At 46.3% G+C, this 143,086-nt stretch overlaps 1 long non-coding RNA gene across 1 annotated transcript; it reads right to left on the reverse strand.

Annotated features, from left to right (window-relative positions):
- Positions 1-26,317: 26,317 nt before the first annotated feature.
- LOC146785347 (uncharacterized) lies at positions 26,318-109,119 on the reverse strand. The gene is made up of 3 exons (XR_014970951.1): positions 109,099-109,119; positions 91,739-91,806; positions 26,318-26,491 (listed from the first exon to the last, which is right to left on the reverse strand). It is a non-coding gene; the product is annotated as an uncharacterized LOC146785347 (long non-coding RNA).
- Between the last annotated feature and the right edge of the window lie 33,967 nt (positions 109,120-143,086).

Raw genomic sequence — 143,086 nt, forward strand, 5'->3', positions numbered from 1 at the left:
CATTGATGTACCGGAAATTTGCAGATAGAACCGATCTTCAAATTTAAAAAATTCTCGGTCATAGCCAACCTCGCACAGTTCATGATGAAGGGAACAGGTGAACTAGGTTCTGTCAACTGGTCATCCAGGTCTTGGTTCATTGTTGGAACCGCTTTCTATTTTTGTAGACGTCAGGAAGACCTCCTGGGGTAGCGACGGCCAGGTAGGCTCTCACTGAATTAGGCTGTTTGAGACGAGTGTGCGTACAGCGAGCCATTGTATAGTTATGGTTTTGCCTGGGTGTAGTTAAGATGTGGGTGCATTTGTACCAACTACACAGTAGATGCAACGCGTCTTTCTCGTGAGAATTTGCAATGCTCATTTTCCAGCTTGTACCTTGCCGGCGTTTGCACCGTTTGCGTTTGATTCGCCTTGAACATTGCATGTTGGCTGGCAAATTTGGAGCAGAGCTAATCATAAACTGTTGCGTGTTCCTGTTAAGCATAACATGCTCCAAGCTTAGCTCCCTCCCCTTTAGAGATTACTATGTCTAGTCTTTAGCAAGCCTTGTTACATTATTCTTGGTGCTTGATTCGCACTCTATATGCCTCGATGGGGAGAATCTCTGTTTACATATAGTCTCGAGTTCGCTTTAACACGATATGCTTAGCGCGCAGTTTACTCCCGATTTGAGACCACAATGCCCAGTTTCTAGCATGATCACGACGGGTGCTCTCCGTGCTTCATATGCATTGGGCATTCTTTGATGGTCTAGTGTGCACAGCCCATGCACAGGGATTTCCTTGCTTGGTTTTATTATCTCTCTAGAGCGAGTTACATTTGGAGTTGTTTGCGAGCTCCTTTGCAGGCCTTTTCACTCTAGGCGCATCACTATTGTTGAAGGTTGTTTGATGCACACGCGCAGTAGCTCTATTTTGAGTTACATTGGTCTACAGATCACTTTACCATCTATGATATCTGTTTCTATACTAGGTTGTTTTTTATTCTTGTTTTAACAGAGCGCTGCCTCACGCCCTGAGTTGTCACCAGGAGCGTAGACGTATATTCCCGATCCATGACGGGTAAGCTGATCAGTGGTAGACCTGTTGGCACCAACTGCTGAAAGTCACTAATTGTTCTACCCCCTACCCCCTTGCTATATTAATATGCTGTTCTTGTGTTTTTCCTTTGTGTTTTGCACAGGCACTTCATAAAGAACCCCTGCAGTTCCACTTACCATCAGTTGAGTGGTTATACCTGCCGGAGGTATCGTTTTGCTTCTATTCAGGTTTATTTTGTTTTTACCTGTTGTTAGTTAATGTTGCAGTAGTAACATTTGGTCCTGATGAAAGCCATGATCATAATTCTTGATCGCTAATGGCTGAAACATGTCGACCACCTTTTTTAGTCTTTGACATCTAATGATATTTAATAAACATATTTTTCGTTAGATAGCCAATTTTAACCGATCTTTCCCATACACTGCACTTTTCACGTTATTTCACCACACTTAGGGCAGCTTTAGTCTCTGTTTTACTAGGCCTCATCAGGTTGTTAAGACCCAGAAAACATCCGCAAGCTCCTCCTTCCTTATCCATCCAGGAGTTGTAGCTCCTTAACCACACCAGGTTGTGGTTAAGAGGAGGCCCCAGATGATGAAGCATGCCACTTCGGTGGGTGATGGGACTCCGTCCTCTTTATGAGGACTTTTGTGTCTTTTTATAGCATCTGGATTTGTGGCTCTGGACAATAAGTACGGCGTTCATAGACCCACGGATTTCTTGTTGTTTTCAGATATAGATACTAGGGGACTCTTTCCGTGCAGGTCTTTAAATTTTCCCTTTGACCTCCGTGCTTTACCGGTATTTTTGAGAGTACCCTCTCCCCCAAACTATATATCAGGCCCTGATACTGCAACATAGAACTATTTGCTGGAAAGAAATAACATTACAAACATATTACATTTTTGAAACTTTATGTGAATAGACAAAACAAATGGGTGCTATCTAGCCCCCAAGCCCAGCTGGAGGTACTATGCAGTCCAGATATTTGCAACCACACATGTGATTGGAGCTTTTACACTCCCCAATATTAGTAAAAGATGGTAGCAGAGGAATAGGTTCAAACTGTGAATACCTAAGTGCACACAATTTGGCAAAATGGGAGAGCAAGATTAAAAACACTTGTCTCCTCTTTCCAGGTCCTAAATAGCCCATTAGACTACTGCTGAGATGACAGTGATAGCAAAATCCAATACCCTTCCCAGGGAAATGTCACTGTGTTTTGCGGGTTATTTTCAGGTATTTAATTTCTTGACGTTTCCATCTGTATTCTTCCTTGTTTATTTTTTTGATAATTGTATATGTGTTTATCCATATTTGTTGTGGGGTTTCAAATAAAATTACTGCAAACTAGGATAGTTTCAAAGAAATGTTCAGTTATTCTTACATGTCTGAAAGGTTTCACTGATGTGAAAACCCATAGATAATAAATCCACACACATGCACATTTCAGTATCAACTTGTGTACATCTACAGCTGTCTAAAATTCACTACGAAACATTGTCTCATTTGTATCTCCCTTACCTGTCAAACCTGCACAGCTATTGGCCTAGCAAACATGACTTGTCACATTTAGAATCACAAAAAGCAACCTAATTTCTGTTTTATCCATATTAAAAAACAAACGCAGATGGTGATGTATGAATATGTAGAAAGCAGTGAAAAGAGAATACTGGAGCCATATTTGTAACACAATGCTTATTTCCAGCATATTTGGATATAGTGGTAAAGCTGGGATTAAATGTCAACTTCTTCAGTTCCATGACCAAAACTATCCCACTGGATGACCTGTAGTAATGGTGTCTGTCCCTTCCCGGTAAAAATCCCACATTGATTGTGGTCCCATCAGTTGTTATGTATAGCACTCCCTACCAAAATTGAATCTATTTCTAAGCTTGTCCAATATTTTCATATAATGAGAAATAGGCAGAAGTAGATTGTGAAACCTTTTTTTCGGTGTTGGGGCATTAGTCTGTTTCTGGGCAGTTTCTGTGGTAAACACTATTGCTTACCATTCGTGTTTTAGTGAAGACTATTTAATTCCGTTAGTATAACAGAGTTGTTCATTTTGGAAAATTGTCTCTTCAGTCATGGAAATAGTGAGCAGTGAAGGTTTACACCAGGAGGTGGCAAGGCAATCACAATTCAAATACAGTATGAAAGCATAATCACCCTTAAGAAAGTCAAGATGTGATGGCCCATAGTTATCATTATTTCACGCAATGCAACACAGCAAGACACTGGCTGTGTAAAGAAGAGAGGGTGAAGAACCAGAACCTTTTGGACCTGGCGGCGCAGGGTACGCCCTCTGTCTCCGGGGTTCACCTGCTTCGTTACACAGAGACACGGGACACTCTGTCGGCGTTAGAAGATTGGATTTATTTAGCTGCAGCTAGTACAGTTATCCTAGAAGTACACAAAGTAGGTTCTCAGGAGACGGCCACTTCACTCTGTGTCGCATCAGATTAAATAGCATACAATACATGATTATTAACAAGACATACGCCCCAAGCATGGAAGAAAAGAGCCAATAGGGTAAGTGGAAAACAAAGCGGAACCAGTAAGAAAGGTTCGAAAATAGAAAGATCAGATGACTCAAAGAGACCTCTCCTCCAACTGTGTTTGTCATCCCACCCCCGAACTAATTCATTAACAGATTACAACTAACTTGCAGGTGGCGAGATACGTTTGTGTGTATTGGAGGACAGGCATGACACAAGAGAATGCTAGCAGGAGACGGTGAAGGCCAGTCGATAAGGTATGATCGGGAAAGAATAGTGTGAGCCTACAGATAGTTGAAACAGGGATTAGGAAAGCCAGACAAGGATTAGTGTACTCGGCTAGTCCAAACACCAGCTTCACAAATAAAGGCCGAAGACGAATTTCGACACCAAGCTACGGGAAAAGCAGAATAGACTTCGTTCGCCGTGCTGCCTGAGTGGTGGCAACACAAAATGGCGGCGGGTCACAAAATGGCGGGTCGATTCGATCGTGATCGAAAATCGAAGTTCCTCAAGGGTAGGAAAGCACCATATCTATCAGAATATGGCACATTCCTGCTTTCCGCCTGCGCTGGCACACAAACTGCTGCCTAGAGCCAACATAGACACCCTTGCACCATTGTGCAAGCATGCCTGCATTAAAGGCAGGATTGTTTTGTGCAGGAAAGGATATTTTTCCTTGTTGCGCGTCCCCTGGGAAGGCATACATTTCTGACACATTCCAGGGTCTACCAGTGTTGGTCAATCTGGGAAGGCTTCAGAATCCAGGAGTGGATGAGTGGGAACACCGACGCGCCACCCATGAAATGCCTACCTGGGGCAGAGTAACTCAAGGCAGTGACTTGCGCTGCCCTACATTATTCCAGATTTACCCAGCCAAGCAGGGCCAAACAAGGTGACCTTCCATGGCTCAGTTAATCTAATTTTAGTTGTTGCATCACCCTGAGCCCCCTTGCATGGCACAAGGGCGATGCAAAACCCTTTTATAAGTATGCCAATATACCTTTTAAAGTGGTCTGGTTTAGAGGAAGTTGTTATAGAATAAAAAAAACTGAAATGTAACCTGACAATTGTTAATGGAAAGTTGGCCACCCTACTCAAGGCATCCTACCACTCAGGCGTCCCTAGCAGAGGGGAGACAGACAAGGTAATGTCCTGTTACTGCCAGTTGGGCCAGGAAGGAACCTGGAACAGAACCACTGCCCCGCTGCAAACTACAAGATAGGGGCTCATCATGTGCCTGACCCAGTCAAGACTACACAACCTCAAATTGTTTCCTTTCAACCCACATGCCCAAACTCATATACAAATTACACACCACCACACATCCTCAAACTACCAAATACACACTCCATCTTATGCTAATCAATGCATGCTCCAGACTTCGAAGAGAGCATGGCATATCACAATCCTGAAGAACTCTTCATCACAGAAATATGGCTCGGCCCAATGTTCTTCCCACAAGCTACAGCATCCAGCATGGGTACAATGCTCACAGGAAGGGAAGAGGTCCCACCCTCATCCTAAAAACCTATTGGTCCTGTACAAGAGACAAGTAGGGAACAGGGCCACAGTGGGAAACCAAAAGTAGCCCTGGCTAAAATGCTCAAACCAGCCCTATTCACTTTGTCTCCTTGTACTGTCTCTCTCTCTCTCTCTCTCTCTTTCCATCCATCCCTTCTTTTTCTCTCCTTCCTCCCGCCATGTCTTCTCCCTGTCATGTTCGCTTTCTCTATACCTTCAATCTCCCACCCTCTCTTTCTTTCTCTCTCTCTCAGCCTACCCATCAATGCTGCAATTAACTTTGGGGAGCACGCGAAAGTGATAGAGGCACCATTAGTGGCCCTCGGCTTTAAAAAACGGCCTCCAAGGGATTCCAGCTCACAGGGATCACCCAGTAGAAAATATAAGGCTTGTCAGGCTCTAGCAGGCAACACCCAATACTATTGAGCTCTTCAACTGCCACTTCCCAATCTCTGCTACTCAGCCCTTGCCAGAAAGTGGATAATTAATTTGGGGAAGAGGGCCCTTATCATCATCTTATTAAACATACCCTGGATAGGTCCCAATGAAACTCTGCTCAATTTATTTTGGCTATGGCATAAAGCAGGCAATTGCCAAGAGAATGTGTGATAAGTGCAATCAGTAACAACAATGTTAAAGTCAAGAAAACAGCACCATAAAAAATTCCAATGCCAATTTACAAAAATAAAGACAACAGGAAAAAGCAAAGAAATCAAAATCAGATATGAGGACACTGAGATATCCATTGTTAAACCTGCAAGGCATAAAGCGCCTAAAAAAGTAACACACATGCAATTTTAGGTTGACCACATTGGAACGGAGGTTGGATACACCAAACGGGACATTGAGGTCCACATTTTTATGTTCTGACTTAGGGCCTGATTTCCAAATTGATAGAGAGGGTACTCGATGGCAAGATTGACGGAGTTTCCTCACCGCCAATATAGCTGCCTGCCTGACAAATTGAACTGCGGGCGGACCTTAAGTTTAGCCACGGAGGAGACTTTTTTGTCTGCAATATGGCAAAACTTCTCTGATGGATCTGGGGACTGAGGGCCATCATAGAAATGGCTACCTGTCCAGTCACCCAATTTAGATGGGTGGACATGTAGTAATTCTTACTGTTCCTTAATGCCAGGTGAAACCTGGAAGTAAGAAATAGTAAAAACATTTTGATGCTCCCCTCATTAAGGCCAAGGGAGAATACTCTGTCTGGCAGTAATTAAATTGGGTCCTTAGTTTCTAGTATGGTAATCACCCAGCGGCTTAAGGTCAGGGCTGAAGTTTGCGGGCATCCCTTGAAGTTGGACATGTCATTGTAAAGATCCACACTGACTCCATTGTTTTTGGTGCCAACAATTCAGAGCAAGGCAAGATGTATTTCATAGCTTCTAGTTCACTTTGCAGCTGGGGAAGATTTGCTGTTCACCACAGTTCAAAGTTTATTCTTCAAACTAAGTACATTTTTGAATGTCAAAATCATGCAGCAGGATCATGGCTTCAAGCCAGAACAAGCCCTTCAAGGTCAGATAGCTTTACTGCAAGATCGTACTGGAGCCATTTTCAGCATGGCAAAATGCTCAAAGCAGGAAAAACCTGGATCTCTTGCCTGTCTACGATGCAACCTACCTGAGCAAGCCTTAGCACCTTGTCCAGGTCTACTAGATATGGAAAAATGACTAAGATCCAGTTTTCTCTAACAAAGCCAGGGTTCCTTCAGGGTCTAGCCCTTAGTGATCAGTTGTGCCATCTTGGAATCAGGAGTTCTTCCTTTTGTGTCACTGGAGCAGGTCTAGAAGAGGTCAGCAACTTGAGTCATAGAGAACAGTTGATGTTGTTGGATGCCAGCAGGAGTCATACATCCTTGGGTCTTCTTTCTTCCAGTAGGGCTTTCTTCTTAAGGTCTAGTAATCCCAAGTCCCAAAAAGCTCAGATGAGGTGGTGGCTGAGGTGTCATTCTCATCCTGTGCATCAACCATGATTGGAGGGGGTTCATACCCAATGTTGTCTGTTTCTCACACTATGAACACATTCCTTTACAACACTTCCTCTTCACATCACTGTACAAATACCCAGGAGCCCTAAGTCCAAAATGGTTGTATGACATAATTTCGACAGACAGAAAATCGACCTACAAATATATCACAACAAAAATATCGATGTCAAGAATATCGACATCCTATCTACAACATGGTAAGTACAAAAATATCGAAAATTAAATATCGATGTCAAAAATATCGTTATTAAAAATATCGTTTTTCTTTTACTTTAAAAATATATGTAAAATAAACCAAATTATACTTAGAAATTAAATAAACATAATTAAATATATTGTATAATATTTAAAATGTATAATTAATATATATAATTTAATAAAACTTTAATTAAACATATACATATAATATATAATATATATACTTACTTAATAATTAATTTTAATAATAATTTCTGTAACGTATAAATTAGTAAATGTTTTTAAAAATTACCAATACATCTATACACATAAAATAATAACATTAATAAATATTTAATAATTACATATAGCAAATAATAATCAATATTTTTAATGTGAATAATTTTTATTATTAATGATATATTACAATAGCAAAAATAATACAAAACATATGAAATATCAGACACAATAAAACTACTAGTCCAACTCCAACAAAAACAACAGTAAGGAAAATGTTGGATACCGTAGGGGTAAAAATTACTATTCCAACTCCAAAGAGTGCAACAGTAGGGAAAGCGTTGGATAGCGTAGGGTTAAAATTACTATTCCAACTCCAGAGAGTGCAATAGTAGGGAAAGCGTTGGATAGCGTAAAGGTAAAAATTACTATTCCCACTCCAGAGAGTGCAACAGTAGGGAAAACGTTGGATAGCGTAGGGGTAAAAATTACTATTCCAACTCCAAAGAGTGCAACAGTAGGGAAAGCGTTGGATAGCGTAGGGGTAAAAATTACTATTCCAACTCCAGAGGGTGCAATAGTAGGGAAAGCGTTGGATAGCGTAAGGGTAAAAATTACTATTCCCATTCCAGAGTGTGCAACAGTAGGGAAAGTGTTGGATAGCGTAGGGAAAAAACATTACTATTCCAACTACAGAGAATGCAACAGTAGGGAAACCACTGGATAGCATAGTGGTAAAAATTACTATTCCCACTCCAGTGAGTCCAACAGTAGGGAAAGCGTTGGATAGCGTAGGGGTAAAAATTACTATTCCCACTCCAGAGAGTGCAACAGTAGTGAAAACGCTGGATAGCTTAGAAGTAAAAATTACTATTCCCACTCCAATGAGTGCAACAGTAGGGAAAACATTGCATAGCATAGGGGTAAAAATTACTATTCCCACACCAGAGAGTGCAACAGCAGTGAAAACGCTGGATAGCGTAGGGGTACAAATTACTATTCCCACTCCAGTAAGTGCAACAGTAGGGAAAGCGCTGGATAGCGTAGGGGTAAAAATTACTATTCCAACTCCAGAGAGTGCAACAGTAGGAAAAGCGCTGGATAGCGTAGGGGTAAAATTACTATTCCAACTCCAGAGAGTGCAACAGTAGGGAAAGCGTTGGATAGCGTAGGGGTACAAATTACTATTCCCACTCCAGTAAGTGAAACAGTAGGGAAAGCGCTGGATAGCGTAGGGGTAAAAATTACTATTCCAACTCCAAAGAGTGCAACAGTAGGGAAAGCGTTGGATAGCGTAGGGGTAAAAATTACTATTCCAACTCCAGAGAGTGGAATAGTAGGGAAAGCGTTGGATAGCGTAAGGGTAAAAATTACTATTCCCACTCCAGAGAGTGCAACAGTAGGGAAAGTGTTGGATAGCGTAGGGAAAAGAATTACTATTCCAACTCCAGAGAGTGCAATAGTAGGGAAAACGTTGGGTAGCGTAGGAGTAAAAATTACTATTCCCACTCCAGTGAGTCCAACAGTAGGGAAAGCGTTGGATAGCGTAGGGGTAAAAATTACTATTCCCACTCCAGAGAGTGCAACAGTAGTGAAAACGCTGGATAGCATAGGGGTACAAATTACTATTCCCACTCCAGTAATTGAAACAGTAGGGAAAGCGCTGGATAGCGTAGGGGTAAAAATTACTATTCCCACTCCAGTAAGTGAAACAGTAGAGAAAGCGCTGGGTAGCGTAGGGGTAAAAATTACTATTCCAACTCCAGAGAGTGCAACAGTAGGAAAAGCGCTGGATAGCGTAGGGGTAAAAATTACTATTCCAACTCCAGAGAGTGCAACAGTAGGGAAAGCGTTGGATAGCGTAGGGGTACAAATTACTATTCCCACTCCAGTAAGTGAAACAGTAGGGAAAGCGCTGGATAGCGTAGGGGTAAAAATTAGTATTCCAACTCCAAAGAGTGCAACAGTAGGGAAAGCGTTGGATAGCGTAGGGGTAACATTTACTATTCCAACTCCAGAGAGTGCAATAGTAGGGAAAGCGTTGGATAGTGTAAGGGTAAAAATTACTATTCCCACTCCAGAGAGTGCAACAGTAGGGAAAGTGTTGGATAGCGTAGGGAAAAAAAATACTATTCCAACTCCAGAGAGTGCAATAGTAGGGAAAACATTGGATAGCGTAGGAGTAAAAATTACTATTCCCACTCCAGTGAGTCCAACAGAAGGGAAAGCGTTGGATAGCGTAGGGGTAAAAATTACTATTCCCACTCCAGAGAGTGCAACAGTAGTGAAACCGCTGGATAGCGTAGGGGTACAAATTACTATTCCCACTCCAGTAAGTGAAACAGTAGGGAAAGCGCTGGATAGCGTAGGGTTAAAAATTACTATTCCAACTCCAGATAGTAAAACAGTTGGGAAAGCACTGGATAGCATAGGTATTCTATAAACATAATAACCAATTAAATAATTAGTTATAAAAAAATAGCATATTAATAATTAATTTACAAAATATGTATTATTAAATACCAATTATTTAAATTAAATATTTATATAAATAACTTTAAATTACATCCCACACTATTCCCCCTTTAACACACAACACACTACACATACAAAATACATTTAAATATCAGTTTATCTATTATTTACAATTAATAATACATTCTTTATAATTAATATACTTATTATTTACAAATTTATACATATTAACTACCAAATTACAATTATTCACAAATTAATTATTAATTAACAATACATTAATTAGCAATAACAACAAATAACATGAAATAATAAATTATTTATATTTACTATATTTAACGTACTAATAACAATTAATTACCAATTAATAATTAATTAACAATTAATTATTAATTTACAAATAAATAACAATTATCAGTAATTATTTGAATTTAATTACATCCCACCCTATTCCCCTATAAACCCACAACCCACTACACATAAAAATTCACATAATTAATTTAATCATCAATTAAGCACTTAATAAAATTAAATCACCAATTAATTAGTAATTAACAATTAATTAATTAACAATACCAATAAATAAATATTAATATTAAACTAATTATAACTTATATAATTAACTAATTAATAAAATTAATTTACAATTAATAATTAATTAACAATTAATTAATCAATTAATATATTTAATTGACAATTAGTAATTAATTAACAATTAATTAATCATAAATACCAATTAAACAATACATATTAATTAATTAATTATAATTAAATTACTTCCCACCCTATTCCCCTATAAACCCACAACCCGCTCTGATACTAAAACGCTAAATTATATTTTAAATAATTATTAATCTCTAAATATTTATTTTTAAATGTATTAAAATACATTACAATAATCTTTAACATACAAATAAAATACATATTAAAATACATTACACTAATAAAATATCGATATTCTTGACATCGAAATTTTTGATTACGATATTACTTACATCTATATTAATGACTTCGATATTATTAACTTCGATAATACTTACCTTGGGGTCGATATTCTGTCCATCGATATTCTTGACTTCGATATTCTTTACCTACGATATTTACAACTCGATATACTTGTAGGTCGAAATTTAAAACTCGATATTTAGACTGCTCACCGTCTAAAATAAATAACCTCTTGTTCCATCAGACAGGTCTCAAGCTCTCCCTAGAGCACTTTCCTATTTTATTAAGTCTCTTACCTCTGTGAGGGTGGAGAACTAGTTTTACCATCTGCTGGGATTGAAGCTAGAAGGTCCTGGTAATGAATGGAAGTAGAACCACTCATTTCCTTAAGCATCTCCAAATAAAAAGAGGTATTATGAAGGCTGTATTTCTGCCAACTATTCCTGCACCATTCCAAGATAGTGAATCACTTTTAAGTGGGCAATTGTTAACAACATCCTGCCTTCTCAAACCATGCAATCCTCCAAATCATCGTCCAGTGTTCCTGCTGCCCTACCCAGGCCAAAGTACTCAAGAAAGCCATCACCCAGCATCTCCCAGAATTACTGGAACAAAACCACCTATTGGATGCCTTACAATCAGGATTCTGTGTCAACCAAAGCACTGAGACGGCGCTGATCACCGCTACAGGTGACATCAGAATAATCCGAGACCATGGAGAAACTGCAGGCCTGACCTCTCCACGGTGTTCAACACCACCTCCCATAGCATCTTCATCAACAGACTCCACAACATAGGAATACAGCAAGACGCCTCCACCTTTTTCCTTACAGGATGCGCACAGAGCTTCCGACTGCCTCCCTTCACCTCTACACCCAAGGACATCATATGTGGCATACCCCAAGGATTATCCCTCAGCCCCACCCTGTTCAACATCTACATGACCCCCCTTCGCAGATCCCACAGACTCAAAATTGTCGGGTTTAGGGTCTTTCTTACCAGTCTTGGGGCGTTGGGATGGTTCCTGGCTGCGGTTCTTGTAAGTCCTGGTTTGTAAGTCTCTGGTTTGTCCAAGATTGGGGTGACCCCTTCCGGTAGCCACGGTGCTGCCGACAATGAAATTCTAAGCAGCCAGTGCCCTCCAGAAGGAGTCCCAAGAGGAAAACCCCAGAGGGGAAAGACCTCAGATGATGATGAGTTCCAGGAATGTAGAAGACGACAAGGAGACAGAAAACACTGGAAGACCAGGAGCCCAAGAGGAACCAGGAGAAAACTGGAAGTCAAACTGGAGCAGAAGGCCCAAGGGAAAAAAAAGTGCCAACAGATGGAAGGGAACACCAAAATAGGAGCCAAGGAACCAACAGGAGCGAGGACACACCAGCAGGAACAAAGAGTGTTGCAACACAATTCCAGAGAGTGCAACAGTAGGGAAAGCGTTGGATAGCGTAGGGGTACAAATTACTATTCCCACTCCAGTAAGTGAAACAGTAGGGAAAGCGCTGGATAGCGTAGGGGTAAAAATTACTATTCCAACTCCAAAGAGTGCAACAGTAGGGAAAGCGTTGGATAGCGTAGGGGTAACATTTACTATTCCAACTCCAGAGAGTGCAATAGTAGGGAAAGCGTTGGATAGTGTAAGGGTAAAAATTACTATTCCCACTCCAGAGAGTGCAACAGTAGGGAAAGTGTTGGATAGCGTAGGGAAAAAAAATACTATTCCAACTCCAGAGAGTGCAATAGTAGGGAAAACATTGGATAGCGTAGGAGTAAAAATTACTATTCCCACTCCAGTGAGTCCAACAGAAGGGAAAGCGTTGGATAGCGTAGGGGTAAAAATTACTATTCCCACTCCAGAGAGTGCAACAGTAGTGAAACCGCTGGATAGCGTAGGGGTACAAATTACTATTCCCACTCCAGTAAGTGAAACAGTAGGGAAAGCGCTGGATAGCGTAGGGTTAAAAATTACTATTCCAACTCCAGATAGTAAAACAGTTGGGAAAGCACTGGATAGCATAGGGATTCTATAAACATAATAACCAATTAAATAATTAGTTATAAAAAAATAGCATATTAATAATTAATTTACAAAATATGTATTATTAAATACCAATTATTTAAATTAAATATTTATATAAATAACTTTAAATTACATCCCACACTATTCCCCCTTTAACACACAACACACTACACATACAAAATACATTTAAATATCAGTTTATCTATTATTTACAATTAATAATACATTCTTTATAATTAATATACTTATTATTTACAAATTTATACATATTAACTACCAAATTACAATTATTCACAAATTAATTATTAATTAACAATACATTAATTAGCAATAACAACAAATAACATGAAATAATAAATTATTTATATTTACTATATTTAACGTACTAATAACAATTAATTACCAATTAATAATTAATTAACAATTAATTATTAATTTACAAATAAATAAAAATTATCAGTAATTATTTGAATTTAATTACATCCCACCCTATTCCCCTATAAACCCACAACCCACTACACATAAAAATTCACATAATTAATTTAATCATCAATTAAGCACTTAATAAAATTAAATCACCAATTAATTAGTAATTAACAATTAATTAATTAACAATACCAATAAATAAATATTAATATTAAACTAATTATAACTTATATAATTAACTAATTAATAAAATTAATTTACAATTAATAATTAATTAACAATTAATTAATCAATTAATATATTTAATTGACAATTAGTAATTAATTAACAATTAATTAATCATAAATACCAATTAAACAATACATATTAATTAATTAATTATAATTAAATTACTTCCCACCCTATTCCCCTATAAACCCACAACCCGCTCTGATACTAAAACGCTAAATTATATTTTAAATAATTATTAATCTCTAAACATTTATTTTTAAATGTATTAAAATACATTACAATAATCTTTAACATACAAATAAAATACATATTAAAATACATTACACTAATAAAATATCGATATTCTTGACATCGAAATTTTTGATTACGATATTACTTACATCTATATTAATGACTTCGATATTATTAACTTCGATAATACTTACCTTGGGGTCGATATTCTGTCCATCGATATTCTTGACTTCGATATTCTTTACCTACGATATTTACAACTCGATATACTTGTAGGTCGAAATTTAAAACTCGATATTTAGACTGCTCACCGTCTAAAATAAATAACCTCTTGTTCCATCAGACAGGTCTCAAGCTCTCCCTAGAGCACTTTCCTATTTTATTAAGTCTCTTACCTCTGTGAGGGTGGAGAACTAGTTTTACCATCTGCTGGGATTGAAGCTAGAAGGTCCTGGTAATGAATGGAAGTAGAACCACTCATTTCCTTAAGCATCTCCAAATAAAAAGAGGTATTATGAAGGCTGTATTTCTGCCAACTATTCCTGCACCATTCCAAGATAGTGAATCACTTTTAAGTGGCCAATTGTTAACAACATCCTGCCTTCTCAAACCATGCAATCCTCCAAATCATCGTCCAGTGTTCCTGCTGCCCTACCCAGGCCAAAGTACTCAAGAAAGCCATCACCCAGCATCTCCCAGAATTACTGGAACAAAACCACCTATTGGATGCCTTACAATCAGGATTCTGTGTCAACCAAAGCACTGAGACGGCGCTGATCACCGCTACAGGTGACATCAGAATAATCCGAGACCATGGAGAAACTGCAGGCCTGACCTCTCCACGGTGTTCAACACCACCTCCCATAGCATCTTCATCAACAGACTCCACAACATAGGAATACAGCAAGACGCCCCCACCTTTTTCCTTACAGGATGCGCACAGAGCTTCCGACTGCCTCCCTTCACCTCTACACCCAAGGACATCATATGTGGCATACCCCAAGGATTATCCCTCAGCCCCACCCTGTTCAACATCTACATGACCCCCCTTCGCAGATCCCACAGACTCAAAATTGTCGGGTTTAGGGTCTTTCTTACCAGTCTTGGGGCGTTGGGATGGTTCCTGGCTGCGGTTCTTGTAAGTCCTGGTTTGTAAGTCTCTGGTTTGTCCAAGATTGGGGTGACCCCTTCCGGTAGCCACGGTGCTGCCGACAATGAAATTCTAAGCAGCCAGTGCCCTCCAGAAGGAGTCCCAAGAGGAAAACCCCAGAGGGGAAAGACCTCAGATGATGATGAGTTCCAGGAATGTAGAAGACGACAAGGAGACAGAAAACACTGGAAGACCAGGAGCCCAAGAGGAACCAGGAGAAAACTGGAAGTCAAACTGGAGCAGAAGGCCCAAGGGAAAAAAAAGTGCCAACAGATGGAAGGGAACACCAAAATAGGAGCCAAGGAACCAACAGGAGCGAGGACACACCAGCAGGAACAAAGAGTGTTGCAACACAATTCCAGAGAGTGCAACAGTAGGGAAAGCGTTGGATAGCGTAGGGGTACAAATTACTATTCCCACTCCAGTAAGTGAAACAGTAGGGAAAGCGCTGGATAGCGTAGGGGTAAAAATTACTATTCCAACTCCAAAGAGTGCAACAGTAGGGAAAGCGTTGGATAGCGTAGGGGTAACATTTACTATTCCAACTCCAGAGAGTGCAATAGTAGGGAAAGCGTTGGATAGTGTAAGGGTAAAAATTACTATTCCCACTCCAGAGAGTGCAACAGTAGGGAAAGTGTTGGATAGCGTAGGGAAAAAAAATACTATTCCAACTCCAGAGAGTGCAATAGTAGGGAAAACATTGGATAGCGTAGGAGTAAAAATTACTATTCCCACTCCAGTGAGTCCAACAGAAGGGAAAGCGTTGGATAGCGTAGGGGTAAAAATTACTATTCCCACTCCAGAGAGTGCAACAGTAGTGAAACCGCTGGATAGCGTAGGGGTACAAATTACTATTCCCACTCCAGTAAGTGAAACAGTACGGAAAGCGCTGGATAGCGTAGGGTTAAAAATTACTATTCCAACTCCAGATAGTAAAACAGTTGGGAAAGCACTGGATAGCATAGGGATTCTATAAACATAATAACCAATTAAATAATTAGTTATAAAAAAATAGCATATTAATAATTAATTTACAAAATATGTATTATTAAATACCAATTATTTAAATTAAATATTTATATAAATAACTTTAAATTACATCCCACACTATTCCCCCTTTAACACACAACACACTACACATACAAAATACATTTAAATATCAGTTTATCTATTATTTACAATTAATAATACATTCTTTATAATTAATATACTTATTATTTACAAATTTTCTACATATTAACTACCAAATTACAATTATTCACAAATTAATTATTAATTAACAATACATTAATTAGCAATAACAACAAATAACATGAAATAATAAATTATTTATATTTACTATATTTAACGTACTAATAACAATTAATTACCAATTAATAATTAATTAACAATTAATTATTAATTTACAAATAAATAAAAATTATCAGTAATTATTTGAATTTAATTACATCCCACCCTATTCCCCTATAAACCCACAACCCACTACACATAAAAATTCACATAATTAATTTAATCATCAATTAAGCACTTAATAAAATTAAATCACCAATTAATTAGTAATTAACAATTAATTAATTAACAATACCAATAAATAAATATTAATAATAAACTAATTATAACTTATATAATTAACTAATTAATAAAATTAATTTACAATTAATAATTAATTAACAATTAATTAATCAATTAATATATTTAATTGACAATTAGTAATTAATTAACAATTAATTAATCATAAATACCAATTAAACAATACATATTAATTAATTAATTATAATTAAATTACTTCCCACCCTATTCCCCTATAAACCCACAACCCGCTCTGATACTAAAACGCTAAATTATATTTTAAATAATTATTAATCTCTAAACATTTATTTTTAAATGTATTAAAATACATTACAATAATCTTTAACATACAAATAAAATACATATTAAAATACATTACACTAATAAAATATCGATATTCTTGACATCGAAATTTTTGATTACGATATTACTTACATCTATATTAATGACTTCGATATTATTAACTTCGATAATACTTACCTTGGGGTCGATATTCTGTCCATCGATATTCTTGACTTCGATATTCTTTACCTACGATATTTACAACTCGATATACTTGTAGGTCGAAATTTAAAACTCGATATTTAGACTGCTCACCGTCTAAAATAAATAACCTCTTGTTCCATCAGACAGGTCTCAAGCTCTCCCTAGAGCACTTTCCTATTTTATTAAGTCTCTTACCTCTGTGAGGGTGGAGAACTAGTTTTACCATCTGCTGGGATTGAAGCTAGAAGGTCCTGGTAATGAATGGAAGTAGAACCACTCATTTCCTTAAGCATCTCCAAATAAAAAGAGGTATTATGAAGGCTGTATTTCTGCCAACTATTCCTGCACCATTCCAAGATAGTGAATCACTTTTAAGTGGCCAATTGTTAACAACATCCTGCCTTCTCAAACCATGCAATCCTCCAAATCATCGCCCAGTGTTCCTGCTGCCCTACCCAGGCCAAAGTACTCAAGAAAGCCATCACCCAGCATCTCCCAGAATTACTGGAACAAAACCACCTATTGGATGCCTTACAATCAGGATTCTGTGTCAACCAAAGCACTGAGACGGCGCTGATCACCGCTACAGGTGACATCAGAATAATCCGAGACCATGGAGAAACTGCAGGCCTGACCTCTCCACGGTGTTCAACACCACCTCCCATAGCATCTTCATCAACAGACTCCACAACATAGGAATACAGCAAGACGCCCCCACCTTTTTCCTTACAGGATGCGCACAGAGCTTCCGACTGCCTCCCTTCACCTCTACACCCAAGGACATCATATGTGGCATACCCCAAGGATTATCCCTCAGCCCCACCCTGTTCAACATCTACATGACCCCCCTTCACAGATCCCACAGACTCAAAATTGTCGGGTTTAGGGTCTTTCTTACCAGTCTTGGGGCGTTGGGATGGTTCCTGGCTGCGGTTCTTGTAAGTCCTGGTTTGTAAGTCTCTGGTTTGTCCAAGATTGGGGTGACCCCTTCCGGTAGCCACGGTGCTGCCGACAATGAAATTCTAAGCAGCCAGTGCCCTCCAGAAGGAGTCCCAAGAGGAAAACCCCAGAGGGGAAAGACCTCAGATGATGATGAGTTCCAGGAATGTAGAAGACGACAAGGAGACAGAAAACACTGGAAGACCAGGAGCCCAAGAGGAACCAGGAGAAAACTGGAAGTCAAACTGGAGCAGAAGGCCCAAGGGAAAAAAAAGCGCCAACAGATGGAAGGGAACACCAAAATAGGAGCCAAGGAACCAACAGGAGCGAGGACACACCAGCAGGAACAAAGAGTGTTGCAACACAATTTTCAACATATTCCATCTTCTAAGCACAGATAACAACATCCAAGTACCGTTCTGTGTGGTCTAAAATTTAAGGTCTTCTCTGCTCCAGACATCCAACCCCTCAAACTCGATTTGAACCTCATTCACATCTGGATGTCCAGCACCTACCAGATGCTTAACACCACCAAAACAGAATTCCTATGGTTCACCGAGAACAACAAGCAACAACTGGTCCAACCTCAAAAACATGATTGAGGGCGGATTCAAACTCTCAGATTCACCATGCACGTGATCTCTCCTTCAAGAAGCACATCACCAAAAAAACTAAAATGGCCTGGTAACAACTCTCTCTGCTAATGAAAGTAAAACCCTTAAATCCAGAAAGTGAGATCAGAAATGCCATGAAACATTTTTTGAACACTGAGGTACAGATAATTGCAAAAGCCCTATCAGACTGACTTCTTAATTAAATTTTTTCTAGGTCCATCTGCATCAGCCAGGGTTTATACCCAAGCGAGCCACTTGACGCAACATAAGATGATTGTATAACACCTTGACCTTGGAGGACAGACAGGAGGGACCTTCAACAGTCCTTCTAGGCGATATCAAGAAAGCTTTTGATTCAGTGGGGTCGAAGTACCTATTTGGCCCCTCTCCCGAGGCTCAACTTTGGGCCTGACTTTATTAAATATGCACAACTCTTCTAAACAGATTCACTGGCACAATCCTAAGTAGGACCTGAGATATCAAACTCGTTGTTGATACAAGGGAGAACCAAATAAGATGCTGCAAGAGAGAACCAGATAAGGTTACCCACTGGTAGAGTGATGATAATGTGTGGGTTTTGGATGGGATGAGAGATTCTCTGCCACAGTGCCCCAGTTTACAGAAGATATCTTTCTTATGGATCCGGAATGGGTCCCTGGGTATTCAGACTCTGGTGCCGATCACGATCCGGTAAAAAATTCCCCCGTGCGACTCGTATCGGGTCTTTTTACCGTACGAATCGTACAAGTGCCGTACGAACTGGCAATCACGATTCGCATGGTAAAAAGTCCATACGAACCGCACCGGGAATCATTCCCCACACGTCCTCGGGTCGGAAAATGTGTCCGACACGTCCTCGGACGATTTACTTTACAAACGTAAAAATCCAAGTCCGACCGAGGAATCACGATCCATCCCGTGCGTCCGAGCCTACAACCGTATGGAAAAAACACCGTCCGCACCGAACACCAATAGCAACCATGGAGACATGTGCCCGCATACGCGCCCAACACTCCCCCCAGCCCCCGTACGTCCGGCACGTACCCCCATATATGTATACCCCCACCCGTCTATGTACACCCCAGTACGTTCCAGTCGCACCCCCACCCCAGTACGTGTCGTACCACCGTCAATGTACACCCCCCCACCCCTGTACGTGTCGTACCACCGTCTATGTACACCCCCACCTGTACGTGTCGTACCCCCGTGTACCCCCACCCCTGTACGTGTCGTACCACCGTCAATGTACACCCCCCCACCCCTGTACGTGTCGTACCACCGTCTATGTACACCCCAGTACGTTCCAGTCGCACCCCCACCCCAGTACGTGTCGTACCCCCCGTGTACCTACACCCCAGTACGTTCGAGCCACACCCCCACCCCAGTACGTGTCACAGCCCCGTCTACCTACACCCCAGTACGTTCCAGTCGTACCCCCACCCCAGTACGTGTCGTACCACCGTCAATGTACACCCCCCCACCCCTGTACGTGTCGTACCACCGTCAATGTACACCCCCCCTGTACGTGTCGTACCCCCGTGTACCCCCACCCCTGTACGTGTCGTACCAACGTCAATGTACACCCCCCCACCCCTGTACGTGTCGTACCACCGTCTATGTACACCCCAGTACGTTCCAGTCGTACCCCCACCCCAGTACGTGTCGTACCCCCCGTGTACCTACACCCCAGTACGTTCGAGCCACACCCCCACCCCAGTACGTGTCACAGCCCCGTCTACCTACACCCCAGTACGTTCCAGTCGTACCCCCACCCCAGTACGTGTCGTACCACCGTCAATGTACACCCCCCCACCCCTGTACGTGTCGTACCACCGTCAATGTACACCCCCCCCTGTACGTGTCGTACCCCCGTGTACCCCCACCCCTGTACGTGTCGTACCACCATCAATGTACACCCCCCCACCCCTGTACGTGTCGTACCACCGTCAATGTACACCCCCCCACCCCAGTACGTGTCGTACCACCGTCAATGTACACCCCCCCACCCCTGTACGTGTCGTACCACCGTCTATGTACACCCCAGTACGTTCCAGTCGTACCCCCACCCCAGTACGTTCCTGGCGCACCCCCAACACAACCTCCTAAGTACGGAGCGCACCCCATGCCCCAACATCACAACCGCATGTACGAGTCGTACAAAGCCACACACAAGGACCAAATCGTACAACCAAATGGCCCATGTACACACCGTACACACGCACAAAACGCACGTACACAACAAGGACAAAACAAAACAACTCAACAATACACCATTCGAAAGGCACACAGCCACTAAACATGGCCAACAACCACTAAAATAACACAATCACTGACCTGCAACTGTCAAAAACAAACAGAGGCCCAATACACCACCACTCCTTATAACACACCCACCCAAAATTCAAACACTGCCACACCCACCCATGGACCAATAAAAAGGGCCCACACACACAAACCATGAGCCTTTGCAACAGACCCACTGCTGCCAGACACCACAGAACCAGACTACAAGCGACACCACATCTTACACTTGCACACCTTCACACGACCACCCTCACAAACACCCTCTCATCACATTCACACACACACACAACCATCCACACCCCCCCCAACATCCACACACCCCCCACACCCACACCATCCCCACCCACACCCCTCACCATGCCCACTACCAAGAATCCAAAGTTCAGTCACCGAGAGTTGGAGGTCCTTGTTGATCAAATCCTCAGAGTCGAGCCACAGATCTTTGGAACATTGGTCAGAAGCACCAGCCAGGCAGCCAAAACAGCCATGTGGCAGACCATCGTCGATGCTGTGAATGCTGTTGCGGACACCAGGAGGACCCAGCAGGATTGCCAGAACAGGTGGTACGATCTGCGGAGGAGGGTCAGAGCCAAGAGACAGGAGGAGCACGACCAGGCCAACGCCACCGGAGGAGGGCCCTCCCGCAGACCCGTACAGTACCATCCCTGGGAGGAGAGGGTGATGGCCATACTGCCGGTGGAGGCAGTTGAAGGAGTAGAAGGACTCCGAGACCCGGGTGAGTACACAAACAACGCACCTCACATGGGGGGAACTGCAACCACAACCAAAATTAATAACAGGCACGCAACCACCACAAGCCATCGCATTACTCAACCACACTCCATGAGCAGGCACATGCCACTGCTGCCACCATGCCCCATGCACCCAGCTGGACAATGTCAAGTCACAGGCCACAGAAGACAACAACACATGACACGGTAACCCGGATGGCGGGAGGCTGGGCACCAAAAATCACATAGTGCGACTCCAAAGCAGACAACAATGCCCTCTGCCCATATGGCCTAGGTCACAGCCAGACAAACACTGTGTCCCAACACAGGAATGACTTGCCAGCAAATGGCGGATGCCTTGCATCAACACATGGGGGTGAAGGCACTGTTTTGCACATGCCAGCAGCTAATGAACAGCCAACAGTGTGAAAGAGTGGCAGCACACACCACCACAGCAGCAGCGCACAGACACACAGCAAACAAAATGGGTGCCTGGAGATCAGAAACAAACTCACATCAACAGGCCAAGGGCCACTCAAAGATCTGCTAACAGTGTGTGCCCAGGAAGCTGGGCCAAGGTGACAGAGGGTGACACACGGAGGGAGGGAGAGGGGGACACAGAGGGAGGGAGACACAGGAAGATGGACAGAGGGAGGAGGCTGACACACAGAGGGAGGGAGAGGGGGACACAGAGGGAGGGAGAGGGGGACACAGAGGGAGGGAGAGGGGGACACAGAGGGAGGGAGAGGGGGACACAGAGGGAGGGAGAGGGGGACAGAGAGGGAGGGAGAGGGGGACAGAGAAGGAGGGAGACACAGGGAGAGCAAATCAGTCCTGTGGTGTGTGGGAATGTCTGCTCGTCAGCAGGTGGACTGCGTGCATGTAGACAAGGGTGGCCAGTGCCAGAACCCCCCCTCTTCATCATGGCAAAACGCAGGGCCATGTCACAACCTGTACACGAGCACAAGGACAGCCACCTGCATCATATGAGTGTGTGGATCCACTCCATGTGCACATGTACAGTGCTACAAGGAAGGCGCAAATGCATAGCTCGGCACACATGCACACTCCACTGCTGACTGCAGTCACACTTGACGCAGCAAGTAAGACTGTGCCACACATAGTTAAAGGGGCCAAATTGGTGCCCAAGGGACACACACATGCACAAGTGCACTGTGAGTGGAATGCAAGACAGATCCTAATTCCAAGAGGAAATGTGCCAACTTTGTAACGGATGAAACATGGATGTTGCATGGATCCAAATTAACATTTTCCCTCTCACACACAGGTCAACGTCGTGCTGCACCCCCCAACACTGGGGGGGAACACTCACAGGACCCGGATCTGCAGGAGACCGATCCCACCGGCAGCGACCACTCTCACCACTCTGCGGACGACCCCGAGCGACCTGGCCCCTCTGGTGTCCAACCACCTGCAGCACCTGCGTCAGGTACAACCGTGCCAACCACCACCCCCACTCCTGCCACTTCCCAGGAGACACCCAGGATCCCTGCCCCAACACCACAATGCAGCCAGGCTCGCCAGGAGGGACACGGTGTCCCGGGCACCCAGGAGGAGGCAGGCGACAACGCCAATGCCACCCCTCAGGGGTCCCGGAGACCCGATGTGCCCACAAGTGCAGGCCAGACGCAAGTGGGCAGGGGTGGTGGGAGTGGAGGACGGCGGAGGCGCGAGCCTGACCAGTTGGCTGGGGATCCGGTATTTTCACATGTCCGTAACATCCTGGACTCATACCGGCAGGACACCACGGGCATGGCCCAGGTTGTGTCCGTCCTCGAGGGGATCAAGGTCCAGCAGGCCCAGCAACATGCGGAGCTAATAGCCTGTCTACAGCTACACCAACGGAGGATGGAGGACAGACAGGCTGAGCAAGTGACGGCGTCCCAGGGGATTCACGCTGAACTCCGTCGGATGGCCGACACCATGGCCGACCCTCCCTGTGCCAGAAGGCGGAGAACATCACCACCCACAGGGAGGGATCGTGAGGAGGAGGAGGAAACATCCGACGGAGCATCCCAGACGTCGTCACGGCCTGCTGCTGAGGTTCCCCGCAGGAAGCCGGGTCGTCCACGGAAAGGACCGTGAGGGTGGCTGCTACATCACCATCGCCCAGGACACCTGGCCTGGCACCTGGCCCACTGGAGCAACAGCATCACAGCATCAAGAGACATTCTCTGCCACATGGCCCTGCTGGTCACTGGCTGACCAATGTTGACAAAGACTGTGGCATGGACTCTGAGGATTTCCAATGGCAAGGACACCAACTCCCCTACTGAACTTTGGATTCCCTAATCCCGGAAAGCCCCCCACTTTGTCCCCCCCCCCCCCTAATAAATCACACTATTAAGAGTAGATGCCTGCTGGTAGCATTATTACCTAACATGTGTCTTGTACAGTCTAAACATGCCTGAGTCATCTGTTCACTTCAACCATCCACACCCTGGGGCCTGAGTCTGGCACAGGACACATGGGTCACAGTTTATTAGGCAAGACAGACATGGAGCACCATACACACCTGTGATGTGCAGAACCAGCTGAGGGGGTGGCCGAACAACCGTGCTGACAGACACATTGAGTACAGCAACAGTCATGCGCAGAGGTCAGGGAACCTGGCCCGTGTCCTGGGGGGCACCCAGGTACGTGTAGACAGGTGGCAGAACCATGTCCTGCAAGCTTGAGTCCGGTGGATGCAGAGAATGGGGGCCTGGACAACGTTGGATGCATGGGGATGGCACATGTCACACTACCCACACAGTCATGGACATCATGCCCAATACACAGTCTCAGCACACACACACAGCTTGCATCTTGCCACTCGACACATTGACACATAGCCACAATCTGGGAATACCATGCCAGACATGCAGGATGCACCGTGCCAACACACCAGCATTGACTGAGCAGAGGCACCTTGGAGGCATAGGGACACCTTTAATAGTCATGTTTTTGGGATTGCAGAGGCAACTTGAAGTACACATGAACACATCATGTGGAGTAACATGTGGCTCAAACACTGGCACCCCCCTTCTGCAGCACAAATGCGTGATAGCCATGGTACTGGCACACAAGCGTCGGCTAACAGCTAAATACCCACATCTGCACACGGAGAGCCTGCCATACACCATAGATCCGCTGATGTGGAAGTCCCACGCCATGTCAAGCCAATGTCAACCGTATGTGTCCGAGGGCAGTGTCACACACATTGATGCCATCATCACAATCCACCATCCCATCACTGATGACTGACAACCAGGCAGCCCATCTATTCTGGTGTACCCAGCTGCATGTCGTGTCCCATGGGGATGCCACATGACTGCAGAGGAACCAAACCCCGACCTGGGCAGTGTGCACACATCGTGAACAACTGCCACACCCAATACACCCCAGATGCATCCCTTACCCCATGGAGACTTCCAAACGTGTCCGTGCCTGTAACGCTGAGTCAGCCCACGATGCCATGTCCATGAGGAATAGCAGTGCCACAACAATGCAACCAGCAGATGGCATGCGCAGGTACCTGGGGAAGAGAGACACACAAGAAGTCAGCCACAAAAAGCACAGCCACTTGCATGTGCATTGACTCGACACATGTATGGATGACAACATGCTAGGTCACAATTATGACTGGGGAAATACTACCATCACTGCCACCATCACTCCAGTGACACACCCACACACACCTCTGACTCACGTGCCATACATGCAGGTGGACACACACATCAAAACACATGCCACACGGGGACCAAGGCGTGCACACTCAGACACTGGTACTCACCACTAAGCAAAGAAGTCGCGTATGAGCCGAGTCCGGATGTCCTCTTGCGGCTCCACATCCTCCACATCACTAGCCCCATTGCCAAGCCCTTCGTCCTCCACGGGTGGATGGTCCTCGTCATGTTGATTCAGGATGAGTGGCACAGCTCTTTCAACTGCCATGTTGTGCAGCATGCAGCAGACCATGAAGATCTTGCAAACCTTTGCCGGGGCATATGGGAGTGCGCCGCCGGTCTTGTGGAGGCACCGGAATCGGCTCTTCAGCATGCCAAACGTCCTCTCTATCACTCGCCTTGTCCGGCCATGGGCGGTGTTGTAGCGGAGCTGGGCCGGCGTGATGGGGTTGCGGAGAGGTGTCAGCAGCCAAGGCATGTTGGGATAGCCAGCGTCCCCTAAATGGAAAGCACATGGATATCGTTAGAACTGCCGAAGCGGTAGTGCTGCTCGGCCAAACAGAATACAGGACAGACAGACTGTACCCACCAACAACACATGCTCGTTCGTTGCGCAGCTGCATCATCATATCAGGCATCCCGCTACGCCTCATGATGTAGGCATCGTGTGCTGATCCTGGGAAACGAGCACAGACATGTGAAATCACCATGTTGGACAGACACACCACAAGGGCATTGATGGAGTGGTAGTGCTTCCGATTGCGGTACGCCACCTCCCGTGCGTGTGGTGGTACCAAACCTACATGTGTCCCATCTATGGACCCAATGACATGGGGCATCCCTCCCAGGGCATAGAAACCACGCTTGACCTCAGTCATCTGTTCAGGGGTTGGGAACTTGATGAAGTCATCCAGGTGAATCAACATGGCCTCTAAGAAATCATGCAGCACACCGCTGAACATGCTCTGGGACATGCCACCAACATGAGCTATGGTATATTGAAAGGTACCCGTGGCAAGGAAATGTAGGGCAGACATTACCTTCAGCTGGGGTGTCAGTGCCGTGGGATACCTGTGCAGCGGTTGCAGGTGTGGTGCCAGTCTCGCCGTCAGCTCCAGAATCAACGGTTGGGTGAAGCGGTAGAGCCGGATACTGTCATTCTCCTGCATGGTGGCCAAGTCTGGAATTCTTCGGGCAACAGGAGGCGCTCTGCAGTAATTTGGAAGTGACAAGGAAGAGTGAGTGCACTACGATAACAACTCATGTCTACTGAGCACATGTAAATCTGGCAATACACACATGCCACATAGGGAGTCAGGCATGTGCTACATGCCCAGGACACGTATGGATGCAAGGTGACACTCCTTCCAAGACCCAGCTACACACGGTGATTGAGAACCTCCCCATGCCACGCCATGGAAATAGCTGTGTCCCAGTGCAAGTGCACTGCCCGACGCAAGACAGGAGTGACATACACCCACACATCAGCAGAAGTGTGATGCCGATTGCAGAGACTGGCAGCGGAACACTTGAGCCACAGGTCACATGACATTACACTAGTCCAGCCCACACACCTTGCCATGAAGGTGCACATGTCATGACTCACCACACATTCCTTGTGAGTTTGCTGACATGGCCTTGTCACGCTACTCCGTGTCCCTTGCATACATGTGCACCTCACATCCGAGAACACATGTGGCATGGTGTTGGGAACAGTGTGCAATGACAATCTACACAAAGCCACATGTTGGTTGCTGCAACGGCTGCAGCTTTTGAGGGTGCTACAACATCAACCTGATGTAAATCCCGGACACATATATGGCATAGTCACATTGTGCACTGTGGGTAGTGATAAGTCATGTGTCATGACCCCTGTACCTGGCATCATGGGACACTTCCGTGTGTTGGTGTCGGTGCCATGCCAGTGACGCTCACCCCAAGTGCGCAGTCCCACATGCACACATGTCAAAGGAGTCAAGGGCATGCCTGGCACACATTGCACCCTCACACAGTACACATGTACACATCTCATCATACATCTGGTGCCTTCTCCACTCAGGAGGCATGTTCCACATCACAGCCTGTGACACCTGTGCCCCACACATGTGGTAATGCACAGACGATGCCTTGATGTCCATTCCTGGACAAGTATGTCCATCCATGGACAAGTATGTCCGCCCTATTCCTACATGTGTGTCGCCTATCACCACAGTGATGTGTAAAATCCGCCGTACTGCTGCTGAGAGGGCCTGTGCATGTTCCCAAATCACTGTGGGAGTGCTGCCGTATGTGTACCCATCGTGATGGCGAGCGTAGATGCGAGTGTACGGTCCGTGTCACTACGGGTACGCATACGTGTGCAGACCCATAGTGATGGAGAGCGTAAATGTGAGTGTACGGTCCGTACCACTACGGGTACGCATACGCGTGCAGACCCATAGTGATAGAGAGCGTAGATGCGAGTGTACGGCCCTATCACTATGGGTCTGCACGCGTATGCGTACCCGTAGTGGTACGGACCGTACACTCGCATCTACGCTCACTATCACTATGGGTGTGCAGGCGTATGCGTACCCGTAGTGGTACGGACCGTACACTCGCATCTACGTTCACTGTCACTACGAGTACGCATACGCGTGCAGACCCATATTGATGGAGAGCGTAGATGCGAGTGTACGGTCCGTACCACTACGGGTACGCATACGCGTGCAGACCCATAGTGATAGAGAGCGTAGATGCGAGTGTACGGTCCGTACCACTACGGGTACGCATACGCGTGCAGACCCATAGTGATAGAGAGCGTAGATGCGAGTGTACGGTCCGTACCACTACGGGTACGCATACGCGTGCAGACCCATAGTGATAGAGAGCGTAGATGCGAGTGTACGGTCCGTACCACTACGGGTACGCATACGCGTGCAGACCCATAGTGATAGAGAGCGTAGATGCGAGTGTACGGTCCGTACCACTACGGGTACGCATACGCGTGCAGACCCATAGTGATGGAGAGGGTAGGCATGCATGTACGGGCCGTTGCCATGCATTTGGGGTGCCCTAGGGCCCCCACACGCACCGTACCTGTGTGTGATGCTCCAAATTACATAGGGGACAAGTATTAAGGCCTACATGCATGCTGGTTGTCATGGAGACCAAGTTCAAAATTCGAAATTGTTCTGGAAGGTGCACAGCAGAAGTCAGTTGGAATTTGTCTACTTTGTTGCAATGTGTTTGTGGGGCTGACATCATGCAGGAGAATGAAACCGATAGAGAACACACAGACTGCTAGGTTTGTAGGGATTGGTGGAAACATAGGATGCAAATGTGAGTGACCAATCTCTCTGTACTCCTGTGCATGAGACTGGGCAGAAGGGCACATATAAGGCAGCCTGGTCCCATGAGGGAGCACTTGCCTGCACATCTTTGCATTCGTCGACCCAGCTGCTGCTACTGATTCCCTGGAACCATGTCAAGGGCTGTGGAGAGGACACAGCCATTCACCCTGGAGGAGAACATGGCTCTGCTGGATGTGATCCTCCCACAGTACCCCATGCTGTATGGGCGACCAGGGTATCAGGTGAGTGCATAGGCCACTGCCACAGACTGTCCCTATGTTGTGACTGTGACTTCGGCCATTGCGTCCAGGTGTAACACACATGCCATGTACTGTTGGGGGGGTCCCAGGGGGGGGGTGCCTGATGTCTCCCAGCAGTGCCCTGAGACAGGAGGGGTGGGGGCCTATCACTCACAGCAGTGCCCTGAGACAGGAGGGGTGGGTGTGGAGTCCTCCCAGCAGTGCCCTGAGACAGGAGGGGTGTGTGCCTATCACTCCCAGCAGTGCCCTGAGACAGGAGGGGTGGGTACAGTGTGCTCCCAGCAGTGCCCTGAGACAGGAGGGGTGTGTGCCTATCACTCCCAGCAGTTCCCTGAGACAGGAGGGGTGTGTGCCTATCACTCCCAGCAGTGCCCTGAGACAGGAGGGGTGGGTGTGGAGTCCTCCCAGCAGTGCCCTGAGACAGGAGGGGTGTGTGCCTATCACTCCCAGCAGTGCCCTGAGACAGGAGGGGTGGGTACAGTGTGCTCCCAGCAGTGCCCTGAGACAGGAGGGGTGTGTGCCTATCACTCCCAGCAGTTCCCTGAGACAGGAGGGGTGTGTGCCTATCACTCCCAGCAGTGCCCTGAGACAGGAGGGGTGGGTGTGGAGTCCTCCCAGCAGTGCCCTGAGACAGGAGGGGTGTGTGCCTATCACTCCCAGCAGTGCCCTGAGACAGGAGGGGTGGGTACAGTGTGCTCCCAGCAGTGCCCTGAGACAGGAGGGGTGTGTGCCTATCACTCCCAGCAGTTCCCTGAGACAGGAGGGGTGTGTGCCTATCACTCCCAGCAGTGCCCTGAGACAGGAGGGGTGGGTGTGGAGTCCTCCCAGCAGTGCCCTGAGACAGGAGGGGTGTGTGCCTATCACTCCCAGCAGTGCCCTGAGACAGGAGGGGTGGGTACAGTGTGCTCCCAGCAGTGCCCTGAGACAGGAGGGGTGTGTGCCTATCACTCCCAGCAGTTCCCTGAGACAGGAGGGGTGTGTGCCTATCACTCCCAGCAGTGCCCTGAGACAGGAGGGGTGGGTGCCTATCACTCCCAGCAGTGCCCTGAGACAGGAGGGGTGGGTGTGATGCACAGTGTGAGCCTTGATCACTGATTGTGACATTGCCATCATTCCACCTGTGTACCCACTATGGCACGTACAGCTTTTTCCCTCACCAGGGGATGATGTCCCAATGACAAAGGTGCAATGCGTTGGCTGCATGACATGCCTTGTTGTAACCAGCTAATTTGTACCCATGTGTCTCTCTGTGACATGTGGCTGGTGTATTGATGTGGTGTCACTTGTTCTACCTCACAGGTGGGCGCCACTGCCAAGGAGCAGATCTGGCTGACCGCCGTCAGTGCCGTGAGGCGTGTGGATGGTCGGAGGCGGAGCCTGCCCCAGGTGAGGAAACGCTGGCAGGATATCCGGTGCTGGACGCGGAGGATTGCACGGCTCCTGCTGGGGGACTCACCTGAGAGCCACAAGAACCGCAACCGCCGCCGTCTGAGCCACCTCCACAGGCGTGTGCTGCCGGTGGTCTTTCCAGACCTGGAGAGGCGCTTACAGGCGATGCAGCAGCCGGAAGGGGGTAGGTACATGTGTGTTTGTTGTGTGTCACCGGCATTTGTAAGGGCACAGTAGCATGAATTCACTGGCAGGGTTTGAAGGTGCTGTGCAGATCCTGTTTGCCCCAGTATAGCGCTGTGCCCCTGCCACCCTTCCCCTCCTTGCAATGTGTTCCCTGGTCTGTGTGTAGTCACTCCTCCACAGGGTAATGTAGGCTGGCGCTTTGTCCACGGGAACAATGTCTGTAGCATCATGTGTGGGGGTGGTGTGTAACAGGTTGTGGGACATTGCCTGTGCACTGTCAAGTTCACTGCATGTGGGTTCCATATCAGTTGGCACTGATGCTGACTCCAGACATGGGAGTTGGTCTCTCATGTGTCATGCCTTACAGCGCGCATGTCCCATGTAGTGGCCTGTGACATGATGTGCATGAGTGTGCGATACACATAGTGCAGGGATGGTGACGTGTGTTGCAGTCATTACCATTCAGTAGCATGTAGTTGCGTGCCCACTACTGTCCCCTGGGGCACCTTTTCCTGAGTGGTGTATGTGTCATCATACACGTGGCCACTGTCAGTGTCTACAGCGTAAGTTGTGCTCTCTGCCATTGTCCCCTGTCACCATGTATATAGACGTGCTATTTTGTACAGGTGTCCACTGTGCAGCCTGACCTGATTGTCCTTCTTCATACTCACAGTTGCCAGTGCCTGTGTGTCTTGCTATACTCATCTGAGGATGGGCACTGGTACCACATTATTTGTACAGGCGCACCTTGGCTGTTTGGCGTTCAATCTCGCTTTTTGCCTGCCCCTGTGTGTATCACCCAGACTATGAGATGTTGGTGCCACCTGTGTCTCAACAATTTGCCTCGTGTAGGGTCTTGTTGGGGCGGGCAATGCCTATGTGTAAAATCCTGATTACCACTTGCTGGGTCTGGGCAGTGTGTGATGTGTCTGGACACACACGCAATGTGCAGTGACAGAGTCATGTTGTGCATGTTTTCAGCATTACCTATGCAGCATGTGTCTCAAGTTCATGGATATGGTCCCTGGTCATCGGTATTTTCGCCAACGCTGTGTGGTGCAGATGCAGTGCTGGATTGTCCCCAGGGCCTGGGTGCTATGTCAGACTCCTTTTCCTGTGTTTAGCTATTGTCTCATGCTCTCCATGGTATTTCAGTGGCATGGTGGCTCAACCAACTGTGTGTTTCATGCCCTACATCGGTACCCTGTTCAGTAGATGTTAGGGATCTTCTTTTTCAGGCCATGCAATGTTACCTATGTGGATTGGACTCATGTGACAGATGTGTACAGATGTCTGATTATTTCTGTCTCTCCACCCTGCCCACAGCATCGTCGGGGGACACAGAGGGAGACATGGACACAGACCAGGCGGAGGGACCGAGCACCAGTGCCAGCCGTGACATCGGGTCTGGCACATCGAGTGGTACAGAGGCGGAGGAGAGTGTGGCCGAGGACCTGTCGACTGGCACATCAGACTACGAAGCTGACAGGTCCGGGGACGATGTCTCCGAGTGGGCGGAGGCTGCACCAGCAGCTGACAGCGGAACAACACCTCGCACCGCCCCCTCAGTTTCCACCAGCCGCCTCCCACTTGCTCGTGTCCCTTCCCAGCGTGCCCGGTCACAGCATGTCTCCTTCCTGCCAGGCACCGCACCCCCTGCCCCTGTCTCCACTGCTGCCGCCAATGCAGAGTCTGTGGACATCCAGCGGCAACTGCAGGTTGGTCAGGCTGCGATCCTTAATGTCCTCCATGCCCACGGCAAAACCCTCACCAACATCGAGGCTTTCTTGGAGGGCATTCATTCATCGCAGGCTGACCAACGCAACTTGCTGAGGTCCATCGACTCCACACTGACTGCAGCAGTGGGTCTCCTGCAGCGCGACCTCCCCCCACCTACCCCTGCCCCATCCACACTTCCCACTCCCATGCCTGTCACACGTACACCCAGACGTCGGCATGCACCCACATCAACAGACACGGGCACCACACCAGCAGGGAAGGTCCACCGCACTCCTCCTGACACGCACACACAGGGTGAGGTAGGCACACCCACTGGGTCGGGGGGCAAACGTGTGACACGCAGCCATAGTGGGAGTCCGCATTCCACCCAGTCCACTCCCTCCAAATCCACTCCCCTCAGCTCTCCTGGCCACATCTCCCCCAAGGACACCTTCATGGCCGCTCTGTCCCTGAGCCCCACAGTTACACCACCACGCAAGCGGTCAAGGAGGTCCCCGGTCAGGGTGGTTGAGTCTCCCCCCCTGTCTCCACCCTCCCCCGGTGGCGCTGCGACCCATCCCTCTGATCCCCCCCCCTCCTTGGGGCCTGAGGTCCCTTCGGGTGCAGGGGACTCCCTGGAGGACCTTGCAAAGGTGTGTAGTGCCATCCTGGCCTCCGCCTTTGGCACTGACCCACCTCCTGTGGTGGAGTCCTCCATCCCTGCACCCACAACGCCTCCCCTTTGCCCTGATGTCCCTGCGGTGCCTGTTGCTTCCCCCCCCCCTGATGCCCTCACCAGTGTGGAAGACGATGCCATTTGACTGTGCAGGCAATGTAGGGGACACGCATCCCACTGTGTCCCCCATCCAGCTGAGAATCATTGACTGCCCTATGGGCTTTGTGTAGATTGAACTGCCTGCGATCCACGGACATTGTGCTCATGCTGAATAAAGCTTAATTTTGTTTTCATTATCACACTACTGCTATGCTGGTATTGGTGTTGGTGGGGCTGCTACATGGTTTTTGGTGGTGTGTAAGGGTTTGGGTGTGTGGGATGTGTAGTAGTGTACTGCTCATTGGTGGGACCCTGTGATCTGTGTGCCATCACAAGGTGTTGGCTAACTTTCTTTGTTCATGTAAGCAGTTACTGCATGGTGCACTTGTCCCAGGGTGTATTCCTTCCTCTGTGTACCCAGCTTTCTTCCCTGCAGGGTGTTCCCAATGTTTAGCGCAGAGCTGTGTCTACATGAGCTGTGTGTGTGACGGAGCCCTTCTACTTTGGCCATGCATGCAGGGCCATGTCTCCACCTGCGACAATCGTGGCATCCTTGGTGATCACTGTACTTGTGTGTGGAGTCTGTTGACATGAGTTCATGGGGACATGTTCCCTTGTAGCCAGTATGCATGTGGATGATTCTGGCCTCACACACATGTGTTACACCCCTCCTGTCTCAGGGCACTGCTGGGAGGACTCCACACCCACCCCTCCTGTCTCAGGGCACTGCTGGGAGGACTCTGCACCCACCCCTCCTGTCTCAGGGCACTGCTGGGAGGACTCCACACCCACCCCTCCTGTCTCTGGGCACTGCTGGGAGGACTCTGCACACACCCCTCCTGGGTCTGGACACTGCTGGGGGGACTCTGCACACACCCCTCCTGGGTCTGGACACTGCTGGGAGGACTTTGCACCCACCCCTCCTGTGTCAGGGCACTGCTGGGAGGACTCTGCACACACCCTCCTGTCTCTGGGCACTGCTGGGAGGACTCTGCACACACCCTCCTGTCTCTGGGCACTGCTGGGAGGACTCTGCACACACACCTCCAATTTCTGGATATGTACGCTTGGGACATACACGGTGTGGGTGCGCTCCATGCATTCGAGGTGAGGGTATGGGTCGTACTTACACTGTTGGGGTGGGGGGTACGCTCCATGCATACGCGGGTGGGGGTACGGGTCGTACTTACACTGTTGGCATGGGGGGTACGCTCCATGCATACGCGGGTGAGGGTTCGTGTCGTACTTACACTGTTGGCATGGGGGTTACGCTCCATGCATACGCGGGTGGGGGTACGGGTCGTACTTACACTGGTGGGGGTGGGGGTACGGTCCATACGTCCGCGGGTGAGGGTTCGAGTCGTACTTACACTGTTGGGGTGGGGGGTACGCTCCATGCATACGCGGGTGGGGGTACGGGTCGTACTTACACTGGTGGGGGTGGGGGTACGGTCCGTACGTCCGCGGGTGAGGGTTCGAGTCGTACTTACACTGTTGGGGTGGGGGGTACGCTCCATGCATACGCGGGTGGGGGTACGGGTCGTACTTACACTGTTGGGGTGGGGGGTACGCTCCATGCATACGCGGGTGGGGGTACGGGTCGTACTTACACTGTTGGCATGGGGGGGACGCTCCATGCATACGCGGGTGGGGGTACGGGTCGTACTTACACTGTTGGCATGGGGGGTACGCTCCATGCATACGCGGGTGGGGGTAGGGTCCGTACATATCCGTCCCCACGCTATGTGATGCTTGTGCGGGCCGTACCCAGGCCTTTGCCACGTGGGTACGATCCGTCCCGCCATTGTTGGGGTGACGTGTGTGTGGGCGTGGTACGACTCGTACCCACGCTCTTGAGGCGTGGGTACGGGACGTACCTGTCTGGTTGTGTTGCCGGTTCGCGTGGTGACGGACTTCCGTTGTGGCGGTCGCTGGCTTATCAGGACACACCCCCACCCCCTCGTGGTGACCAGGGCATGGGAGTCAGGTATGTCCAGGCCATGTGTGACTTATGTGGTTGTTTTGTGGTCTGCCCTGGTCGTGCCACCCCCACCCCACCCCACTTTCCCCCCTCCCTTAGTTATTCTGACCTTCTGCGGCGTCTGCGTCGGTGCCTGTAGAGCAGGTGGACTGCTATGAGGGCAGGGATGACTCGTAGGTTCGGGTCCATGTCTGTCCGTCGCGTACTGGTACTCCAATCGCGTCGTCCTGTCGCGTACGGGTCCTCCTTGGTGGCGTCGTCCTGTGTGTCCGTCACGTACTGGTCCTCCTTGTTCGCGTCGTCGTCTGTCCGTCGCGTACTGGTGGTCCTTGTTCGCGTCGTCCTGATTTCCCGGCAGTTTTTGGCTGCCGCAAAATATTCACCGTGCGGGGTGACGTCGGTGCGAATCGTGATTCCTGGGTCGTGAATGGCTGGCTGCGAGCGTCCCGACGTCAGGTCGGCACTTTCCCGGATCGCATTGGTAGGTGTTTTTTTGTTCGGTCGGACTTTTTTACGAATCGTACGGTCATGGTGTACCCGTGCGAATCGTAATTCCTTGTTTGTAGAAATTGACGACCGGGTACGCGTCGGACGGAGAATATGCTCCGTCCGACGGTTCGTACCCGGTTTTTACCGGATCGTGATCGGCACCTCTGTGTTCATTTTACTACTGGACATTTCGCTAAATAAATAGCACTGCAGTTGAAGATTGCAAAATGCCAGTGGGCATGGTGGGGAGGACAGTAAGGACACCCCATAAAAAAAGTCAATCACCAATGGCATACCCTAGTGTCAAGAGTGTGTCGGTGTCTGCCTTGTGGTGAACTGTACGTTAATTGGGTCCCTGTACCTTCCATAGTTGCTGTATTTTTGGGGATGTTACTCGCCTAAACATTATTAGGTCTAAATTGTCTATTTATCTGGTTAATACACAGCCCCAGAATCTGGGATTAGATCTTGAACTACAAGTGGTCACATCGGGATTGAAATACTTAGGGGGTCTATGTAACACTCAACACTACCTTAGCATGGAAGAAAAATATTCAACCACTCTTTTCATTTTTATGTGCATTTTTTGTGGGACTTGGCTGAAGCTGAATCCCAAGATGGCTGCCAATACTTCCTAGGTAAAGGTTTGGCAGCCAATTAGAGCTCTACAGTTCTTTTTTTTTTTAATTGATTGTATAACTGACTGATTAAGTGTATCTTAGTGAATACATGGCTTAGTGAGTAATGTTTAAATATGTAAATATCTGTATCAGTCTCTCACTTTGTGTATTAGTGCTGCATGGGTTGGTGAGTAGCTACATGAGTGTCTATATAGGTTATTAGTTGGTTTTTTGAGTATCAGTATGAGTGTCTGAGTGTCTGTATGGTTCGGTCGGGGGTATTACGTAGTGCATAGGTGCATGAATGAGTGACTCACTGTTTGTATGTGTTGAAGACAGCATGTGTGCAGGACTGTATGGGTGGATGAGTGTGTGTATGGGTGTGTTAGTGAGTGAATGACTGTCTCAATAGTGTCCTTTTGAGTAACTACATATGTTTTAAACTAGTATATGTGACTATTGGTGTATATAAGTGAGTATATGTGAGAGTGAGAGATTGGAAGAGGGGACGCGCAGCGTTGTAGGAGCCAGAAGTGGGGGCAAAATAATCACCATGCTACCGGAGGACTTCACGTGCCAGGAGGTAGAGGGGCAGCGTCATCAACAGCGGCCCCTCCCTCCCGCACCGGAACTTCAAAGGAATCTCGCGCCTCCCGCTTCGCGGGACACGCAGCGTTGTAGGAGCCAGCAGTGGGGGCAAAATAATCACCGTGCTACCGGAGGACTTCACGTACCAGGAGGTAGAGGGGCAGCGTCATCAACAGCAGCCCCTCCCTCCCGCACCGGAACTTCAAAGGAATCTCGCGCCTCCTGCTCCGCGGGGCGCGCAGCGTTGTAGGAGCCAGCAGTGGGGGCAAAACAATCACCGTGCTACCGAAGGACTTCACGTACCAGGAGGTAGAGGGGCAGCATCATCAACAGCGGCCCCTCCCTCCCGCACCGGAACTTCAAAGGAATCTCGCGCCTCCCGCTTCGCGGGACGCGCAGCATTGTAGGAGCCAGCAGTGGGGGCAAAATAATCACCGTGCTACCGGAGGACTTCACGTACCAGGAGGTAGAGGGGCAGCGTCATCAACAGCAGCCCCTCCCTCCCGCACCGGAACTTTAAAGCGACAACGCCCCTACCGCCTCGCGGGACGCGCGCGGGCGGCGCCGGGCTAAGCCCGGGCCAAGGGCGGGCCCGTTTGTGCCCGTTGGAGACCGGTAGGAGGATGGGACGGGGCACCCCTCTGTGGAGTGCTGGATAAGGTTAGTACCTTTCTGCTGGGAACTGTTGGTGAATAAGGCCATAGTTGTGCACCGGGCTACTCCCCGTAACGTTATTTGTATATTACGTAATTTCCCATTTTGCTTGTAAGCACACTAGACCATGGCAAATCAGAAGAATCAGAAGAAGTCCATTGGAGGTTCTGTGTTGGGCACTTTAGATCAGTTCATCACACGTGCATCATCGGCACTGGAGAGAGAAATAATTATGACGGAAAAGAGACTCTCTATGGACCCCATATTCGATAGAAGGTCTTCTCTGGGTAATCTAGCGCAGGCAAAGTCCCCCTATGATATTTCTGCTGTTCCCTTGAATACTGTGGACGAAGTTACCCGAGGACACACTAGTGCAACACCTGTGCCTAGTCTATTCAATTTGGAGGGGAGCGCTAATAGGGTTTTAACAACTAATCCTGTGGACAGTAGCATTTTTTCTGAGCCCATGCGGAGATGTATACATACCCGTAGCTTTAATCCTGTCCCTATAAAAAATAGTTTAACAATGGACACAAAGAGGAAACGGACAGATGTACAACAAAAGGGAAGGAAGGCAAAGGCGAAGAAGCCCAACCCGGAAATGGACGATAAGGGTCCTCCAGCGAAAACAATCCCTGAAGTTGCCCCCCCCAGAGGCGAGATCGACCGCCCCAACATTAGGTTTCGGGGAGGAGACATCGCCTAGTCGGGGAGAGGACATGTGGGCCAAAATGGAAAATCTGCTTATTAAATCTTGTGCCCCCATATATGAAAGGTTGGATAAAATAGATATTAGGTTGAGCACCCTTGAGGCTGAAGTAGCGAGGGTCCAGGGAAGAGGGGCTGCTATTTTAGGAGCAACGGGGTTAGAGAAGGGGAAAGAAAAGCAGGGGAGGGGAATGACAGAACCTTTACCTGGGATGATCCCAGTTTCCCCTGGAGAAGAAGGAAAGTTTGGCAATGGCCACTCCCAGGCATCTCATTCAGATCATCAGTGACAGGATAGTGGCCCCGTGCCAACTAGGAGTGCCTTAGCATCCCAACAATGTTTAAGGGGGAAGGGACCTGGTATCACTACTACAATTACGAACCTTCCCGCGGCAAACACCACACCCCCCAGAGACCGACAGCGGAAAATTTTATCACATATCAACCTCCCCCTGGCCTGTGCACCATACGTGGTAATACTAGTGGGAGTACCAGTTTTACGACCGAGTCAATGGGAGGACTATCCTGCCCTGAAAAGAAAGTGCATTCAGTGGTTGAATGCAAATCGCCCACTCCCCCCTACGGCATTGGCTGAGATCTTATTTGCCCGAAGGGTCGAGTGGGTAGGGGGTAGGGAAAAATCAGTGAGGGGTGATTGCATAATAATCAACTTCAAGGATACCAGAGCTGTAGCACACATATGTGTGCAGGAAAGGCCCAGGCTCCAAATAAACGTTGTTCCCCTTGATTATTTTTATCCGGAGGGGAATATACCCTTAGCACATGATATGGGGCTTAGAAACTAGGAATATGTACGATGCACTTTCAGGGCTTGAGGAATGTGACTGACGCCACCTGCCCCAGGTGCAGGCTGGAAATACGGATGGTCGAAGTATATCTATAATGGAGGGCTTAGGGATAGATAGGGGTTCCCTAAAAGATCTTTCAATTGGTTCTCACGACCAAACCTTAGGGGGAACACTGGTATCATATGCCCTGTTAGATCTTGAACCTGGGAATGTTAACCCACCTCCTAACATCAAGGTGGTTGAGCCGGATTCCCGAATAGAATCAGGGAAAATTGAGAGTATAGCCCGGCCCCATACTATGGACCGTGAGGTTATTACAGAAATCCTTTCTTGTCCCACTTCGAGTAATCTGTCCTTGTTGTCCTGGAACATTGCTGGTTTAAGCTCCAAGACATCACAGGAAGAGTGGGCTGACTTTATCGAGGGTCATGATATTTGTTTGTTCCAGGAGACGTGGGCAGTGGATCATGTTTTCGCCAGGGCTACCTGAACTTCTATATCCCGCAGAGAAGAAAGATAGGGGGCGGCCGGCGGGTGGTTTGGTAATCTGGGTCAGGGAGGCGCTGGCCTGTACCGTATCTCAGCTACCTACAGCAAGTAGTGATATCTTAGCTGCAAGAATGAAGATGGGGTCAGGGATACGAGTAGATATATATAACATCTATGCACGTGGTCTTCCTGGAGGGTGTCGCTCTGAGGTGGTGACAGCACTGGAACTATTGTTAGAATCATTGCCTAGTGAAGTCTGGCCATTAATCGGGGGAGATTTCAATACTACGTTTGAGCCAATGGGACCCGATGATGGGAGCCTAACGGAGGAGGAGGATTATAAATGGGGAATACCTATCCTCGAAATCCCGCCGATAAAAAGATGGACAGAGGCGGCCATCCATTTAAAGGGTCTTTGTATGGGTCTACAGTTGAGGGCGGCAAATGGCCGTACCCCTTCTGATAGGTCCGGGGTTGTAACTTTTGATAACGTGTCCTCATCAAGCCGTATAGATTATTGTCTGGTTAGTCTATATTTTTGGCAGTATCTCATTGACATGGTTGTAGTTAAGCATTATATGCAGTATTCGTAGACCTGAAGGCTGCGTTTGATACTGTGCCACGCCGTAAGTTGTGGCAGGTACTAGGTGAATTGGGCATGCCTTTGGAGCTGTTGTCCTTAATCGTCCGCCTACATGAGGACAACCACGCTTGGGTGCGGTGGGGATCAAGGGGCGAGGTCACGGAGATCTTTCCCGTTGCCAGGGGAGTGAGGCAGGGTTGTGTGCTGGCACCCACCCTGTTCTCGCTCTTCGTCAACGGGGTGGCCGACTACCTGGCCCAGGTCCCCTCCGACGCCCCAGTACTATCAGGAGTTCACATTCCTGTCCTCATGTTTGCGGACGATACCCTATTAATTTCAAAGACACCCAGTGGTCTACAGAAAACTCTAGAGAGGTTTGAAGAGTTCTGTAGAATCCGTGGCCTAGAAATAAATACGGGGAAGACTAAATTCATGTCATTCAACGAACATAGATCATTCAGGGGCAAAATTAGCATGAACAACGTTATGCTTGAGCAAGTTAATGCCTTCACATATCTAGGCGTATCTTTACAGAAGGACATGGGCTGGCAATATCAACTCAATTTGACTACTCTTAAATTTAAACAACAGGTGGGGGTGCTTTTAGGGAAGTTTAAAACCTCCTGTACGAAGCCCGTTGCTCCGGTGTTAGAAATCTATGGGCTAAAGGGCTTGAGCTCTGTTCTTTATGGAGCAGAGCTATGGGGATTCGCAAATCTGAACCAACTGACTGTGGTAGAGAATTCATTCCTACGTAAAGTGGTTGGAGTCCCAGTGAGTACCCCAACGCACCCTCTTCAGTTGGATTTGGGTAGGAAGGCCGTAAATGATTTTGCAAAGCTACCACTATTATATTGGCGAAGACTTTGGTGCACAGAAGAACTAGAACATTACTCCAATGGTCTCAAGGATGTAATAGTGGCCGACACCTTCCACAAAATCCCTTGGCTAAAAGAGATTATATTGCTTCTTGAGAGGATGGGTCTGAGAGAACTGTGGAATGATCCCCAAAATGCAGTCTTCCCATCAAAAAAAACACTGAAGAATATGTATTGGGACTGGGTAATGGCAGAGGCTTGTATGAGCAGATCCACAAGGCACCTAACAGGCCAATTTTTAGAATTTAAGCAAAGACCGGCATTAGAAAAATACTGGGATGTGATTACGAAACCCCACTATAGGAAACTATATTTCCAGCTGAGGACTGGCACCCTCCCATTAAGGTCGTTTACAAGCAGATGGGCTGGATCTTCAAAAGAAGAATGCCCATGGTGCCCAGATAACAAGGAATCTCTAAGTCATCTCCTGTTTTTCTGCCCTATCTATACTGGACCTCGAAGGGCATGGGTTATCCCCATATGTAGATTACTGGGTTTCAGAAAGCACGAGGAAGCACTCAGAGTTCTTCGATCAGACGCGTCCCCTCATATTGCTATAGCTTTGGCCAAGTTCTTAGGTTGGGCATGGTCCATTCGAGCCAAGGCGTTAAAACAACATCCACCCATATCTTAAGAGATAGCTGTTTTCAGCTAGGAATATTGGGGATGCGGAGGCATTTTATAGCACGTATTTTATATCATAGTATTGGTCTGAAGGTTTGTATCCAGACCTTTTTAAGTATCATTCGACAAATGTCTCTCATTTAATATCTTTTATAAGTTTTATTATTATGTAAATATTTGTATTTATTGTCTCATTTTTTATCTTATTCAAACTGTAAAATTGGTATAAGGTGTTTTTTACAAGCTTTTATGACAGAATTGTCGAATAAAGTTGAATTTGAATTGATTGGAAGAGTTCCTGTATGAATAAATATGTGTTTCTATAAGTGATTGTTTAAAAGACTAAGTATCTGTAAGTTTCTGTGGAAGTAAGTGTGGGGGTGTGTGTATAACTGTATATGCAAGTAAATGGATGTTTGATTCTTTATTAGCATGAGTGACTATGTGTGTGAGTAACTCTTTGGATGAGTGATGTTGTGTAACAGGATGTATAGGTGTATGAGTACATATGATGAGTGAGTACATGTATGAGTGACTGTATAGGACTGTTGGTGAATGAGTGGATGTGTATGTGCATCTTAGAATTACTGAATAGGTTGTTGTACTGGTATTGGTATGTCCATTGTTTTGAAAATTTTAGTTTCTATTTTTGAATGTGTGTATCAAAGGTTATACTAGGGTGAGAGGAGGTCTGCCACTCTATCACAAGGATGATGTCATCAGTGATGTCATCAGTGATGTCATTTGAGATGTCATCAGTGATGTCATGAGTGATGTCACTGACCATGTCATGAGTGATGTAATATGTGATGTCATCAGCAGTGCATTGCAAGTTATAGTTAGCTGAACTAACTATAACAGGGGAATTTCAATGGTGTTAACACCCCTGAAACCTATGTTTTTTTCAGGGAATTTCTAAGGTTTTTTAAATGCTAATTCCTAACTATAACGTGCCTGAAACCTATGGTTTTTTCAGTGACTTACAAAGGTTTTTTAAATGCTAATTTCTAACTATGCCTACAGAGATAGGACATATGGAGAAAGAAGAAAAATCGTACAGAAAGAAAAAAAAGAAATGCAGAAAGAAACAACAGAAGCAACAGAAGTCCTCAAAGACGAAGAAAAGTGCAGGAAGAAGGATAACGTGCAGAAAGAACAAACAGAAGAGCAGAAAGAAGCCTTGTTGCAAAAGCATACTGTACCCTCAACTTTTTCAGACGGATACTGGCGGTAACTGAGTCTGACTAACCAGTCCTAGAGCTAGTGCTGTGTTAAAAGACACTTAGAATACAGTGAAAACACCTACATACACTAGGGAAGACTATGCGTTGGGGTCCCCCTGTGATCAGCATGACCTCCTCTGTAAGCCCCTAGTATATAATAGGGCAGGGGGATTAAAACAACCTCTTAAAACGCGCCACCGTGTGTGTTTGAACACGTCACCTCAGGCCCCATCCCCTCCCTTCTCCACTGTGTAAACACGCCCTGTGACCGTTTTAAGTTGGGAGATTCAGTTCATTTGAATCCTGAGGGTCCCTAGGGTCCAACTAGCCCAATAGGTACCTCCAGTAAGCACCACAGAGCTGCGTTGCAGAGAGGTGTAAAAAGTGGCACGGCCTAGACCACCTCTCTGCAAGCACCTGGTGGGCTAGCTAGTCCCCAGGGGCCCTCGGGATTGAAGGGGAATTATTTCCCCATCTTAAAATAAGCCATATGGCATGTTTGCACACGTCACCTCAGGCCCCGTCCCCTCCCTTCCCCACTGTGTAAACGCGCCCTGTGGCCGTTTTAAGTTGGGAGATTAAGTCCCCTTGAATCCTGAGGGTCCCTAGGGGCAAAACAGCCCACTAGGTACGTCCAGTAAGTGCCATTGCAGAAAGGTGTAAAAAGGGGCACGACCTGCACCACCTCTCGGCAATGCAGCGCAGTGGCGCTTACTGGAGATACCTGTTGGGCTAGTTGGCCCGCAGGGACCCTCAGGATTGAAGGGGAATTAATTGCCCAACTTAAAACTCACCAGGGGGCGCTTTTGCATAGTGCTGCAAGGAGGGGGCGTGGCCTCAGGCATGATGCCGGTCTTTTATTTATATATTTTTTTAAGAAGGGGGGCTGTGTGGCCTCCCTTCTTTTTCTAATTTATTGGCCCTAGGGACCCCATCCCCCAGGGCCTGCCCATTCATTTTTTTATTAGAAAAAAAATAATTTGGAAGTCGGTCGCGTGGTCACCCTCCCGAGGACTTAATCAGCCCCGGGGATCCCAACCCCCAGGGCATGGCCTTTTTTTTTTTTTTATTCTTCAGGAGGGGCGCTGCGTTGCCCCCCTACTCAGGCCACTTATGGACCCGGGACCCCATCCCCCAGGCCGGCCTTTGTTTTTTATGTTTTAAAAAATATATATTTATAGAAACACCTAGGACATGCTGGACAAACTGTACGTACCTATCACCATGAGGATTTGCGTGATATTCATTAAAAGGTAACTATGCATACAATTAATCCACGTGGAATGTATTTACACTGATAGTGAAGCTCTGACGTGTTTGATGCCCTACCATGGCTAATCCCGGCGCCCCCGCCGGTCGGTACTCTCCAAGTAGACACCCTTGTCATTTATTTATACAAACATGGGTAGCTATTGACGGGCACATTTAATACACATGCACACCAAGCCATTCAAAGGGGATTCTACAAAAATTCGACCAAAACTATGCAAGAAACCCCCCTCACGGTTAATAAAACACACATCCACCGCCGGATGTGTAATACTTTTTATTTTACTCTCTGGAAAGGAGACACACCTCACTTGAGAGTCACAGCGCGCTCCTGGCTGAGCCCAATGCTGTGATACACCCACCAGTGCCCGCTGAGTGCCACACACCACTGTGTTGTATTTAGGCCTGGGCGAAAATTTCGTTCGTTTTCGCGGAAATTGCGATAATTTGACATTTTCGCGTTCCGCGGAAAGCGCGAAAATGTCAAAATTTCGGCATTCCGCAGCTTGACGATAATTTGTTTCTTGCTCGCGCTGTAAAATAATACATTCTCGCACGCGCGCTATCGCCTTACCTGAATCCCTGTGTTCGTCGACAAGTTTTCTTGATCCGGTCGCGTTCTCCATGAGATGTTGTATTGTTTTTAGCCATTTGCGCTGTCTCGCGACAGTTCGCGCCCGCAGTGACGTCATGCGTCGCGCGATCACGTCTTTCTTCTCGCGATCATGCACCGCGAGACAACTGAAAACAAGATGGCCGCGCCCGCGAGCACCCACATGGGTAAGTTGGCGAGCCGCAACCATGCAGAATATCTCGCGAACATGCGGGAAAAAAACTTCCGCATCTTCGCGATATTTCCGCGTGTTTGCGATAATTTTTTACATTTTCACGATAGTTTGCGAAAGTGGATTTCGCAAATTCCGCCCACCCCTAGTTGTATTCCACCAGCTAGTGTGTATGCTATGACACTCCCTAGCCCATGTGCACTGTAACACCACCCTGTGAATATGTCATGCCACACTTGCCTTTGCATGGGTTATATTGCCCCATCTAACATGCCTTCTTCGATGTCTATGTTATAACGCACAGCGCTATGCCATACATATTACAATCTGGGATCCATATCTTTGTCACAGTGCATATGCAACCTTACACTCCCCAGCACATATTTTATATTACAACTTTAGAGACTAGTTAGGTTACACAACACTGCCCTGTGCATATTACACTCCAAGGTGCATATCGCAGAGCACGCACTAGTGCCTGTGCTATCTCGCACTCTCCAATGAATCTGTCATTGCGCACAATGTATTGCATATTATATTTCACGCCCCGGTTCATCTTACATCACACTTTTTGGTGCATAGTTTATACCATACACTATATCTAGTTTTCATTTTCAATCGTGCTCTAAGGACTTTATTCTTTATATCACTGCGTTCACCGACCCATTTCACGGGCATTACATTTTGCGATGGGGGGTGGAGGGTCAGGGGGTGTTTCTGTCAAGTGAGCCCGGAGTCACAGCCACAAACGTCCTCTTATTCCTGAATAAAAAGGAGATTATGCTGCATACTTGTTCATATTTTAAGTAGTTCGCACAGACACACATTTTAAAAACAATAAAGTTCCTAATACCTGCCTTCTCTGAACAGTTAGCTTGCTGCCCCATCTACCTCCTCCCTATCTTCTGTTGTCTGAATCCATGGACTAGCCTCCTCCCTCCTGCCGTGCATGGTCTGATGTGCTGCCACTGCCCTCCATTTAGCATGATGTACCAGTTCACTCCTCCTGCCCTCCATTGCCCAATTCTATGCCCCATCATTGACCTCCTGCTTAACCTCTGTGCTTAGCTTGCTGCCCCTATTCTCCTTCCCCCTGCCCTCCGATATCTTTGTGCATGCTCCTACTCCATCCTTGTTGCCCACCATGTTCCATGGACCTGCCAGTCCTATCTACTCTGAGTGTTCTGTTGAGCTGCCACTCCAGTCTCACCTGCCTAGCATTGTCAGATGCCACCTCCACCCTGCATGTCCACATTCCATGCCCCTATCCCCTTCCTCCTGTCCTCCATGGTCCATTTTACTGTCACACCCTTCTGCCCTCCCTGGTCTGTTGTGCTGCAACAGCTCCTACTGCCTGCCCGCGTGGTCTGTTGTGAGTCCCCTTCCCCTGAACTCTCTTGTCTGTGCCCAGGTCCTGACCCTCCCTTCTATCCTCCATGGTCCTTTGTGCGTGACTCTGCACCCTCCTTCTTGCCCATCATAGCCATTGTGCTGCCACTAACCCTCCTGCTTGCCATGCATGGTCTTCTGTGCTGCCACGGCCCCTATTCCCTCCCTCCTGGCTTGTCTGTTCCATTGTAATGCCCCTGATCCGTCCATCCTGCACTTTATGGTCTGTTATGCTGCAGCATTCTCTCCTGTCTGTCCATTATGGTCAGCTAGCTACTATTGCCTCTTTCCCCTCTGTTCTCTGTTGTCCATGTGTATGGTCCTGTCCCCTCCCTATTGCTTTCTATGGATTGTTGTGCTGCACTCCCGTCCCGCATGCCCTGTGTGGTGTATTGTGCTGCTGCAAACCCTGATGCCTGCCCTGAGGGTCAGTTTGGTGCACCTCTCCATGTCCCTCCTGTTCTCTGTTACCCGAGTCCATGTCCCTACCCCAATTCCTCCTGCCTTCCATGATCCAATGCACCCTACTTGCGAACATTTTGAACTTGGTAAGAGGGAGATTTTGAAAAAAAACTGGGGTATTGATTTTCCCCTTTGAGTTACATAGAAATAGAGGAGATTGTAGACAGAGACAGATCAAATTAAGTCCTTTTGAGCTTAAAAACATTGGACGTTTCCTGGCTGAATCGGGTCTGTTGGCATGTATGGTTGTACTACCACTGCCTCTTCCTTCTGCCCATAATGGTCTATTATATTGACACAGCCTCTCTTGCCAGTCCTGTATCATTGGTTTGTTGCCCGTGCCCCCCTTTCCACTGCCCTCCATAGTCTGTTGTGCTGCCACTGCCCTTTCTGCCTGCCCAGTGTGGTCAAATTGTTGCCTGTGCACCCTCCTACCTGCCTTCAATTTTCAGAGTCCATGCCCCAGGCCTCTGCCTCTCAACAGTATCCTAATGAACAACTAGATTGCCAAAATTCTATATTTATTACAAAAGTGTGGAACGCCTGACGTCATCTTGATGTAATCAAAACTGTAATACCTAGAGCATTTCCTTTAGAAATTACATATATGAGAGGGTCTTATATGCATCAAAATTATGGTTAGTGCTCTAAAAAACTGAAATGAGGACATATTTTCTGAGTTTTCAAATAGCGACAAAGCACTTTTAAATTATTTGTTATCTTTATGTTTCTTTATCCAGTTGACCACTTGATTAAATGTTGCACATAAGGGAGTGGATGTGGTGTTACTTCCAGAGCTGCAGACTTTGCAACTGGGGAACCAGGTTGGAGTTTCTGCTTCAGCTCAACATTCTGTGATTCTGGTCAAATCACTTAATCTCCCCATGTCTACAACTAAAATGAATTTGTTCAGTGTGATGTAACCTATGGTCATGTAAAGCACTCTAATACCTGACAAGTCTGCACTATATAAAACTGCAAAAACACAAAAAATAAAAAGTGTTTTGCACACTTATGTCATTGGGCTACATGTGGGCTACAACTGGGTGATATTTGTGCTGCATTTGAGCTCTTTTGTCTCTGGTGGCCATCTTGGGAGATTTATTTGTTATGAAGTTTCCTAATTTCCTCATTTACTGCAGTCTCCTCAGTATGAAATGCTTTCTTTTTTTACTTTGATTCCATCAAGAAGGTATTCAGATATGTCACACATTTGCTATAACTTCTGAATGTTATCATTCTAGTTGCTCATTATATCACTGTAGTAAAGTTACTACTCACCAGGGAAGTTTGCTGCTGGTATTCAAAGTGCATGTTTCAATCTGCATGTCAGAATTTTTTAATGAAATAGAAGAGGATTTGAGAAGTCAAAATGTGCCCTAATTTTTCTTTCTGCAGCACTAATCATAATTTCTATGGCAAAATGAACCCCCTCATTTTGTTCCCTTGCAAATTAATGTTTTAAGTGTTACCACTTTATTCCAATCAAGATGGCTTCAGGTGTGCCATACTTTTGTCATAAGTGGGACTGCTAGCGCTCTAGTTGTTCTTTAGAACACTCTGGGACATTCTGTCATTGGGCTATACTTGGGCTGCATCTGGGTGATATTTGTGCTACATTTGGCCTCTTTTGTCTCTGGTGGTCATCTTGGGAGACTTATTTGTTATGAAGTTTCCTAATTTCCTCATTTACTAGAGTCTCCTCAGTAGGAAATACTTTCAGTTTTTTACTTTGATTCCATCAAGAAGGCATTCAGATGTGTCACACATTTGCCATAAATTCAGAATGTTAGCACTCTAATTGTTCATCAGATCACTGTAGTAAAGCTATTGCTTACCAGGGAAGTCTGCTGCAGGTATTGAAAGTGCATGTTTCAGTCTGCATGTCAGAATGTTTTAATGAAATAGAAGAGGATTTGAGAAGTCACTCAAAATGTGCCCTAATGTTTCTTTCTGCAGCACCAATCATACTTTTTATTGCAACATGAACCCCCTCATTTTGTTCCTTTTTAAATTAAATGTTTTAAGAGTTACCACTTTATTCCAATCAAGATGGCTTCAGGTGTGCAATACGTTTGTCATAAGTAGGAATGTTTGCGCTCTAGTTGTTCTTTACAACACTCTGGGAAGCTGCAGTAGAACACAAAGGAATCAACTGACAGTCTCTGCCCTTGTTGGATGTACAAGTTTTACTGAGAATGTCAGACTTCATTCTCACATGACTGAGAAAGATAATGTGAACTTACAGAAAATATGCTCTCAGTTTAGCTTATAGATCACCTTCCAAACCTCTGTGGGAAAAGCATGAGAAAATCGTTTTCTCTCAAACATGATTCATGATATCCCAGCAGAAGGCTTTTTCACATGGTAAAATCACCTTAGAACACACCACAATTCCTAAAATGAGTATGGTACCATCAACAAATGATTTATAATGTAACTAAAGTCTTAAAACCTTCTATTAACTGCAATGCTTTTGAATGTGGTGCTATCATGTATATTGGTCCCAAGATGGCTGCCAACACTTCTTGGATGAAGTGCTGACAGCCAATCAGATCTCACGATGAGATGTGTGGTTATGCTCCGCCCAGATATATGTGATTTTACTTTTGATTTTCTCAGGAACTATTGAACGGATTTACACCATTTAACCAAAAGGCACAACTCTGAACCAAGGGCTACCTTTTTGCCAAATTTGGTGTTATTCCGTTCAACAGTTCGGGCTGTAGCTGCAATTAAAGGTTCCTATGGAAAATTGCATGGGGAAAACATGTTTTGGGACCCCCCTTTTTTCTCAGGCCCCCGCTTGACAAATCACCCCGAGACTTACAGGATAGGAGCGGACCGGAGCGCTCCGCCAGTTTTGAAAATTTCACAAAGATTCGTCAACCGGCGCCAAAGTTATTCTAAATAGAATGTTAGATCCTAACTATAACTACCTACTGGCGACCGTCTGTAGGTAATATATATATAGATATATATATATATTCACTGAAAAAACCATAGGTTTCACACACGTTATAGTTACGAATTAGCATTTTAAAAACCTTGCAAATTCACTTAAAAAACCATAGGTTTCACACATGTTATAGTTAGCTGGACATTTCACTCGTAAAAAAACAATGAAATTCCCCCGTTATAGTTAGTGCAGGCAACTATAACTCACGCGACCGTAATCCTCTGCTGATGACGTCAGATATTACATCACTGTATTTAGACACTTATTTACCCATGTCTTCTTCCATTAATCTTTAGCTATACATATATTACAAATATTTATTTTTCATAAAGACACATATGTCATCAGTGATGTAATATCTGACGTCATCAGCAGAGGATTGCGGTCGAGTGAGTTATAGTTGCCTGCACTAACTATAACGGGGGAATTTCATTGGTTTTTTACGAGTGAAATGTCCAGCTAACTATAACATGTGTGAAACCTATGGTTTTTTAAGTGAATTGGCAAGGTTTTTTAAATGCTAATTCGTAACTATAATGTGTGTGAAACCTATGGTTTTTTCAGTGAATTTGTATGGTTTTTTAAATGCTAAGTTATGTATTTATCAAATTTTTTTTTTCAGGTTTTTCCCCGTGCGCGCACCGTGCACGCACGGTGCTCTTCGCAAACCGTGCGCGTGCTGTGGGCGCTCGGTGCGCTTCGAGCACCGCGCACCCACGGTTCGCAGTGCGTGCCGTGCGCGCGCGGTGCGCACACCTCGCAATTTAAAAAAAAAAAAAGGGATTTTTTTCTCCATTGGGGGTCCTTCTGTGACCCCCTGACCAAGGCTAGGGGGTCAGGAACTGTCCACTCTGCCCCCTTTTCACGTTCTCCACCTTTTTTTTCACCCCCTCAGACTGCGAGAGACAAAATGGCGGCCAACACTTCCTGGTTTCGACCGATTCGAATGTTTACCGACATCTAACAACCAATCAGAATTGCGCTCGCGCACGGCAGGGTGCGCGCACAGTGCGCGCGTATAGATATTGATATGCTTTTAAATGCTATTTTCTCAGGAAATACTGAACAGATTTACACCAGACCTGCAAAAGGCACTTCCTTGACCTTATGGCTACCTCTCTGCCAAATTTCACGTAATTCTGTTCAGCCGTTCGGGCTGTAGCTGCGACTAAAGGTCCTATGGAAAAATGCATGGGGAAAACGCGTTTTGGGACCCCCCCTTTTTCTCGGCCCCCGCTTGACGAATCACCCCGAGACTTTCAGGGTAGGAGCTGAACAGAGCGCCCCATTTGTTTTGAAAATTTCACGAGGATTCGTCAACCGGCGCCAAAGTTATTCAAAATAGAATTTTGAGATTTCCTATGGAAACTAGGTTGTAACTATAACTATCTACGGCCGACCGCCAGTAGAAAATATATATATATATATATATATATATATATATATATATATATTCACTGAAAAAACCATAGGTTTCACACAAGTTATAGTTAGCTGTACATTTCACTCGTAAAAAACCAATGAAATTCCACGTTATAGTTAGTGCAGGCAACTATAACTCACGCGACCGCAATCCTCTGCTGATGCTAATACTGTATTTAGACACTTATTTGCCCATGTCTTCTTCCATTAAATTTACAATGAAATGTACAGCTAACTATAACTTGTGTGAAACCTATGGTTTTTTCAGTGAATTTGTATATATATATATATATATATATATATATATATATATATATATATATATATATATATATATATATGCACATATATATGTATATATATATTTATATATGTGTGTGTGTATATATATATTCACTGAAAAAACCATAGGTTTCACACATGTTATAGTTAGCGGAAATTTTACTGATAAAAAACCAGTGAAATTCCCCCATTATAGTTAGTGCAGGCAACTATAACTCACGCGACCGCAATCCTCTGCTGATGCTAATACTGTATTTAGACACTTATTTGCCCATGTCTTCTTCCATACATTTTTAGCTATGCATATATTACAAATATTTTTTTTTCATAAAGACACATATGTCATCAGCAGAAGATTGCGGTCGCGTGAGTTATAGTTGCCTGCACTAACTATAACGGGGGAATTTCACTGGTTTTTTATCAGTAAAATTTCCGCTAACTATAACATGTGTGAAACCTATGGTTTTTTCAGTGAATTTGCAAGGTTTTTTAAATGCTAATTCCTAACTATAACGTGTGTGAAACCTATGGTTTTTTCAGTGAATTTGTACGGTTTTTTAAATGCTAAGTTACTTTACGCCATTCGTGGCGTGCGCGCCCACTTAACGCCACCAAAAGCACAGGGGGTGGGGTCAATGTGGATAGTGATTTTTTTTTCGTTTTTATATTTTTATTTTTATTTAATGCAATTTTTTTTTTTTCATTTTTTGTAAGCCTTTTTTTAATAATTTATGTACTATATCCTGCATTATCGAAAGGTTTTTTTTTATGCATTTTTTTCCGTGCGCGTACGGTAAGCTGACGCTACGCGCTTATAAAATACGCGTACGGTAAGCTGACGCTACGCGCTCTGGACGTAATTAGTGCAGCGCGCCTACGTGATACGTGCGTGCCGTACGCGTATACCCGGAAGCAACGTCGCGGTTACGCAGGGGCGTGTAATGCGCATGCGCGATACGTGATACGTGCGTGCCGTACGCGTACACCCGGAAGCAACGTCGCGGTTACGCAGGGGCGTGTAATGCGCATGCGCGAAAGTGACGTAAGCGCTGCGTAAGCGCACCGTAAGCGTCACGTGCGCGCACGGTAGGTCATGTGACTTACAAAGAACACTTTTTATTGGTTGAAATTACTTTCACTTCCAGAAACTTCCCACACCACACCCATTCCCCTCTTTACTGCTTGAAAGAACACTTTTCATTGGTTGATACTACTTTCAGTTCCAGATTCTTCCCACACCACACCCATTCCCCTCATTTCTGCTTGTGATTCTCTAGGAGCAGGAGCTGGATTGACATTGGGATACAATGGCAGAACAGCAGAGCTCCTCTGAGAGTGAGGCCAGCAGCACCACCATGATCCAGAGAAGGAGGAAACAAAAGACTTCTTTTGTATGGGAGTATTTCACTTTTCCAGAGGGGGAGAAAAAGGTCAATGCTCCAAAGGTCACTTGCATACTTTGTGATCGTGTTTTATCAAGAGGAAATCCAAGTAGGAAATATTCCTTTGGAAATCACTCTATGACGAGACACCTTCAGGACAAACACCCAAGGACCTTTGCTCGACATACTGGAGAAAACTCTTCAGTAAGTCACCAGAGCCCAGCCTCAGATGCTCAGCCGAGTACATCATCGGCAGCTCAGCTGAGCCCTTCCTCTGTTGTTGGAGCATCACCTTCTTCTTTTCCTTTGGACATCAACCCTCGATTTGCGAGTGTTGAAATGAGGTGTACAAAATGTGGTGGTCTTATTGTTTTTGGGGAGGTCAGTCTTCCCCTTATTAACAATAAGATAGACCAGCATGTTTGTAGACGCTCATAATACTCCCATTCTTTCTTTCCTCCATCCCTGTATGAACCCAACGGCTCTTATAAGAGCCAACCTTACCTCACAATTTTTTTTTTTTTTTTTTAAGCTTCCCTTTTCGCAAAATTTTTTTTTCCGTGCGCGCACGGTACGCGTAATTTCGCAGGTCGCCGTGCGCGTACGCTACGCGCATACGGCGATTTTTCGAAAAATAATTTTTTTTAATTTTTGCCCTTGAGGGTCCTTCTGGGACCCCCTGACCAAGGCTAGGGGGTCAGGAACTGTCGAGCCTGCCCCCTTTTCACATTATCCACCTTTTTTATTCACCCCCCTGACAGTTCGAGAGAGAAAATGGCGGCCGCCGCTTCCTGGTTTCGACCGATTCGAATGTTTACTAAGATCTAACAGCCAATCAGAATCGCGCTCGCGCACGCCGGCGTGCGCGTACGGTAAGCTTACGGTAAGCGCACGGTAAGCGCACCGTAAGCTTCCACAGATATATATATTGATTTAAAGGCTATTTTCTCAGGATCTACTGAACAGATTTACACCAAACCTACAAAAGGCACTTCCTTGACCTGAGGACTACCTCTCTGCCAAATTTCTAGTAATTCTGTTCAGCCGTTCGGGCTGTAGCTCGTTCTAAAGGTCCTATGGAAAAATGCATGGGAAAAACGCGTTTTGGGACCCCCCTTTTATCTCAGCCCCCGCTTGACGAATCCCCCCGAGACTTTCAGGGTAGGAGCGGAGCGTAGCGCCCCACCTATTTTGAGAAATTCGCGAGGATTCGTCGACCGGCGCCAAAGTTATTCAAAATAGAATGTTGAGGTTTTCCTATGGAAAAGGGGTCCTAACTATAACTACCTACTGGCGACCGCCAGTAGGTAATATATATATATATATATATATATATATATATATATATATATACATATATATATTTATGCACATGTGATGCACATGGGAAGTCCAATTCGAGATGCACACGAACACAGATGCGCTTTCCCCACAGCTTTATTCGATAAAAACAGTTGCACTCGACAGTGAATGTAGCATCAGACTGTATTCCGGACATGTTTCGGGCAAATCCCTTCTTCAGCGGTTTGTCAGTCTAAAAGCGCATGTCAGGCCCCACCTTCCTATTTGGCTTTATCGTGTGTCAGTGATTGGCTGCTCTGATTGAGGCAAAACCTTGCCTTATGGGAGGTGAATGCTAATTCCTAACTATATCAGGCCTGAAACCTATGTTTTTTTCAGTGAATTTCAAAGGTTTTTTAAATGCTAATTCCTAACTATATGAGGCCTGAAACCTATGGTTTTTTCAGTGAATTTCAAAGGTTTTTTAAATGCTAATTCCTAACTATATCAGGCCTGAAACCTATGGTTTTTATCAGTGAATTTCAAAGGTTTTTTAAATGACAATTTTTAATGTATTAATTGTTATACTGATTTTTTTTATACTGATTTACTACATTTTTTTAACTATTTATTTTTAGATATATTTTTTTTAATTACATTATAATTACATTATACATTACAATACAAAATATACTTTCTTAGAATGAATTACTTTAGTTTAAATACTTGGCAAATAGGCAACAGACTTTTAAGTACAGTAGTTACAGTTGTTGCAATGGGTAATACAATTTGAAACACAAAGCAACATTGAGTTCAATGTGAATTTCTTGTTAAATGCAATTAGTTACTTTATGGATTACTTTTCTAACCACAGGACTGGATCCTAGATTCAGTCCTTGGACATTTCCTGTAAACAGTTGAGTAAAAGCGTTTTGGTTACAGTAGCAATTTTTAAGGAATATTATTGTATTTTAAAAGTTGATACTTGGAACATTTTTCACATAGAATCACCAATGTTATCCTAAGGCAGAAAATTAACTTAGCAGGTAAGTAGTGTTATCGTTACTTTTTCCTACTCAATGGTGGATCCTGGATCCAGCACTGGCCAACCCCCTGTAAACAGTTGAAAGAATGTGTTTAAGTCATACAGACGATTTTTTAGGAATATTTTTAGTTTGTGAAAATAGACACTTAGAAACTTTTCTGCTGAAAACCACACAATGAATTCCTATGGAAGGAAATACAAGTTACTGGTAAGTACGCTTAGAATTACTTTTCAGGGTCAGTGCTGGGCTAAAAGATGCAGCACTGGGTTCTCTCCTGATTACAGGTGAGTAAATCGGAATTCATAGTTCGTCTGATTTTAGAGGAATATTTGTACGTTTCAAAAATGGACACTGAAAATTTTCTGGTGAAAACCACACAATGGATTCCCATGGAAGGAAATACAAGTTACTGGTAAGTACGCTTAGAATTACTTTTCAGGGTCAGTGCAGGGCTACAAGATGCAGCACTGGGTTCTCTCCTGATAACTGGTGAGTAAATCAGAATTCGTAGTTCGGCTGATTTTAGAGGAATACTTTGTACAATGGTGAAGGAAGGGGGCGGGGCCTGAGGTGACGTGTGCAAAGACGCCCTGTGGCGTGATTTAAGTTGGGGAATTAATTCCTCTTCAATCCTGAGGTCCCCTGGGGGCCAACTAGCCCACCAGCTACCTCGAGTATGTGCCGGGGAGCTGCATTGCAGAGAGGTGTTCAGAGGCCACGCCCCTTTTTACAACTCTCTGCAACGCAGCCCTGTGGCGATTAATGGAGGTACCTGGTGGGCTAGTTGTCCCCTAGGGGACCTCAGGATTGAAGAGGAATTAATTTCCCAACTTAAAACGCACCACAGGGCGTGTTTGCACACATATCACCTCAGGCCCCGCCCCCTACCTTCACCACTGTGCAAATGCGCCCCGTGGGGTGTTTTAAGTTGGGGGATTAAGTCCCCTTGAATCCTGAGGTCCCCTGGCGGCCAACTAGCCCACCAGGTACCTCCAGTATGTGCCAGGGAGCTGCGTTGCAGAGAGGTGTTCAGAGGCCACACCCCTTTTTACAACACTCTGCAACGCAGCTCCGTGGCGCTTAGTGGAGGTACCTGGTGGGCTAGTTGTCCCCTAGGGGACCTCTGGAATGAAGAGAAATGAATTCCCCAACTTAAAACGCGCCACAGGGCGTGTTTGCACACATATCACCTCAGGCCCCACCCCTACCTTCACCACTGTGCAAACGCGCCCGTGGGGTGTTTTAAGTTGGGGGATTAAGTCCCCTTGAATCCAGAGGTTCCCTGGCGGCCAACTAGCCCACCAGGTACCTCCAGTATGTGCCAGGGAGCTGCGTTGCAGAGAGGTGTTCAGAGGCCAAACCCCTTTTTACAACACTCTGCAAGGCAGCTCCGTGGCGCTTAGTGGAGGTACCTGGTGGGCTAGTTGTCCCCTAGGGGACCTCTGGATTGAAGAGGAATGAATTCCCCAACTTAAAATGTGCCACAGGGCGTGTTTGCACAGTATCCCTTCAGGCCCCGCCCCTACCTTCACCACTGTGCAAACGCGCCCCCTGGCGCGTTTTAAGTTGGGAGATTAAGTCCCCTTGAATCCTGAGGTCCCCTGACAGCCAACTAGCCCACCAGGTACCTCGAGTAAGCGCCACAGAGCTGCGTTGCAGAGAGGTGTAAAAAGGGGCGTGGCCTCATTACACCTCTCTGCAACACAGCCCCCTGGTGCATACTGGAGGTTCCTGGTGGGCTAGTTGACCCCCAGGGACTCCCAGTATTCAAGGGGAATTAGGTCCCCCTCTGCAAACACGCCAGGGGGCGAGTTTGCAGAGTGGTGTAACGAGGGGGCGTGGACTTTGGCCCGATCCAGGTCTTTTTTTTTCTTTTTTTTTTTAGAAGGGGGGCTGTGTGTAGCCCCCCTTCTTTTTCTAATTTATTGGCCCTGGGGACCCCATCCCCCAAGGCCTGCCCCCAATTATTTTTTTAAATAAAAAAAACAAAAATCGGGAAGGGGGCCCCGTGGCCCCCCTCCCGAAACCATATTTTGCCCCGGGGACCCCATCCCCCGGGGGCATGGCCCTTTTTTAAAATGTGTTTTTATTTTGGAGGGGGGCTGCCTTGCCCCCCCTCCTGTGGCCCCTTTTGGCCCCGGGGACCCCATCCCCCAGGGCCGTTTAAAATAAATAAATATTTTTTACATTTTTAGGAGGGGGGCCGCGTGGCCCCCCACCCGGGCCACCACTGGCCCCAGGGACCCTATCCCCCAGGGCCTGGCCATCTCGTTGGGTACCGTAGGGGGGTCCCAATCCCCCCACGGTCCCGCCGGCTTCCCGATTTCTGCGGGAGCCGGCATTGCTTTTCCACATGGGGAGCAGCTAACATGCTGCTCCCCATGTGGAAAAGCAATCTGCTTTGCTTCATTGAAGCGAGAGCAGGTTTCCCTGCTCTCGCTTCAATGAAGTAAAGCAGTATGCAATGGCAGGGTGTGAGCCACGACGCTCCCGCCCTGCCATTGCAAACAGCAGTGTCCTGGGGGTGGGCTCCCCGGGACACTGCAGGAGCCAGCCCTGGCGTGTGGCAGTCCCCAGGGCCATCATTTGCTCCAGGGGGGGGCCGCGTGGCCCCCCTCCCACCTTTGTCAAACCCCCGGGGGGTGGTGGTCCCCAGGGCTTGGGGGTCCGAAACGGACCCCCTATTTTAAATAATTAGTGCCCCGGGGAGGTGGCGGTCCCCGGGATGTGTGAGGGGGGCTCGAGCCCCCCCACACAGGTTTAAAAAAAAAAACAAGGCCCAGGGGGAGGCGGTCCCCGGGGCTGTGGGGGGGCCATGAGCCCCCCGCAGACATTAACATAAAGCCCCGGGGGTGGCGGTCCCCGGGGCATGGGGTCCTTGGAGCCCCCCCTCATGTATATTAAAGCCCCGGGGGTGGCGGGCCCCGGGGCTGGGGGGGCTGAGAGCCCCCCCATAATTCAGATTAGCCCCGGGGGGGTGGCGGTCCCTGGGGCTGTGGGGCCCCTCTGGGCCCCCCATTATAATATAATTTTGCCTTCGGGACTTGGCCCTCCGGGGGCTAAATAAAAACGAAGCGTGGGAGTCCGCGCTTTGGTTTTTTTTCATCAGCGGGATGCGCGGACCCTAAGCGCATCCCGTGATTTAAAGAAAATAAAAATAAAAATTGGGGGCCTTGGGGGTCCTTGTGAGCAGGTCTAGGGGGTCAGGGTGTTTCTACCCTTGTCGCGTTTTGTGCCTTTTTTTTCGGTTTCCTTGTGCCTCGGTTCTACCGAGGCACAAGATGGCTGCCAACACTTCCTGATTCAGAGTGTTGGCAGCCAATTAGCATTCAGCTCGTGCACGGCAGGGTGCGCGCTGGGTGCGGGGAGGGTGCGCGGATCCTCCAAGGCCATAGATATATCTATCTTTTTAACTCTATTTTTCTCAGGAACTACTGAACGGATTTACACAATTTAAGCAAAAGGCACGAGTCTGAACTGAGGACTACCTCTTTGCCAAATTTGGTGTAATTCCGCTCAGCAGTTCGGGCTGTAGCTGCGTCAACAGGTCCTATGGGAAAATGCATGGGGAAAACGCGTTTTGGGTCCGCCCTTTTTTCTCAGCCCCCGCTTGACGAATCACCGTGAAATTTTCAGGATAGGAGCAGACCGGAGCTGGCCAAAAGTTTGGAAAATTTCGTGAAGATTCGTCAATCGGCGCCAACGTTATTCCAAATAGAATGTTGCGGATTTCCTATGGAAAAGAGGTCCTAGCTATATATACCTACTGGCGACCGCCAGTAGGTAGAGGCAGGCGTGCCCACATGCAAGGAGTGTGACAAAGGAGAAGAGGAGAAGGCATGCGTGGAGGGGAAAGTCCGATGCTGGGAGCAGTGACTCTCATGGCGGGGATATTTAATCCATTTCCTTTAATCTTGCACCTTGTTATTTGCACATTTAGATTGAAATACTATGCTGCACTGAGTTCTGCTTTTAAAATACCTGGTTTTTAAACTGAGTTCCACTTTTTAAAATTACCTGTTTTGATTTTAAATTTTAGTCTTTTACTCACATGCAATTGCTGCTCACAGGGGGAAGTTTGGACGGCTGAGTTGGCTCTGATTTACGGAGGGCCGCCATCTTGGGTTCGATCTGGGTCAGCAGACTAGCCTTTCCCTGACCTGCAGGTAAAAATGAGGCTGGCGCGCAGCGAGCACGCCGCCGGCACACCAAAGGCAAGCCCATCTGCACCCAACGTGCTTGGGCCACGCTTAGCGCCAAAACCCCTGGCAGTTTTGGGCCAGATAAGTCCCCTTCACGCTATTATGAAAGAACAAAGCTGTTGGAGCTAACTGGTGAGGGAAGCGGCTGGGACTGTATCTGTCTTTCTCTGAATGTGCTGCCCGCTCTCCTTCCAGAAGCATGCCTCAAATGTAGAATGTCCCTCCCAAAATTCTTAATGCGCTCTACCTCCCCAAGGGTCAATAAGATTGCAGGGCCAGTTGGAGGCACTAACCAAATACTTAAATGCATAATGCTTAATGCTAGATCATTGGACAAGCATAGTCTGGAGTGTGCAAGGCTAATAGAGGAAGAGGAGATACAAATTGCTTTCAATACAGAATCCTGGACAGATAATTCCTCTGGGCCAGATATAGTGAAAACTCCTCCTCCTGGGTTTTTATGCCATACGTTAGTCAGGCCTCATAAGAAAGGTGGAGGTATGGCTGTGATCTACCATGGTTTGAACAAGGCAGTCTTTCAGCCCATCATTATGGAGGCATGCGAAGCGCTATTTTTTAATTTTTATGTATCCCACCACCATACTTTTAAAGGAAGTTTACTGTACAGGCCACCAGGAAACAGAAACTCATTCATAGCCTCACTTGGCAATGTACTGGAAGAAGGTTTATGGACAGATGCCTACATGGTTATGGGAGATTTCAATTTTTATTTAGAAGCACTTACTGACCCGGACACTTTGGCTCTGAATGACATGATGAATGACGCTGACTTAAGACAGCTGGTTGCCGGGCCCACTCATGCGGCAGGACATACCTTAGATGGTATTTTTTCTTAGAGAAGTAACGCAAACAATTGTTGATTATAGTGTCTGCATATAGCCTTTTCTTACATATACATATATTCTTTCCCTAGTGCTTAATCTCTTGCAGATACTCTTTCGCCTTCAATTCAGAGGGAAAAAATCTTGTTTTATCTTTATAGATAATTTTTAGTTTGGCAGGGGCTAACAGAAATGCTTGTGCCTCCTTCTCTTGAAAAGGGGCAATTAGTTGTCTAAATTGCCATCGTTTTTCCACAGTAGTGGGGCAAAAATCAGGATGAACAACTCCTGCTGCTTTCTGCTGTCTGTCTGGCCTTGCTAGGTCAAACAGTGCCTATCTGGCCAAATAGTTAGAGAGGCATATCAATAGAGCTCTGGGTCTTGTATTGGCCTGATTATGTTTTACTTGAAACGGGAATCTATGGGCCCGCTGTATCTCAGTTTCCCAGGACCATTGGGTTAGATCAGGGAATGCCTCGGTGAAAAGTTTGACAACAAATTTGCGGGGGTCTACCCCCTCAATCCCTTGGTATACCCAAAATTCTTAAATTATTCCGCCTGAGGATTGATGTCCTCAATCTTCCAGACTAAGTCATCCCTGTGGATTGTTAATGCCTCAGTGGTCGTCCTCTGCGCCACCATTTCATACTCTAAAGTGGAAATACGGGTCTCTGCTTCCGTTATTCTTTTCCCGATTTCAGAACATGTTTTAGTCATGCGTCGGACAGAGTTCTGTAGCTTTCTGCAAGCACCTTGTGTTTTTAGACTTTCTGCCCGACTTTCTTCCCTATGGGCCATCATTGTCTCGTATATAAGAGTTAGGGAGATTCCTCCCGATTGCTCTACTGCCCCTCCCACAGAATGCTGGCTTGAGTCTACTTGACCGCTAGCTTGGGCTGATATCTGTGGAGTTGTTCTCTTGCGTATAGTCCTGGTGATGTATATTCTATCACTACCTCTCAAAGTTTCTTTTTCCAAGCATATACTGCTAGTATCACTCCAGAGCCTATTTGATAAGTTAAGGAGGTCCTTGGATACCTGTAGGGATTGATCCCCCGAAGAGCTCGTGTGGTCTGACAGTGAGAAATAAGGACCCTCTATATCTGGCTCTTGTATATTGGTTGCCTCAGTCTCTAAACCCCCATTAGAGCCTCCTCTCTGTTCCTGGGGTAATCTATGATCCCATGCTGTCACCACTCCAATTTCCGGGGCACCCAATTTATCCGGGTCTCTCAATATTGCCAAGCCCCCACTACTCTGTCTATTTATTAGACCATCAGAGAGACCCTCGGATCTTAACACTCTGGCCCCATTCAGCACTGTGCTCACCTCAACAGAGTTCAGCGTTGTTGATGCTCCGATTCTGCTTCCCTCTTCGCTTTGGTGCCAAAAATATTGCAGGAGTGAATTTTTTTTGGGCTTCAGAATTACCTGTTAGACCATCTTTTACAGTTGATCCACCTCGTTGTTTATTTGGATTGTTTTGGTCGGTTTGATCACTTCTCATGACTTTAGCGAGTAGCGGTGTATTGCCCCCAGCAGCTCGGGTCTTCCCCGCTCTCGTGCTCTTCGGCGGCATTCACTCTTGTATCGCTTCCAAGCCGAGGGTGTATACACGCAGTGCCAGGAACTGCCACAGAGCACTCCGAAGGTTGCAGGACCGAGACCGCAGCAATCGCGGAGAGCCAGCCAGCGAGGGACGCTGCGAGGTAAGGAGCGCCCACAGCATACCAAAATATAAATATTCGATCTCCTTGTGATTTTCTACCAAGTATCCGTATGTTCGTTAGCGCATCAAGGGGGAAGACATGGAGAGTAGGCAAGGAGCGTTTAATCAGCCGAGTGACCGGCCGCCATCTTGCCCATCGGCGCACCACTTCTCTAAGATAATTGACTGTGAATTAGTTTTTGTATGTCTATGTATTTTTTTACTACAATGTTTAAAGGGTGTTTTTCTAAGTGTGCTACTTATGGATGAGACAAAGGTAGAATGCATCGGGGGACATGGGGGATAGGAGTGGCAGCGAGGCTATACATCACAGTAGACCGTGGGGTCTATTAGCCTACATGTTGGGGAAGGGGTGATCGCCTTCCGCTGGCAGGGGAGGCAGGAAAGAGGAGGGGGGTGGCTCTCAAGTGTTGGGGAGGGGGGAGGCTGCCAGAGGGTGTGTGTGTGGGGGGGTAAAATTGGTAATAAAAGTCAGTAACCGTTTTAAGACTTATGAAGGAAAGATAGAAAGAGAAAGAGGCAACCAAGAAGGGCAGGAAAGGTTATATATTGATGTAAACCAGGTTGTTGGCAGGTTAAACAGTGTGCACATTTATTGTGCGGGGTCTTAACGATAGGGGGAAGCAGCAAAGAGTAGCCTATGAAATAAGGAACAGGTCACCCAATATAGTTTGTATCCAAGCGACACATGTTCCTTGGAACAAACACAATTTTTTGAGAGAGCTTGGTTTGGAGATGCAGGTGTGCACCACACAAGGGACCGCTACTCGTGGGGTTGCTATACTCTCTAAAAAGGGTCTTTTAAAAACAACAAAAACAGCTGCAGATAAATATGGGCGATGGGCCATGATGGAATGTATTGTGGCTAACAAAAATTACACAATATGTTCTGTCAATGGTTCCAATCATGATGAGGAGCAAGTAATTGAATATCTCAATATGGAATTAGCTAATTCGGTAACTCCAGTGATTCTGACTGGCGATTTTAGCATTCAATTTGAGGATATCATTAAAGGATCCGGAGGTGATAAATATATTGGTAAGAAACCCAAAGTTTATAAAGCTCTACAATAGCTTCTCCATGAACATGGTCTAGTTGATGTATGGCCTAGGCTAAAACACCCCGAACCAGGGTATACGCATTATTCATTCCCCCACCAAAAGCTTACTAGAATAGATTACTTTTTTATAGCTAAAACGCTCCTAAAAGACGCACAAATATCGATTTATCCTCGTATAACCTCGGATCATAATCCAATCATACTGAAACTTGCAATATCGGGTTTAATGCGACCTAGAAGTACATTTTCTTTTGATAAAAAATTATTGTTAAATGAGGAGTTTGTTGCTCATATCCATAAATGGGTGACAGGATTTTTGGCTATAAATCGTGGCTCTACTAAATTACGGATGGTCTGGGATGCGATGAAAGCAGGACTCAGGGGAGAGATAATAGGTTTTGGTCTACGCATACAGAAACAACTTAGACAACATCAGATGCAAGTATATGAGGAGTTACGTTGTTTAGAATGTAGACTAATTGAAGCAGTACGGGATAAGGTGGACATTGCACAGGCACAAACAGAGGTGGCTTGGAAAAAGTCTAAGATTAATGAGGAATGGGCTAACGATATTGCTAAAAATACCATCTTTTTAGGAAAGACTGCTATGAGTTTGGGGAAACAACAGCCAGATGCCTAACGAAAAAGATCAGATGCAAGGAGGCCAAGAACACTATAGAGACAATTGAGGACTCGTCAGGGAATACAATAGAAACACCAGAGGGCATCCTAGAGGTACTTATAACATTCTATGAGAAGTTGTATTCCGAGGAAGATCACAGTATAGATGATCAGGAGGAGCTATATAAGGACCCCTACAGGATAATCCTGGATGAAGAAGATAAGAGGGCATTAGAGGAGCCAATATCAATGCAGGAGTTGATAGATGCTGTGGGCTCATTGGCTATGGGAAAAGCTGTCGGGCCGGAGAGACTCCCATTAGAAATATACAAGTTATTACTATCATGCAGATATGCTTGAGGTGTGTCGGGCGGCACAAAAAGGCGCTGCTCCGTTATCTTGGGATGAGGCTAGCATTATTGTATTTATTGCATTTAAAAAAAAAGGAAAACCTCCTACACTCCCAGGGTCATTTATACCAATATCTCTAATAAACTGCGATTGTAAAATCTATGCAAAATTTTAGCGACACGTCTATCGCATTTTATCAAGGCCCTGGTTTCAGTTCACCAGCATGGGTTTGTACCAGGTATAGACACGGTCAATCATATAAGCAGAGTAACAACATTGCTAGATATTGCCAACACGCGTAAGATGCCATGTGGGGTGATATTATTAGACGCAGAAAAAGCGTTTGACCGTGTCCCTTGGGAATTTTTATGGGCCACACTTAGGTTGCATGGTGTTGGTGCAGGGTTTATTCAAGCCATAAGGACAATGTACAGATCCCCAAAGGCATGAATACGTACATTCGGGTTGAATCAAATCAGTTAATTATATCAAGAGGCACCCGTCAAGGATGCCCCTGCTCCCCCCTATTATTTGCGATATATATCAACCCGTTCTTAAACCTATTAGAGCATAGATTAAACGAACAACTGTCAGGCCCTAGGTTGGAGCGGGTTCATATATTTGCTTATGCAGATGATATTGCAATAGTCTCACCGGACCCTGCAATTACATTGGAGCAGACGGAACAATTGGCAGCAATATTTGGGAGGAGTACGGGTTATAAATTAAACCTAACTAAGAAACAGGTAATTTGTACTGACCAAACACAATTTAGGGATCAGAGAGTTCTAAAGGAGGCCGTATATCTGGGAATACGCCTGAATGCTTGTCTAGATACGATGGTTAAAATCAATTGGGAACCTCTTCTTAGTAAGATCAAAAGAGATTTGGATAGGATGGAAAATTTACACTTTTAAAGCTGGGAAGATGCAATGTCCTCAAAATGAATGTGCTCCCAAAGGTCTTATACTTTTTTAGGGCAGTACCACTTGAATTTACTAGAAAACAAATGCAGAGACTACAATCTATCTGCAATAGTTTTCTATGGGCACAGGGGAAGCCCCGGCGAACACTAAAATGTATGACCATACCACGGGATAGAGGGGAGTGGGCAGTACCAAACTTTCAATTTTATTACTGGGCTTGTTTATTACAGCACATTGGAATCCTATTGGTGGGAACTAATGGTGAAAGCCTAGGGGATGTGCCTCATTATATCAGCTACTATTAGGTGCAAGGACAGAAAAAACCTTTTTTTAAATTCTAGAGCCAAGTTACTATAAGAAGACTCATTTCAAGGTCTTCCAGGCAGCCTATAAGGCCTGGCGTCAAATAAAGAGGCAGCTAAATATGGGTAAAATAAATTATTATACCCCCACGGACGCAGCGGCACTACTTCCATCTTTTTTTTTAGATGGTATTATGAATAAATGGAGAAGCAAAGGTATTATAACCTTGGGCCAGCTGGTAGACAGTAGTGGTGTTAAAACATACGCTTCATTGATGACTAAATATGATCTTTCTAAGTCGGATTTTTTTAAATACCTGCAGATCCGGGACTTCCTGTGCAGAAGGAGGGATATCTCATGTTTAGCCGAGAAAAACAATCTTTTAGAAATTGTGACGGCTCGGGGTAAAATTGGGAATATATATCTGGCACTTATCGATTTACAAAAAGATGATGTTGAGGCACAGAATGATAAATGGAAATTGAGAGTGTTGGCAGAAGGGAAAATTTTGCAAGAATCTATTTATCTAGCTGGAAAACTTTGAATATCCTCAAATTTGAAAACGCAACAATACAAAACCATGTTTAATCTATATTATACACCGGCTAAAATCGCACATTGGGGTGGGGTAAATGAGGACAAATGCACTCAATGTGGGGGGGAACAGGCAGATATAGTTCACATGTTTTCTACATGTCCAGAGTTGAAATTATTGATAAATAGGATACAGATATTTTAACTGAAGTTACAGGGGCACATATTGAGATAACCCCATTAGTTATGATGTTGGGGGCTATAGAATATGAAACGTCTACACATGGAATGTATACATATAGATATTTTATATATATTGCAGTTGCAGTAGCAAGGCTGTGTATAGCCTCACTGTGGCGCCAGAAAGAACCCCCTACATTTGAGATGTGGAGAGGTAGATTATTTGCTATCTGCAAACTCGAGACTAGTTTATATGCCATTAAAAGCCTACGGAAACGTAAACTTGGTGAGGAGATTTGGGGGGCTCTAACGGAATATCTTTCATCGACAACATAAGATCTTAGTCGGGTTGGTAAAGATTCTATCCTCTCTTTCTAACTTATAAATGGCTGTTCTTTATAATTCTACAGGAGGTGTGTCAGATAATTCGTATGTGTAGATGGAATTTGGATGTAAATAATGTATAGGAGGTCGGGCCTCCCGGAGGGGATGTCAAACAGACAGATATATATTTGGGTTATAGCATTAGCATTGTATTCAGCAGTATTTTGTTTTATGATGTTATATATGTACATCTCTTTTGTACTGCCTCTTCTCTTCTCTTTTCTTTTCTTTTTTCTGTTGGTTTTATATGATTTTACACGTCTTATCATGCCGAACATACCGTGTGTTTCTTTTTGATTTGTCTTATTCCCTTGTATTGGTTTACTGGCTTAATAAAAAAAAATTCAAAAATAAAAATAGATGGTATTTTTTCCAACCACCCAGGTCTCAAGTTTACGGGACTACTGCCACTCGTTTGGTCGGATCATGCCACTGTCCAATTCGAGTTGACATTGATGGGGTTGAGTATAAGGGGGCAGTGCCATAAAGGCCCCATAACCACTAGAGCATGGAATAAAGTTGAAGGGACAGCTTTGCAGGAGCTTCTAATTGCCACGGCAGGGAAACTGCCAGTGAGAGTGGATGAAGCCTCTGTAGTGTATTCGAATTGGCTGGAACAAGCCTGCAAGATATTAGCTCCAGTTAAGACTCTGCGCCCCAAGAGATCGCTCCCTTCTGCGCCATGGTTCACAGAGGATTTGAGAAATCAGAAACTCATGTGTAAAAGGCTGGAATGGAACTGGAGGAAGGGCTATGGTGAAACTGAGAAAACACTGTATAAGCTCAGTCTGCTAAATTACAAACAACTTATTTTTGCCACAAAACAAAAGTATTTTGCAACTCGCATTGATTTGGCAAAGAACTCAGCGAAAGAGCGATTCAGAACTGTTTCGAATCTGGCTTCACCAAGTCCAGCAAGAGTTCAGCCTAGCCAGGAACTTTGCGAAGACATCGTCAAGTTTTTCTTGACTAAAGTAGAGTCCATCTTCTCTGCTTTTAGTGGGTCGAGTACTGGGGGAATATATGCAACTGCTGAGGAACCAAAGTTAACAACAGTTCCCACTGTCACATTTGAGAATTTCTCACCAGTGACCCTTGAAGACAATCAAGAGCTCCTTAGGGCAGCAAACTCAGGGTCACCTTACAACCCATGCCCAGTGGCAGTGGCCAAGCTGGCTCCGATCCCTATTGCGTTGTTGCTACTACCAATTTTTAAGGGCATGTATGTAATTGGGCAGTTTCCTACACATTGGAAATTAGCCTCTATCCTGCCCCTACTGAAAAAAACCATTTTGGATCCTAAGGATCCGAACAATTTCCGCCCCATTTCTAGACTTCCTCTCCCAGCAAAAATCATAGAAAAAAATATGAATACACAACTCAGTGCCTTTCTAGCAGAGACACAAGCTTTGTGTTCCTCCCAATACGTATTTAGGGAAGGCCATAGCACTGAGACTGCCCTCATCAAGGCCACAGATGAGATCAGGGGAGCTGTGGATCGGGGGGCAAGGCAGCTTTGGTGTTGCTGAATCTGTCCGCTGCCTTTGATACTGTCCAGCATAATATTTTGATGGACTGTCTAAAGGCATGCGGGGTCCTTGGGAAAGCTTGGGACCTTTTAAGATCCTTTTTATCAGGCAAAAGACAAATTGTGGCACTTGGAGACCATCATTCTAAATCTTCTGTACTGCCCTGTGGGGTTCCACAGGGCTCTTCCCTTAGCCCTACGCTTTTTAATGTTTATGTTTCCTCTTTGGCGCCAATTGTTATGGCGTTTGGATTTGGCCTGACATCATATGCGGATGACACCCAAGTTGTGGTGTCCCTGCTATCCAGAGACGAGGCAGGTTTAGACATTCGATTCCAGGAGTGTATGTTATCAGTGGGGAATTGGATGGCAGAGAACTGCCTAAAAATCAACACTGGTAAAACCGAGGTTATGTTGTTTGGTAACAACATTAACTTCTGGGCTCCAAATTGGTAGCCAGTTTCGATGGGTTCTCTCCCCTTGCTCACTAATAAAGTGAAAAACCTGGGTGTGATAATGGATGAGGGTCTTACCTTTAGTCAACAGGTCAATTCTGTGGCATCAAAAACCTTTTATGTGATAAAAACAATCAGGAAAATACTGCCGTTCCTGCCCCCAAGCAGCCGACAAACAGCGGTCACAAGTCCCGTAATGTCGAGATTGGACTACTGTAATAGTTTGTACCTTAATGCTCAAGAAAGGCTCTTGAATAAACTCCAAACACTACAAAATGCAGCAGCCAGACGGATCTCGGGCACATCTCAGTTTACACCCATTACCAAGTAAATAAACAAACCTCACTGGCTACCGGTAAGGAACCAAGTTCGCTTCAAAGCCCTTTGTCTAGTTTTTAAGGCACTGCATGGCTCAGGACCTGACTATTTAAAACAGTATTTCCGTTGGTACACACCGAAAGACCACTTTGTTCATTAGGGGCTATGCTGGTCTCAGTACCACGCATAAGAAAAGTGCGATGGGGAGGCAGAAGCTTTACCTACATTGCGGCCTGGAACAACCTGCCGTTGCAATTAGGATGCATTACGAACATTTTAGCTTTCAGGAAAAGCCTTAAGACTTGGCTTTTTGCCCAATAAACATCTTCCATTCTTTTACCACAGGAGATGTAACTAGCGCTAGGACACCTTCGGGTAAGAGCTGCGCTGTATAAATATCATTAACATAACATAACTTTTCGACAAGCCAAGGCCTCACCCTAGGAAGGCCACTCTTGTTTGGAGCTGGGCACTGTGGAAGGCACTGGCCAAGCAGTGGGAACATGAGACCTTGAATTTGGATATGGGGTTGAGCCATACTGGACACTGGAACCGAAGTTTAGTTTAAGGAGTGCTGTTTCTGAGCTCACTCTGGCATGATACTTAATCATGGAACTCTGAGAACGGAGCCTGATTATAACAGGAAAAAGGAGGGCAGAGTGTCCCCCGAGAATCGAGATACAACTGTTGCAACAGGAGCACCGAGATGAGTATGATAAACGGCACCATCATGTTTAAATATTTTTAAGTCATTCTGAGTGTTTGATAGATAATGGTTTAAGTATTTGCAACTTTGGCTCACATTTTTTAAGATCCTTATATTTTTAAGCAGCAGTACAGGACATAATGCATATTACAAACCAGCATTTGATGCGTGCCAGCAAGATGCAATATGGAACTTGTGGTTGGAAGACGGACTATTCCTATTACATGTACTCATTTTGAGTGTAATTGTGTGAATATTTACACTGAGTAGCCACATGTTTTAAAGTTTTAATAAATATGAACCTAGGACCTTGTTTCTATTCAAAAAGCATCTTTTCTTTTGCCAATATCTTTGGCTCAGTTTGACGAATCTTGGCAAAGCTTTCAAAACTAATGGATCACTCCGGTCAGCTCCTGTCTTGAAAGTTTCGGGGTGATTCGTCAAGCAGGGGCAGAGAAAAAAGGGGAGTCGCAAAACACGTTTTCTCCATGTTAATCTCTATAGAAATTTTGGAACTGGCTACAGCCCGAACTGCTGAATGGAATTACACCACATTTGGCATAAAGGTAGTTCTTGGTTCAGAAAGCGACCTTTTTTTCAATCGGTGTAAATCCATTCAGTAGTTGCTGAGAAGTTAAAAAAATAAACATTTATATATCTGAGCACCGAGGAGGATTCGCGAACCCTGAAGAGCAAAAGCTTCATTCTGATTGGCTGTCAACACTCCAAACCAGGAAGTGTTGGCAGCCATATTGTGACTCTGTAAAACTGAGTCACAAGAAAACAGTAAAACAAAGATAAAAAACAGGAAAAGGGGGCAGGGTAGAAACACAATAACCCCCTAGGCCTGCTCAGGGGGTCCCACAAGGACTCCCAGGCCCAGAAAAAGCATTTCTTTTTTAAAAATCGGCCGAATTTGTGCTGGGTGCACTAATCTGGCTGAAAACATATTTTAAAAATGAAGCACGGGCTCCCGCGCTTTGTTTTGTATAAGCCCCTGGGTGTGCCAGGTCCCGGGGGCAATGCGTAATTAATTAGCGGGGGCCTGCAGGGGCCCCCACAGCCCCAGGGACCACCACCTCCCCAGGACTTAAAAATAATAAAAGAAGTGTGGGGGGCTCCTGCCCCTTCCCTCACTGCCCCGGGGACCGCCACCTTCTTGGGGCATCCTTAATTATGTGCAGGGGTGCCTCGCAGGTCCTCCCAAGCCCCGGGGACCCCTACCTCCCCGGGGCTTTTTAAAAAGAAATGCATGGGGGGCTACTGCCCCTCCACGCTGCCCCAGGGACCACCACCACTCTGGGGCATCGTTAAATATGTGCGAGTGGCCTTGTGGCCCCCCCAAGCCCCGGGGACCTCCACTTCCCCGGGGCTTAAAAATATTTAAAGAAATGTGGGGGGGCTCCTGACCCTTCCCACACTGCCCCAGGGACCACCACCTTCCTGGGCAAGCTTTAATTACAGGTGGGGGTCCGTTGCAAACCCCCGGGGACCGCCACCTCCCCGGGGCTATGTTGACAATGGAAGGGGAAGCGTGCGGCCCCCCTCCTGGAGCCTTCGATGGCCCCGGCTCCTGCTATGTCCCGGGGTGCCCACCCCAGGGACATTGCCATTCCCTATGGCAGGGCGGGGCCGTTTGCTATGGCAGGGCAGGTACACGGCTCCCACCCTGCCATAGCAAACACAGCTTTGCTTCTTGGAAACCTGCTCTCACTTCCAAGACGCAAAGCAGAATTGCTTTTGGGCAAAGCAATGCTGGCTTCTGCAAGAGCCCCAATGCCCCCGCGGTCCGCAACGTGAGGGCTGGCACCGGCGAATGAGGTCTCCAGGCCAGAAGTAGCCTGGGAGGGGGGCCACTCAGCCCCCTCCCCTTTTTAATTAAAAATAATAATAAAATAAGGCCAGCCCCAAATGGAAGGGGCCCTCAGACCCAGAAGTGGCCCAGGGAAGGGGGGCCATGTGACCCCCCCTCCCGTAATTAAATAAAAAAGGAGGCCAGGCCTTAGGGGATGGGATCCCTGGGGCCAATAGTGTCCCAGGGAAGGGGGGCCCCCCTTCTCTATTAATAACTTTTAAAAAACATAATAAATGAGGCCATGCCCCATGGGATGGGGCCGAAATCGGCCTCGGGAGGGGGGCCACGTGGCCCCCTTCCCATTTTTTTCATTAAAAAAAATGTGTCAGGCCCTGGGGGATGGGGTCCCCAGGTCACACAAAATATTAAGAGAAGGGGGGCCATGCAGCCCCCTTCTATAAAAAAAAAAGAAAAGTCAGCATCTCCGTGGAGGCCCCGCCCCCTCCCTGTACCATCTGCAAACATGCCTCCTGGTGCATTCTGAGTTGGGGGATTAAATAACCTTGAATCCTTAGGGTCCCTGGGGGCCAACTAGCCCACCAGGTACCTCCAGTAAGCCCCACACAGTGGGATTGCTGAGAGGTGGTCCGAGACCACGCCCCTTTTTACACCACTCTGCAAACGCACCTCTTGGTGCATTGCTGGTGGGGCGAAGTGGTCCTCTTATGTCCTGAGGACCTCAGGACTAAAGTGGACTTCATACCCCAGGCAGAGTGGTGTAAAAAGGGTGTGTGGCCTTGGACCACTCTCAGCAATCCAGCTGTGTGGGGCTTACTGGAGGTACCTGGTGGGCCAGTTGGTCCACAGGGACCCTCAGGAGGCAGGGGGACTTAATCCCCCAACCCAGAACGCACCAGGAGGCATGTTTGCAGAGTGGTGGAGAAAGTGGGCATGGGCGTGGCCTGTGTCCACCTGTCAGGTATCCCACTATCTGGGGCATACTGGAGGTATCAGGTAGGCTAGTTGGCCCCTAAGGACACCAAGCAGTGAAGTGGACTTTAATCCTCATCCAAGAGCGCACCAGGGAGCGTGGCCTGCAATGAGAACTTAGCAATGCTGTTGAGTGGGATTTACTGGAGGTAATAGGAGGGGTTGTTGGCCCCCAAATTTGTCCTTGGGGGCCAACTACCCCTCCTGTTACCTCCAGTAAGCCTCACACAGTGGAATTGGTAAGACGTCTTCGGAGGCCATGCCCCCCCTTTCTCCAACTGCTCTGCAAATGCACCTCCTGGCACACTACGGGTTGGGGGATGAAGTCCACTTAGTTCCTGAGGGCATTTGGGGGCCAAGAAGCCCTCCTGGTACCTCCTGTAAGTCCTACACAGCAGAATTCCTGAGTGCTGGTCCGAGGCCCAGCCCCTTCTCTCCACCTCTCTGCAAACGTGACTGCTAGTTAAAGAAGCATTTGCAATGTAATAGGTTTCACATTTGCGAGAGTTAGAGCTATAGGCATTGTAAATGTAAAAGTGTTTTACTAATGTATCTTGGAGTGGAGTGGATGTAGGTTGTGTGTAGTGGAATTATGTGGTATGATGTGCAGTGAAATTATGTGGATAGACTTTGACTTTGATGTGGATAGAAAGTATGTGGTATTTAGTGTATAGGGATTATGTAGAGTGAGATTATGTGTTATGGAGAGTAATTACATGGTATGGTAGTCTGTGTTGTGGAGTAGTAACCTCAGGTTTAGTCTTCCTCATTTCCATAGAAGCTAAACTATAAACTCAATGAGACAAAAAAGAAGGAACCACTGAGGAGCACTTCTGGACCTAGTCAGAGGTATGAGCAGAGCCACTGGAACTGTGCGACTGTTTGGTTGCACTGACTTTTGCACAGTTATACATTTTCCGCATTTGACACATAATTCATCATCATCACTGTTTCTAGCTCAACCTGCACAAATGTTACCAAATGCAGCGACAAGTGGTAAAGCATGGTGGAAGGCCATTTCCAAACCTAGAATGGTCACCTGTTACTGATTGCTAAATGTGGGTATTAAATTGGTACTAATGGTGTGCAAACCCCTCCTGCTTCTTTCTGTGCCTCTTTTGCCTCTTTCTGCATTTCTGTTGCTTCTTTCTTCTTGCACCTTTCTTTCTTTTTATGCACTTCATTTGCCTCGTTCTGCTCATCTCTTCCACTTTCTGCACCTCTGTTGCCTCTTTCTGCACCTCACTTGCTTCTTTATGCACCCCTCTTGCCTCTTTCTGCACCCCTCTTTCTTCATCTGTCTTGCCTCTTTCTGCACCCTTGTTCCCTCTTTCTGCACCTTTCCTGCCTGTTTCTGCACCTCCCTTGCCTCTGTTTGCAATTCTCTTCCTTCATTCTGCACCCTCCTGCCTCTTTCTGTACCCCTTGTGCCTCTTTGTACACCTATCCAACCTCTGTCTGTATCCCTCTTGCCTCTTTTTGAACCTCTGTTGGTTATTTCTGTACTGCTCTTGCTTCTTTCTGCACCTCTTTGCACATTTCTGCATCCCTCTTGCCTCTTTCTGCACCCCTCCTCCCTATTTCTCAACCTCCCCTGCTTCTTTCTGCATTTCTCTTGCTTCTTTCTGCACTGCTCTTGCTTCATTCTGCACCTCTCTTGCAAATTTCTGTATCCCTCTAACCTCTTTCTGCACCCCTGTTCCCTTTCTGCACCTTTCCTGCCTGTTTCTGCACCTCTCTTGCCTCTTTCTGCACCTCTGTTGCTTCTTTCTTAACTTCTCTTGCCTCTTTCTGCACCTCTTTTGCCTCTTTCTGCACCTCTCCACCCTCTTTCTGGACCTCTCTTGCCTCTGTCTGCAGTTCTCTTGCCTCTTTCTGCACCTCTTATGCTTCTTTCTGCAGTTTTCTTGCCTCTTTCTGTACCCCTCTTGCCTCTTTCTTCACCTCTGTTGGTTCTTTCTGCACTGCTCTTGCTTCTTTCTGCACCTCTCTTGCTTTTTTCTGCACTTCTCTTGCTTCTTTCTATACCTCTCTTGCTTATTTCTGCACCTCTACACAGGGCTTCATTTTAACTGACCTCAGGCCCAGCAGTGTACACATGAAAGTGCGGAAAAGGGCTGCTGGCCTCTAAACTGCCATACCCTATTATATGCTAGGGACTTAAAGGTAGTTTTAACCCCCCTGCCCTATGATGTACTAGGGCCTTACAGGGGAGGTCATGCCAATCACAGGGGTACCCCAACCCATAGTGTACCCTAGTATATGTAGGTGTTTTCACTGTGTTCTAAGTGTCTTTCAGTATAGCACTGGCTACGGGCCTGGTTAGGCAGAGCCCAGGGTAGGTCTGAGTCAGTTACAACCAGTCAGCAAAAAGTTGGGGGGTGCCCAGGGCACAGGATGACTTTGCAACAAGGTCTCTTTCTGCACCTCTGTTGGTTCATTCTGCATTTCTCTTGCTTCTTTCTGTGCCTTTCTTCCTCTTCCTGCACATATCTTACCTCTGTAGGCATAGTTAGAAATTACCATTTAAAAAACCTTAGAAATTCACTGAAAAAAAACATAGGTTTCTGGGACGTTATAGTTAGAAATTAGCATTCAAAAAACCTTTGAAATTCCCTGACAAAACCACAGGTTTCAGGGACGTTATAGTTAGTTGGACATTTCACTTGTATAAAACCAGAGAAATGTGGCCGTTATAGTTATTTGAGCTAACTATAACTCGTGCCCCCACAATGCACTGCTGATAACGTCACATATTACATGGTCAGTGACATCACTGATGACATCACTGATGACATCTCAAATGACATTACTGATGACATCAATAATTTCGGCCCCAGCGTCCCCATACCCTGGGGCCCGACTATTTTTAAAATTTTGTTTAATAGAGGATGGGGCAGCACAGCCCTCTCCCCGAGCCAATTTCAACCCCAGGGACCCCATCCCCTGGTGCCCGGCCTATTTATAGTAGGGGCTGCGCACTCCCCTTTCACAGGTCAATTTCAGTGCAGGAACCTCATACCCTGGGGCCTGCCCACACTGGGACTGGGGGGGAGCCTGAATTCCCCCACGGTCCCTGCCTGCTCCCTGCCATCTGTGGGAGCCGGCGTTACTTTCAGATATAGGAAGCTGCTAAACATGCAGCTCCCTGTGTCTGAAAGCAATTCTGCTCTACTTCCAGCAAGCGAGAGCATTTTGTCATCTCTCACCTGCTGGAAGTGGAGCGTATGCTGTGACCTGGTGGGAGAGATAAAGTTCCCGCCAAGCCACAGGAAACAGCTATTTCCCAGGGTGGGCACCATGGGACATAGCAGGAGCTGGCACTAGGTTGGGTGGTGGTCCCCAGGGACATCTATGGCTTCAGGAGGGGGGCTACGCACCCCCCCTCCTATCTTGTTTGTAGGGTCTGCTCTGGGGAGTGGGCCACCTCCCATTCTTACAAAAATAAGTTTGCCCCGTGGGAGTGGTGGTCCCCGGGGCCCAGGGGGGTCCCTAAGTCTCCCCACTAAAAATGTAATGTGGCTCCAGGGAGATTGTAGTCCCCAGAGTAAAGGAGGTTTTAAAGGCCCCCTGATTTCTTTTTTTTAAAATTTGTTTATTAGTTTCAACCAAGGTAATGTTAACAAGATCCACATTTCATTACCATAGATCAATACCAAACCAACCCCTCCAGCCCACCCCACCCCCCCCTTTAGACAGAAGAAGCCAAGATCTAGTACATTGACAGAGTAGAAACAATCCACTATTATATAGAGGCAGAGTTGTCTAATGAGGTCACAATTGGAAACAGCTGATGAAGATCCCTCGAGCGGGCACAGTAAAAACCATTCACCGTGGATGACGAGGGAATCAAAGTTATAGCAAGTCAGCAAGTACATGAGGGCATGCAATGCATATATACAGAGTCACTGCAAGTCCGGCCTTGTCAACAAGTACACGGTGAGCGGAGCCCAAAAGTCTCTGGGACGAGAGGTTTCAGGTAACTCTTCTTCATAGGTCAATAATTGAGTTTTACAATACAACAGCTCATGCAGCCATTTTTTGATTGTCGGAGTATGTTTTGCACCCCAACATTGCGCCACAGCCCTCTTGGCAAATAAGGGCCCCAGGGTGGTGGTCTCCAGGGCTCTGTGGGTCTGAGAGGCCCCCCTTTAGATGCGGCATAAGCCTCAGGGAGGTGGTGGTGCTCAGGCATTTATAAGCCCTAGGAGGGGGGGCCATGCACTCCCCCTCACCTTTACTTTCTGCATGCCCATGGGACCTGGCCCACCTGTGGGCATATTGTTAAAGAAGCATGGGAGCCCACGCTTTTTTTGTAAACATTTTTGGCTGGAGCCGCGGATCCAATGTAGCTCCTGCTGAAAATTAAACAAAATAATATGTTTTTTTGGCCCTGAGGGATCGCGGTGTGACCCCCTAGAGGCCTATAGGGTCAGGGCATTCCTACCCTGCCCCCTTCTCATTTTATTTGTGTAGCCTTTTTGTGGGACTTGGCTCAAGCTGAGTCCCAAAATGGCTGCAAGCACTTCCTGGCCTGAAGTGTTGACAGCCAAGCAGATCTTAGCACGAGATCGGGTGGGGTCACAGATCCTCCGCGTCCCAATACATACAATAAAAAAATCTTTGAATAATTTCACAACTACTGAACGGATTTACACCAAATCACAAAAAGGCTACCGGGAACCAACATTTACCTTTCTACCAAATTGGGTGTAAGTCCTTTTAGCACTTCGGGCTGTAGCCGTGTCTAAAGTTCCTATGGAAATTAACATGGGAAAAAGGCATTTTGGGGCCCTCCTTTTTCTCGCCCCCCCGCTTGACGGATCACCCTGAAACATTCAAGACAGCAGCGGAAGTGAGTGGCAAACTAGTTTTGCAAAATCCTTGAGGATTTGTCAAAATACACCAAAGTTATTGGCAAAACACTAGATCCTAACTATAACTACCTTCTGGTGACCGCCAGTAGGTAATTAACAAGTAAGGTAGCTACAGTTAAGATCGTGTTTCCATAGGAAATGCATTTTTTGTGTTGCTAATAACTTTGGCGCCATTTGACATATCTCTATGAAACCTTCCAAAACAGTACTGTTTTATGGCTTGTTAGTGTATAGAAAGTTTTGGTGTGATCTGTCAAGCGGGGGCCGAGAAAAAAGGGATGGTCCCAAAATGCATTTTTCCCATAGGAAATTTAGACACAGTTATAGCCTAAATCGCTGTACAGATTTATACCAAATTTAGCAGAAAGGTAGATCTAGGTCCAGAAAGAGTGCTTTTTGTGTTTGATGTAAAACCGTTCAGTAGTTTTGGAATAATTTATGGAAAAATAACTTTGTATATCAAGGGATGCAGATGCTCCACAGATTTCAGTGAGTTCTGATTGGCTGCCAAAACCTCAACCAGAAAGTAGTGGCAGCCGTCTTTGGACGCGGGAGTCGGGACTCAGTCCGAGTCCAAAAAAATTCCACAAAAAAAGGCAGTAGGTCTGGTGGTGGGGTCCCATAGGGACCTCACATGAGATCAAATTTTTTTTTATTAATTTGGTACTAGTTAGTAGAGGATCAGCTAATGTGTTGCAAAATTAAAAAAGAAAAACAAGCGCAGTCTCCGAGCCTTGTTTTTTTAAGCCCCCTGCGTGCACCAGGTACCAGGGGGTATAAATATTTAAAATTTGGGGTAGGGGGGTTCATGTGGCCCCCCTCTCCAATCTGATGACAGCCCGGGGTCCCCATCCACAGGGGCCTGGCTGCAAAGTAAAGGGGGAGGTTTGCATGCAGCCCACCTCCCTGGGTCCCTTTCAACCACAGTGCCTGGCCGCAGCCACAGTGCCTGGCCTCAATTCTAAAGTGGGAGGGGGTCACACGACCCCTTCTCCCCAGGCCATTTATGGCCCCGGGACCTCATCCCCCGGAGACCAGCTATGCAGTGAAAGGGGTAGGGGGCACATGGCCCCCTCCGCAGAATGAATTTGGCCCCTGGGTCTCATCCGCTGGCCATGTAGTATAGGGGAGGGACATTCTGCAGATGTATATAAAATTGTGAGGGGGCCACGCAACCACACTCCCCAGGTAGATTTTGGCCCCTGGAGCCCCTTCCTTCAGGGCCTAGCCACAAGGTAAAGGGGGAGGGGCACCCAGCACTGCTCCCTGGCCCACTTTAGGCCCCGAGGACGCGATTTCCCAATCCTGACCAAAATTCCAAAGGGGGAGGGGAGCAGGCAGCCCCCATCCCTGGAATGTTTTTGGAGCTAGGTACCCCACTCCCTGGGGACCGGCTGTGCATTTAAAAGGGGAGGGAGGCACATGGTCTCTCTCCCCAGTCTGATTTTGACCCTGGGGACCCCATCCCCCAGGACCCGGTCATGTAAGCAAAGGGGGAGGTGGCCCGCATTGCCCCCTCCACGGACTGCAAACGGCCCCTGGAACCCCATTCCCTGGAAGCCAGCTGTTTATGACATGGGGAGGGGGGACATGTGGCCCCCCATCCCTGAGTGATTAAGGTCTCTGGGGACCCCATCCCCCAGGACTGGCTGGTGCTATATCCCGGTGTGCCCACCCCAGGGACATAGTGACTTTCCTACCTGCACAGGCAGGGAACCCTGTTTTCTCTAGCTTGGTGAGAGCAATTTGAAAACATTTGTATGACGGAACAGCACATGCCTTTGTCATGCATGCCTTTACAATGTAGATTTTTACAAAACATCAACCACTACCATTCACTTCTTCACCACACATGTCACTACCAAGAACATACACAAAGGTACATTATAAGTTAGTGTTTACCACGCATTTTTATGCTATATAGGTAAATGTTGTAAGATGCATTAACCCCTTCTGTGCCCATGACATGCTGAACTCGTCATGGAGCACAGTCGCGCAGTGCCCATGACGAGTCCAGCACGTCATGAGGCATTCCCTGGGGAATCCCTCTGCTGCTGGCACCAGAGGGATTCCCTTTAATTAAAAATAGCCTCAGGAGCTGGGGAAGAGCTTCCCCAGCTCCCGAGGCCGCCCCCCCCCCTTTCAGTGTAATGACGATCGGAACGCACGTCGCGCCGACGTCATTACACTGAAAGTGAAACTGAAATGAGCCAAGAGGCTCATTTCAGTTTCACTTTCTACGTGCTCGGGGGGCTATCTCAGCCCCCTGAGCACGTAGAAAGACGGGAGAGGAATCGTTGGAAAGGGGAGAATCTCCCCTTTCCAATGGTACCCCTCCCCAGTGGATCCCTGCTTGGGGATCGCCACAGGAGGGTGATCCCCAAGCAGGGATCCACCCACTAGACACCAGGGAGGGGGGAGCGGCCCCTTGGGCAAGGGCCTTTGCTCCCCCCAAATAATTGTGGCCAAATTTAGTCTTTTTGCCCCCCTTGGGGGGCAGATGGGGGCAGGAGCCCCCAATCTGCCCCCCGGGGGGGCAAAAAGCCCACTAGACACCAGGGAATTTAAAAAAAAAGAAAAATAGGGGTGGGGGCTGCCCAAAACGGGCAGGCCCATGCCCCCACCCCACCCCCCAATTATCACAGTCTTTCTGCCCCCCCCGGGGGGCAGATGGGGCATTGGCCCCTAATCTGCCCCTTCAGGGGTGCAGAAAGCCCACTATACACCAGGGATTTTTTTTCATTTTTGTTTTCAGGGTGGGGGCTGCCCAGAACGGGCACGACAATGCCCCCACCCACCCACCCACCACCATTACAGCCTTTCTGCCCCCCCTGGGGGGCAGATGGGGCATTAGCCCCCAATCTGCCCCCCCCCGGGGGGCAAAAAGCCCACTGGACACCAGGGAATAAAAAAAAAAATAGAGGTGGGGGCTGCCCAAAACGAGCAGGCCCATGCCCCCCCCACCCCCAATTACTACAGTCTTTCTGCCCCCCTGTGGGGCAGATGGGGCATTGGCCCCTAATCTGCCCCTTCAGTGGGGCAGAAAGCCCACTAAACACCAGGGATTTATTTTTAGATTTTTTTTAGGGTGGGGGCTGCCCGAAATGGGCACGCCAATACCCCCACCCACCCGCCATAATTACAGCCTTTCTACCCCCCCTGGGGGGGCAGATGGGGCATTGGCACCTAATCTGCTCCTTCGGGGGGGCGGAAAGCCCACTTGACGCCAGGGATTTTTTTTGCGCAATTTTCTTTAGGGTGATGGATTTTATTTAGGGTGGAGGCTGCCCGAAACGGGCACACCAATGCCCCCACCCCCCGCCACCATTACAGCTTTCTGCCCCCCCTGGGGGGCAGATGGGGCAGTAGCCCCCAATCTGCCCCCCCAGAGGGGCAGAAAGCCCACTATCCACCAGGGATTTTTTTGCGCAATTGTTTTTAGGGTGTGGGCTGCCCGAAACGGGCATGCCAATGCCCCCACCCTCCCCCCCACAAAAATGACAGTCTTTCTGCCCCCCAGGAGGCAGATGAGAGTGAGGCACCATTTTTATCGGGAGACCCGGGGGAACGCTGATTGGTAGGAAATTTGTGTCAGCCCTGTGATGCCACAACTTTTCCACACAAAAATGTGTCAAAAAGGTGATTTTTTTCAGCTAAATTCGAGGTTTGCAGTGCATTCTGGGTAAGGAAACTTTGGGGGATCCACGCAAGCCATACCTCCCTGGAATCCCCAGGATGTCTAGTTTTCAGAAATGTGTGGGTTTGGTAGGTTTCCCTAGGTGGCCGCCGAGCACCGGGCCAAAAACCCAAGTGACCCCCTTGCAAAACCGGGTTGTTTTGAGATAGACAATTTTCATGTCGCCTCACTACGTTGTGGGCCCTTGCCTGTCGTGGGTACTTGGGCCTCCCACACGAGTGAGGCACCGTTTTTATCGGGAGACCCGGGGGAACGCTGGGTGGTAGGAAATTTGTGTCAGCCCAGTGATGCCACAACTTTCCCACACAAAAATGTGTGAAAAAGGTGATTTTTTCAGCTAAATTTGAGGTTTGCAGGGCATTCTGGGTAAGGAAACGTTGGGGGATCCACGCAAGCCATACCTCCCTGGAATCCCCAGGGTGTCTAGATTTCAGAAATATGTGGGTTTAGTAGGTTTCTCTAGGTGCCGGCAGAGCTAGGGTTCAAAAACTGCAGCTAGGCACTTTGCCAAATAAAGTTCATTTTTCACTGCAAAATTGAGGTGTGTCCACGATGCGTTTTGCGCCGTTACCTGTCGCGGGCACTAGGCCGACCCACACAAGTGAGGTACCATTTTTCTCTGAAGACTTTGGGGAACACTGGGTGGGTGGAAATTTGGGGATCCAAGTGGATTCCAGAACTTTCCATCACATAAATATGGGGAAAATGTGTTTTTTTTGGCAATTTTTGAGGTTTGCAAGGGATTCTGGGTAACAGAACCTGGTGGGACGCAGTCAAGTCACCCCATCCTGGATTCCCCTGGGTGTCTAGTTTTCAAAAATGTATAGGATTGCTAGGTTTCCTGTTGGACAGGCCACACAGAGGGCTTGCTCCCCCCCCGCACGACAGGGCCCGAGCTCCGGCCCACCAGGCATACCCCCGTGACAAGCCCCTGTACTCCGTCTCCCGACGGACCCTCTGCCCTCGGACCCCTACTCATCACGGGGTCCAGCCCCACCGGCTTCCCCGGCCGGGTCAAGCCGCCATCTTGGGCCCTGCACCACGCGGCCGCGTGGCCTCACCTCGACCCTAACCCCGGGCCTGGCCGGCCCCGACATCCCGGCACCACCATCCACCCAGGAGGTGAGCGGACCACTTGGCAGGTCAATGGGAGAACGAAGCATCAAGAGCTCTTCCCCCGCCAGGTGCCGATCGCCTCCAGCAGCCCCCAGGCGCTGGCTCCACCCCCTGCTGGGTGTCTGGACACCTTCATCCCGGACCCTCCGACCTCCAAGTGCGAGGGTCCGGACATCAAAGGGCACCAGCCCTATAACTAAGACAGCTCCGGGGCAGGAAGGCAGTTGTATCCTGGAGTCGAGAGACACCGAGTGAACTCAACCCTGACGGTCTACTGGCGCTGCCGTAGCCCGCTCTTGTGAACCATCGTCCTGCCTGCTGGCGCTGCCGCGGCCTTCTGCACCCTTCATCTTCCTGGGACCCGCTGGCGCTGCCGCGGCCCGTTGTAACGACCATCCTCACCGGGACCTGCTGGCGCTGCCGCGGACCGTCATCTTCCTGGGACCTGCTGGCGCTGCCGCGGCCCGTTGTAACGACCATCTTCCTGGGACCTGCTGGCGCTGCCGCGGCCCGTTGTAACGACCATCCTCACCGGGACCTGCTGGCGCTGCCGCGGACCGTACATCTTCCGGGGACCTGCTGGCGCTGCCGCGGCCCGTTGTATCAACCATCCTTACCGGGACCTGCTGGCGCTGCCGCGGACCGTACCACCTAAACACCAAGCTCGAGGATTGTGAGCTCATCATCATCTCATCCGAACTACCTGATTGGTAAATAGACTGACCCGCTACCCCCTTCCCTACCTTACGAGACTCTAATCGAGGGGACCATTGCGTCCAGACCTCCTTGTACCCTTCTACCGTATCCTAACTAAGTACCTATAAAGAACACTGAACCTTATCCGTGTGTGATTTCTGTCTGTGGGGGGGGGAAGTTACTGGTCTGTACGATCGCTGGAGACGGCTCTCCCCGGAGACCTCTCCCCCTGACCCCGGCCGGCCCTCCCGGCCCGTCTACCTTTTCTAACATTGGTGGCCAGCGGCGCGATCCGAATCAACGCGTAATCGTACAGAGAGTAGCTCACCCCACGACAAAAACACGATGTCAACCAAAGATAGCAGCCCCACCGAGAAATTCCAAATGGAGAAATTAGAAGAATACAACCACCGCGAACTGAGACAATTTTGCATAGAACTTGGCATTGCTACCACCGGCCTGAGTACCAAGGATGATCTAAAGCGCGCTCTGGAGTCATGGACAGAAACGGGGGTCACAGGACCCTCCGACCAAAGCAGCGTCACACCAGACCAAACCAGCATCACACCAGAGGGGAACGCCACGGCTCCCGAGGAGCGGGGAACGGGCCTTCCACAAGAGGAGATCCGAGAAAGAGACAGAGTCAGATTACACGAGTTGGAGATGGCACGACTCAAGATGGATGGGGAACTCAAGTTAGCTGAACAGAAACTTAACCTCGAGCATATGCGGCTTCGAGAGGAACGAGAAGAAAAGCAGAGACAGAGAGAGCTGGAAGAGAAAAAAATAACGCTCGAGCACGAGCGCCGACTAGCGGAAATAGAACTGCGCAAACAGAATAAGGAACTGGGGGTGCCTGAGCGACCACACACCCCGGGGCCAAGTGAGAAAAAAGTTCACATCCCCAAGGATGTTGTCCGCGAATATGTCCGAGAAGACGACATACAACAGTGGTTTAAAGCCTATGAGATCGCAATGACCTCCCACCGAATCGACCGGAGTGATTGGGGAGCCGGACTTTGGGGGAGATTTATCAACGAGGGTCGCGATGCCCTGCTGCAGCTCCCCGATCACCAAATGTCGTCCTACGACCACATGAAGGCTGCCCTCCTCACCCGCTACGGCCTCACGCCCGAGATGTACCGCCAGAGGTTCAGAGATTGCACCAGGATCCCAGGTACAACTTGGGTAGAATACGTGAACTATTTCAGCCGGGCATTCGAAGGGTGGATCAAGGGAAGTCAGGTCACCACTTACGAACAACTCTTCAACCTTATGGTATGGGAGCACCTGTCAAACAACTGTTTCGTCGAGCTCCGACAGCACCTACTCGACAGTAAGCTGACCGACCCCCGGCAGCTCGCCGCCGAAGCTGACCGGTGGGAAAGCACCCGAGTGGGCCGGAGAGGGCCCCACGACCAGAACAGAGGCAACCAAGGCCAGCACCGCCCTCGGGGAGGAGGAGGGGGCCAGGGGCGAGGGAGAGACGCCTTACCAACAACACCCGTGGCCAGCACCCCGCCTCCGGCCGGCCGGGGCAACCCCCCGTTGCGGCCTGGGTACCGAGCCAACGTCACGTGCCACCGGTGCCAGCGACTAGGCCACTACGCCAATGACCCGAACTGCCCGCTAAATCAAACACCCAAGCCCCGCCAGGTAGCGGCCGCTGCCCTAGGGGAAGAGCCATCATCGGAGGGACCCGAAGAGTACGAGCCGGCCCAGCAAGGGTGGGAACCGGCCGCCATGGTCCTGGCATGCCTAGGGGGAAGAGACATGGTTCCGCGGGCTCCCCTACCCGCCAACACCAGAAAATACGGTCAGTGGGTGACCATTAATGGACAGAGAGCCGAGGCCTTGCGTGACACCGGCGCCAGCGTGACGGCCGTCCGCTGTCATCTGGTGAAGCCCGAGCAGATCCTGCCGAACATTCTCTGCCCCGTCCGCTCGGCAGATAACTCTGAGAGTATGTGTAAGATGGCCTGCGTCCCGTTTGAATGGGGAGGGGTCTCCGGCCTACTGAAGGTGACGGTCCGGGACGATGCCCCCGTGGACTGCCTCCTGGGGAATGACCTCGAGAGTTCCCCGTGGGCCACCGTCGAGAGAAGAGAGCACCTGGGGATGCTGGGCCTCCCGGACTGGGCCTGCATAACCACCCGATCCATGGCCGCCCGGGCCACCCCCCGATCAGAAGAAACCGAATGGCCAGCACCTCCGCCCCCGGTTGCCCCCGTCGAGGACAACGGCGAGTCCGACCTCCCGGACCCGACTATCGAAGCAGACGCACAACACCAGGACCTTCCGGATCTGGCTCAGTGGCGTCAAGAGGGGGGGCCCACCCAAGAACAGTTCCGCCAGGAACAAAAGACCTGTCCCTCCCTCGAGGGACTCCGCCAACAAGCCGATACCCAAAACGCAGGGGACACCACCGGAACCCACTGGGTCTACTGGGACAACGACCTGCTCTACAGCGAGCAAAGAATCGCCGAGCTGGGGGCCGGTCGAGTTCTGGTGGTACCGCTCCGCTTCCGAGACTTTCTGCTCAACCTGGCCCACGATGTCCCCCTGGCTGGACACCTGGGCCAGGACAAAACATACAGTCGCCTGGTGACCCACTTTTTCTGGCCAAAAATGAGGAATGACGTCCTGAACCACTGCCGATCTTGCCCCACGTGCCAAGCCAGCGGGAAGAGTGGTCGGAAGCTGAAGGCCCCTCTGCAACCCTTCCCTGTGGTCACCACCCCGTTCGAGAGGGTGGGGATAGACATTGTGGGGCCTCTGGACCCCCGCACGGCACAAGGACACAGGTTCATCTTGGTACTAGTGGACCATGCCACCCGCTACCCCGAGGCGGTGCCCCTACGGACAGTGACAGCTCCGGTGGTTGGCCGGGCCCTGATGGGGATCTTCTCCAGGGTAGGCTTCCCCCGAGAAGTCGTCAGCGACCGAGGTACGAATTTCATATCTAAATACATGAAGTCCCTCTGGCAACAATGCGGGGTCACCTACAGATTCACGACCCCCTATCACCCCCAAGGGAACGGACTAGTGGAGCGTTTTAACCGCACTCTCAAGGGGATGATTGGGGGATTGGAAGAGCCTCTCCGTCGCCAGTGGGATGTGCTGCTCCCGTGCCGCCTCTTCGCCTACCGAGAAGTCCCCCAGAAGTCCCTCGGCTTTAGCCCTTTCGAACTCTTGTACGGGCACCCTGTGCGAGGGCCCCTCAGCCTAGTCAAGGAAGGTTGGGAGATGGCCCCCTTAACGACCCCTCCCGACGTCTTCAAATACATCCTGGCCCTACGAAACCAGACCCGGCGCTTCAGGGAGATGGCCAAGGCGAACCTCGAGGCCAGTCAGGAGGACATGAAGAGGTGGTATGATCACAATGCCTCCTCCGTTGAATTCGAGCCTGGGCAGCAAGTATGGGTGATGTCCCCCACCGAACCATGTGCCCTGCAAGACAAGTGGGCGGGGCCCTTCAAAGTGGTCGAGCGTAAAAGCCCCGTCACTTACCTCATCGACATGGGGTCCACCCGGAACCCCCTGCGGGTCCTCCACACCAACCGGCTCAAACCACACTTTGTGCGCTCCGAACTAAGCCTCCTGATGGCGACCGACAGTGGTACAGAAGAAGACTCCGAGCCCCTCCCGGATCTCTTAAAGACTCAGGAGAAGGACGGCTCCGTGGATGGGGTCCGGCTCTCCGACGCCCTCACTTCGGAGCAACGCCAGGACTGCCGGGACCTCCTGCTGCAGTTCGCTGCCCTGTTCTCCCTCACCCCCGGGGTCACCCCTTGGTGTTTGCACGACGTAGACACCGGGGACAGTCCCCCTGTCCGGCACCGGGCCTACCGCGTACCAGATCGGGTACGGGCCTGCATACAGGAGGAAGTGGCCAAGATGCTCACGATCGGGGTCATCGAGCCCTCGGACAGTCCCTGGGCCAGTCCGGTTGTATTAGTTCCCAAGGCCGCTGCCCCCGGCACCGCCCCTGAACTGAGATTCTGCGTCGACTACCGGGGCTTGAACGCTGTCACCCGGACCGACGCTCATCCCATCCCCCGAGCAGACGAGCTGATCGACCGGCTGGGGGCCGCCCGCTACCTTAGTATCTTCGACCTAACGGCGGGCTACTGGCAGATCGGCCTCACACCCAGGGCTCAGGAACGGTCAGCCTTCTCCACCCCCGATGGCCACTATCAATTTAAGGTCATGCCCTTTGGCATGAAGAATGCCCCCGCCACATTCCAACGTCTTGTGAACCAGGTCTTGGCAGGGCTCGAAGAATTCAGCGCTGCCTACCTGGACGATATCGCTGTATACAGCCGCCACTGGTCCGACCACCTCCGTCACCTCCAAGAGGTCCTCCAAGCCCTCCAGCGGGCCGGCCTCACCATTAAAGCCGGCAAGTGCCAAATTGGCCAAGGGTCTGTGACCTACCTTGGGCACCAAGTGGGAAGCGGGCTGGTGGCCCCACTACAACTTAAGATTGCTGCCATCCAGTCCTGGCAGCCCCCCGTCACCCAGACCGAGGTCCGAGCCTTCTTGGGGCTCACCGGCTACTACCGGCGGTTCGTGAAGGACTACGGCAGCATCGTGGGGCCCCTCACGGGACTCACATCCAAGAATCAACCGAAGCGGGTCCACTGGACTCCTGATTGTCAAGCGGCCTTCGAGGAGCTGAAGGCCGCCCTGTGCACCGCCCCGGTGCTCCAGGCCACCGATTACAGTCGGGAATTTGTAGTGCAGACCGACGCCTCCGACCACGGCATCGGGGCCGTCCTCTCTCAGCTGAACTCCGAAGGTCATGACCAGCCGGTGGCCTTCATCAGTCGACGTCTCCTGGCCCGAGAACAGCGTTGGAGCACAATCGAGAGGGAGGCATTTGCAGTAGTGTGGGCCCTCAAAAAGCTCCGACCCTATCTCTTCGGTACCCACTTCCGGGTACAAACCGACCATCGACCCCTGCAATGGCTGATGCAGATGCGGGGGGAGAACCCAAAACTCTTGCGCTGGTCCATTTCCCTGCAGGGAATGGACTTCACTGTGGAGCACCGGCCAGGCCAAGACCACGCCAACGCGGATGGCCTGTCCCGCTTTTTCCGCCTCGACGAAGAGAGTCCCCAAGGAGATGGGTGACTCTCCCCGCCTTCAGCTGGGGGGGACGCATGTTGGACAGGCCACACAGAGGGCTTGCTCCCCCCCCGCACGACAGGGCCCGAGCTCCGGCCCACCAGGCATACCCCCGTGACAAGCCCCTGTACTCCGTCTCCCGACGGACCCTCTGCCCTCGGACCCCTACTCATCACGGGGTCCAGCCCCACCGGCTTCCCCGGCCGGGTCAAGCCGCCATCTTGGGCCCTGCACCACGCGGCCGCGTGGCCTCACCTCGACCCTAACCCCGGGCCTGGCCGGCCCCGACATCCCGGCACCACCATCCACCCAGGAGGTGAGCGGACCACTTGGCAGGTCAATGGGAGAACGAAGCGTCAAGAGCTCTTCCCCCGCCAGGTGCCGATCGCCTCCAGCAGCCCCCAGGCGCTGGCTCCACCCCCTGCTGGGTGTCTGGACACCTTCATCCCGGACCCTCCGACCTCCAAGTGCGAGGGTCCGGACATCAAAGGGCACCAGCCCTATAACTAAGACAGCTCCGGGGCAGGAAGGCAGTTGTATCCTGGAGTCGAGAGACACCGAGTGAACTCAACCCTGACGGTCTACTGGCGCTGCCGTAGCCCGCTCTTGTGAACCATCGTCCTGCCTGCTGGCGCTGCCGCGGCCTTCTGCACCCTTCATCTTCCTGGGACCCGCTGGCGCTGCCGCGGCCCGTTGTAACGACCATCCTCACCGGGACCTGCTGGCGCTGCCGCGGACCGTCATCTTCCTGGGACCTGCTGGCGCTGCCGCGGCCCGTTGTAACGACCATCTTCCTGGGACCTGCTGGCGCTGCCGCGGCCCGTTGTAACGACCATCCTCACCGGGACCTGCTGGCGCTGCCGCGGACCGTACATCTTCCGGGGACCTGCTGGCGCTGCCGCGGCCCGTTGTATCAACCATCCTTACCGGGACCTGCTGGCGCTGCCGCGGACCGTACCACCTAAACACCAAGCTCGAGGATTGTGAGCTCATCATCATCTCATCCGAACTACCTGATTGGTAAATAGACTGACCCGCTACCCCCTTCCCTACCTTACGAGACTCTAATCGAGGGGACCCTTGCGTCCAGACCTCCTTGTACCCTTCTACCGTATCCTAACTAAGTACCTATAAAGAACACTGAACCTTATCCGTGTGTGATTTCTGTCTGTGGGGGGGGGGGAAGTTACTGGTCTGTACGATCGCTGGAGACGGCTCTCCCCGGAGACCTCTCCCCCTGACCCCGGCCGGCCCTCCCGGCCCGTCTACCTTTTCTAACATTTCCCTAGGTGCCGGCAGAGCTATGGTTCAAAAGCTACAGCTAGGAACTTTGCCAAAAATGGGTCATTTTTCACAGCGAAATTAAGGTGTGTCCATGTTGCGTTTTGCGCCGTTTCCTGTCGCGGGCACTAGGCCGACCCACACAAGTGAGGTACCATTTTCCTCGAAAGACTTTGGGGAACGCGGGTGGGTGGAAATTTGTGGATTCATGCAGATTCAAGAACTTTCCACCAGAAAAATGTGGGGAAAATGTGTTTTTTTTGGCAATTTTTTAGGTTTGCAAGGGATTCTGGGTAACAGAACCTGGTGGGAGGCAGTCAAGTCACCCCATCCTGGTTTCCCCTGGGTGTCTAGTTTTCAAAAATGTATAGATTTACTAGGTTTCCCTAGGTGCCGGCAGAGCTATGGTTCAAAAACTACAGCTAGGCACTTTGCCAAAAAAGGGTCATTTTTCGCTACGAAATTGAGGTGTGTCCATGTTACGTTTTGATCCGTTTCCTGTCGCGGGCACTAGGCTGACCCACACAAGTGAGGCACCATTTTTCTCGGAAGACTTTGGGGAACGCGGGGTGGGTGGAAATTTGTGGATCCACGCAGATTCCAGAACTTTCCACCAGATAAATGTGGGGGAAAAGTGTTTTTGGGCAATTTTTTAGGTTTGCAAGGGATTCTGGGTAACAGAACCTGATGGGAGGCAGTCAAGTCACCCCATGATGGATTCCCCTTGGTGTCTATTTTTCGAAAATGTATAGGATTGCTAGGTTTCCCTAGGTGCCGGCTGAGTTAGGGTTAAAAAACTACAGCTAGGCACTTTGCTAAAAAAGGGTAATTTTGCATTGTGAAAATGTGGTGTGTTCACGTTGGGTTTTGAGCCATTTCCTGTCGTGGGCACTATGCCTACCCCTACAAGTGAGGTACCATTTTTATCGGGAGACTTAGGGTAATTCAGATTTGTAAAGGAACTGTTATTACCTATTGACTTTCGATGCATTTCTGCCTTCCAAATGAAAGACATTGTGTAAAAAAGAAGTCATTCTAAAAAATGCTAGTATGAGTATTCCCAAATTCGGAAATGTGCAAATATCTACTGTTTCTAAACTCTATATTTTGTTCCCATTTCAGAAATACATAGGTGTCTTTCATACCGATTTTTCCATGTACACATTTTTACAGAATAATTACTAAATACCCGGTACATAATAAAAAACCATTCAAAGTTGCTGCTCAGTTTTTGGCTCTGAGTTCATCGGGTTCTTGGTGAACCTACAAGGCCTATATATCTCCACAACCAGTAATGTCCAGCGGATGTAACAGTATATTGCTTTCAAAGAGCTGTCATAATTAGAAGAAGTTACAGGTGAAAACGTTGACACAAAAGGCGTTTTTGTTCAACAAATTTTCAATTTATCCTATATTTAACTGTTAGTTTCTATAAAGAAACCTTGATGGATCTACACAAATGACCCCTTGCTGAATTCAGAATTTTATCTACTTCCCTAAAATGTATAGTTTCCAGGATCCATTATTGCTTATGTACCCATTTCTACCATTAACTGGAAGGAGGTCGAAAGCACAAAAAATAGCAAAAATAGGCTATGTCCCAGAAAAATGCCAAAACTGTGTAAAAAAAATGTTGGGTTTCTGACAAAAGTCTGGTATCATCTAAAAGCTGGGAAAATGGTGATTTCAGCCCCACAAACCCTTTTTTGATAACACTTGCAGGGAAAAACCCAGATGCTTTCATTAGCAGCCCGTTTTTCCCAAACAAACCCTAAATTTTGCTGTATTTTGGCTCATTTCTGTGACCCCTCCAGGGGAATCCACAAACCCTGAGTTCCTTCAGAATCCCCATGATGTTGGAAGAAAAGGACGCAAATTTGGCGTGGATACCTTATGTGGTCAAAAAGTTACAGGGGCCTCAGCGTGCACTACCCCAAATAGCCAAAAAAGGGCGTGGCACAGGAGGGGGAAAAGGCCTGGCAGCGAAGGGGTTAAAAATACATAGTATTGAAAAAAAATTAAAATGAATAGTAAAATGCGGGTTGCAAATGCATTAACCAAAACTGATTATCATGCAATATACTTAAAAACCACGCAATACATTGCAGAGCCACACAAGAATATTTCTGACATTTTTGTGCCACATAAGTGATCCAGAGGGGGAACAACCTTTACAACGCAACTTTTACAACGCACTACACTTACAACGCATTTTTTACAACGCAAAATCCATTACAACGCATTCCATTACATAGCATGACACTACAACGCATTTTTAAAAACTACCTTTACAATGCATTCCATTACAACGCATACTACCTTTACAACGCATACCATTACAACGCATAATATTACACTACACTATCCAACACTTACCCTACTGTTGCACCCCCTGGAGTTAGAATAGTAATTTTTACCCCTATACTATCCAACACTTACCCTACTGTTGCACCCCCTGGAGTTAGAATAGTAATTTTTACCCCTATACTATCCAACACTTACCCTACTGTTGCACCCCCTGGAGTTAGAATAGTAATTTTCACCCCAATACTATCCAACACTTACCCTACTGTTGCACCCCCTGGAGTTAGAATAGTAATTTTTACCCCTATACTATCCAACACTTACCCTACTGTTGCACCCCCTGGAGTTAGAATAGTAATTTTTACCCCTATACTATCCAACACTTTCCCTACTGTTGCACCCCCTGGAGTTAGAATAGTAATTTTTACCCCTATACTATCTAATACTTACCTTAAATGCAATTTAATATTATGCGTTGTAATGGTATGCGTTGTAAAGGTAGTATGTGTTGTAATGGAATGCGTTGTAAAGGTAGTTTTTAAAAATGCGTTGTAGTGTCATGCTATGAAATGGAATGCGTTGTAATGGATTTTGCGTTGTAAAAAATGCGTTGTAAGTGCATGCGTTGTAAAAGTGTGCGTTGTAACGACATACATCCGATCCAGAGCAATGCAACACTGCACAAATAATAAAAACATAATTAAATAGCGATGCAACATAACGCAAACCAAGACAAAAATATTAAATGGCTTTTCACATTTTCTACATTACAAAAGAAAACATTAAAAACGCATCTTAACATAATACAAACAGCATATATAATGGATTATAATGTTCAACATATACCCATTTGTCTTTCTTTCATTTCAACAAACGCAATCTCCCTTGTCTCCAACCAAGATGTCTGTTGCGTACTGTGAAGAAGGACAAAAACACATTTGTTCAACAACCACAATAATGATACATATAGTCACAGTTTAATTCAACAAAAAAATACACTTTTTAACACATTTTTTATTGTAAATTATTGTTTACTCCCTAAAAACATATGAAAGCAGCCATCCACCATTGTGTTGCCAGTGGTACACTGCCTACTGATGTGACCACATTCACCACTAAGATCAGGAGAGAGAGATCCACAGCCAATTGCATACATTGCCATCTAGACAAGTAAGTATGATGTTAATCATTAATGTTCTCTACCGATACTAACAATATCCCAGAAACAACTATTTATTCAGAAAGTTGTATTGCTTTACAAACATTGTGAAACTTATCTACAGTCACCATTTGTAGATGATTTTCTAATTTTACACCAATGGGGCTTACGTTGCCCATCACTTATGCCACCCCCAGCCATAGGGACTATGTTGCCCATCACTACTGCCACCCCCAGCCATAGGGCTTATGTTGCCCATCACCCCTGCCACCCCCAGCCACAGGGTTTATGTTGCCCATCACTACTGCCACCCCCAGCCATAGGGCTTATGTTGGCCATCACCCCCTCCACCCCCAGCCATAGGGCTTATGTTGCCCATCACTACTGCCATCCCCAGCCATAGGGCTTATGTTGCCCATCACTACTGCTATCCCCAGCCATAGGGCTTATGCTGCCCATCACTACTGCCACCCCCAGCCATAGGGCTTATGTTGCCCATCACTACTGCCACCCACACCCAGAGGGCTGATGTTGCCCATCACTCCTGCCACCCCCACCCATAGGGACTATGTTGCTCATCACTACAGCCACCCCTACCCATAGGGGACCTGTTGCCCATCACCCCTGCCACCCCCAGCCATAGGATGGGTGATGCGCAACACATCCAGCATACCCCAACATCCGGTATGTCCGCAAAATACATCCCCCCTAACATCATGTCAACAGTGTGTAGTCTGTGACAAATGCCCACAACAGTGATTATGGCTACGAACATACAATGTAAGTAACAGCACATGTGTGACCAACACATAAGTGTGACATACACAAGGCAAGCATCACCATAGCACTGTGGCAATGTAAAAAGAACACCCCCTCACTGTGTAGAACAGAAGTTAAGTGTGGGCTTCCAAAATGCAGCAGATGTTGAGCATTGTGCTGATGAGGACTAAACCCCCCTCATCACAGTGACCACAAGGTAAGTGTCATCATGGTCAAAGCTGCAAATAACAAACAGCATGTATGATCCCTGCTCCCAACACATCAAACACTTCTGGGGAAAACTAGTGGTTGTGTCCCATACACACAGAGATTTGGTGAGGCTAACAGTGCTGTGAAAACATAACACACTCTCGGCCATGTGCAGACAAGCACCACACATGGGGGCTGACAATGCATACAGTGTACAATGACAAAACAGCAGAAGTGACCATCACCAAGCATGCACACATCTTGAAAATAGACACACCAATCAAAACAACATGTGTAGACTGTAGGTGTCAGCTCCCAAACTCACATTCCATGCCAGCAATGGCACCTAACAACCAGGATGAATGTGCACAATGATGTGATATGACTCACAGGGACAGCATGCAAAATCACAGAAACAGCATCCAGACAAAGGCCCACAACAGCAATACCAATGCACTGGTGCAGATGCACAAACACAAACAGGCAAACTCACACTGCACATCTGACACAGCATGTTTGTGTGTGTGGCACAATATTCCCAGGCAACTACACAACACATGAGGGGGGCTGAACCACAGTGACACAGATGTGGACACAGTGCCATACAAAAGTAAACCATCATTGGTACACCCTCAGTGGGCAATCAGGCATTGGGAGATGAGAGGGAGCACAACAGACACATGTGACACAAGCTGGAATGAACACAAACTAACACAGCAAGAGACTGACACACAACACCACTACCCCCAGGGAACAGACATTGGGGTGACACAAGCATGCATGACACCTCCACTCTGATGCTAAAGGCAGATGTCGGAGAAACTGGGAAACCCAGACATGTGTCCTGTGCCACAAACGTACATCACACATAGACGAACACAAATCACCCAGCATGGCCCCTCATCCATGGACAAACGGGAGCTGGTGGACCATCCATGCAAACATTCACATCAGTCCACCCTCAACACCACACACCCAGAACTGCAACAATGTGCTTTTGTGAAGCCCACATGGACAGGTGACATTGCACATGCACCCATGACAAACACAGGAATGTTGGGAGAAACTAAGGTGCACAGACACATCACACAAGGACAGTTTACAACCCTGGGGAATGACAGACATACTGCACAGTATGCGGTACATGGCCATGACCTCAAAGCTCACGTAACTTTCAGAATCCCTGCCACAGTCCCAGGACAATACAGATGCCAAGGAGAACCACAAGGCACACATGCTGACACCTGTCATCATCGCAGCCATGAACTCGACAAGTGGGAGCAGTCACACATACATACAAATGTCTCAATCACTGAAAACTACCACCTAGGGACAACTACATGATTTAGCAAATAAACAGGTGCCTTGAGGAACCCTGACTGTGTCCCATCTGTGTCTGACAACATCATCACCACTTAGAACTGACAAATTCCAATGATGAAACACCAATTAACAGTAGTGTGTCATGCACCCACACATCTGGTAGCCCATTGGAAAAGTAGTGGGATGAACCCAGTACAACTCAGCAAGCATCAACAACAGGAACATATCAAGGGAACACTGTCTGTGTATGAACAGGGATGTGGACACACACACATGCCCATACAACACACACCATGGGCCCAGGCCATGTCACTGGACAACACACTTACTTGAGGGGACCCAACTCCTGTGGGAGCTCAGCTGTGCCCAACATATTCACTGCAAGTCCCACTCATGTTTGCAGAACACTTGGTCAGTCAGCCATCAGTTACCACACAATGAAGGCTCTGGTCGCAACAGCCTGGGTACGTGAGTCTCCCCTAAGTCATCTGCACATACCCAAAACACATGTCTAGCAAGTTGCACAGAGGACCCAGTTGCTCCTATTACAATGATGCCCACACCTGTAGGTCCAGTGTTGATGAGCACAAAGTATGTGGAAGTGACAAATTGGACAATGGGAAGCACATCATATGTGCAGGGGTGCAAGCCAGAGATGTGACCATGCAAATGAAATGCTCACAGAGAGATGTTCACAAAAAGTTGATCCTGACACACCCAGGTAACTGCAAAGGATGACATGGATACCCACCAGAATAGGATACATATCTCATGGACCACATGGAGTACCTCACAGCAACACATCAGAATTCAACATTGTAAACAAAGCTTCACAGGTGCATGGGCATGTTAAACATCATCAACATAATGTACAGCTAAATCTAGTTCACAGGGAGAAAGAAAAAAGCTTTATTAAGCATTTTAAAAGTTAAACGTCTGTGCAAACAAAAGGCCAATGGCCAGTCCATATCCAAATGCCAAGGAGTGAATTAGAGTGACAACTGTCACACCTTGCTTGCCTGCACTGCTAAGGACCGGGGTCATCCCCTCGGAGGGGCATACATGGGGGCAGGCCAGGCACCGCAGGGACAGGATCAGGGCGCAGCAGAAGGAGGCAGTGAAGAGGTGGGGGATGCAGGCAAGACACTTGCAACTGCAGTGGAGCTGACTGAAGTGGTGGATGCTCTCACAACTGTGGGGCACAAGTCAGATGGTGGGGGTGCCGGCACAACTCCAGTGGGCAGGTCAGATGGAGTGGATTGGCTCACCACTGCAGTGCCCAAGTCAGACGGGGTAGTCGTGGACTCCAAAGCAGTGCCTACATCCATGGGTGCGGAATGGGGGACAGGTGAGGTCGGCAGGGCGGGGGAGACACGGTCCCCACATCAGTGGCACTAACTGTCTGATTAGGTGTGGAGGAGCAAGTGCTAGGGGGGATGGCCTTAGCATTTTGGAGATGGTGTATCTGTGGGTGGGGGAACCCGGGGCAGGGAGTGGCGGGGAACCTCTGGAGTGGTGGCCTGGGGGATGGAGGACAGAGACTTTGCCTTGGAGCTGCGTGGTGGCGGGGGGTCTTGCTCTTCTTGTGCCGGGGGGACTTGCGGGTGGGGGTCTCTGTCTGACTGCGCCTGGGGGAGGGTGTCCGGGTGTGAGGGGCACTCCCCCCTGTGTGTGGGGACTTCCTCTTCTCCTTGTAATCAGGATCTGCAGGGTCGGTGGGGTTTAGGCCAAGGTCACAGAGGAAGAGCTTCTGGGGGGATGGGGTTGCAGGTGAGGCAAGGGAAGGGGGCTGGGAGGGAGAGGTCTCGGAGGACTGCAGAGTGGTTGTGGATGACTGTGTGTGTGTCTGCAAACCAGCCCCTGTGAGTGTGGAATCAGTCCCCTGCACTTGCTTGTGTGCACGTCTAGACCTTGGTTTGGGGGTTTCTGTGCTTGGGAGAGGTAGGGTGCTAGGAATCGTGGGTGGTTCAGGGGTAGGAGGGGTGCGGGACTGTTGGAGGAGGGACACTGCTGCCATCAGGAAGGAGGCCATGGACTGATTGGTCCTCTGTAGGGCAGACATGCCGAGGAAATGCCCTCCATGAATGACACCAGTTGTGTCAACAGACCTGTGTGTGCATGGAGGACCTTCAGCATCGACGTCTGCCCTGCATGGATCTGTCGAAGTAAGTCCACAGACTCCTCACTCAGGGCAGTAGGGGACACAGGGGCAGGGAGTGCGGTGCCTGGCACAAAGGAGACATACTCACGAACACGGGAGCACACAGGGACCTCTGGGATGGGAGCCGATGGGAGGGGGGTGGTGGCGGTGGTGGGGACAGCCTCACTAGCTGGGGTTTTGTGGCTGCTGACACCCGCCTCCACAAGGGAGTCATCCTCAGAGTTGCTGTGGCCTTCAGCTGGGGGGATGGTGCTGGCGACTCCTCTGTGTGGCTCCACCCGACTCCTCTCCTTCTGTCCCTGTAAGGCTCTGTGGCTCCTCCTGGTCCGTGGAGCTGTCCCCTTCTGTGGCCGTGGATGTATCTGGATAGGAATAGGAAGTAAGAGAACAACATCAGTCACCTGCACCGACTGCACACACCACAGTGAGTACATCACATCACAGGGCAAGCCCTGGCATCATCAGCTGAACACAGCTCAAAGTGCCAACACTGTTTAGGATAAGACAATTGTCATTCTCAACATCAACCATGGCACACATATCCCTCCTTGACTTTCACACATATGTCTGTTGCATGTTGGATGCTAACACCCCAATGTGCCAACATGCACCACCCACACATTAGTTGTACATGCAAGTGAACATGTAGGAGTATGTCACGATACACACAGCACATCTCTTGCTACTGACTCAGTACAGGTGTCCGGATGAAGGGATGGGCAGAGACTCATTTCACATGCTTGGGATGCATGCCAGCAACACACACTATGATGTACTAATGTCCTGATGGGCAATGCCACAATGGGGTGCAAGGTGCACACTTGAACACAATGCAGGCTCACTCATAGCAAGTTAAATGCCATGGCACTGGGATGCCCTGAAAGTCAGTCAACACTGTCTCCTGTCACAGGGGCAGGGCATCTAGACAACAACAATTTGCACTGACTCACAATCCTAGCTCAGGGGTAAAGCTAACTCTGCAGATGACTTGCGCACTTGCCCATCCCATGCAAACAACATTTCCAGGACCCAGAATACCCCACATCATGCAAATCAAACATATGAGTCTCTGCAAATACAAATCCCTGTACATTAACACATCACAATCTGCCATGCATGTAACCCAACTGCATGAAGGACACAGTTGCATACACCATTGTGCGCTGTCAGATGATCACTCACCTATATGTCACACAGGTCTTGTCTCTCACAGTCACATCGCAGATGTCATGCTGACCCTCTGAATCATGGACACCCCAGTTGTACGTAACAACAAGCCACGCCCTAATGACACAGAGGCAGAGACCTGAGGGCACATGTCACTGAGCACAACCTGCAATTTCATACACAGGAGTGGGATTACAGAGTGTTTCTAAATGCCCTTGAGGAGGCATGACTGGCCAGGTTTACGTGAAACAATGTTTGGCCCTGGACAGTAGTCAGGTGGCTAAGCAAGTGTGACATACTTGATATACATACTCCTGAGGCCCAAAAATTGGAGTCCCCTGCTGCATGGGTTTGTTTGGAATACCCCAGACACATGTTGCGAGTCAGACCAGCAATTGGTACACATCTCATGGGCACACACAGATCACATGTCAGATCTCAAGCATTGTGTAAACAATTGACCCACCCATGAAACACACAACAGAGTCACGGGAACTGATGCTGACTGGTAGCTGAAGCATAGCTGACTGCAGGGACACAGTGCCCTAGTGACACAAGCAACAGACTGGAGGGGCAACACCTGTGGAACATATGAGGAGGGTGCATCACACAATTGAGGGACCTGAGTTTTGGAGTACAAGACCTACGTAATGTGGAAGTGGGACCAGGACAAAAGACTGCTATTAGCATGTCAGACATAGTACACATATGAGACATGGACTTCACCCCCTTCCTGCTGCTGTCTGGCTTCCAGATGCCTGTCCAGGTTTGGGAAGACCCCCGCCAGGATACAGAGCATGTGGGGAGTCATGGTCTCGTGTCTGCCCCTCCTGCATGGAGGTGACAGCTTCAGCTGGACTCTAGCTATCCTCCGGGTCCAGCCCCGAAGGTCCTGCCACCTCTTCTGGCAGTTGTGGATCCAGCGCTTGTAGACCCCCACAGAACGAACTGCCCGGGCGATGGTCAGTCGGATCTCCTGCTTCTGGTGAGCATCAACCTGTGAGGAGGACAAAGTGAAAAGTACATTTACTCACATGCCCCAGATTTGTGCAGCACACATTTGGATATACATGTCATCATCACAAAGGGAAATGAATTACACAGGTAGTGCAACCATGGGGAAGGAAAAATCACCTGCATGTCTGATATGTTAACAATGCCTGGATAGTTTAAGCTTGAAATAATGCACTTTAGCAGCAGGAAAACTATTCATTACATGTACCTACACACTTTGGGGGATGAAAGTAGTCAGTGAGAATGCTTGCCACTGGTGTACACACTGCTAGTACTGCTAGTCAGACAACATGCATAATAAGGAAGGCAGTGGACTGCACACTCACCTGCTCCCCTGGTCTCCCATAGAGCTTGCTATACTCTGGAAGGAGCCCGTCCAGCAGGGCCTGGTTCTCCTCCTCAGTGAAGGCTGGGGCCCTCTCCAGAGTACGTGCCATAGCAGTAGCCAGAGGATGCAGAGACAGCAGCAGTGGTAGTAGGGATGTGGTCCAGTAGCATGTAGTGCAGGCAAGTGAGCACCCTGGGGGCCAGCCAGCCTTATATCTGTGCTGCAGAGGCAGACTCTGTGCCATGTGTCCCAAGTGAAAGGTCCAACACGGTTGCATTCTATGAATCTGGCCAATCCATTTAAAAGTACGACTCGTACATGCCTTCCGCATCGTTCAAATCTTCACCTTCATGGAACACTTGAAATTGCAACATTGTTGTAGGCATCCAACTGAATTTCCAGTGCACGACTCGTACAAGTTTTGAATCCGCATCCGTCTCCATGACAGTCCGGAGCCAATGGGTGCGCCCGGCTCGTTCAACTGACTGTACAACGCGTATTTTGAATACACACATGCACCCGTCTCCATACGATTCAATGGCCAAGGCGTACGCCAGTCTCGGACCATGCCTGTCCGATGCGTATGCATGATAGTCACCTGCGTCGGACCTCATTGCATTCAATGACAAAGCGTACACACGGCTCGGACATGACCTGTGCAAAGCGTACGCATTGTTACCCGCGTCGGACCTCATTGCATTCAATGATAAAGCGTACGCACGGCTCGGACATGACCCATGCAATGCGTATGCATTGTCACCCGCGTCGGACCTCATTGCATTCAATGACAAAGCGTACGCACGGTTTGGACATGACCCGTGCAATGCATACGCATTGTCACCCGTGTCGGACCTCATTGCATTCAATGACAAAGCATACGCACGGCTCGGACATGACCAGTTCAATGCGTACGCATTGTCACCCACGTCAGACCTCATTAGTGTGACTATTATACGGATGCAACACACATATACTGGCCAGGGACACCTGTGCACACCTACCACACTAAAGCATTGGCCACACAGTGTCCCATGGCATGTAAGGCTGCATTCCCTGGGTGTTTGGGGGGGCCACATCTGTTGTTTTGGCTGGCACTTTGTGCAGCCACTCCCAGGCTGTGCACGTGTACATGGGGCAGAATCCTTTGTGTGTTGTGCACATTACCACTGTGACGTGCGGTTGGACAGTAATGGGCATCAGTCACGGCCACAGTGTCAGGTTGGATATGTTTAGGACAGGTCACATACACCCTGAGTCCTGGGGTGATGGCATGTATGTCACAGTGAGACCTGTAGCCCCAATACTGATGTGCACACACAGCCTGTGTGCATGTTGTGTCTCAGATGTGTCGGATCAAATGTTCCCAATGGGTGACAGTCTCCACATCCATGTTGCATATGCATCAACCTTGATGGGGTGTGTGTCTAAGAGACGTACATGTAGGGCCGGCAGGAACAACAGTGGCCACTACCTGTGGGACTTACGCTTGCCTTGTGGTGTGTACGTGCTACGCCATGTCCATTGCTGTGTTGATGTGGCAATACAGGGAGCCTGAGGTTCTGCATGGCAAAGATCTGTGATGCCTGGGAGACCTGAGGCCCCAATTGTCACTGTGGTGTGTGTTTGGAACGTTGCAGCAGCACATGGGTTGAGTGACACAGCCAGATGATTGGCCATTGCACTACATGGGACTCATCTGGACATGTGGAATTGAGATGTGAGGTGGTGGTCTTGTAGGTGACATATGTGTCCATGACCAACAGCACACACCTCAGTACATTTTGTAATGTCATGAACTAGCATTTGATATTGATCATGGTCATGGCCACATGGGTGGATGTACTGACAATCTTCCTTTGTGCATCTCTGTACTGCAGGGCATCAGCTGTCCATCGGCCCAGACCTTGCAACCATGCAGGGACGCGACTGCATCAGACGGTACCGCTTCACCAGGCCACTGATTGTGGAGTTGGTGGAGCAGTTGGTGCCACATCTGCTACCTGGCCGGACATACCCTACAGCACTGACCCTAGAGGTGAAGGTGATGGCAGCCCTGCACTTCTTTGCTACTGGTACCTTCCAGTACACTGTGGCTACTGCTGGTGGGATGTCGCAAACAATGTTTAGTCGTGTGCTACGCTATGTCTTGGAGGGGATGTTGCAATTCCTTGACCTGTATATCAAGTTCCCGAGCCCAGCTGAACTCCCTGAAAAAAAGGATGCCTTTTATACACTGGGGAGGATGCCGAACCTCATCGGATCTATTTATGGGACACATGTTGCCCTGATACCACCACAGGCACATGAGCAGGCATACCGGAACAGGAAGCACTACCATTCGATCAATGCTCTGGTGGTCTGTTTTGCTGACATGTCAATCACACATGTGTGTGCACTGTTCCCTGGGTCTGCGCACGATGCCTACATTATGAGGAGTAGTCGCATTGCAACGCTGATGTTACAGATGTCAGCTCAGCATGCCTGGCTTGTCAGTGTGTACTGACTGTTTCTCATTGTGTGTGTTTGTCAATGTTGTATTCCGCACTCCTACAAAACTCAGCTACTTGTTAATTTTTGTGTGTGTAGGTGACTCCGGATACCCCAACATGCCGTGGTTGCTGACACCCCTCCAGAACCCTGTGACACCAGCTGAGATGCGCTACAATGAGGCACATGGTCAGAGCAGGAGGGTGATTGAGCGGACATTCGGCCTCCTGAAAAGCCGCTTTCGCTGCCTGGACAAGACCGGAGGGGCCCTCCCATATGAGCCTGCAAAGGTGTGCAAAATAATCCTTGTCTGCTGCATGCTACACAACATGGCGGTGCGGAAGGAGGTTCCTCTCATCCAGGATGACGATGACCAACGTCCAGCACCTGTGGAGGATCCCGGCCTGGCCCAAGATGCCAGTGATGATGAAGATGATGGTGACGTCCCCTCACAGCTCATCAACAACTTCTTCACCTGAATGTGAGTTTCCAGGGTTGTTATGTGAATGTATGTAGGTAGCCTGGAATGTGTTGTGCCAGCTCTGTTGCTGTCTGAGTGTGTCTGTGTGCCACTTGACTGGATGCGTGCTGTGATGTGTCCATTCAGCTGGTGTGTACTCCACAATAGGGTAGTACTGCTAACTGGTGTTTGTGTAGGTGTCTTGCAACATGTTGTGTTCATCTGTATTACATTTCTCTCCTGTTCTTCTGTGCTTTTGACTGTACCTTGTCTGTCCTTCCCAGGGTACTTTGCCTGTTGTGTGGTCAACACTGACCCCAACACCCAGAAGCCAACACCAGTGTGGAACTTGACAATTCCCATCAACTGATGTACCACACATCCCTGGACTTCCATTCTCCAACACATTGAGAGTGTGTGTCCACTGTTACGTAGAATTACCGTGCAACTATTGTGGAATAAACGTGTTGCTGATGTGTAATGAACCTGTGCTACGCTTTGTTATGTGCGTTGTCTGTCTTCCCACATCTGAGTGACATCTGCTTACCTCACCTGTGGACTTGTTACCACTGACTGGGGTTGGTGTTCTGTCTGTGCATGCCAATGCGTTTCAGCTCCACATCATTGTGTGTGATGAGTAACATGGCCATGGTGAGTATGTTTTGTGTTGCCATAGTGGTGTGTCTCCCTCACATGTGTCACATCCCCATGACTCACCTTACTTTGGTCACATTGTTGCAGTATTTGGCATGCACTGTGTTGTGTAGCAGATCAACATCTTCCTGAACAGGACAAGTTGGAATCACAACAGAGGCAAGTATGGTGTACTGGTGAGTTTATTTACAAACATGTGTGAGGGAAGTGCACAGGATGGTGGGTGCTATACATTGGTTTGGGAATCCAAAGTTCACATTGGAGTTGGAAGTGCTGGTAGATGAAATGCCCAGAGTAAAGTCCACAGTCATCTGATACATTGGCCCAACATGAACCCTCCATATCATGTGGGTGAGTTGTGTGCAATTGGACAAGGTGAACGGGTTGAGCACAAAGGACATTGTCCAGAACAGGTTAAGAGGCCCTGGGGGATGTGCTGGGACATCTGCCTCTCACATTTCCTTCTTCGGACGACCTCTCTTCTTCCGGGGGGAAGATCCTCATGTGCAGGCCTCTGCGGTGCAGGGGACTCTCCGCCAGAGTCCTCCTCCCTCCCTGTGGCGCTGGCAGATGGTGTTGCGACAGATGTTGTGGGCACACAGGGGGGTGTGGACAGGTTGGTGTTGATCTGGCGGAGGCATTGTAGTATGTCCCGATGCACCGCAGTGATGTCATCCCACTTGGCCTCCATGCGGGCATGGTGGGCGACCTGCTCATGTTGCATGTCCTTGAGGATCCCCACTACCTGGCCAAATCCTCCAGGGCTATCCTGGTACACATCTAAGATACGTGCTAGGTGGGGGTCATCATGCAGTCCAGACCCCTCTGCAAGGCACGCCCTGTGCCTCCCACCCCTCCCAGCACCCCTCTCCACATGGGCAGGACCAGCGGCGGGACGCACAGGTGACACTGTGACCCCTTGGGTGGTGTTTCTGGTGGTGTTTGCTGTAGCTTCCGGGGGGGTCCTGTGTCCCTGTGCTGTGGGTGTTGATTGGCCTTGGTCTGTCCGCATTGGTGGGGGTGCCCTGTCAGTGTCCAGATGCTGGAGGTGTGGGTACAGGGGGGGCAGATGTTGATGCTGCTGGTGCTGCATGATGGCTCACACACCGGAGGGGCCAGGTTGGTCGTCATCATCCAAAGAGGACAGTGAGAGAGTCAGACCAGAGAGCTCAGTGACCACCAGAGTCTCTGACTGGGTATCCTCATCATTTGGTGCTGGGTGCCCAGCACCACCTGTGTTTGGAAGAGACACACAATGTGATTTATGTTTCTACATGCATCGTTGGTTCACAAACATGACATTTTCTACTTTTCGAACAGATGCCTGCCTGTACACTGCCTTTTCCCAGCTTGTCACGGACAGAGTTTGATATTGTTGTTGTCCATTTCCCAGCATGGCCTTGTGCTCCCCACAACAGAGCCCAGTGTCAGACATCTTGTCAGTCCCTATCCACTCCCTGTGAGGCAAGTACGGTTCAGTTTGATCTTGCTGGGCCATGTGGGTGGGTGTAGGTTGTCTGTGACTGTGAGTCCCATCATACTCTTGGCTATACCCCCCTTACCAGCATGCCCATACTTCCTCCCTCTTGACTCTGCTTCCCTGTGAGGGGGTGTGACAGCAATGGCAAGATAGCTGACTGTGACATCCTGGTGTTTGCTTTACACAGCAGCACCCAGTACGGGGTATCTTTTGCTGATATTTCAATGAGGTGTGTGCCAATGCATTGTACCCGGTGAGTTGTGTGGAGTTTGTGTTGAGGGGGGTCTCTCCATGCTGATTAGTATGGTCAAGGCTGTCAGTCCTCCTTCCCATCATGAAACGTGCTTCCATTGTGGGGCGTGCAAGTTGTCTTTCAGGATGTCAGTCAGTGGTGTCCTGCTTCTGATTTGCACACAAGCCCTAGCAGGGCCTTGTGCTCCCCACAGCAGGAGCCAGTGTCAACCATCTTGTCAGTCATTTTCCACTCCCTGTGGTGTGGGCATGTTTCAGAGAGGTCTTGATGGGCCAATCAGGAGGGGGAGCATTATCTGTGACTACAGGCCCATCATGCTTTTGGCTACACTCACTTCACCTGCATCCCCACTATTCCTTCCTGACAGTCAGCTGCACTGTGAGGTGGTGTGTTTGTGGTGTCAAACTGTCTGGCAGGGTCTGGTGGTAGGATGCCCCGCACCTTCTCCTCCCAGGTCTTTGGATTCTTCTTTGGGGGACGGTGATGGGTGGTGGTGGTGAGGGATGTGTGTGTGAGGGTGCAAGTGATGGTGGGTTGGTGTTGGTTTTGCTGGGTGTATGTGTGTGTGCTTTTGTATGAGGTGCTGGTGGTGTGTGAGTTGTGTGATGTGTGAGTTATGAGTGTCTGTGGTTGCTGTGTACTGGTGTTTGCTGCTGGCTGTGTCTCCTGTTTGCAAGGGATGATGATAGTGATTGTAGTCCTTTATATAGTTGGAGTGGTGGGTGTGTCTTTGTCCCATGTTTTTTTCTATGGTATTTATTGGCTCTGTCATTGCTTGTTTAGTCCTTTTTTTGTTTTTTTTCCTTTGTGTTTTGTAGCCATGAAGGAGACGTTCATGTGACGGAAACGGAGGCTGCTGTTGTCTCGTGCGGGCTTCTCCGCCTCGTTCACGCTGCCTATCTTCTGTGTTTGGTACGCGTCGTTCGCGGCGGTCTCTATTGCTTGTTTGCTGGGTTGTCTGTGCGTGTCGGTTGTGCGGCTTGTTCTCCGTGCGAGTCGGTCTGGTTTTACATGCATTGCACCGTACTGCGCATATCGTACATCGCGGTTACGGGTCGGTCGGCTTTATTCCGGGTTCGTGTCGGTCGGTGGTATTTTCCCTACGGCTCGGTCGTACGGCTTGTATTCCGTACGTGTCGGTTGTAATTCACACGCGTTGCATCGTACTGCACAGGTCGTACGGCGCTGGTCCCTGTCGGTCGGTGTTCGGTCCGGGTCCGTGTCGGTCGGTTCGTTTTGCGGCCGAAATCGGAATCGGCCCCTCTGAGTACTTTTATGGCTGTTTTTAACTTGCTGAATAAAGTTTTCTTTGTTTTTTTTAAATTGAATTGAATTGACTAGGGGGCAAAATTGCTATTCTAACTCAGTCGGGTACTTACCTCATAAAATGTGCTAGGCCAGAGTTCTCCAATCTTTTGTGTAATAAGAGCTATTTATGTTCAGTGAAATTCATCCCAAGCTACTAATATTATAAGTGTTGCAATAGAGACCCCATTAGACAAGAGTACATGGCCAATATATGCAAAATTACTAGAACTGATCACCTAGGTGCAACTGGCATGGTTGCCAGCAGTAACGTAAATAAAAGCTAATGATATTAGTAATAAGTCTCCCCAACACTGTATGATTTTTCAAGAAAATATCAGCTTTAAATATTTTTGGAAAATTCAGCCATTGTTCTCCAAAAATCAGCTTATGATTTCTGAAACTATACACAGTTTTATCTCAAATACACACTTTTCAATGTTGGTTTACATATATTAACTCAACCAAACAAAAGCAGTGACTGGGGAGCAACATTACTATTCTAACTCTGCCAAGTACTTACCTCTGGGATGATGCTGGACAGTGACTATAGGGCAAAATTACTATTCTTACTCTGCCAAGTGATTAACTCAGTGAAGGTCCTGGACAGTGACTGTGGGGAAAAATTGCTATTCTTACTCCCCCAAGTACTTACCTCTGGGAAAGTGCTGGACAGTGAATGAGGTGACAACAATACTATTCTAACTTTGCGGGGTACTTACCTCAGGGAAGGTGCTGTACAATGATTTGTGGCAAAGTTACTATTCTAACTCTGCTAAGTACTAACCGCAGAGAAGGTGCTGGACAGTGACTGGGCCAAAATTACTATTCTAACTCCGCCATGTACTTACTTCAGGGAAGATGCTGGACAGTGACTGGGGTACAAAATTATTATACTATCTCCACAGAATACTTAATTATTTTTCTTTCCAACAGGCCTTTAAAGCAAAGAAAGACATTAATGAAAAGAAGAAAGCAGAAACAGTGCAAAATCAAAGTCCATCTATGGAAAAAATCAGTACAATACAGGTTAGTCATCCTTTTTAGAACACAAAATGCAAAGGAAGCAGTAACAAAACAAAACAGAAATTATTTCACCAGTTTTTTCTTCTAAATTAAAATAGAAAACTAAGCAAGAACCAGTGCAACATACCAGAAAACGTTCTCTTTTTTCTACTAGAAATCCAACTTTGTCATTCATTCCTTTAACAGACTGTCTAAAATACCCATGCTAATCTTTTTTCCATCGCAGGCAGATTGTTTACAATTAAAATAAATCATAGATTTTGACTACTGCATTCACACACAACAAAAATCATTTTTTTCTACAATCACTGAAACATGGAAAACCCAAAGCAGGCTAACTATGTACAATCAGATTGCTGACATACTGTGGCTATATTTATTGAAAGGAGAGATTAATTCAGCCCAGGAGTCATTGGAGGTGTGTGCAGTATTTTTCATCCCATTGTACAGACTGAGTGGTTACTCTGGGTAACACTGTTGAAAGGACCACATAACATAACCACTTAGCCTCTGCAATAGAGACAGAAGTGAGGGAGAACATCCAGCAATTAAAAATGCTAGCATCCAATTCCAATGAACCCAGCGGCTCCGTTTTGAGGAAGGTAGTCCAAAACATCCCCATGCACATTGCTAGTAGAATGCCCACAATACCAAATTTAAGGAGAATGGTTCAGATGCAAAAACAGGTGGGTAATCCCCAAAGATTAGCATCACAATCGTACTTCAATATTACCATCCCCCCTGAACTAACAGTTTATTTTACTAATGAACTTTTCCTTCTGTATGACAAACGAATAATAATCTTTAGCACAACCAATAACTTAATATCCCTTGAGAATTCTGAAATTTGGATGATGGATGGGACTTTTAAATCAACACTCCATCCATTGACCCAAATTCACACTATTCATGCTAACATAAGCAACATAACTGTAACATTAGAGTACTGCTTGCTCCCTGATCCTGAGCAATCCTCAACGTACACTGATTTTTTTTATCCGTAATAAAAAAAAACTTTGAATAAAAGTCCTAGGAAAATCATAATTAATTTTGAATTACAATTGATTAATACAATTTGTAAAATGTACCGTGACTGTAAATTCAAGGTTGTTTTTGTTACATTTCCAGGCAAAGTAGCGATAAATTAAAATAACGTCCTTAGTTTAGGATTACATGCCAAGCAGTAAACTACAGTATGAACCCCTCCAAAGTGCGTGGATGAGTTCTACACATCAATTACAGAATCTGAATATTTTACACAAAACTAGGAAAATTTGGCTTCACTCCTAAATTACTTCTAGGACTCTTGGATTGGTAATCTAAGCAGGTTCGGTCAGAGTATGAAGTCAAGGTTTCCCGTTCGCTGGTGGACATGTTAATCAACCTATTGGAGGGAGGTGTAAAACAAACAATGCCACAGAGGGATGGCACAATTATTTTATCAAATTAATTGGAACATCTCAACCTAACCTTTATCATTTCCTGGAAATTTTAAAGAAAGAACAAAGTTTCCAGGAAATGAAAATGTCACAGTCATTGTTAGGTAGTCTGAACCCTCGTGTATCCAAAAAAGAAAAGAAATGCCTGAGAGACTATGGGCAAAAATCCATCCATTTCAATTGATGGGAGCCTCAGACTACCTACACAATATTGTGTACATCCTATACATCTCACATATAGTAAAAACTTGTAGAATTACTTGCCTGTTTTATCAACTTTTGCAAACTCAATTCGGGTATTTAAATGTATTTTAACAAATTAAGTTTGTGTTCCTACCTGAAGTTGTCTTCTTTCTTTGACTCTTGGTGATATTTTATACCGACTGTCACCAAGAGTCTTGAGTAACCCAATAATGCAAAAAGTGAAACCAAAATCCATGGAAAAGTCCAACAGCTGATATATGTATATATATATATTTTATTTTTAAACATTTTCATTAATTGGAAATCCACAAAAATGTTTTAAAAAAAGCAATTCCAAAAAGAAAAATCTGATTAAAGGCTATTTATTAAAATAAATCACAAAATAACATCAAATGTCCAAAACGGAATTCCCAAAACACATCCAGCAGTAATTCAGCAACGAATCCTGATTTTTTTCCATCAATTATGTGGTCCTTCTCTTCAAAGTCACCAAATAGTAACACAACATGACTCCAAAAAAATTACATTTTGCTTTTATTTTAAATAGGTTTAAAAAAGTTATAACCATTTTTTCCCAACATTTTTTAAACCTATTTTGAATAAAAAACAATCATCCCTATGCACGCATACAAACACAACCTGCATGAGTATTAAAAAGGGGTTAAAACAACAATAAAAAACTATTCTTTACAGTACAGCATCTATCTACCTCCCCATCTCTCCTTACAATAAACTTAGCTATTGATCTGTTTAAAAAGTAAAGTAATTTTTTCTTACCCTACTGCAGCTGTTCGTTGCATCTGATCTCCACCGACTGTAAAAACAGATGCAAAACCACGAGCATCAAGCCTGAAAGTAAAAAAAAAGGACAATTTTCCCCATTAAATTGATGGCTAACTGTGGGGAAATTTTTAAAAAATTATTTTAAAATATGTTATGCTCCATTTACATTTCTTTGTATATGTTAATACAAATATTATGTCTTTTACTGTTCATTAAAAAAATTAAGATTCTTTAAAATTACTTTAATAAATATTTAAAATTATTAAACATGATTTGGTTAATTATATTTGACTGTAAAATTACTTAAAATGTTTTAATATTTGCAAAATTAATTTTTAATGTTGGTTTATTTTTATAAAACATTTTACATATTTTATGTCACTTCTACCCAAACTATAATTAACTATGATAATACGTGTAGTATATTAATGTTTAAACATGAATACTCAGCTTTTTAAATTAATACCTGAGTATTAATACACTTTCCAATCAAATACCCCTTAATTCCTTTCATCTTGTCCCTAAAGGTTTGTGTGGCAGGCTTGCAAATATTTAAATAAATAATTCTATTACCAAATATCCTATATTTTAATGTCTAAACATTAATACTCAGGTATTACATTTAAAACCTGAGTATTAATGCACTTCCCCAGGCCATAACCCTATAATCCTTTCATCCCACCCCTAAAACTTTAAAAAATATATATATATATATTTTACAAAATATTTATTCTATAAATAAATATATTATATATACACACAGCTTGCATATACTTACTTATGTACTTACCTATATACTTTCCAAATATTACATAAATCAAAAAATGCATGGTAAATTAATATACCAATAATGCGAGGTAAAGAAATTCATAATAAATGTATTTGAGGGGTAATGACATGCGTGGTGATGGCACTTGTGTTGTAGTGACTCCGTTGCAAAGAAGGCATGGTAATGGATGTTTCCTTTCAAATCTCCCACCAAGTGGGATTAATGCCAAGTCCACTCCCAGTGGGCAGGAGCATGAGAAATGCTCCCACCCGCTGGGAATGGACTTTTTATGTTTCTGTGCCCGCAATGAAGCGGGCACAGAAACAAATGAAAAGATTGCTCCTGCCCGCAGGAATCAGCATTTTTAGCTGCTCCCTGTGGGCGGTAGCAATACCAGTTCCTGCTAGAGGCTGGGAACTAGGTCATGCTGCGGGGGCCTTAGGGTCCCCCACACTACCAACCATAGTGTGGTGGGTGCCCTGGGTGGACTCAAGGGCACCCACCTTTTATTGCCCAGGACCCGTGGGATGGGGTCCTTGGTGCTAAAATTGGCCGGGGGAGGAAGGCTATGCTCCCCTTCTACTAAAGAAATGAACTGGGCCCGTGTGATGGGAATCCCGGAGCCCAAATCAGCCTGTGTAGGAGGGACACATGCCCCCTTCCCCCAAACCATACACCAGGCCAGGGAGATGGGGCCCCTGGGGATAAAGGTGGCTTGGGGAGGAAACGTGCCCCTCTCCCCCAAGCAAATGCACCGGTCCCTGGGGCCAAAATCAGCCCGTGGAGGAGGCAACTTAGTTCTAATTGCCGTCCCTGGAGTATGGGTTTCCCAGGACTTATCCAAGCTTGAGGAGGGGCTGCCAGGTGGCCCCCTCCCCTTTAATTTTGAAAATGGCCCTGGGTTCCTCCGGGTCTTAAACGGGCATAGCATTAGAACTCTTAATGTAAGTACAAAATAGCTCAGAAGAATATGCCACATGATTACTCAGAAGCATATGTCACATCATTATTTCACCACAGACACAACTCCCATAGGTGGCACCCTCCCCTTTATTTTTAAGAATGGCACTGGGTTCCCCAGGGTCTTAAACGGGTTTAGCATTAGAGCTCTGAACATAAGTGCAAAACAGCTCAGAAGAATATGATGCATGATTACTTCTTAGGCGTAGAAAGCATGGGCTATTTGCCACATAGTCCGTACACCATGTGCTTCAAGGGTAGCATATTTCATTTTAGCAATCAACCACAGACATATGAGAAACCCTCATTGCATACTGAGTTAAATCTGTATCCAAAAGAACAAATGATGGACGGAATGCTGAACAAATCAATCATTCACCCCCAGTCACATACCTGGGTTTAATCCATCATTTTTTTGCACAGCATGCCACCCCAGTTTGGACCCAGGCATATGTAAATCAGTGTTGACCTTGCACCTCATGGGAACAGTCTGGTTGGAACTTTGGAACTGCCAGGCTAGGTCATCCCTAGACTAGAAACAAGCATCCTGGGGCCGGTTTCAGGGTGTCACCCCTAATCAGCAAGCCTAGCTTGAATACTTTGGCCTAGTGAGTACAGGACCCACGTGTGGGCATACCCTTCCCACTTAGGGCGACAAAAGCAAAAAGAACACATTTGTTTACAATTGTTCAAAGAAAGCCAAGTTCCTAAAAATACTGAACATCTGCTCCCGAAGGAATGCTTTACTACAGACAGCTTTTATCCGTATCAAAGCCCTGACAGTCTACAAACCTACATTGAGAAATGAAGTCAATATAAGTAGAGGAGTGGGTACTGCAAAAAGTATTCACTCTATGGAGGGAGCTTACCCTGTACCACACTGTTTTCAGACAGTGAAACTCTTGTGAGAAATACACTACGGAGTATTAAAAAGTATGTACTAATAACAGTATACACTCTATGCAGCACTTGGCAAAAAAGACACTATTCACTTAAAATAAGCAATGCCTGAAGTTGCTAAAGATTACACCACCGGCAGCCTTTATACTGTGGTGAAACCTTTACAGAGGGCCCATCTTCTGAAGCAAAATAAGCACATGTATCTAGCGTAATGCCTGGTGGACACAGTCTTCTATGTTAAGTAGAAATTATCATGCTGAGACAATTCTGTCTGATAACTCAAGGCTGCTTACAATATTTAATATAAAGTACATAGAATCTTTGCCCTGCCGGAAACATTTTCTGCAGTACCATAAAGATTTGTGTGGAACATATTGAACACAAATCGTCAACTGTCACCTACACACAGAGTTACTCTTTAATACAAAGATTTATAACGTGTTTGATACCTCTACACACCTATGATGCATTAGAAGTACATGCATTTCGTAAACAGTTACATTCCTTAGCTGGACACAGGCTGTACAAAATTAGGTACAAAAGTAATATGGTACTTACCTGCCACTACGTGAACAATAAAACAACTCCCACACTCATTGGATGATGTCATAAATGATGCCATCAAACACTTCATGAGTGATGTAATATGTGAGGTCATAAGCAGTGCAACGTGGGGGAGCAAGCTATAGTTAGCTCTGCTCACCATATCTGGTGAATTTCAGTTTTTTTTAGTTCAAAACATTAATGGTGTCACTGACATATTCACCTAACTATAACATTGCCTAAACCTTTGTTTTTTACAGTTCATTTCTAAGGGTTGTTAAACAAAAAGGGATCTTTTTACTACACATACCATAATGTTAATTTAACCTTTGTTTTTTGTGAATTTCTAGTTTTTTTTTTAAAGAAATGTAATATTTTATTACCATACATAAGGTCAACTTCCCGCTGGACACAGTCTGGCAAGGCACTGATGGAAAACCCCCCACAGACAGCCAACCACTCACCGAGCACGGTCTTTTGTCGCACGCAGTGTGGAGTTGGTTGCAGGCAGCCACCCGAAGACAGGCAACCCCACACCCCGCATGGCCTTTGCTCATATGTGGCGAAGGGTTAGCAGTAGGGCATGTGTTGCAACTGCATGGCACCCCCTCACCAACCCTTCAAAGGAGCTGAGGACCCCAGGGCCCTATTTTGTTAATGGGGGAGAAGGGCCATGTGGACTCCCTCCCCCAGCCTCATTAGGCCCTGGGGACCCCATCCCCGAGGGTCATATTTATTTAAAAGAGAAGGGGACCATGTGACCCTCCTTCCCAAGCCTCATTAGGCCCTGAGGACCCCATCCCCAGAGCCTTGTGTGTTTAAAAGGTGAGGTGGGCCACGTGGGCCAGGTGGCCCTTCTCTCCGAGCCTCATTAGGCTCTGGGGACCTCATCCTCAGGGCATTGTGAGTTTTAAAGAGAAAGGGACCACATGGTCCCCTCCCTGAGACTTATTAGGTCCTGCGGACCAATCAGCGGCACACCCCCTCCCCATATTTATCAAATTGGTCCCTAAAGGATAAGTCCCTGGGGCCAAATCTGGCTCAAGGGAGAGGGGCCATGCATCCCTTCCCCATATTCATTAAATCGGTCCCTGGGGGATGGGGTCCACGGGGCTAAATCGACTCAGGGAAGGGGCCGCACGCCCCTTACCTGAATTATACAATGCGGGCCAAGCCTCAATTATTTTTTTTGCCGTTTTCTTCTTTATTTTGCCCCCTTATATAATTGATTTTAAAAGTTCAGGGCATGGAACAAGTCCACAGGTCTTGTAATGGCTGCCAGCAACATTCATCTCATGTTGCTGGCAGCCAATTGGAGCGCTTGCTCCCGTGGGAGTCAGAGTTCCACAGGAGCGAGATGACCCAAAGGAAAAAAATGCTCCCTGGGTCAATCAGAAAACTTTATTTTATAAACCAAGGTCTAGCTTCCTGCAACATTTGGTGAAATTCTGATCAGTAGTTTTTTGGGCAGTGCTTCTTAAAGAAGTGTACAGAAAATGAATGGGAATTTTGCGTTTTTGGACCCCTTTTTTGTCTTGGCCCCCACTTGATGGATCACCGTGAAACTTTCCATGCACAAACTAGGCAACAAAGAGTGCTTTCCTGGAAAGTTTCATTGAGATTCATCAAACTGTGCCAAAGGTATTAGCAACACAAAACACACATTTCTTATGGGAACAAACTAGCGTACAGTGGATTTGCGTACCGTAGGCAAAAAAAGAGCACTTTTTTGGAAAATTTGGTTGAGATTCATTAAAAGGTGCCAAAGGTATTAGCAACACAAAACACACATTTCTTATGGGAACAAACTAGCGTACAGTGGATTTGCGTACCGTAGGCAAAAAAAGAGCACTTTTTTGGAAAATTTGGTTGAGATTCATTAAAAGGTGCCAAAGGTATTAGCAGCACAAAACACACATTTCTAATGGGAACGTATCATCGAACAGTGGAAGAGCATACAGTAGAGTTTCGTAGAGTGGAGTTGCATAGAGTGGAGGGGTTTCGAATAGAATAATGTAGAGTAGAGTGATATAGAGTAGACTAACGTATAGTGGAGTGGCGTAGAGTGGAGTTGCATACAGTTGAATAGCATAGAGTGTAGTGGTATAGAGTGTAGAGGCATACAGAGGATTTGAGCAGAATGGAGTGGCGTACAGTGGAGTGGATTAAAGTGGAATAGCATACAGTAGAGTGGCTTAGATTGGAGTGGTGTAGAATGGAGTAGAGTGACAAAGTGGGGTGAGGTACAGTGTAGTGGTGTACAGTAGAGAGTCATAGACTGAAGTGACTTATAGCGGAGTGGCATACAGTGGAGTGGCCTGAGGTGGAATAACTTAGTGTTTAGTGGCATTGAGTGGAGTTGCGTACAGTGTACTAGCGTCAATTAAAGGGGCGCTCAGTGGTCAGGTGTACAGTGGAGTGGTGTAGACTGGGGTGGCATAGACTGGCGTGTCATAGAATGGAGTGGAGTAGAGTGTAATATTGTACAGTGTAGTGGTGTAGAGTGGAGTGGCGTACAGTGGTTTAGCGTATACTGGAGTGGCATATACTTAGGTGACATACAGTAGAGGGGCAAAGAGTTGAACAGCATACAGTGGAATGATGTAGAGTGGAGTGGCATAGAGTGGAGCTGTTGAAGTATGGTACTTTAAACAGATGGAGCGTGAAAGTGGGTGCACAGATGTAGATGTCATGTGGCAGCAATATGGTTTATGCAGTGTAAATAGTCATCTTTGGCAGTGCGTGTAAATAGTTTAAATACATCTAAAGTTATAAGTCTGAAAATACTTGCTCATAATGTGCGACAGTATACCATAGTAATTTCCTGGTATACAGCGGTGCATGCAGATGACAAGGCAGGCTAATGGCTGTCTTTTCAAAACCTAAAAGGCAGCCATGTAGTTTTTTGCCCACTTTTGCTGTGTTCTGGGTTAGGGACTTAGATATAGGAAAGTAGCAAGTTTTATTTTTGTTCCCTACCTATTACCTCTTCAATAAAGTGGTAATAGGTAGTGAAATGTATGTGTATTTTCTATACATTTTAGAACAGTTTACAGACAATTGCACTAGTACCTACAAACTACTGTGGTACCTACAGGAACAAAATATATTGGAAAAATGTAAAATACACTGTCACACACTATATTAGTGAAACACAGTGTAGTAGAGTGCATTTAAAATTTTTAACAAATGTATTTCCGTTTTTTAAGTAGCTCTCTAAATTGTAGGTATTACTGCAGTCCACCATAGACTTTTTTGTAGGGAATTTAATGTGATACAAATCAAAAATACAGTGTAGTATACTATATTTGTGAAATATAGTGTACTAAAGTGTATTTTTTTTTGTACACATTTGTTTTTTAAGTACTGCAGTATTTTGTAGGTAGCACCATGATAATCATTGAACAGGGAAACATAGTAAGACTAATATTAACCTATATTTAAGGCCCTAACTAAGTACACAGCTAAAGTGTACCTAAAACTACATGGCTGCCTTTAACTTTTGTAAAGGCAGTCATTAGCCAATCACAGAATGCCTTGTCATTGCTACGTACTGAGGTCCTTTCATGAAATACCACAAACGTTCACAACAAAACTACCGCAGTTACAGATATTATTAAGTTAAAATGTCTTATATCTTTAAAAATGCTTACCCTACTTACCAGTACTATCAAAAAGGAGCATCTACATACCATAATGTAGCAAACAGGACTGGATAGAGTGAGCATTGGCCCTGCACACTCACCCACAGAGTCAGCTTATCCAGCTGATACAAGTTAATTAGATACAGTGAGGATAGTGGGAAGTCCAAATAGGCATATGTAAACAAATATATAAGCAACAAAAATACGTTTTTGGTCTGAAATTTCTATATTTAGTTTCTCACACAAACAATCGAGATACAATTCATCCAACATTAAATTAAATTGCACAAACAGACAGACAGAGGTATTAAATTAACCTAGAAGTTATCACAATTAGAGGTTCAAAGATAGCCAGGATGCCCTAGAAATTCTATGAAAAAACTAAAGGTTAAAGTGACATTATAGTTAGGTACGGGAGTAAGGGCCATATGTTCGAAATTTCCATTTTGCATTTCCTAAATAGATTTTCCCTAGAAATTTCTATTTAGGAAATGCAAAATTGAATGTACAAAAATAGAGTTTTCCTAATAGCGATTCCTACAGAATAGGAATCACTCTTAGGAAATCGCTATTTAGGAAATACTAAACCATTCGTTCTTTTGGGCTAGGTACGAATGGTTTTGAATTTCGAAATTTGCAATTTCTAATAGGAAATCGCAAATTAGGAAATGCAAAACCAAGGGGGCCTATGTGAATAAGCCCCCCCCCCAACTTGATGCACCCACAAAAAAAAGTGATGCACATGTAACATGCACAAATACCCTAGGGGCAAGGGTGCGCTTTATGGCACTTAAAAAAAAAATGTATTTTGGGGTGCTGTTTTAAAATTGCACGTAGTTACCATTGACTTGGTAATAGCAGTTCCCTAAATGCCCATTTCGCATTTAGGAAATGCTATGTAGATGTGCTTAGAAAATGGCAAATAGAAAATCCCGATTTGCAATTTCCTATTTAGGTACTTGACTGACTACTTGCAACATGCAATTTCTACTGGGTAGAAATCGCACTTTGCGATTCCCTATCTCCCTTTGTACATTGGGAAAGGCTGTTTTGCATTTCTTAATGGGCTGAATTTGCAATTCAGCCCATTAAGAAATGCAAAAAGCTTTTGCACATATGGCTTTAAGATCTTCCTTTCCATTTAAAAAAAGAAAGCCTCTAAATTTCTCCAACAAAAATAACTTCTCCATATAGAGAAGAAAATAGTAGCTAGCCAAAATACTGCCAAATATACTTGTCAATATCATCACAACCCTGATTCATCTGGATCAGCCAAGGATAATACCTCAAAATCTACCATGTTAAATCTTTGCTGAATCTATAAATGGTTAGCTGGAGCGAGTAGCATGAACGACCCTTTAGCCCCCTTTCCCTGACACTGAAAAGGCATTTGGCCAAAGGAAATTGTCTCTGCTCCTAGAACTCTTTGGTTTTGACCCAGTCTTTAGGGCGAGGTGAGGCCTCCTTTATTCACCTCCTATGACAGTGTAAAAGGTAATTAGGATGAGTTCCTCTCATTTTACTGAGGAGAGTCATGAGTCAAGAGTCATGAGATAGGGATGCCCACTCTTTCTACTTTTCTTTGTATTGTCAATTGAATTCTCAGTGTAGCAGGCTAGATCAGCAAACCAGGTTCACAGACTCAGGCCACAAGTTTGCATATAGGATACAATTTCACTTTATGTCAATTATATCTTTCGATGTGTATCAAGCCCTTCAGCAGATAGCTGAACTGCTTTCCATTGTTAATTTCTTTAAAGAATACTCTGATTGCCAGATTAACTGCACTAAATCTATTTTTCTGAAAACAAATGACTACATCGTATAAGATCCCAGTTTTACAAGTGACCAGAGATAAGTTTAAATATTTTGAAAGGGTGATACATAAACTTTTCTGGACCATGATCTGGAAGTAGTTCCATGTTCAACTAGATGCCAAGTGGTGTATTAAATTACTAATTGTGTTAATAGAGAAAGCTTCCTGCTTTAATAGGATAACAGTTGGAATTGTACTCTTACTGGAGTGGCACTCCATATGTTTGCCTTCTTTTACTGAACCAGTTTTTGTTAGCCATGGGACTCTGTGCACTTTATTCCTACTCACCAGTGGCAAAGTGCTTGTGCTCTCCTTTTAAATATGGTAAAATGAAAATACACCTAATTGGCACATTTAATTTACTTATAAGTCCCTGGTATTTGGTATTAAATTTACATAGGGCCGGTAAATGCTACAGGTGGGCTGTTGCACTCATTGTGCCAACCACTAAAGTAGTACAATAAAACATATCACAGCTCAGCTCTTGCAACCTGTGTGTGCAGTTCTAATCAGCAGCTTCCACCTGGCAAACTAAACCTTTTGCCAGGCCTTAACCTTTTTTTAATGATCACAAATCACCCCTAAGGTAGGCCCGAAATGTCTTTAGGTCATGGTTCGTAAGTAGTAGGACATGCATATTTAAAGTTTTACATGTCCTGGCAGTGAAAGCTTCCAAAAAAAAAATTTCTCTGTGGAAAGGCTGGCTCTCCAATAGAAAATCACTGGGTTACATCATAATATCTTATAAAGCTTAACTTTAGTTTGGGAATAGCTGGAAACAGGATTCAAGAACTCATTTGAATAATAATTTAAAATTCAACGTAATGGTAAAGTGGATATGGTATTACTATTTTGGAAATTATACTTTTAGAAAGTTGTCATTTTCCTGCCTAAGCCAAATGTGCCTTTCCGTTAGTGTCCAATGTCTTCTGACCCTTGATGACTCCCCTCGAGTGTTATGCATATTGTTCAAACAACAAGGTAACAGTTCCTATAGCGGGCAGTCCCAGTGAAGTATACTGCCTAAAGGGTGGAGAAAGAGTGGTCGAGGAGGTTCGTGGTGATGTCTGTGATGTAGGCCAGATACTCCTGGGTGGTGTTCCAAGTGCCCTCCCACACCCTTGCGGGAGCAAAGCATCATCATAGGGCGTTGCTCCTCGTGGGGGTGGCGCTGCAGTCCCTCACGGGCCCTTCAAGAGGGCTCTCTGTCGGAGATCTTTTTGTTGGAGTAGCTGTAGTTGTGCGTGCGGGTGTGTGGGGATGGTGGGTGACGTGGTGAGACTAAAAAGACCCTCAGGTACCCCAAACGGTTTATTAGTGAGTCCGTAGGGTCTGGTTAAAATCTAACGGGGAGTGGTGCCTATATAGCACTCTAAAGAGTAGGGGAAGGGTAGGTTGTTCTGCTACTCTCAACCCGTGTGTGAGAAAATTAGAGTGAGAGTGAGAACGTGGGGTGGGTGGTCAACATGTTTCGCGCTGCCCGTGGTCCCTAATGGATCCGTAGCGCTTCGTCAGGACCAAAAGTGAGAAATTATAAAAAATTACAAAAACTGAGATATAGGAGCAAGTGTATCCTATAGTCCCATCTTAGAGGGAACACGTATTGTTCGTGTCCCAAGGAGCGAACCCAATATTAAGTGGGTCCAGGCTGTACCGGATAGAGATCAGCTGGGGCGGGGGCACCAGTTAAGCCCCGGGTAAACTATTCCGAAAACCTACGTGCCTCCAGGATCGCCGGTGATATGCATATTGTTCCCAGACAGTGGACAAAGAGCCTTGGGAGTCTGGAGGGGTGTTCCACTCCGGAGCAGGGATGCATGGGAGGATGTTCTCTGCCCCTGCATACATTTCAAAGGGTAGCCTGGGACTGCATCCAGCCCTTACGGACTGCAGAGTTCCTACCTTGTCACTGGCAGATGTAACTCATACTTGGGCCTGTCTGCTTTTTGTCTCTCCAGTCAGGTCAGCCCCAAACCTAGAGGGAGTGGACAAACTGAACAAAGCTAGTTTAAGGGGTAGAGAAAGATTTTTCCCTCAACCACAAGCTAATACCAGGTATACAAATGGCAGCCACATAATTTCTCTTAGAACACTGCTGGACCTGTGAAGATTCAGAAGAAGGACTGCCGGGCTCTCTGAAGCTTGAATAAAGACTGGTCCTACTTGCCTTGAACCCACAACCCCAGAACTGACACGAAGGATCAGTTGGATGACCTCCTTTGTGAACTACATGGAAATAGCAAGTTTGCAGAGGCCTTTCCTATTTCCCAGCTGACCAGACCCAACTAGATCTGATCTGGTACCCGCTAAAGGCCTCTGTGGGATTGACAAAGAGCAATGCAGAGCCCTGCAGAGCCATGCCTCTCCTAACCGAATGCCTCACAGTTCCCATGCAGAGTGATGCACAGCCATACTGCGTAGCTCCCAACTGAAAGGTTTCCCTGGTCCAATGCAGAACAATGAATTTCCCCACAGAGGCTCACCCCCCAGTCCCTGCATCAAAGTCAGATGGTAAAACATCCAGTGGGATGAACCTTGTCCTGTATCTGGCTCGTGCTCCTTCACCGTTGGTCTGAACTTGCAGCTTTGTCCCAGTCCTTAGCGACCAGATACCAGTAGTTGGCACTTTGCTTCCTGATGCTATTTTTTACATAAGACTTTAAAAACTCATATCTTCATTTGTATTTACTGGATTTATGCCATTTTGGCATCAGTTTATTTATTAAATGTATTTTTTTCATTTTTGTAACTGGTTCGGAATCTTTCTTCTCTTGTGTTTTCACTTTATTACTGTTTGAGTGCTATATAAATAATCTACTCATTGTCTCTATGTTAAGCTAGACTACTTTATGCCAAGCTACCAGAGTGTTAAGCATAGGTTTATCTAGGGACTGTGGTTGTTACATGAAGTGGGCTCCCAACTCTTTCAACAAATATTTTAGGTTCTTACAATAACTCTACTCAAATTACTATATTGATTGTAGAACACCCCTTCTGGGGTGCCAGAGACCTTTTAACAGAGAACAGAGGCTAAACTTAACTTTGTATTGTGTGATGGTGGGTCTCCAGGGAGAGGGGTGGTAGCATTAAATAATCTATTCAGGTGATATTGCACTTCCCAACACGAGACTGTAATGCTGGGCCATACAACTCTTGACTTGGATAACTTGGTGTATGACCCAAAATGGAAACCTCCTCAATACATCTGGACATGCTGGCCCATGGGCAAGCAACCTAATTGCACTACCTCTATGGAGAAAAGGGGTCAATACAACACCACTGGTGACACAGGGCAACACTACAGGTCTGAAACAAAGCCACTGAATTCACCTGTTTAAAAAGGAAAAATACGAAAGAAATACCAATATGGAGGGGATTTCTAACAAGAGAAGTACCTCAACTCAAAGGGTTGAAAAGATGGGGTATTATTAGCATATCCACAATATGGTATGCAATGGGAGAGGAAGAAATGATGGCATCTACACAAGTGCCAGAGGAGTACGATATGGCTCCTTCTCAGGAATGTATGTGTCTGTGTCAGGACCTCACACCATGTTCAATCAAATGCTCAATATACCAGATGCAGCCTCCCTGGAATATAGATTTAACAGATCGGCTAGGTAAGGGGGCAGTTTCAGCTATTTAAAAGTCATTAATTTTTAACATATCTAATTCCCTCCACCAACTTATGAGATTGTGAGGAAAATATTTTACTTCTCTTGAAAATGGCAATGTTGATGCATCAAAGGTGCTGGCAATACAGCAGGTTGTTGGTTATGCTGGTAAAAACCTGCTCAAGCTATCTATCACAGGAGAAGCCTATAGAAGATGGCCCTAGTCATGAATTCTAGATGCTTGAAATGTGGGAAAAAAGGAGGGTACCTTACAGCAGACAATCTGGGAAAGTAGAGTTATTTTTCTTAATGGTGTTAAATATAGGATGAGATTTCTTCTGTACTAGACACAGGGATATGAATGATGAGGCCATTTTAGGGATCCCAAATTGTGTTGAAATAAACTTGTGCTTTTCTCCTTGGGTCTCATGATTGCAATAAGGGGGATTGCAAAATAACATGGAAACCCAACTATTCTCTACCAAAATACCATTGCCACAATGTATACAGGAACAGACTAGTATATGGAAGCTGAAAGGGTAACCTGTATAAAGAGGGAATGGCCGCAAAATATGTTGTTGTGTGGTGAGAAATTATTATGACCAGTGTCAGGTGGTCTGACACATCTCTGCAATGTTTGTTGAAGGTCCCAAGTATAAGGCTGATTTAGTAGCATTGACACAAAATGCTCAAGAGACTAGATGATGCTCTTGAGTGAAAAGACTGAAAGACAGGCAAAGGAACTTTTGATTGAAATAATGGAACATGAAAATGCCATATCACATTCCTAACTCAACTGCAGAAAACCAGCAAAACTTCAGAACAATTTTCACGATTTTGATCTGGAGAACATCTACCCCTAGCTTTAAAGGGACTTTTTAAAACAAGCCTTTGAAAACTACCTTTCTCCCACAATTTCAAGGAGGTAGGAGGAGATGGTTTATTGACTTTCAAGAAGCTTCTCCTCTGAATCCTCCAGTGTACATACTTAACAAGTCAGTAACCAGTTTGGAAGAGGAGGACGAAGAGGTGCATTTTTTTTTGGGAAAAGGACCAAAAAGATATTTGAGTAAGAAATTATAGAAACAAAGATTTGGTAAAACATAACAAAACAGACTTTGTACAACTCAAAGTAACCTTGGTGATAATTGAAATATATCTAGAAAGAAGATAAAGATCCCATCTTCTACCAACTGGCTTCACACTAAAACTAACAAAGATCTGTCTCGCAACCTTTTTGTAAGTTTAATGAACACTTTATTGTATTGATTAAAGTGACAGCAAGGGGATGTCCATTTGCCCCAGAGATTGGCATTCTTTTTATGGCCCTATATGGAGAAAAATGTATCCATGGAAATAATGACTTCAAGCATTCCACCACACTGTGGGCATGATTACTCATAAAAGACTGTTCACAGATAAGGCTAGTTGAATTAGTCCCAATGCGAAATGCCTTTAGCACACTGTCAAAATCATTGGAAGAGTTAATCAGTGATGTCATCAATGATGTCATTTGAGATATCAGTGATGTCATCAATGATGCAATCAATTGTCATTTACCATGTCTGAATGATGTAATATATGAGGTCATAAGCTGTGCATGACGAAGCACAAGTTATGCTTAGTTCACAAACCAGTGTTATATTCCATATAGGTACCATAATATAGGCCCCGGTAACTTCATTACCCTTCACCTATATTCTCCCCTACATTACACTTGTCATGGTTTATAGGGACTGACCTTTTACCTAGATACGACGCTGCATTCAGAACGTGGGTTTTCCCTGGCTCATAATCTCATACATTATTTATTTTATTTTATTTTACAGGGTTTTATATAGTGCAAACTTGACCCGAATCAGGTATCAGAGCGCTTTACATAGCACCAGTTGCATTACATGAGGACACATTCATTTTTGTTAGGCACGGGGAGATTAAGTGATTTGCTCAGAATCAAAGGATGTTCAGCGTCATTGCCGAGACTTGAACCCAGTTCCCCAGATTTGAGGTTGACCGCCCTAGCTATTAGGCCAACTCCTCTCACTGAGGATGCATGAGGATTCTTGGAAGCACAGCAGGATGTCCATCTCCTGTATAAAATCTATGTATAAAGTTCATGCCCGACATCATCCTTAGGCCGACACAGTAATACAGTGAGGTAGGACCCCTGGGCAGACCTATGGGTATATATACATCACTTCTTGCTAGGATAGACAGAGGAGACCGAGACTTTCCGGCCGACACACTGACCAGCGACTCTGAGGTTTCTGCATGCAGACACTCCAGCTCGCAGTGGTCTAAAACATCCCTTGCGGGGTGTCCAACTCGAGACCAGGATGGGGTCCCACAGTCTCTCACTTCAGGTAATGGGGTTGACTAAATCCTAGAGGGATTCTTGGCTAAACACCTACACACAGGCTAGGTACACTTCGGTACATCTAGTTAGGGAGGCATTATAGGAGTGCGCATCTTTTTATCATGTGTTTTATATACTCAAATGTATTCATGATTATTGTAAGATGGTAGAGCTATGCTATCCATTTACCTTTATAGTACTGCTAATCATTTATATCTTATATTGCCTAATGGTTGTTGCAGCACATCTATTTTACACCAGGATAACAACTGTTCAATAAATTCTTATTGAAAAGGCCCAGCCTGTTTATTCTGTGTATCTCTCTGAGACAGACTAAGTAAGCACGAGTGACTGAGTGAAAGGTAGTATATTGTTTCCACAGTCCTGAGGGATCGGGGTTGTCATGTTCGATGGTTGCCAGGAATTATTCTCTCCCTGGTAAGAGGAGATTCTAGTGGCACTGTGAGCTAGTGGGTACAAAAGGCCAGCATACCCGATGGGGGTGATCAGAGATTGTTTGACACCAATCCTACAGTGCATTTTGTCTAAACGTGCAGATCCTGTATACTTTTTATAGGAACTACATACCATGGCACCACCTACGTTGGTTGGGTACTTATTTAACAGTAGAATCTGAGTAGTTAAGTCGTGCTATTCTCAGAAATCCCTATTCACAAAAAAACAGAGATGTCTGGAGTGGGTGGGCAAATTTCCGCCATAGCGGATTAGGCGCAGTATCCTATTTTTTGGCTGTTGGTTAATCAAGCTTGAAGGACACAGTGTTCCTAAAAACTGTGCAAAACACCTTATCTTAGCTCCCTTGAAAACATTCTTCTTCACTAAAAACAATAACTGAAGATGCAGATAACACAGAGAGAGTCGTGCCAAATTTGCACCTCTCAGACGAAGAAGAAAATACAGATGCAATTCAGATTGCAGAAAATGTTAGAAATGCAGTCACCCTGAAGCTGCTCGCACATGGTTTAACACCTAGGGGTGGCATAGTAGCTTTCGTGATTGAGGCACATGAATCATACAGAACAGAGGTATTTTATTCATGGGTTACATTCCCAGCAGAAAATGCAAGAACAAAAACTTTTCATTTTTACACAGAAGATGAACCACCAGTGGAATATTGTCTGTATGAGGACATTGAGGTTCCAAAACTACGTGGGTCAGACAAGTCGGTCCCTTGGATGCGTGCACTTTTAACTTGAAACGATGCAGTTTCTTAACCAAGTGTTTTGTCTTTTGTTCACAAAACATATATGAACTCCATAAGAGATTATTCGGAATTTATTCATTCATTTTTTGAGTCTTCCATAAACAATATGATTATTTCATCAATCGCCCGTTACTTCATCTCAAGCATCGTATTTAACAGACCAATGCATTTCGGGTCATAGGTCGACCCTTCATCAGGGGTCTACAAGAAAAATACAGGAAAACCCAATGAGCCAGTCTCCAAAAGATAACAAATAAAAAGTCAAAATGCATAACTTCTCTTCTCAAGTGTCTTCTAAAACATTCCCTTTTCATTGTACTCCAAACAGTGTTGACTTAAATGCAACACGCACTGATTTCAACATATGCGCATTTGATAGCGTATTTATTTAACCACAGTAATCGGAATATAACCTACCGTTACTGCATTTTAAACGACAAGGCATAAACAGTACATAAAACACATACAAATGCAACCGCTGTGTCTAAAAGTTCAGACTCTCACAGCGTTGGCAAAACCACCTCCTGAAGTAAACACTTACTTGCAGAGCGTGTTGGGGAAACTGCGTGAACGGGCGACACATTGCATACGATGTCATTCGCTAAAACATATTAATCAAAATAAACGTTCTGCTTAATGGTGCAAATGTATTTCATGTTATATGCATGAGAGAAACAATAAATAATTATTAAAAGGTCTGATTCATAAAAAACATGTGAGTTCAATCCTGTCATTCATCCCATGCGGTTGCATGGAATTAAGTTTTTGAATCCAGAAATATTCAGTTCTCAAACTTTGTTTGTGCGGATCCATGTCCTGGTATGTTTGAATAACTTCCAAAATTGTAAACCTGACTTGAGCGATAGTGTGTCCAGGTTCAAGCCAGTGTGCGGCCACTGTAGACTTCATATTTTTCAATCGAATAATACTTTTGTGTTCTGTCATCCTCACCTTCTCTTTTCTTTCAGTTTGTCCCACGTATATTCTACCACACGGGCACTTAATGGCGTATATCACATTCTTGGTGTCACATGTGTTTGAATGTAACATCTGTATTTTAGTGCCCTTAATCCGTTCATGGCACATGTTTAAGTGGGTCATGTTTTCTTGCAGTGCTTCTCTTTCTCCTTGCCAGATGATGAATATGTCATCGATATATCTCTTAAAGAGAACCAAACCCTTTTTCCAAGCTGGATTCTGTAAGAAAAAATCTGATTCAAACTTAGTCATGAAAATATTTGCGTAGGACGGTGCCCCCGCAAAACCCATGGATGTACCATTACATTGCTCAAAAAACATCTCTTTCCATTGAACATAACTATGGTGTAATGCAAAATGAAGAAGTTCTAACAAAAAGACCTTATTAGTTTCCTCTATGTCATTTCTGAGAAGACTCCATTTGATTGCTTCCAAGCCTTCATTATGAGGGATTAAGGTATACAATGCAGTGACATCCACTGTGCATAACCACAGTTCTTTGCCTTGTTCAATATTAATAGTCTTCAACATGTTAAGAAAAGCTGTAGTGTCCTTGATATAGGTTTCACATCTTTGCACCAAGGGTTGCAAAAACCAGTCTAGATATTTCCCAATGGGTTCTGAGATGGAACCACATGCTGAGACTATCGGTCTAAACGGTGGTAACGTGGCATTTTTGTGCATCTTAGGAAGCATATAGAACTAGGGTCGACGAGGATATTTCAATTCAAGATATTGGTATGTTTTCACAGTGATCCATTTCACGAGTAGTGCATGATCTAAAATTTGTCTGAGTGTGGTCTGAAAGACATTAGTAGGATCTTGTTCTAATCTTCTGTACGTCACCTCATCTTGAAGATGATTAAGAACGCTGGTCTCGTAAAACTTTGTGTTCATCACTACCAGGGCACCTCCCTTATCAGCCTTTTGGAAAGTGAGGTCCGCGTTGTCAAGCAATCCTTGCAATGTGCTCCATTCTTTTTTGGAAAAATTACAGTGTGTGCCACTGTTGAAATTGATTTTATTAATCTCAGTTTGAACCACTCTTTGGAACTCATCAATAGTTTTATGCGACACTGGTGCGCAGTAAGTGCTCTTCACCTTGAATTCTTTCATTTCTTGATCTGCTTTGATTTCAGTGGTTGATTGTATGACATTAAAAAAATGTTTCAGTCTGAGTGTACGTAAGAATTTAAAAATAGCAATTTCTGTTTCTTGGAGGTTTGATCTATAAACTGGTACAAATGAAGTTCCTTTATTTAGCAGTTTAACTTGTGCTTTAGTGAGTTGATAATTCGAGATATACATTACTAAGTTGACTTGGTCATGCTCCTCGCTATACGTGTTTCTCTTTCTTCTTCTGTTTCCCTGACCCCTCCTGGTTTTTCGAATTGCGGAGCATTGTTGGCTGCTGGGCTTATGGACAAAAAAGTCGCCTTCTTTGTTTTATCAGCAATCATAGATTTTGTTGGTTGAGTAGAGGTGCTTGCCAAAGGTGCTCTATTCTGTATGACATCGGAATCCGAGACCACACTTTCTTGTGATGAGCTTTGATTTCCTTTTGGTTGTTGCCATTTTGTCTGATCATACACCTCTGCCCACGTGTAAACTTCTTCTCATTTATAATCTATCGTATCACGACGATATTTCTTAACCTTCCTTTCATGTATCTCTTTGGCAAATCTTTCCAATTTTTGATTAATGTCATCCAATGTCTCTTTTAGGTCTTCGTGTTTTTCTAATTCTGTTTTAATCGCAGATAATTCTTCTTCTAAAGTTTTTAAGATACTCGATAATTCTTCAGCAATCAATAGGATCAGATCCAGTGAACATTTATTAAGAATTTGGTGCCATTTATCAAAATGTATTGTTTCTACATAACATAGGTTTCAATGCAATTCTCAATCCTCTTGGGATGCGTTTATTTCGATGATAATGGATCAGTGTTGTGGCATGGAGCCGTTGATTAATTTATCTCTTGCTGACATATTCCAATTGTTTCAATAATTGAGTTACTGAACTCAACTGTGGACTGAAAGCTCTATTTTCCTGTATTAAACCATAGATTTCTTCTGCATATTCTGTGGTATAAGCTAATGTTCCAGCTTTATTCGTTGTTATTTGTGCAATTTCTTCAAAAAAGGTTTTTAAACGATTGGTGCACCGGAAAAAGGGGTTAGACCAAACAAATGATATGAAGCAGTTAAGTTTTTCTGTGCACTCACGTACCAGGAACACTTATAATGGTTTAAAGGCGCCTTACCCCATACAGGAAGAAGAGTGAGACTCGGCCCACTCGGAAGAGAGGGGGCAACATGGCCAATATAAGCGGCCTACACACCACATCCTGAAATCAAAACAATGCCAGGACCAGAGTTACTCATACTTCACAAAGAATTAATAAAACTTTACAGAAACATGATGCAGTTCGTCATGAGGACACTTAAAGTCCAGCCAGCAATGGTAACAACAAATACAACTAACGTTCAAAACACAACAACTAAAATTACACCACAAATGTTACATGCAGTAATGGGTAAAATACCCGCAAAACGTGTACAAATTCCATTCTGGATTGCGCAGAAAATAACACAGCTAAAAGCAGTATTGCCAAATACCAGCGCTTATGAAAAACACAGAATGCTGACAATCTGCTTGCCCATGGAGATAACACCACAGATAGATGACTGTACCTCTTGGGGTACAGTTTTCGCTGCCATATATGCCAGAACTCATGGTATACCGTCCTTAACTGTAATAAGAGATGTATTAAGACAAATATAAAATGAGTACGGAGCAGAGTCTGCTCTGAACTTAGGGATGAAGTTACTAGGTAACTATGCCCAGGTATCAGCCATAATATTAGCAAATATTAAAGGGGAGGCAGCATCAGTGGCTATCCGCCAACGCCTAAGGGAGTTCAGTCCTTTACAGCAGGAGCGCAAACTACCTAAAATAATTGAAACTGCATATGCAGAATTAGGCAGGGACAGTTTGGGTGGTAAGGCATTAAAACCACAACTGATGGGTAGTCCCGTGAAGGAGTCCTTCAAGCAGACACCTGCTTCTTCTAAAAAGAAGTGGGACAATAACAAAAAACAAAATGTTAAAGAAAACAGATCTCAATCCAGAGGTAGATCTACTTCACGGGAGCCTTCCGAAAGGAGGTACAACCTTAGGAATAGGGATAATATTAAGAAACCTGACAGGTATCAGGACACTGATAGACATTCCTCTCGTTCCTTTCAGGGTTAAACGAAAAACTCAGAGAGAGAAGGACAGTCAGACAGACAAGAAGAGCGTGCAAAGTCCAGAGACAAGCAACACGCACAAGAATATACTTCCAAAAAAGAAGACAAACCAAAACAAAAATCACAGTTCAAAAAGAAAACGGTTGCAGGTCTAAAGATCAGACATGCCCAGAATTCTGAGTACTCTACTACTGAACGGGCAATGGGCGCTGACGATGCTAGACAGTGTGCCCGAAGTAACAATAGCTCGCCAGAACCTGATGGGATTTCTGGTGACAGCGGACTTGAATGATTATATCACGGTGGAAACACCTGATACTAGGGTAAGTGCCCCAAACAAATTATATGATATTACACTCCATATGGAGGGGGACAAATGCAGGACAGTTAGAGGTCTCTTTTGGGAGAACCTAACGTTTGGCTATGGCATGTTTTTAGCTGAACAGGATTGGCCACCAGCATTCGTCATAGATTGCCCTAGGGGAGAAATGGTAATTTTACCAACATTCTCCGGCCATGTTCACTAATATGGAAAATATACATATGCGTGGGAGTGGGTGGTAGCCCAAGCCCCAGCATTATACAAAAACCATGTTGGATGAGATGAGGATTCAACCCACCACATAATTCCATTAAAAAATACTCCAACTGCACAAAGGCAGTATCCAATAAAGCAAGAAGCTAAAAAAAACAGGTCATGGTGATTGAAACATGCACCTCTATAATGAATAACCCGTTGTTTCCTGTATCAAAACCAGATAAAACATACAGTCTAGTATTGGATTACAGACAGTTAAACACTCGCACTAAAACACTTGCAGTTCAGAAAGCACACAGTGCCGCATTAATGAATAACATTGTGAGGAAAAAACTACAAAACAACACTAGATATCTCAAATTGATTTTTTTGCCAAAATATAGCGCCTGAGAGCAAATATTTGACCACATTCTCAGAGCTAGGGTCCCAGCATCAATTTTGTCGACTACCCCAGGCATATAAGAACAGCCCGGGGTTGTTTTCGGCTAGGGTAACTGAATTACTTCAACATCTGGATGAGGAGGCATTGTCCTACGTAGATGATAGTTATCTGATGGATGATGACCTGGAAGAACACTTGTATAGAGTAAACACAATAATTTGGGGGTTTGACTCTGAGGGTTACAAATTCAACTTTAAAAAATCGAAGATTGCCCACATTAATGTCCTTTTTAGGTCTCGCCCAGCGAAAGCAGCGCATTCACTACTTTCGCTATTGCGAGTACCTTTTGGAATTGATTCTGCAGAGGGCTTGCGTGCACGCGTCTGCATGGACAAACATGGCTGCTCTCGCCATGTGTCCATAGCAGACAGCATGCGCGTGTCCGTCAGACAGTGGACAGCCCGACCCCATCTTCAGATGCTTTCGTTGTCATAGCAACGAAAAAGTGATCGCTTTCACTGCCGCTTGCTTTCGCTGCTGCTTGTTAATTTGGTAAGAGCACGTTCCTCTGTCCTCTTGTTTATGTTTTCAAACCACCATGGCGTAGTGACTGTACAGATATCGGCTTGGTGTAAAAGTCTCCCACTGGAATCTTCACATTTTTGAAGTCTAGGTATTTACTGATTTATTCGGTTCTCACTTCCAGAGGGTTCGCGTGGGCCCGTGGGGCGGTTGGCTCCACTAACAGCATATGGTGTCCAAGTCCGTCAAGCACCGCCCCTCGCCTAAACATGGCGAAGCGTTAGAACCGTCACATCCGCCCTCACCTGGCGCAATTTGAATCTGTGACACCCTGTCCTTACATGTGGGCTTGAGCCCATGGCTCTCCTCTGTGTTACGACCCCAGCTGCACCTGCGGCAACGGCATTTGCTAAAACGCGTCCTCCACCCGGGCTCACACACATGAGCCTCGGCAATGGAAGGAAAGGCTCACTCACCCACCTTGCTCATAGGTGAGGAAATTATATTTTCTCACAAGCATTTTGTTACTTTGTGCAGGAATGCCCTTGTAAGCAAACACTTTTGAGTTCACCAAAACCTCACTACACGTTTTATTTCATAGGTTAATTCTCTTTCGCAGTAACACAGAATGGGGCGTAAGGAACAGAGCTGCCGACTTTGGACCTGGGGAACCGGGTTCGAGTCCCAGTGTGGGCTCAACATCCTGTGATTCTGGGCAGCTATTGTATAGATCGGCTTGTCCCTTATTCCCCTGGCGTGGCAGAGATAAGAAGACACACCCTCTTTAGTGCAATATAATTTCTTTTGACCTATCTGCTTGCTACAGACTATGATGAATAGACCTTGCGGTTAATGCCCTTTATCACGAAAGTTACCCCTTGATGTAATATCGATTCTTTATAACTACCTCCGAACACAAAAAATCAAACTGTCCACTCGGCCTTCACAGCACACGCTGTCCGAAGCCGCCAAGCACCGCCCCTCACCTAAACACGGCGAAGCGTTAGAACCGTCACATCCGCACTCACCCAGCGCCATTTGAATCAGTGACACCATGTCCTGACATGTGGGCTCGAGCCCATGGCTCTCCTCGGTGTCACGACCCCAGCTGCAACTGCGGCAACGGCATGTGCTGAAACGCGTCCTCCACCCGGGCTCACACACATGAGCCTCGCCAATGGAAGGAAAGGCTCACTCACCCACCTTGCTCATGGGTGAGCAAATTATATTTTCTCACATGCATTTTGTTACTTTGTGCAGGAATGCCCTTGTAAGCAAACACTTTTGAGTTCATCGAAACCTCACTACATGTTTTATTTCATAGGTTAATTCTCTTTCGCAGTAACACAGATGGGGCATAAGGAACAGAGCTGTCGACTTTGGACCTGGGGAACCGGGTTCGAGTCTCAGTGTGGGCGCAACATCCTGTGATTCTGGGCAGCTACTGTATAGATCGGCTTGTCCCTTATTCCCCTGGCGTGGCAGAGATAAGAAGACACACACTCTTTAGTGCAATATAATTTCTTTTGACCTATCTGCTTGCTACAGACTATGATGAATAGACCTCACGGTTAATGCCCTTTATCACGAAAGTTACCCCTTGATATAATATTGATTCTTTATAACTACTTCCGAACACAAAAAATCAAACTGTCCACTCGGCCTTCACAGCACAAGGTGTCAGATGCCGCCAAGAACCGCCCCTCGCCTAGACACGGCGAAGCGTTAGAACCGTCACATCCGCCCTCACCCGGCGCCATTTGAATCAGTGACACCATGTCCTCACATGTGGGCTCGAGCCCATGGCTCTCCTCGGTGTTACGACCCCAACTGCAACTGCGGCAACGGCATTTGCTGAAATGCGTCCTCCACCCGGGCTCACACACATGAGCCTCGGCAATGGAAGGAAAGGCTCACTCACCCAACTTGCTCATAGGTGAGGAAATTATATTTTCTCACATGCATTTTGTTACTTTGTGCAGGAATGTCCTTGTAAGCAAACACTTTTGAGTTCACCGAAACCTCACTACATGTTTTTATTTCATAGGTTAATTCTCTTTCGCAGTAACACAGAATGGGGCGTAAGGAACAGAGCTGCCGACTTTGGACCTGGGGAACCGGGTTAGAGTCTCAGTGTGGGCTCAACGACTTGTGGTTCTGTGCAGCTACTGTATCGATCGGCATGTCCCTTATTCCCCTGGCATGGCAGAGATAAGAAGACACACACTCTTTAGTGCAATATAATTTCTTTTGACCTATCTGCTTGCTACAGACTATGATGAATAGACATCGTGGTTAATGCCCTTTATCACGAAAGTTACCCCTTGATATAATATCGATTCTTTATAACTACATCCGAACACAGAAAATCAAACTGTCCACTCGGCCTTCACAGCACAAGGTGTCAGAGGCCGCCAAGAACCGCCCCTCGCCTAAACACGGCGAGGCGTTAGAACCGTCACATCCGCCCTCACCCGGAACCATTTGAATCAGGGACACCATGTCCTCACATGTGGGCTCGAGCCCATGGCTCTCCTCGGTGTTACGACCCCAGCTGCAACTGCGGCAACGGCATTTGCTGAAATGCGTCCTCTACCCGGGCTCACACACATGAGCCTCGGCAATGGAAGGAAAGGCTCACTCACCCAACTTGCTCATAGGTGAGGAAATTATATTTTCTCACATGCATTTTGTTACTTTGTGCAGGAATGTCCTTGTAAGCAAACACATTTGAGTTCACCGAAACCTCACTGCATGTTTTTATTTCATAGGTTAATTCTCTTTCGCAGTAACACAGAATGGGGCGTAAGGAACAGAGTTGCCGACTTTGGACCTGGGGAACCGGGTTAGAGTCTCAGTGTGGGCTCAACGTCTTGCGGTTCTGTGCAGCTACTGTATCGATCGGCATGTCCCTTATTCCCCTGGCATGGCAGAGATAAGAAGACACACACTCTTTAGTGCAATATAATTTATTTTGACCTATCTGCTTGCTACAGACTATGATGAATAGACCTCGCGGTTAGTGCCCTTTATCACGAAAGTTACCCCTTGATATAATATCGATTCTTTATAACTACCTCCGAACACAAAAAATCAAACTGTCCACTCGGCCTTCACAGCACAAGGTGTCCGAGGCTGCCAAGCACCGCCCCTCGCCTAAACACGGCGAGGCGTTAGAACCGTCACATCCGCCCTCACCCGGAACCATTTGAATCAGTGACACCATGTCCTCACATGTGGGCTCGAGCCCATGGTTATCTTCGGTGTCATGACCCCAGCTGCAACTGCGTCAACGGCATTTGCTGAAACGCATCCTCCACCCGGGCTCACACACATGAGCCTCGGCAATGGAAGGAAAACCTCACTCTCACACCTTGCTCATGGGTGAGGAAATTATATTTTCTCACATGCATTTTGTTACTTTGTGCAGGAATGCCCTTCTAAGCAAACACTTTTGAGTTCACCGAAACCTCACTACATGTTTTATTTCATAGGTTAATTCTCTTTCGCAGTAACACAGAATGGGGAGTACGGAACAGAGCTGCCGACTTTGAACCTGGGGAACCGGGTTCGAGTCTCTGTGGGCTCAACATCCTATGATTCTGGGCAGCTACTGTTTCGATCGACTTGTCCCTTATTCCCCTGGCGCGGCAGAGATAAGAAGAAACACACTCTTTAGTGCAATAGTATTTATTTTGACCTATCTGCTTGCTACAGACCAATGATGAATAGACCTTCTATCTGCTTGCTACAGACCAATGATGAATAGACCTTGCGGTTAAAGCCCTTTATCACGAAAGTTACCCCTTCATATAATATCAATTCTTTATAACTACCTCCGAACACAAAAAATCAAACTGTCCACTCGGCCTTCACAGCACACTCTGTCCGAGGCCGCCAAGCACCGCCCCTCGCCTAAACACGGCGAAGCATTAGAATCGTCACATCTGCCCTCACCCAGCGCCATTTGAATCAGTGACACCATGTCCTCACATGTGGGCTTGAGCCCATGGCTCTCCTCGGTGTCACGACCCCAGCTGCAACTGCGGCAACGGCATTTGCTGAAACACGTCCTCCACCCGGGCTCACACACATGAGCCTCGGCAATGGAAGGAAAGGCTCACTCTCCCACCTTGCTCATGGGTGAGGAAATTATATTTTCTCACATGCATTTTGTTACTTTGTGCAGGAATACCCTTGTAAGCAAACACTTTTGAGTTCACCGAAACCTCACTACACGTTTTTCATAGGTTAATTCTCTTTTGCAGTAACACAGAATGGGGCGTAAGGAACAGAGCTGCCGACTTTGGACCTGGGGAACCGGGTTCGAGTCTCAGTGTGGGCTCAACATCCTCTGATTCTGGGCAGCTACTGTATCTATCGGCTTGTCCCTTATTCCCCTGGCGCGGCAGAGATAAGAAAACACACACTCTTTAGTGCAATTTAATTTCTTTTGACCTATCTGCTTGCTACAGACTTATGATAAATAGCCCTCGCAGTTAAGACCCTTTATCACGAACGTTACCCCTTGATATAATATCGATTATCTACTACTCACTCTCTACTACTCTCTACTACTCACTCTCTACTACTCTCTACTACTCTCTCTCTAATATTCACTCTCTACTACTCATTACTACTCACTCTCTGCTACTCACTCTCTACTACCTACTCTCTACTACTCACTCTCTACTACTCACTCTCTACAGACTTATGATGAATAGCCCTCACGGTTAAAGCCCTTTATCACAAAAGATACCTCTTGATATAATATCGATTCTCTACTACTCACTCTCTACTACTCTCTACTACCCACTCTCTACTACTCGCTCTAATATTCACTCTCTACTACTCATTACTACTCACTCTCTACTACTCACACTCTACTACCTACTCTCTACTACTCACTCTCTACTACTCACTCTCTACTACCTACTCTCTACTACTCACTCTCTACTTCCCACTCTCTACAGACTTATGATGAATAGCCCTCACGGTTAAAGCCCTTTATCACAAAAGTTACCTCTTGATATAATATCAATTCTCTACTACTACTCTCTACTACTCACTTCCTACTACTCTCTCTAATATTCACTCTCTACTACTCATTACTACTCACTCTCTACTACTCACGCTCTACTACCTACTCTCTACTACTCACTCTCTACTACTCACACTCTACTACCTACTCTCTACTACTCACTCTCTACTACTCACTCTCTACTACCTACTCTCTACTACTCACTCTCTACTTCCCACTCTCTACAGACTTATGATGAATAGCCCTCACGGTTAAAGCCCTTTATCACAAAAGTTACCTCTTGATATAATATCAATTCTCTACTACTCACTCTCTACTACTCTCTACTCTCTACTACTCACTTCCTACTACTCTCTCTAATATTCACTCTCTACTACTCATTACTACTCACTCTCTACTACTCACGCTCTACTACCTACTCTCTACTACTCACTCTCTACTACTCACTCTCTACTACTCATTCTATACTACTCTCTACTACTCTACTACTCTCTACTCACTCTACTACTCTCTACTACTCACTCTCTACTACTCTCTACTACTCTCTACTCACTACTCACACTCTTCTCTACTTTTTACTCTCTACTACTCACTCTCTACTACTCACTACTACTCATTGTCTACTACTCTCTACTACTCTCTACTCACTCTTTACTCACTCTCTACTCTATACTGCTCACTCTCTACTACTCGCTACTACTCACTGTCTCCTACTCACTCAACTACTCACTACTACTCACTCTCTACTACTCACTCTCTAATGCTCACTCTATACTACTCACTCTCTACTCTCTACCTCTCTCTCTACCTCTCTCTACTACTCTCATCTCTCTACCTCTCTACCTCTACCTCTCATAAATACAAATATATGCATGCATACATATACATATATGCATACATATGCATGTTATGTACATGAAAGTTTGAAAAATACTAATAAAAGCAAAGCTAAAGAGCCGCCTAATTATAAACAGAAGTGCTTTAACTTAAACGAGGGCAAGACCTATTGCATTTTCAATGCTTGTTCTAGGATATGAGCCTTCAAGTGAAGGGAAAGTCTAGCAGCTAACCTTTTTGAAAAATGCAAGCCGCTCCAACCTCCAAAATCATTAAAAAAATTACAATCAATCCTGGGATTCCTGAACTTTGGCAGAACATACATTTTAAATTACTCAGAAAGAGTAAAACCTTTCAACGATTTAATAAAACCTGACTTTTCAGTTAGACAGTGGACACAGGAATGCACAGATACTCTTCATTCCTTACAAGCTGACATGATAGCTTTAAGAAACTTACAGACACGCGTAAATGTACGCAACCTGCTGATCCGTGTAGTTGCGGGTCAATCTGGGTACATCTATCTAACATATAATGAAGGTGAGACAGTACCAATAGCGTACAAATCACATTTGTACACAAATGCAGAGATGTGTTTTGCATCAACAGAATACATTCTAACAGCAGTACAGACTTCTGTAGTCAGAGAAAGAGCCCTGGCTCAAGGGAAACTATAATAGTCGTTACCCCAGTTCCAGCCTTAGAGGCTACGACAAAGGCAAGCTTTCCCAACGCTAAAGCCTTACATCCAAGATGGATACAATGGGCTAATTCTCTCACTGCAACAGATGCAGAATACAGGTACGACCCAAATCTAATAACACAAGCATTTCTGCAATACGAACAAGAATATCCTCTACCAAATTAAATAATGCTTCTAGATCAGTATGAATATATAATTTACAATGACGGTTCTGCGCAACCAGCCATAGGGAGCAAACAGCAATACAGCGCCACGTGTGATATTGTTAAAGGATGCATGAAGGATGGAAAGTTTCACCCGAAATGCACAAAAACACAGTCTCTAGGAGACTGCACTGCGCAGCTGGCAAAACTAAAAGCACTTATACTGGCATTGGTGAATACAGATCGAGAATTCCCCACACTAATCGTGTGTGATTCCTTATACTGTGTACAGTCTTATAATAAATATCTACATCACTGTGGACAAAACGGGTTTAAGGATGCAAAAGGTGGCATAATAAAGCTCAAAATGCTATAGGAACAGGTAGTGGAGTTGAAAAACGAACTACCAAGGGTTCACGTGATACATACAGTCATCAACGTGATGGCGTTCACGTTGAAGGGAATTCATTGGCTGACGAAGCCGCAAAGGGGGCTGTACATACGGCTTCCGTAGCTGCAATCACTCGTTCAAACACGAGAATAGACGTGAGATAATGGTTGCGATTATTGTTACATGCAATAACTCAGCAGTACTGAAAAGGTTTCCACTCAAATACTCCTAAAAGTTAGATGCAAACAATGTTCCATTTGCTCAAAATCCTGGAGTGGGGGATAGAGTAAAACCAAATATGGATCGTAGGTTAGGATTAATTCTAGCCGCACACAAAGGTATAGGGTCTGCGCATGCAGTAGTTACAGCAACTGTTTCTCCACTGAAACAGCGCTATTGGTGGCCAGGACTAAGAAAGCAGACTAAGGACTGCGTCTTGAAATACAACATCTGTCAGCAGATGAAAGGCTCCACCGTAACACGTCCAGCACAGACACCATTATTAATATCAAATAAACCATTGGCATGTGTCTATTTGGACCACTGCTGCCCCTTACAATCAGATGGGGCTTACAAGTATATCATGGTTGCAGTGTGTTAATGTTCTAGGACCTATGGGTGTGGCCCCAGAGCTCGGCTGACATTCGAACTGTTATGAAAGATTTGTGAGTCTTTATGGGGACATACGCAATTGGCATATTACATTCTGACCATGGCCTCGCATTTAGCTCTAGGGCTTACAAAGAAGCCATGGGAAGTTTGGGTGTAGCATTGCGGTACTCCTCTCCGTACCATCCCAATGGGAAATTTGGTTGTGGAGAGGAAAAACCGGGACTTAAAGCAGCTAGAGTATGAGGCTCGGGTGGAATTCGGGTGTGTGGAGTTCAAAGGCCATTAAATAATCAGCCAAGAAGCTCTCTAGGGGGTGTCACTCCTTATTAGGTCCTATTTGGGACGAGAATGTGGGTACCTGATCTTGATTGTGGAGGCGCAGTGGTGGATGATAAACCTTTTGACATCCATAAACATTTGCCGGTTTAACAGGACCTAAATGAATACAGGGCACAACAGAGTAATGTCCAGGTGAAAAGGACCGCCACTGGAGAAGCGAAAAGTGTCACGGCAAGACCTGTCTGGATCCCTAAAGTTGGGGATCTGGTCAGAGAGAAAATAGTGGACAAAAAAGAATTTGGGCCATCATACAGAAAGCCTGTATCTGTCCTGGCAGTAAAGGGAACAAGAACAGTACTTCTGCCACCTCTTGCCAGTAAAAAGGAGAAAAGATTTGTGTCAATTGATCTGATCAAACCACACTATGTAGCCGATACTAAATAGTTGGCCGTGTAAACTCTGGAGTAACAGACACCCTCCTCTCACAACTATACAAGAAGTTCCAACAGAAAGACGAATCACGTTTGAAGGGTCATCTACACGGAATGATGGATATCTACGTCAACATGCCCCTATAAGAACAAGCTACAGTTTTCACAAAACCTGTGGTATTACCGAAAATTGATCGAACTGCATCTGGCTATTTCATTGTCTTTGATACGTTCTCATTGAATTCGAGTGAACCTGAAGTGACGTCAGCCAAAATAACTTGTTTACAGCAATTTCAAGATATCCTGAACTTTATTAAAAAGACTTACCTGGTAGCCGCAGGACACCCCATCCGAGGAGCAGCAAACAGAACCCATGGCGGGAGACTGGACTCCAATGACCAGCAGCCCCTGGGTCTCTCCATGCACATAAAGCACCAGCACAGTCCTGCAGCGGATGTAGCCGCATGACACCCATCCGAGGAGCAGCAAACAGAACCCACGGCGGGAGAGAGGACTCCAATGACTAGCAGCCCCTGGATCTCTCCATGCGCATAAAGCGCCAGCACAATCCCGCAGTGCGGGACACGCGCGGGGACACGCCCGGGCCAAGCCTAGGGCCCGTCCACACCCGGAGGAGGCTGGGCCGGGCCTACCCTCTGAGAAGCGGCAAACATAAATAAGGTACCAGTGATATCCATCGTTTACTTTTAAAAATTCGCTATTGCCATATTGCTGGTGTCCTAATAAGACAAAAAGTTAATAACTAGATAACACCCATCAGTGCCACGATGAATAAGCGCAGGGGCCAAAATTGCCAGCTGGGAGAGGGGATCGTGGGAACACTCGGCTCGTTCTTAACCAGAGCAACATCGGTTCTAGCCCACAAAATTGAACTTACAGAACATCTACTATCCCTGGAACCGGTCCCTCAAATTACTCCCGCTTCGATGGCTGAGGCACTTCTCCCTATTATAAACCAGCCCTCACTCCAAGATCAGAGGGAGGGACAGAAAGGGGTTCACCACCTACTCAAAGTGCTTTACCAATAAAATCTGGAACATCTGCCAGAGGTGCAGGGGGTAAAAGGGCCACTGGAACTAGCCTGGAAGCCTCAGTCCACTGGGGTGTCCATATTTTTCTGAGTCTACTAATTAATGGACCAGATAACTCTAAAATATAAGCTCTTTATGCTCAACATGAACACCTTTTTAAGCATTAGTTTATCAAATACTACTGAATGGATTTTTAACAAATCAGCAAAAGAATAATCCTTGAATAAAGTAATCTGTAACCATAACTGCAGTTTAACTGCGCTTTAAGCTGAATTTCTGAGGTTTTGTTTAAACATATATTAAGGTATTATGAAAGACAAATGTAACTTCACTTTTACATTTGTTTTTTCAGTAACTTTCCTGTTTAGTTGTCATATTCCACATTCAAGAGTTCCCTGCACACACTCCCCTACAGGCAGCCAACTCCCCCTGCACATGACTTCTGCCCTGATCCCACACCTTTCAGCAGGTGGATAATCCCTGCTGATTACAATTATTAGTCAAGTGCAGTGGGAGTTGGCCACAGGGTCTGGTCTATAGAGGGCCCTTCGACTAACCTTTCATGGGCCGTCAACCCTCAAGGCCTGAGCAACAGGGGTTGTCCGAGAGTCTGGTCTATGGCCTGACCCTTCTACTTTTTTTATTTTATTTTTGGAAATGCTGATCCTCCATATAGCCTCAAATCTGTGGAGAATCCGCGAATGCAAATGGGAAGGATGAATTGCGTTCCTCTGACTGAGGTGTTGGATATGTGAATACCAAAGGATTTTTTTTTATTTTTTTTATTTTAAACTCAGCAGGGTCCCTTTTACTGCTCCCAAATGGGCCTGGGTGTGCTCACCTCGCCCCCTTTAAAACGTTTACATAACGTTGCAGCACCTTTTCTCTTGTGCTGTGGTCAGGCAATCACATTCATTCAGATGGACGGATCCATCTTTTCATCGCCACATCCAAAATTGTCAATGGGAGAAAGCGCTCACTCAACCAATAGGATTTGAGTATTTGGGAAACTTTGGATTTGAGGAAATCCATGTTCTTGAGCAATCCTGATATCTATAAACTTTTCTAAAATGCAATCTCTTCATGCCCAAACTAGCCAGTCTTTTAACAATACTGTTTCAAAAACTACTGAATGGATTTACACCAAACCAAAAAAAGTCACTTCCTTGAGTAAATGTTCTAACAACATCTTACATGTGGTGTTATTCTATTCAGCCATTTTTCTGTATCACTGAAAAAACTTACTATATTGAATTAGAATGAGCAATTACACTTTTGGGACCCTCTTTTTCTTGGCCCCTTGCATGAGATTTTTCAGGAAGGACCTAAAGCAGAGGAACTTTTTTTCTGGACAAGTTTTGTGCGGATTGATTGAATGGCATGTACATTTTTAGAGAGTGTCAGTAAGATTGAGGAATACCCGTGATTGAATAATGATGAATTAATAATGTAATGTGCCCTTTGTAAAGTGCCTTTTAAAAGTTTCGTTTTTAACCTGTTTTTAATGTCCGTCGGCTCAGATCTAATGTAAATATACTGTACACTGTATATTGTATATGTATTTTGTACTTTTTATGTTGATTTTTAATCAGCGAAATAAAGATTTACTGAACTGAACTGAATGGCACGAAAGGAAATAAAAATTGTTCTACTGTGGAAATTCCGACTCAACCATAACTAAAAAAAAAGCCCTTCGCCATCTCAGCAGTTTTAAGCATGGGCAACTTGCACAGCTCTGGGTTTTTTCAGTGCCTGCTGTGATTTGTAGTCCTGTTTAAGTGATAATAAATCAGCCCTACAAGTCCCACAATTCAAAAATACCTAAACATGGTTAACAAAAACACACACACGGATCTAGGGAACTTGACAACTCTGCAAAGTTGTCCGAACTAACAAAACAGGACCGGCTTGCAAAACCTGAGAGCAGATTATTTCAAATCTCAGAGCAGTCCTTCTCCGTAGACTGAAATAAATTCTAGAAAATATACCAGGAGCCGATAATAAGTTGCGAAAAACATTTCCAACATTCTTCATGCCCCCTCCCGACCTAGTAGGCCCCCTCCACAACCGGAAGGCCGGAATCCAGGCGCTTGACAAACGTCTCCTTCTATTGCTGGAGTTTATCAGCAACTATTGTCCCTATCAGACAATGCCTTTTCATCCCGGCTTCTGTAACACAGTTTTTTTCCGTTCTTTTATTCCTTTTTTTGAAATAAGCCCGGTAACAATTAATTTCAGCGAGAGAGAGCGAGGAAGGAGAAAAGGAAACCAACGAGGATCTATTACCCCTCTCAGCTTCTATTGCAGTAATGAAAATCCGCTTCCCTCTTCCCTTTGTGTCTCCGATAATTTAATGCCCATTTTATTAATGGCCTGAAATAATTACGGAGGCCTTTGTGATATTCCAAGTATGTTCCATTTAATTGTGCAATAAACGTCTAATCTGCTCCCTCCATCTGAGGCTATTATGCCGTTAAAATTAACAATTATGCAGCAAGGCACCCGAGTCCATTGAAATCACTCCTGATAACACGACGCGTATAAATCATTCATGAGAACAATTTCTGAAAAGAGACCAAGTGGGAAAGAAGGGTTGGGTGCATCATAAGGTGGGTGACATTGTGATTGGAAGAACCTAGCCAGTGAGATTGGAGATACATACATACATATTTATTTATATGCTTGTTCCTGTTCTCATGTAGACGTGTGCACACACACGGGCACAAACCTCGTTTACTTTTTTTTTTATTGTTCTTGTTTCTTTTTGCTGAGGAGTAAATTGTCCGCCATTTACACAGTAGCCATATTAACTCACTTTTTCTTACTGACACGCAAGTTTAGGACCACCCCCCCCTAAACTCCCCCTCATAAAACCACACGTTCCATCTGTAAGAGGCTATCCAAAAAAGGAAAAACGCTTTCTCCTGCAGAGCATTTCGCTTATCCTCTGGTTGCCGCTTCCATTGTTGGGCTTTAATAACCAGGGCTGATAGGA

The sequence above is a fragment of the Triturus cristatus genome, chromosome 11 (assembly GCF_964204655.1).
Source record: "Triturus cristatus chromosome 11, aTriCri1.1, whole genome shotgun sequence".
NCBI lineage: Eukaryota > Metazoa > Chordata > Amphibia > Caudata > Salamandridae > Triturus > Triturus cristatus.